This window comes from Malus sylvestris, chromosome 8 (assembly GCF_916048215.2).
Source record: "Malus sylvestris chromosome 8, drMalSylv7.2, whole genome shotgun sequence".
Classification (NCBI taxonomy): domain Eukaryota; kingdom Viridiplantae; phylum Streptophyta; class Magnoliopsida; order Rosales; family Rosaceae; genus Malus; species Malus sylvestris.
The window spans coordinates 18182375-18326553 of NC_062267.1; the positions used below are offsets into that span (position 1 = coordinate 18182375).

General features: G+C 37.6%; 10 protein-coding genes, 1 long non-coding RNA gene and 1 pseudogene across 22 annotated transcripts; 8 read left to right on the plus strand and 4 right to left on the minus strand.

Annotated features, from left to right (window-relative positions):
• The first annotated feature begins 14427 nt into the window (after positions 1-14427).
• Positions 14428-17386, plus strand: LOC126632814 (proteasome subunit beta type-3-A-like). Its single transcript, XM_050303310.1, has 7 exons — positions 14428-14599; positions 14718-14899; positions 14991-15098; positions 15222-15311; positions 15522-15606; positions 16255-16349; positions 16990-17386. The coding sequence occupies exons 1-7, from the start codon at positions 14594-14596 to the stop codon at positions 17036-17038; spliced, it is 615 nt and encodes a 204-aa protein (XP_050159267.1). The 5' UTR covers positions 14428-14593; the 3' UTR covers positions 17039-17386.
• Positions 17387-20895: 3509 nt separating this feature from the next.
• Positions 20896-109494, minus strand: LOC126632815 (uncharacterized). The gene is made up of 2 exons (XM_050303312.1): positions 109269-109494; positions 20896-21992 (listed from the first exon to the last, which is right to left on the minus strand). The coding sequence occupies exon 2, from the start codon at positions 21660-21662 to the stop codon at positions 21171-21173; it is 492 nt and encodes a 163-aa protein (XP_050159269.1). The 5' UTR covers positions 21663-21992; positions 109269-109494; the 3' UTR covers positions 20896-21170.
• LOC126632816 (uncharacterized) lies at positions 23920-24768 on the plus strand. The gene has a single exon (XM_050303313.1). The coding sequence runs from the start codon at positions 24248-24250 to the stop codon at positions 24737-24739; it is 492 nt and encodes a 163-aa protein (XP_050159270.1). The 5' UTR covers positions 23920-24247; the 3' UTR covers positions 24740-24768.
• Positions 25700-26582, plus strand: LOC126632813 (E3 ubiquitin ligase BIG BROTHER-related-like). The gene has a single exon (XM_050303309.1). The coding sequence runs from the start codon at positions 25791-25793 to the stop codon at positions 26439-26441; it is 651 nt and encodes a 216-aa protein (XP_050159266.1). The 5' UTR covers positions 25700-25790; the 3' UTR covers positions 26442-26582.
• LOC126631414 (NAC domain-containing protein 2-like) lies at positions 39067-46899 on the plus strand (annotated as a pseudogene).
• On the plus strand, positions 42431-45837 carry LOC126632817 (uncharacterized). 7 transcript variants are annotated; one of them, XR_007626839.1, is made up of 5 exons: positions 42431-42849; positions 42933-43092; positions 43198-43266; positions 43965-44023; positions 45644-45837. It is a non-coding gene; the product is annotated as an uncharacterized LOC126632817 (long non-coding RNA). The 7 variants fall into 7 exon arrangements; XR_007626837.1 differs by lacking the exon at positions 45644-45837 and adding an exon at positions 44958-45153; XR_007626835.1 differs by having other exon boundaries at positions 43198-44023.
• LOC126632806 (protein CELLULOSE SYNTHASE INTERACTIVE 3-like) lies at positions 85075-94579 on the plus strand. Of its 2 annotated transcripts, XR_007626831.1 has the most exons (9): positions 85075-85247; positions 85542-85755; positions 86173-86271; positions 86520-89586; positions 89691-92235; positions 92395-92849; positions 93684-93800; positions 94073-94318; positions 94416-94579. XR_007626831.1 is itself a non-coding variant. In XM_050303299.1 (8 exons), the coding sequence occupies exons 3-8, from the start codon at positions 86210-86212 to the stop codon at positions 94232-94234; spliced, it is 6408 nt and encodes a 2135-aa protein (XP_050159256.1). In that variant the 5' UTR covers positions 85075-85247; positions 85542-85755; positions 86173-86209; the 3' UTR covers positions 94235-94579. The 2 variants fall into 2 exon arrangements, 1 of the variants encoding a protein (XP_050159256.1); XM_050303299.1 differs by having other exon boundaries at positions 94073-94579.
• LOC126632809 (replication factor C subunit 3-like) lies at positions 94733-98060 on the minus strand. Its single transcript, XM_050303306.1, has 9 exons — positions 97774-98060; positions 97130-97346; positions 96820-96908; positions 96569-96728; positions 95946-96027; positions 95550-95679; positions 95395-95458; positions 95247-95315; positions 94733-94937 (listed from the first exon to the last, which is right to left on the minus strand). The coding sequence occupies exons 1-9, from the start codon at positions 97961-97963 to the stop codon at positions 94838-94840; spliced, it is 1101 nt and encodes a 366-aa protein (XP_050159263.1). The 5' UTR covers positions 97964-98060; the 3' UTR covers positions 94733-94837.
• LOC126632807 (kinesin-like protein KIN-7C, mitochondrial) lies at positions 103533-121549 on the plus strand. 4 transcript variants are annotated; one of them, XR_007626832.1, is made up of 27 exons: positions 103533-103967; positions 104098-104195; positions 104448-104537; positions 104774-104826; positions 105204-105269; positions 105361-105414; positions 112772-112831; positions 113809-113887; positions 114097-114164; positions 114502-114564; positions 114710-114814; positions 115414-115518; positions 115673-115780; positions 115878-116024; positions 116561-116743; positions 116914-117084; positions 117420-117650; positions 117851-117991; positions 118090-118215; positions 118891-118941; positions 119045-119092; positions 119188-119466; positions 119597-120334; positions 120560-120649; positions 120895-120958; positions 121096-121179; positions 121276-121549. XR_007626832.1 is itself a non-coding variant. In XM_050303301.1 (26 exons), exons 1-25 carry the CDS (start codon positions 103690-103692, stop codon positions 120913-120915), a joined length of 3453 nt encoding a protein of 1150 aa, XP_050159258.1. In that variant the 5' UTR covers positions 103533-103689; the 3' UTR covers positions 120916-120958; positions 121180-121549. The 4 variants fall into 4 exon arrangements, 3 of the variants coding, with proteins under 3 accessions (XP_050159258.1, XP_050159259.1, XP_050159260.1); XM_050303301.1 differs by lacking the exon at positions 121096-121179 and having other exon boundaries at positions 121180-121549; XM_050303302.1 differs by lacking the exon at positions 121096-121179.
• LOC126632812 (uncharacterized) lies at positions 107012-109718 on the minus strand. Its single transcript, XM_050303308.1, has 2 exons — positions 109641-109718; positions 107012-108725 (listed from the first exon to the last, which is right to left on the minus strand). The coding sequence occupies exon 2, from the start codon at positions 107975-107977 to the stop codon at positions 107303-107305; it is 675 nt and encodes a 224-aa protein (XP_050159265.1). The 5' UTR covers positions 107978-108725; positions 109641-109718; the 3' UTR covers positions 107012-107302.
• A 3919-nt stretch (positions 121550-125468) lies between the features above and the next one.
• LOC126632810 (uncharacterized) lies at positions 125469-127659 on the plus strand. The gene is made up of 3 exons (XM_050303307.1): positions 125469-125760; positions 126193-126671; positions 127037-127659. The coding sequence occupies exons 1-3, from the start codon at positions 125608-125610 to the stop codon at positions 127479-127481; spliced, it is 1077 nt and encodes a 358-aa protein (XP_050159264.1). The 5' UTR covers positions 125469-125607; the 3' UTR covers positions 127482-127659.
• An 82-nt stretch (positions 127660-127741) lies between these two features.
• On the minus strand, positions 127742-134819 carry LOC126632808 (aldehyde dehydrogenase family 3 member H1-like). Of its 2 annotated transcripts, none has more exons than XM_050303305.1 (10): positions 134504-134819; positions 130367-130435; positions 130142-130238; positions 129831-130037; positions 129611-129726; positions 129385-129489; positions 129131-129303; positions 128909-128999; positions 128406-128555; positions 127742-128227 (listed from the first exon to the last, which is right to left on the minus strand). In XM_050303305.1, the coding sequence occupies exons 1-10, from the start codon at positions 134702-134704 to the stop codon at positions 127988-127990; spliced, it is 1449 nt and encodes a 482-aa protein (XP_050159262.1). In that variant the 5' UTR covers positions 134705-134819; the 3' UTR covers positions 127742-127987. The 2 variants fall into 2 exon arrangements, with proteins under 2 accessions (XP_050159262.1, XP_050159261.1); XM_050303304.1 differs by lacking the exon at positions 134504-134819 and adding an exon at positions 132456-132904.
• Positions 134820-144179: the final 9360 nt, after the last annotated feature.

Genomic DNA, 144179 nt, shown 5'->3' on the forward strand with positions numbered 1-144179 from the left:
CTTTAACGAAGAAGTATTCTTTTCATTTCCAAAATTAATATATCATATATATGTTAAATTTTAGGAATATGATTAACTCCCACTAATCTTTTGTAAACCTAGTAAACAAAATATTCATTTACATCTTTATGAGAAATCAAACGATTTGATCCTTTTCTCATAAAATGCTTATAGCTCCCATTAGCTTGCTAAGATTCATGATGGATGGATCTCTACAACTTACATGTCTTGTGATTTATAGTTTTAGACATATATTATCAAGACTATCTTAATAATGGTTTCGGAAACTCATATTATGTCCAAACATTGAATCACCATTTAGTTGTAGCTAGCAATCTTCGAATTAATTGAAACCAAGACTATCTCAAAAATGGTTCCTTCAAAGTCACCCATTCTCTTTGATTGTAGTCACCTTAAGCTACCAATTAGCTTATGAAGGTTCCATTATTTCGGGTCAAATGGTACTTTACCCTTTCCTTGAGTATATATCATATATACACTCAATGTAGTCATAAGGATTTTCATTCTTATTTCTTTCGAATTAAGAGGTGCAACTCTATGACATAGTCATAAAGTTCAAACCATTCAACTGAGACGGTTTATAAATCCTTCTCGACTACCTTGGAGCTTTTGGTATACGAACTAGGTTGTTATATTTGTTGATTATTATCTCGTCTCTCAAAGAAGCCATTTTTTGAGTTCTATCTTTCATTCATTTGCTCTTAGGCAAATCATATTGTAAGACTACAATGAACTACCCAACAAAACAACATTTGTTAGTTGGTTTATAGAAGTGATATCCAAAAGTTAATTTAAGGATATCCCACAAGATTGTTATCAAACAAATATTGCTTATTAGCACACAACCCCAAATCTTAACATGCTTGAGATTTGTCTTTCTTTCCAACTACATCTTATGGAGTTATGAAAATTTTGGAAGATCTTCTAATTGACAATCATATTGTCTTAGAAGTATATATCCTATATATGGGTAATTGATAATATCCAATGAACTAAATCTTATTCAAGTTCGTTCTTCTCCTTATGGAGAAATCCATTATCATATGATGCTTCTTTCCTTGATATCTTTCAAGAAAACTATTCTAAAGTGTTACCATTCCTTGAATCAAATCTAAGGATGTAAATACTTTAGACGTCTTACTCATCAACTTACATTTCTTGAATTCTTTGAAACCTTTTGCAAAGTATTCGGACTTGTGTTTATTTAAAATAAACTATAGTCCAACCGCGGGTGATTTTCGGTGAATGTCATACAACATGAGTAGTATTATGTTGTGGACATGTGCCACTAACATCTAAGTGAATTAACCTCAACAACTTTGTGATTCTTTCTTCTTTCCAAAAGAATAAAGATTCGAACATTTCGCCTCTATACAATTTTAATAAGAAGGTGTTGGATCCGAATCTAACGATCCAAAGCATCCATCTATGACCAACTCGTAATTTATGTTTTAGAGGTATCACAACTCAGTTGGGATTAGTCACTACCTTGCAACCTTTTGGGTTTTAAGCATCATTATGTTCTAAACAGTTAACACTACCATATCATCTCTACTATAGAGACAATCAATTAGATTACTATAATCCAATCATTGACTAATAAAGAACAATGTTTTGTCAAACAAAACATTCATCCATCTCTACTATAGTGACGGAATTAAGTTCCTTAAAATTGGAATGTAAAGACAATCTTTGGTTTTTCCAATTTCTTTGGTAGTTCATATGAGGAAGTAAGTACCATCTGCTTTCGCAGAGATCTACATTTGATTCACGTTCCGAATGTGAAGTACTTTCTCTTCTCTCATTAATCTTCTACTTTTTATCAGCCACACTTTTACAATAATTGTAAAACATAGTTACTAATACGGAATCAAGCATTCAAGTAGAAGAACCAACTGTTTTGAACTTTTCAAGAACAATTTACAACACCTTCGAAAGGTGTGTTGTTGACACTTGCAAGACATTTCTTGCAAATACCCCTTCCAATGTCCATCCTTTCATAAAGAAAGTTTGTTCCCTTGGAGTTAATTTTATCTTCTTCATTTGACTTCTCCTTTGACTACAATAGTCATGGTCCCTAAACTCCTATTATCTCTCTTGAAACTTATTTCAATTGTGTTATACACATCAAACATTTTGGAGAGTATGTGTTTATTGTTCACTACATAGTTTACAATAAACTTAGTGAACCATTAGGATAGGGACATAAAGGTGAAGTCCTAGCCTAGTTTCTGCCTCGTTAAGTGGTTTATCACTTCAACATTCAATGATTCAAAATCATCATAAGTCCTTGTTGATGGACTATTTTTGTCAACCAACCATTATGTTCTAAACATAATTACAAACTTTCAAGAGTTGTTCAAGGCAACTCTCATTTCTTCATACAACAATTTGTAAGTGAAGAATCATGGCACATAAAGTGTCCATGCCATTGTGCTTTCTTCTCAAGTTCTTTGTTCATTTAACAAAGAAACAAGCACTAGTGTTTGCATTGACTAAGGGTTGTTCAAAGCAACTCTTATTTCTTCATACAACAATTTGTAATTGAAGAATTATGACATTAAAAGTGTTGTCCTCTTTATGATAGACTTATCTAACATGTTCTTTCAATGATACATTATCAATAGGAAGATTGTGAGGATAAGACTACTTTGGTACATATGCAATCCTTTTAAGACAATCTTTGGGATTGTGGTACCAAGTCCGGAAACTAAAGCATTCGCCTTTTCTTTGTCAAGTTTTGGATAGCGTTTGCAAATATATTGGTAAACAAATACATAACGAATATAAATCGATTGATTTTAAGCCATTTGATCCGGGTCTTTAAATCAAATTGCACCACCCACTATTTTTGGCAAATTCCATATCCCTCATTGGAATTCGAGAGTTTGGGATGAAACTCTTAGTAGGGTATGGGAGACTCACCATTACCAAGCCCACCTCAGAAGAAAATCATATTGGCTAGCGTTAATAATAATGAGAGAGTACGCTTACTCATTTGCATCTCTTGCAAGTACCCATCTAGTTTGGCCTCTAGAAAATGATGCCTCAGATGAATATCATATTGGCACATTGCACTTAGTTAAGTCATTCCCACCATGCTAGTTAAAGTAGGGGTTCAAGAATGGCCTCAGAAGAATATCATATTGACCATACTCGTTGCCTACCTTCATTTCATCATATGTTTATAGGCTTCTCCTGAATGTAAGCACATACTTTGCATACCCCAAAACTGGACGAATACGGTGTATGAGTCACAAACGATTGTAGCCCACCATGGTGGAAGGCCTACGAAGAGATGTTCAAAGCATCTCTCGCTTATCAACTTAATAATGGTTTGGTTGAGGGTTTTAGGTCTCATCATGTATAAACATACATTTTAATCTTTATTAAAACAATTTTGGTCCTATTACAACTATTGGTCCATTTGATTGATTTAGTTGTACATGATACTCCCACTATGCTTGTAAAACGGTTTTTAAAGCAAGAGTACATGATACTACTAACATAAGGTTTGCATTCATTTGATGGACTATATAGTTGCCGTAGGGCCTTAGGATGACTATGAACCTTTGTTTAGATTCAATACGAGCCTAGTGTTGAATCTCGGTCTAGGGATGGTGATTGATTTTAGTTACGCGTTTAATCACATTAAGGCGTGTTGTCTTAGGGGCGTTGGACCCAACTACTTCATTTTCATGCATATCAAATAAAGCAAGAAAGAAGTACTTCAAAGTAAAGGTGAGCTTATGCTCATTACAACATTTGAACAATTCAAATTACTTTAAAGTAAAGAAGAGCTTAAGCTCTTTTACAACATTTGATCAAATCAAATTACAACCAAAATCTAATCTACACATTCCCATGGTTCAAACAAATTTGAAACGGCCTTTCACATAGCTCAATTATCGTAGGCTTAGGTTCATAATCACCCTTTAATTAATTAACACTTTAACTAATTAAATTTGAATGCAACATTTTCATTTGGTTTTTGTATCCATAGAATTGATTTAAATGGATCTAAATGAAATGAAAATCCAATTCTCATTTAAAGAGACAAAACCATTTTGTTCTCAACCTAATTTGGGCCAAAATACAATTACCACAACTTTTGGGCTATATTGCAAAAACACAAACTTTTGGGGTCACTTTGTAAAAACACAAAAGTCTATTACTTCATGTAATTACAACTAGAACCCAAAAATTTCAATAAATTCAAAACTTCATTAAAGGAGCAAAACAATTTGTCCTTTAGCGTTTTTAGGCCTTAACGTCAAAACGTAAACTTTCGGGTCAAAATACAAATACACAAAAGTATCAAAACTTTATGTAATTGCATAAAAGCCCCAAAAATACCCTATTTTAATAGGGTGGCCGGTTTTAGGGAGAAAAAGGAGTGGAGATAAGTCCACAAAAATTTGGAAATTTTTCAACTAAGTCATAAAGTCATGCAAGTGGAAATAGGTTGAAGATAAGTCCTTCTTACACACCCATCACCATTTCTATCACCTTTCAAAAATAATAAATGTTTTGATGATAGATAAGTCACACCCACCAACACAAAACAAAGACTTTATGAAATAAATCAAAACTTTGAATCAAAACATCAAACTTTTTTGTTCTTGGCAAGAACATCAAGAACAATGAAGAACATCCATGAAAAACCCATAAGAGCTCCATGAATGTTTTCAAGCAATAAAACTCAAATTTTCAGCATTCAAAATGGGGCTAACATCCTAGGGTACATAGGGGTTCCAAAAGTCACTTTAAAACACTTTTAACAAGTCAAACAAGAACCCAAAAAATCACCCTTTGGATTTGGCCGAAAATCCCCAAAAACATGGCACCAAATTTTAGCTCTAATATTCATGCTCATATGAACTACATCTACAACATTTGAGATGGCAAATTTTCTAACAAAATTTATATTCAAAGAAGCAAGAATAAAGCTTGTAACATATTACAACATTTAAATCAAAGATTATGAACTACAAAACCCAAAAGGATTCACCAACTACTAGACCTAGGCTTTGATACCACTTGAAGGAAATATTTGTAAAAACATGTTCATTTAAGCAACATCTATAGCATGCTATTAACAATTAAAAGGCGGAATCATGCTTGCATGCACTTAAAAACAAAACATTAACCATGAAATTCAAAGCCTAGTAGATTGGTGAACCAAGACTCAACTCAAATCAAAGTGAGTTGAGAAATTATACCTTTGTAGATTCCTCTTTGCATAAGCAAAGGCTAATCACCCAAAGAGATGGCCTTCATTCCTTGCATCTTAGATCTATGGATTTGGATGGATGAAATAGGTTTCTCCAAGTTCCCAAAATTGAGAACCTCTAAGTCTCCACACCAAGGATGGATTGATGAAGAAATGAGTGACCTAGAGAAAGCAACATTGCTAGTTAATTTCCTCTAGGGTGGCCGGCCTCTTTAGAGAGAAAAGAGAGCTTTGTGTTCTCATCCTTTCTCCAAAAGAAAACCCTAAATGAATTTTGGCTATAAAGTCATATTTATACCTTAATTCATTGGAGTGGCAAACTTGTAAATAAGTCCAAAACCCACTCCATCTCTAAATGGCCGGCCATAGGGATTCATTGGACTATTTGGGCCTTTGTGAATCATTATTCATTAAGTTGTCATACAACTTAAGTCAATGGACTTGACGTTCGAAGCCCATTGGGCCTTAAGGTCCAAAACTATCCTCAGGTCTTTAACGAACTTATTCGTTTGATTAATTAACATATTAATTAATCCTTGCCATAAATAATTAAACCATTTAATTATTCTTACTCATCTCCATTGTTTCTTCAATCTTTACCTTACACGGTGTACGATCCATTAGGTTCCTTTTAGCGAGGCAGTGGGCGATTAGAACTCTTTCAAACCGATTGTGAATTGAAACTTACTTTCAATTCTCCCTTTAGTGATTATACACGTTTAGGGCTTCCACAAACCATGAGTGACACCTAGCAGCATATCATGGTTACCCAAGCTAATCAGAAGAGGTGGAGAACCTATTCAGTTTAGGATTACAAATGCAATACAGTCTTTCTCTAATACAATACTCTTGACCACATTGTTTGGTTTGATAGTTTATTCATGTCTACTATCCAATGTGATTCGTGTGCTTATATGATTACCTTGAATGTGATTTGGAACGACTTCCTAAATCTCATTCATACTCTGATCAGAGATTCTTAATCATATCATAGAGTATTCTCCCTCAAACGGTTTGAAGGTTAGAGATCCCTTGTTGCGCATTCACTTGCCTCCATAGCTAAGTGGCTTAACCCCAACTATGCCGTGGACACCCTCCTGATGGAGTGACTTTGACATAATCAAAGATCAAGGACTTAACCACAAGACAACTATGATGCCTCAGGTCAAAGGACTACTTTGCATTATCCCAACCATGAGTTCTCATGTGACATGAATATGAGAACTCTTTATTGATCGTGTTCAGTGAACTCATTCTCTATTGAGCACCTACGTACTTGTCTTGATGTCACACACACCAATGACTCGAGACTAGTCACTCTCCCTGAGAGAAGACACAACACGTACTGATCTTAACGGACTGTCAATGCCCAATTGGCAATCCTATGATCAGGAACGTTTAGGATGTGTTTACGAAAGAATGGTCTCATGAATCTAACTTCTTTACATTGCATTCTCCCAATCACATATTCCTTGGACTTATCGTTTAAGCATATAACATTTATATGAGACGGCTCAAACAATAATCTTTGCCCTTTATATTTAAACTACATTAGTTTAACTTTGTGAAATGTCCATAAAGTATCATCATATGATTGGTTTTAGGGCACATTTCCAACATCTTTCTAGATCAGGGATTAACTAAGGCTGCTAATCAACACAAATAAGACTCAAAAACACTAAATTAGACTCAAAACTGACTCAAAACAGCAACAATAAAAAATACTCAATTCTAGACCTAACAAGTGGTTTTGACGAAAATAAGACTTAACTTGACTCAAAAGACTAAAAGAAAACAGATTATGACTCAACTAACAAGACTTAATGAAAGGGGGATTGTTTTTGACGAATTTAAAACTTAAAACAGAAAATTTGCATAAAACACTTTAAGAAAACGAATTTGGTGAATTAAAAAGGGTGAAAAGCTAGTTAGAGGGTCCTTCTCCACACATGACATGTGCATATAAACTAATTTCCAGTATTGTTCCCTTAGACCATGAATGACGACACCCCAAGTTAACCGTGACAGCACAAATTAACCATCAGATTTTCCTTAACTTATTGAATTAAACGGGATACGCATCACAACCAAATTATCCTTATCAAATTCCATAACTATGAAAAGCATGATAGAAAGACATATCAAAGGTCATTAAGTTCTTTGAAAACCATAAGCATTAACGAGGTATTCATAACTATGAAAAGCATGATACTCTTACCTAGGATTTACTTAACACAATCATGACTAGTGACTTTTACTACTTGTGAATATAAGTTCATAACAATTAGGTGAAACTCCCTTATACTCTAGCATCAAATTCATGCATAAACAACTCAGATAAACAAATCACATTCAAGACTCAAGAAACAATAAATGGATGTAATCAATTCATAAAAGGCAAATAATCATGGTTTCGAATTCACCTCTAACTATAAAGAAATAAGTTCCTCATGTTCGCAATTAAACAAAGACAATTAAATTTAAAAATTGAAAACAAAGATATAATACACCTAGAAACGCTCCAACATTCCAACTTCTTGAATGGTAAGCACGACTCCAGGTGGCTTCTTCTTCTCCTTCCTTGCACAGCTGCAGCACAATGGGGATTTTCTGAATTTATGGCTCTTAGGTGTGGTGGATGTTGTGGTGATTTGATGGTAGATGGTGGTGGTTCTGATTTGTGGCAGAAAATATGTATTTATAGGCTAGGGTTTTGTGCAAAGTAGTGGAGGAGAATGATTACAAAATCCTAGAGGAATAGGACTAGGAAATTCAACACAAAACTTCTAGAAAGGGATCAAATTCGTCAAATTTCTAGTGGGAAAAAGGATCAGGTTATTTGCATTGTTTCAGGGCTTCTAGAATCAGATATTAGGTATTCTAATGTGATAAGAAGTCCCCCTTGCAGCTGGAATTAAGGTAGGATAGGATTAGGATATGATAAAGATAAGATAAGGTTAGTTTGGATAAGATAAGGTTGGATAAGGTTTTGGGTAAGATAAGGCAGTTTGGATAATATCTCCTTCTTTTGAGTTGATTCCTTATCTTCAATGTCTTGAATTAATTTTCTCAACTCTTTAGTACATTCCTAGCCTCTCTTGAACTTCAAATTCGTCCATTTCTTGTGCTCCATATGTAAGCTATCCATTCCAACCCAAAACTGCTCTAAAATGCTCCAAAATGCACTTTCTTGCCAACTTTGTCATTTGGACCTACAAACATACGAAAATAGCTTAAAACACTATAATAAGTAGAAACTAGCTATGAAAATGCAAGAAAACAAACTAACTAATTCGCATAAATATGCTCCTATCACATACCCTATTGCACTGCCAAGCATTTCTGACAAAATCTTTAAACTCATGATGGAGAAAACACATAACTTCAAATCAAAAGGATACTTATTCTTAGTATTATTATTCAAGTTGTAGGTTAAGAGAATAGGTCCATAATCTGGACCAAATATTGGGTAATTATGAAGATTGTAATCAGAGTACTTATTAAGCCAGTACGAATTAGCAATACGTTGATCAAGTCTTCGTAAATTCTACTATTATCAATATGATGATTGCACCACATAAAAGGAACTCGTGAAGCATTTAGAGATAAAAGGTTTCTTTTGTTTAAAAAATTGATAAAATTGTTCATATAAGAAGAAGTATTTTGGCAGCCTCATTTCTTCTCAGACAAGTCCATTATATCCGTATAGTATAGCTATATTTTTATATCCACTACATACATTTACAAAAAGATTTAGAAGTAATAAGTTGCCACTTAGTACTATGGTGTGGCAGTATTCATTTTCACTTGTAAGTGAGATGTCTTATGTTCGATTCTCATCAAAGGCGAATTTGAACCACATTATTGCTAGCCCAATGTCAGGCATAGCCCAGCTCCTCTCCCCCTTAGCATCTCCAATGGAGTCCCTACCACTATCTACCACCATATGTACTTAAATTTATGGACTTTATGACTTCCAATGGGCCGGAGCTACAGTCACTATAGTAGAGCCCTTATAATTTTCCTCACATTTGATGATCAAGTAGGTATTGTACTTACTCAATTTTTTATTCACAAATCTGACTTTTACAATGTGAAACCTGCCTCATATTTGAAATAAGGGACCCACAAATTTGTTGATTTGCACAATTGATTTTACCGTTGTTTTTGTTTGTTGATTTTGACTTTTACCATTTGCTGATTTGCACAATTATTTTTCACATGTGAATCTACCTTCCCTCAAAAATTTTTATTTACACAATTATTTTGCACAATTATTTAGCACATTTGACTGTTGTTTTGCACATTTGCTCATTAGTATTGAATCAATGATTTTTTTTTAAGGAAAAACTAATGATAATGGCTTCAAATCTTTGCATTTTAATAAAAAAAAATCATCTACTAACTTTATTTAATGATAAGAACAAAAGAATAAAAATAAAAACATAAAAACTACAACTCGCGCATACCCCTCCCCTTTTTGCCACACATTTTTTTTTCTCCCGTTGTAAGCTATCATTAAGAATTTTTTCTTTTTTTTGCTTATAATAAGAATAAAGCTTCAAATCGAATTACATTTTTCAGTTTTATTTTTTGTGGTGTTGTGTATCAACCCACCCCTAATTTTACGATTTTATTAATTTTAAAAGAGTGAATTGACAAAAATGGCCCTAGAGACGAGATTGTTGGCTTTCGTTGACTATCATTTCGTGATGCGTATGAACTATTATTTTACCGTATTCTCCAAGTCCTTGACGGTACGTATGTATAGGCATAAGTGGAATCGAAATCAGTTACGATGGAGGTTTTACAGAACTACAAATTCAAAAATACTTTTATAAAAAAGTACTATTTTATATTATATTTTTTTTTTATAATTATTATATAATTATTTTAATATTTTCTAATTGGATATTTTAAATATTTTAATTTTTGGCTCGTGGGGCCTACACCCATACAAGCTCTCCACTATCTTCTTGCCACATTTCCTTTCTCCCAACACTCCCTGAACTCTTTCTCTCTCCACTCACCCTCTCTCCTGCTGCCAGCTCACCTCTTCTCCCTCTTACCTCTTTCAGCTCTCTTTCTCTACAGATAATGGCGCCAAGACCCAGCATACCCTCGCCATTATGGTGAGCTCTACCACCACCAACGACCACCACCTCATCGTGCACCTTCCCCTTTCCTCCTCGTCTCAAACTTGGACACTCTTTCTCTATGCTCGCTGCACAAGGATGCCAACGAGAATCCAACAATCCCCTTCACTTCTCGACCTCGGTAAAGACTCGCACCACTCCATGTTCTTTTAGTTTTCGATTTTAGCTCGATTTTGAGCTTACATGCAACTTTTGGGTAGGTTTTACATAGAAAACAACTCGGGGAAACACTCCCTAATTTTCGACGAATGACCCACAAGTCGCAGCCTTTTTTCGGTCACTTTCCGGCCACAGCTAAGCTTCGTGTTGGTAAAACCTTGTTCACCTTTCCTTTAGCTTCAATTTCATATTTAGATTAGTGAAAATAGTGGAGATTCAAGCTCGATCAAAGCTCGAGAAAATTTTCCCAGTTTCCGGCCAAGCCGACCCTAAATATAAAAAATAAAAATAAAAAAATAAAAAAAAAGAAAGCCCTAAGCCCAAACCCGAATCCAAGCATAGATCCATACCGGCTCGGACCCATTTAGGAATTTGGAGGGAATATTCCGTTAACTTTCCACAAAACTTTAATAGAATATTTTGTCTAAGGATGGAATATTCCGTTAAAGTTAACTATTGATCATTAGTTGACTTTTGTTGATTTTTTCAAAATTATCTTGGAATCCCTCCTAGGCTAATTTCGACGTTCCAAGTCCCTTTTTGGCATCTATTTAGTGAAATCCCAAAGTTTTGACATAGTTGACTGTTGGGGCGGCTCAAATGACTTTTTAGGGTTAACCGTTGACTTTTTACAAAATTTGCCCAGGACCCTTCTTATCGTATTTCAATTCCTTAATTCCAAATCCGCACTCTGTTTCCCAAATTTAATTGTTGTAGTTGAGTTTTACTAACGGGTCCTAATATTATGCTTAGGTGCGATTCCTATTGAAGACTCCGGCTTTCCTAGTTCAAAAAACTGCGACCTAGCAAGTATCTATGATTGGATCTTTTCTTTTATATAGTATATATATATTTGAGTTTCCATACATATATTACTAATGCATCATTTTCTAAGTGATGCCATAATTAAGTTGACGTTATAAGAATTGTCGCAATGATGAAAATTATGAGATCATTGTGAATCTTAGGGGTTGCACAGGTATGCATATTATTACGGGATGCCTTAATTATATTTGCGGTAGTGAATAGTATTATGTCGACGGAAATTATCGATTTACCATTGTATGAGTTTATTTACATTATCTTCTCATCGTGTGCTACATTGGTGTTAGTACTCGCCCAGGCCAGTGCTAGGCTTCACGTGTATGTTCACATCGCACCACACACTCACTTTGGATCCATTGTAGGTTTCAATCATGTCCTAGATTGCTATAGGCAATTAGGACTCTTATATGATGCGCATAGTGCCAGCCTTCACGTCATTGTAGTACTAGAGCGTAAATCATTATTACACCCAATCTTGTTCATGTCAGAATATCTCTGCATGAAGTCATGTGTCAACATATATCGATGAACACTCAATATGATATGTTTGTTTATGCGAGATTATGTGATTATGGACGTCATATGTTTATTTACGAAAGTTTGTGACGTATTGCATTCTTGAGATATTGTTGGCTATGGTAAGTACTTTCATACTATAAGTAGTATGTTATATTTGGAAACTATACTTGTTTTACGGTAAGGGGTTATACATTTTCAAAATGCTGTTTACAAAGCTTTATTTTTAGGCTCACTCACCCTTGTTTTTTTTCGCCCCTCCAAATTTTAGTTGCTAAGCTGTTGTGTCGACGAGTGTTCTTAGCAAATGTAGGAATAGAAGATTACCTTCGATGGTATAATTCTCATTGTACTTTTACTGTACTTTACTTATGCTCTAACATCACGTGTGAAAGAGGTTCATTCCCGCTCACATACACACTCTTCCATTTAGGCACTTTTAGGTTTAAATTTACTCACACTTTCCACATCACTACATTTTATGGCTTCGTCACCTTCCTGGTGTTGGCCAACACAGCTCAATTTGAAGTCCAGGTAGACATTCTAGGTCGGGGTATGTCATGTTGTTTCCCAATAGTAGTCAAGATGACAAAAAAAATTTCAAAGTGCCTGAAACATGGGGTGGTACACTGCATGTCTCTATACAAGTTGTGAGATTCTTGTTTTAAAAAATTTAATAACATAAAAAATAAAATTTTCAACGACTTACATAATAACACATGGTGTACCACTCGTGTTACGGGCACAAGGAAAAAATTTTCCAAGATGAAATTGGATGTAGAGCTACATTTAATTATTGTAGGTATTTAAAAAAAAAATGTGAGGGAATTTTAATTTGGTAATTGAAAATAGCTTTTTAGATATAATTACTGAAAACATAATCTTCTCAATGTTTTCATCTAAAGGATCACTTCTAGGTTCATCATTTTCAGCACAATAGGTGTTTTTACAAGACAAAAAATGGTCTAAGTTTCAAACCTTATGAAACTAAACTAAAAATTAGACATTTTATAAAACTTGACCAATAGGTAGACACTATTTATGAAACTGTACCAATAAGTAGACACTATTTATGAAACGAAACCAAGAATTAGGCATTATTTCTAAAACTAAACCAATAGGTGAAAACTATTTATGAAACTGGACTATACACTATATATAAAACTTGACCAAGAACTACACACTATTTATGAAACATAACCAAGAACTATGCACTATTTATGAAAGTTGACCAATAACTAAGCACTATTTATGAAACTGTACCAAGTACTATACATTATTTATGAAAATGAACCCTATAAATAGGCACTATTTATGATACATGACCAAGAGCTAGGCACTATTTATGACACTGGACCAAGAACTACACATTATTTATGAAACATGATCAAGAACTAGACACTATTTATAAAAGTGGACCAATAACTAAGTACTATTTATGAAATTGAACCAAGAAAGAGACATTATTTATGAAATTGTACTAATTACCATACACTATTTATAAAACTAGACACTATTTATGAAATATGACCAAGAACTAGGCTTTATAAGACTGGACCAATAAATAGTGTAGTACTTCAATTTTTCATAAATAGTATTCAGTTTCATAAACAGTGTATGTGATGGACGCACGTGTCCTGTGCGTCAGGTCTTTTTTTTTTTTTTTTTATATTAAAATTGTATCATTTTCATTCAACTTTATGTTCTTTTGTCATTTTTGTTAAAATTTAAGGGTTTTTCATTAATATTTAATTCTTTTTTATTAAATAAAGTTATAACATGGTTTTTTTTATTAAAATAAACTTAACCTAAACTGTCACATCCCATACCGGCTCCGCGGTAGCACGATATTGTCCGCTCTTAGCTTATCATTCCCTCACGGATTTGTTTTTGGGAACTCGGACGATAACTTTCCAGTGGGTCACCTATCCTAGGATTGCTCTCGCCCGAACTCGCTTAACTTCTGAGTTCCGATGGAATTCGAAGCCAGTGAGTTTCCAAAAAACCTCGTGCTAAAGGGAAGGGAGCATGTACATATAAGACACATTACCCCCTCTTCGTTGGTCGATATGGGATCTTACATAAACCATTTTTATGAAAGCTCTATTTTTTTAACTAATAGTAAGCTAACGTACTTACTTTAACTATTCAATATTGTATTTTTTTTAATTAATTTAATACTTAAATTTGTATGCACTTATGTTTTCGGGAAGAAAAAATTTGGTGTCAGAATTTGAATATTTTTTTGTTAAAATGTTCACAAAAAATAATTTACGTTAAATTAATTTTTTCACTTGACCAAATTTCACATAAAATTGTTAAATATCTCAAATTTAGAGATTATACTACAATTTTAATAGTGTAAATAATATTGTTTGTTAAAAAAAATGTAAATAATTTGATTTCTTAGGGCCTCATCTAGCCTGGTCTAAAAAAGTTTGATCTTAAGAGATTGGCCCATCCCACATCTACACTTTTGGCCCAACACAAACAATTGAAAAAAATAAAAAAGAAAAGAAAGGAACACTGAAGGAAGAGCTGGAGTGACGCCGAAGAAATCAATCGACCTATAATTTATTCTTGTGTAGAAAGCATTCGCACGAACGAAACGATCTATCTCTCTCAGTCGTCAGTGAAAGCAATTGGATTTCGATTCGGTTTATTGAAAGACCCTAATTCTCCGATGTCGGTAAGTTGAAGAAGCAAGCTTGATTCGTTACTCGTACAGAGGCTGATTAGGGTTTTGTGTAAATACCCAATTCCAATTGGGGATTTTTATTTTTGTTTTTGAAAATTTGGGTTTGCAGATCACCGAGTACAATGGGAGTGCACTGGTCGCAATGGTGGGGAAGAACTGCTTCGCCATCGCCAGCGATCGCCGCCTCGGTGTTCAGCTCCAGACCGTGGCCACCGACTTCAAGAGGATTAGCCAAGTCCACGATAGGCTCTTCATCGGCCTCTCCGGCCTTGCCACCGACGCTCAGACTCTGTACCTCTCTCTCTCGCTCTATGTCTCTCTGTCTCTCGCTTTTTTGCGTTCTTTTGTGTGAGTTTTGGGGATTTTTGGTTTGAACTTGAAGGTATCAGAGGCTCATGTTTCGGCACAAGCTGTACCAGCTTCGGGAGGAGAGGGATATGAAGCCGGAGACTTTTGCCAGCCTTGTTTCCGCTATTCTGTATGAGAAAAGGTTTGGAATTTGCTCATATTTGACCCCTTTTCTTGTATATGCTTGGGAGATTTAATGGGTATTGATTATTTTAGCTTAATGTGATGAGGAACTCTAAGGGTTGACTTCTTTTTTGTGATTTAGGTTTGGTCCCTACTTCACTCAGCCTGTAATTGCTGGGTTAAGTGATGAAGACAGACCATTCATATGCACTACGGATTCAATTGGAGCCAAGTAAGTTACTTTTCTTCTCTCATTCGTGTTCTTTTCCGACTTTCTCTCAATTTTTTAGCTGCCCAGATGCTAAGGACTCTGAAATTGTTTCTTCATCTTCCTATAGGATAATATTCATGCTTGCTCACTCCTATTATGTTTATGTGTTTACACATGTGTCTTTGTGGTTTTACTTCTTGTAGTGATGTTATTTGTGTTCTATATATGCAGGGAACTGGCAAAAGACTTCGTTGTTGCTGGTACTGCATCGGAGTCCCTTTATGGTGCTTGTGAGGCAATGTTCAAGCCTGATATGGTTAGTTTCTCTATTCAATTTGCACTAGCTTTTCAATGGGCCTGTCAATATTATTTTATTTGATCTGCTTATATGCTTATTCAGATATGAGATATTCAGTTTTAGGTGCTATAGATATTCTGTTGAATCATGTCTCCCTTATGTAGTGAACATTCAAGCGCGTAACTGCTACAAACTGTCTCAGGCCATTGTGATTCATATTTAATTGTAGAGATGTGTTGTTGCTTAGACAATGTGGCTATTGAAATCAAGAAAAAAACAAGCTGAGAGATCTCCAATTAGTTGCACCTTTCTTTACGTGTGTGTTGCTACTACTGAAAGGAGTAGGGGGAAGGGGCAATATAATTCAAGGGAAACTGAGAGATATACTATGTATTAATTGTACTTATTTTTCTCTTTATCATGTCGGCAGCCAACTGCTACTTAAACAAAAGCATACATAGAGATAAACAGTAGGCTCCATTGCCAACTGAACTTCAATAATCGTTTACAGGATTCTGTGGGGCTGAAAATTTATTGCTGTCTGATAAGTTAGATCATTGTGATAATATTTACTCCCTCGTATCGCTAAAATGGCCAGTTCCTTTATTATATTTTTTACTAATGAGAACAGCTCTAACAGCTGTGCGTCTACTAATTGTCGCTCAGGAACCAGAGGAATTGTTTGAGACTGTCTCTCAAGCATTACTTTCATCAGTAGATCGAGACTGTCTGAGTGGTTGGGGAGGCCATGTCTTTGTCGTGTAAGCCTTTTGTTCTCTTTACTTAGATATTCTTATTACGCAATTTCTATACAGATGGTGTTATAAATGAAGATGCATGTACATAGAGAGAGAGAGAGAAATGTATCTTGAAGCAATATAAGATTCTATTGTTCCTTTTTTCATTCGTACTTGATAGTTAATAAACTGATATAGGATTCCAAATTCATTTCCTCCATCTTGTTGGCTGCCAAATAAAGCAAGTAGATATACTTCAGCCGAACATGATATCAGGGAAATAAGTGTGAAATACTGTAACATTGTGCTTTACATAATATGATTCATGGTATGAGTAAATCCAGGAATGTTGTTTGTCCTGAAGGCTAAAGCTGCATTTTCACGACGAGTGTCTGCTCTTACCATAATATTTCAATTAGTTATCATATTGGTGATGAAATGGAGTTTACATTAAACCTAATTCCGTAACTGGGAATCTCAGGCATCAATTTCTTTGGTGGTCTGAATTCTCAATTCCTTGTGGTTGATTTTTCCGTCATCTTCTTCATTAGATACTTATTCTCCCTATGTTATGACTTCACTGTACTAAGATTTCTGAGGGTCATTTAATTCCCTCCATTTATGTGAGAAGTAACACTACCTGTTTCAACACGTATATCTGCAGAACACCAACTGAAGTGCAGGAGAAGATCTTGAAGGGAAGAATGGACTGACCTTGCAGCATGCCTTTTTATGAGTCCTCCTACGTTTCGTTCAGGCTGCATCTTTTCCTCGGGTGTTTATGTAGCTTTGACGTGAATTAGCAGACATTAGCTTTCTTGGCGATCATAGGCCCCTTGTTATGTTTAGATTTAATGTAATTTGGACTATATACAGTGGGTTCATTTGATTTAAATTAGGTCACTTTGAGAAAATGTTGGGAATTCAAATATGCTTTTAAGGTCAGTTGGTATGCTCATGAATGTTTCTAAACAGGTTTTGAGTTTATCCTGATGTATTTGCTGTTTCTAAACATTATCTTGAATTTATTCACGTTGCGCATTTGGAAACATTTGATGCTATTCTCGTGTTCAGTTGTTTCGTGCTCTTAAAAAGTCTTTCGCTTGTGAATAATGGACATCTAGATGTGGTGTTATGGTGAAAGACATGCTATTAACCAAATTCTTGCGTTTTGACAAAGAGTTGGAGCACCCCACTGATGTGCTTAAGGTTACCGGATAAGCTCGATATTTTTTCTTCTTTTTGCATATAAACGAGAACTCCGCCTATGTAAGTTTATCTTACATTGCCGGTCCCAAGCCCGGGTAAAGGAGGAGGGGGAGGGCGTCAGGTAGTCGACAACCGGCACTCTACAGTTACGTCGAATCCTTATGAAAATGAATTCATAACGAAATCGCGCTAAAGCTAGGGCGTCACCCGTAAGTGGCGCGCTGTGTGGCCCGAGCACAGTGATAAGTGAGCAAGGGTCGCTGTATCTCCATAGGCACCCGGATGCAGTGTTAAATGAGCAAGGGGGCCATAGAAACTTCTTTTCGAACGACTCCACTCAAAGTTGTTTGGGAGCATATGCACCTATCAACTTTACACGGGACACACAAAAGAAGTACTTTGATTCCATTGGACGGGGGAGGGTGAAGAAGCTAGGACAGAAGGGTAGAGTTCAGGAGAGTAGAATGCGTTTAGGAACGTGGAATATAGGAACCTTAACGGGAAAATCTATGGAAGTAGTGGAAGTTATGGTGAGGAGAAGGATAAATATTATGTGCCTACAAGAAACTAAGTGGGTTGGTCTTAAGGCAAAGGATCTAGAAAACTCAGGGTTTAAACTTTGGTACTCGGGCACAAATAGAACGAGAAACGGTGTTGGCATCATCGTGGACAAGACCTTGACACAAGATGTTGTAGATGTCAAGAGGGTAGGAGATAGAATCATGACAATCAAAATTGTAATAGGACAAGAACTTATCAATGTTATTAGTGCGTACGCACCTCAAGTAGGGTTGGATATGAGTTCGAATGAGAAATTTTGGGAAGACCTTGGAGACTTGGTGCAAGGAATTGCTCAGACGGAGAAGTTATTTATATGAGGAGATTTAAATGGACACGTGGGCAGGGAGACAGGCAACTATGGAGGTTTTCATGGTGGCCATGGTTTTGGGGAGAGAAACGAGGATGGGGAAGCTATCTTGGATTTTGCAATGGCATATGATCTCTTCTTAGCCAACACCTTCTTTAAGAAGAGAGAAGAACATGTGATCACCTACAAGAGTGGGTCGTCAAAAACACAAATAGATTTTCTTCTAATGAGGAAAGGGGATCGTATAACTTGTAAGGATTGCAAAGTTATACCAGGAGAGAGCGTGGCTAATCAACATCGCTTGTTGGTGATGGGTGTACATATCAAAAGAGTGAGAAAAAAGAACAAGACTTGGAAGTGCCCAAGGACTAGATGGTGGAATCTAAAAGAAGAAAAACAAGTCATTTTCAAAGAGAAAGTAATCACCCAGTGTGTGTGGGATAGAGAGGGGGAAGCTAGCCAAATGTGGGATTCCATGGCTAGTTGTATCCGAAAAGTAGCAAAAGAGGTATTAGGAGAGTCCAAGGGCTTTGCCCCACACAAAAAGGAATCTTGGTGGTGGAATGAGGAGGTACAAACAAAGGTGAAGGCTAAGAAGGAATGTTGTAAAGCCTTATACAAGGATAGGACCGATGAAAATGGTGAAAGGTATAGAAAAGCGAAGCAAGAGGCGAAGAAAGCTGTGAGAGAAGCTAAGTTAGCGGCTTATGACGATATGTATAAGCGACTAGATACCAAAGAAGGAGAGTTGGATATCTATAAACTAGCTAAAGCAAGGGAAAAGAAGACAAGGGACCTAAACCAAGTGAGGTGCATCAAGGATGAGGATGGAAAGGTTCTTGCTACAGAGAACGCGGTTAAAGACAGATGGAGAGGTTATTTTCATAATCTTTTCAATGAAGGACATGAAAGGAGTGCTTCTTTAGGGGAGTTGAGTAACTCAGAAGAGTGTAGAAACTACTCTTTTTATCGTCGAATCCGGAAGGAAGAAGTGGTTGTACCTTTGAAGAAGATGAAGCATAGAAAAGCAGTAGGCCCAGACGATATACCAATCGAAGTGTGGAAAGTTTTGGGAGAGACAGGTATAACATGGCTCACTGACCTTTTCAATAGGATTTTGAAAACGAAGAAGATGCCAAATGAGTGGCGAACGAGCACTTTGGTGCCTATCTACAAGAATAAGGGCGATGTACAAAATTGCATGAACTATAGGGGTATTAAGCTAATGAGTCATACAATGAAGCTCTGGGAGAGAGTCATTGAGCATAGATTGAGGCAAGAGACACAGGTTTCGGACAACCAATTCGGGTTCATGCCAGGGCGCTCAACCATGGAGGCAATCTATCTCTTACAAAGATTGATGGAAAGATATAGAGATGGGAAAAAGGATTTACACATAGTCTTTATAGATTTGGAAAAAGCGTATGATAGGGTCCCAAGAGACATTCTTTGGAGGATTTTTAGAGAAGAAAGGAGTACGAGTAGCATATATCTAAGCTATAAAGGATATGTATGAAGGAGCAAAGACTGCCGTAAGAACTCATGAAGGACAAACCGAAAGCTTTCCCATAATTGTAGGATTACATCAAGGCTCAATGCAAAGCTTAACCTTTGGAGAGAAGTGTTGGAATCTAAAGGTCTTCGCCTAAGCCGATTAAAGACAGAATATATGGAGTGCAAGTTCAGTGCAAATGGAAGCCAAAACGAGTTAGGGGTGAGGATCGGAGATCAAGAAATACCAAAGAGCGATCGTTTTCGTTACCTAGGATCTATCTTGCAAAAGAACGGCGAATTAGATGGAGATCTCAACCATAGAATACAAGCTGGATGGATGAAGTGGAAGAGTGCATCCGGCATGTTGTGTGACCGCCGTATGCCACTGAAGCTCAAGGGAAAATTTTATAGGACGGCAATAAGGCCGGCGATGCTGTATGGCACAGAATGTTGGGCGGTGAAGCATCAACACGTACACAAAATGGGTGTAGCGGAGATGAGGATGCTTTGTTGGATGTGTGGGCACACAAGAAAGGATAAGATTAGGAATGAGGATATCCGGGGTAAAGTAGGAGTAGCCGAAATTGAAGGAAAGATGAGAGAAAATCGGTTACGGTGGTTTAGACATGTGCAAAGAAGGCCTACTGACGCTCCGATTAGAAGATGCGACTATGGGACAGAGGTTCAGGGCCGAAGGGGTAGAGGAAGACCTAGGAAAACTTTGGAAGAGACTCTAAGAAAAGACTTAGAGTACTTGGATCTAACGGAGGACATGACACAGGACCGAGCACAATGGCGTTCAAAGATTCATATAGCCGATCCCACTCAGTGACTTGGATTTTCCAAGTCTCCAACCGAGAAGTTTTCCTCACTCGGGAAATTAAGGGAATACTAACTCAACCTACATGCTCCACTCACAAAGCTTCAACATACAAGCTTCAACAAAAGAAAATTCAGAGAACTTAGCGAAGAAGGCTTTGGTGTATTTAACACAATACGTTGAAATGAAGGAAAGCTATTTATTGATATCCCCGATAAGTCACAAATATGTACATATACATGAGTCAAAATAAACAAACAAGAGGGAGCCTTCACAAAGGTTGCTTAGGAGAAGTCTCAGCAGTCGGTAGAGCCCCAGAAAGAGCAGGCACTGGAGGGGGATCATTTGGAGCCTCAGTACTGGACAGAACCCTAGAAGGAGGAGGCAGCAGAGGTTGATCATTTGGAGCTTCATTACGCGGTACAGCCCCAGAAGACGAAGGCAATAAATGCCTTTAGAACAAACCCACAAATCTCTGATGATCAAGTAAAACCTGACCATCAGATTCCTTCATCTGGTCAAGCTTCCTCTTCATGTTTGTAGCATAGTCATGTGCGAGCCGATGCAACTGTTTATTCTCATGCTTGAGCCCTCTAATCTCCTGTTTGAGACTCATCACTTCAGCCGCCAATGATTCAACTTGGCGGGTTCGAGCAAATAGGCGTTGGGCCATGTTAGACACAGAACCTGCACACTGAACACTGAGAGCCAGAGAATCCTTAACAGCCAACTCATCAGACCGTTTGGAAAGTAGTCTGTTATCTTTGGGAGTGAGAAGGTTCCTGGCCACTACCGCAGCGGTCATATCATTCTTCATCACGGAATCCCCAACGGTAAGAGGACCAGTAGGGGAGACGAAGGATGGGCGCCATATGTTGTCTGGAGAAGGTGTGGCTGCCTCTTCAACAAGGTTCAAGTCAAAACGACGGTCGGAGGGGCCAGACATTTTCAAAGGTGTTGAAGAGAGAAGAGGTTGGAGAAATCAAGATCTTAGAAGTGCAAGAATGGAGCTTCTACTGGTGGAGATTCAAGTGCGCTTTGGAACTTAATGCCAGCCTCTATAAAAATCTGCACTCGACGGAGCTTCAGAAATCGAAGAGGCGTTTGCTTTCTCAAAAGATGGGCTGCTCAGAGACCACTAGACGTTTGCTTTCTCAAAAGTTGGGCTGCTCAAAGACCACGAAGGTCGATCTCAGAAATCGAAGAGGCGCTTGCTTTCTCAAAAGCTGGGCTGCTCAGAGACCACGAGGGCCGATCTCAGAAATCGAAGAGGCACCTACTTTTCCAGCCTTGTCAGCACCTGTCAGCTTTGCTGAAATTATGGGCATTATGTCGAAAATTTCTGGTGAAGTAGAAAGCACATGAATCTTACTGTTCAATCACCCACTTCCCACACGCAACATTAGCTCATGGGTACAACTTTGCCAAAGTTCTCTGACAAAGTTGAGACACGTGAAACTTGCAACTCCCACTACACCGCTCTGACCAAGAAGGGTAAAAGAATAGCAAAGAAACAGCACTAACAAAGTTTAGACACATAAATTTTGAAGGTCTAGCTACCATATTATTACCCACAAGGGTAAAGGAACAGTACCACTGCTGGATAATTGGAAAGTCTCTGTGTGTCAACCTCTGTGCTTCGTGGCAAGATAGACTAGCAAACATGCCTAACATTTTCTCACATTCGAGAAAACACTCCCAACAAGATTGCTTGCTCCAAAATCGAAGAGGCACCGCCCTCCGAATCTCGAGAGCCAGACTCCCAACATGATTACTTTCTCAAAAATCGAAGAGACACCGCTCTCCGAATCTCGAGAGCCAGACCCCTAGCAGGATTGCTTTCTCAAAAATCGAAAAGGCATCGTTCTCCGAATCTCGAGAGCCAGATTTCCGACAGGATTGCTTGTTCGAAAACCGAAGAGGCACCACTTTCCCAACTTCAAGAGCCGGATCTCCTTGGATAAAGCTTGTCTGTAATCTTTACACGCAACATCAGCTTTCCAGATACCACATACCACTTTTTCAAAGTGCTCTGACAGAGTTAAAACATGTGAAGCTGGCAGCTCCCACTACCGTGTTATGACCAAGCAGGGTAAATGAATAGCATTACTACTTGTTGTTAGGGAGACTCCTATATATGTTGACCTCCATCCCCAACAGACAGGGCAGACCTGCAAAAATGCTCAACCCTTCCTCATATCTGAGAGGGCACTCCCAAAGAAGCCTTTCGAAATATTCAGCTTTCTTTCCCCCCGATAATACCTCTGCAAACAAGCTATACTAGAGCAAGAATATCTCATATCATCAGGGTTAAAAGCAAAAGTATCACATATCATGTTTTTTCCCTGTCTTTTCCTTTGACCTTGTTCTTACCTGCAAGACAAGGAGAAAGAGAGCAATCAGTCAGCACTTGGAATCAAGCTTCCAGTCAGGAACTGACTGCCTGGAACCCCTTACTTGATTACTTACCTGACATTGCTCTCGAGTACTCATCTTCAACATCTTATGCTTCCAAGGAAGATACCGCATCTGCCTGAGGAACAGATAGGGCAAGTGAGAAGGATACAAGGAAGCATGTGGAGACAAGCGTAACAGCACACGTGCTGATACATCCACTACTCTGTCAAAAGCAAAAGTATCCCATATCAGCAGGGTCGAACGTACTATAAATTTGATGGACTTGTTTTGACCCTCAAATTCTTCAGTAGGCCTTATACTCTGGAGGAAACCAGAAAACCCTCCAGCCCAGTTCAAGAATAAACCTGTGGAAAGTTACTTCTTCAAAAGCAAAAGTATCCCATATCATCTCTTCTCATTTTTCTTCTCTTTATCCTTCATGCTGCCTGCAAGATAGGGAGAATGTGAACAATCAGCCGGAACTCGAAATCAAAGTTCTGATCTGGGACTGATTGCTTGGAGCTCTGATTGCTTACCTTGTCTGTCACTTCTTTCAGCAGATCCCCTAGCTCGGCGACTTGGATGACTCCTACTACATGGTTTGTATCGCGCTTGACCAAGCCTGAAACTACAAGTAAGCTTCAAGTGAAATTGATACATTACCTTGTGCATCTCCACCAGTTAAAGATACCACCCCTGGATGGAGGAAGAGTACTTCCAGAGAAGATGCCACATCTACCTACGAGACAGATAACGCAAGTCAAGACGATACCACACTCCGGTACTTAGAAGTTTCATGATTACGAGATCATTCTCCCACAATATTTTCTAATGTCATTTGTACTAAATCATTCACTTGTACTCACTAAAAGAGAGCTTGAACCTATGTACTTGTGTAAACCCTTCACAATTAATGAGAACTCCTCTATTTCGTGGACGTAGCCAATATGGGTGAACCACGTACATCTGGTGTTTGCTTTCCTATCTCTATCCATTTATATACTTATCCACACTAATGACCGGAGCAATCTAGCGAAGATCACAAAAAGCGACCGTTTTCGCTACCTAGGATCTATCTTGCAAGAGAACGGAGAATTAGATGGAGATCTCAACCATAGAATACAAGCTGGATGGATGAAGTGTAAGAGTGCATCCGGCGTGTTGTGTGACCGTCGTAGGTCACTGAAGCTCAAGGGAAAATTTTATAGGACGGCAATAAGGCCAGCGATGTTGTATGGCACAGAATGTTGGGCGGTGAAGCATCAACACGTACACAAAATGGGTGTAGCGGAGATAAGGATGCTTCGTGGGATGTGTGGGCACACGAGAAATGATAAGATTGTGAATGAGGATATCCGAGGTAAAGTAGGAGTAGCCGAAGTTGAAGGAAAGATGAGAGAAAATCGGTTACGGTGGTTTGGACATGTGCAAAGAAGGCCTACTGACGCTCCGGTTCGAAGATGTGACTACGGAACAGAGGTTCGGGGCCGAAGGGGTAGAGGAAGACCTAGGAAAACTTTGGAAGAGACCCTAAGAAAAGACTTAGAGTACTTGGATCTAACGGAGGACATGACACAAAACCGAGCGCAATGGCGTTCTAGGATTCATATAGCCGACCCCACTTAATGGGAAAAGGCTTTGTTGTTGTTGTTGTTGTTGTTGTTGTTGCATATAAACGAGACATTGGGAGAGTTGGGGAGGGAATCGAACTTGGAACTTGGGTGCTGAGGGTGAAAGCTCTTGACCGATCGAGCTACAAGGCTCTTGAAAGTCTTGAAAGTGATATTTGGGAATAAGCTTGATCTTTTTGTGAAATAAGAATGTGACGAATGGGTTGAATTTTACACGAAAATTATTACTGCTATACAGACCCATATGGGTTTGGTTGAATTCCTTTGACATTTTGTTTTCGTTCAATTCTTTTGACATGTTTACTTACAAGGAATATCGTAACAACTTGATTCCTTACTTTCTTACTATTATTACTAACACATGTATTGAATATTTTTTTTTTTTTTTGTTTTTAGAAAAGGTATGTGGATCTCATGTTACATTATGTACAATACCTGAACATTTTTTAATTAGATTGATTTCTCTCCTCTATTTCCGAGTTCCTCCCGTTTCACATAAGTAGACGTGGAGAAACCTTGAATCATCCATGAAACTAAGAACACAAGGGTATTCCCACGGAATTTCTTAAGCGAAAACAAAAGATGACACCGAAAAAGCAGTTTTCGGTCTTATCGCTTATTCTTCCACTTCCACTATGGAAGTCGTGTTAGTCTTTAGAAACAGAAAATCTCTTTATGATTAAAAACGTTCAGCTAATCATCTGCTCTCTGCAGCCAACCTCATACTAATTATTCTGGGGGCCCTGGATGTTTTTATGAACAAGCTGAGAGGATTGTCTTTGCATAGGACACAAGTCACAATCTAGGAGCCAAAATTTTGGAATAAGAGATTGTAACTTATGGGACATCATTTTCTTTAGCACACGTCTTTGAACTAGGAATCTGGAATGCTTAAATCCATGAGGAATAGGTTTCCCATTGCTTTCAACGAAAGTTGCCTTATCTCGCAACAAACCTCACAAAAACAGTCCAATTATTTTCCCTCATATATCTCGAATGAATCCGGTTTTGACACTGCTTCTGGAAGAGATTGATCGTAGCTTTCGATGGACGGAGAAGAAGATCAAGCCAAACAATCTTCCGGGAGGATCCCTTTCACCCAACTCATCCAAGTGAGCGCTGATTTCATTCTTGCCCTGGCTATGCAAGAGCAAGAGCAGGCCTACACCATGCTCGAAACCATAGAAAGCGATAGTGAAGAAGACGACACTGAAATTGACTATGCTTCTTCGTCCTCTAGTGAAAACTATGACCCAGACGTTGCTGCTTTCCTTGAAAGCCGAGAATTTGATGCTGATGATTTCAGGTTTCTTGAGGACGAAGAAATTGGCAGCAGCAGTAGCAGCAGTGATCAAGAAACGGATGGTTTGGACGTGGATGAACTAACTTATGAGGAATTTTTAGCACTTGGAGAATTCATAGGGGAAGAAAAAAGAGGACTTCCCAGGAGTGAGATTTCTGCATGTTTGCATCCCTACACGTGCGAATTAGCGGTCGGTCAGAGCAAGACTAGCATCGATCGATGCGTGGTTTGTCAGCTCGAGTATGACGATGGTGAATCACTAGCTGCATTGTCCTGTGAACACCCTTATCATTGGGAGTGTATAAGCCAGTGGCTTCAGATTAAAAAGAGTTGCCCTATTTGCAGCACACAAGTTTCATCACCATCCTCATCGTCCAAGACCATGATTTTATAATTAATTAAGGTTTCTGCATTTCATTTATTTACTGGGTTTGATTGTGAAGTGTAATTGTACAAGATTTATGTTCTCAGTTCTATGTAATTAGTTGGAATTTGGTAATGAATGAAGAAATAAAAGATCATAGCATTTAATTTATTTATTCATTTTTTTTTTTTTTTTTGTCTAAACTGAAATAGTTTTGTAAAAACTTTGCATATCGTATGGGGAAGGTTACGATCTATTGAGGCTGCAAGTTGCAAATAGCTGACCAATTTAAGACCGCTCGACATTAGATGAGACTTGTAAGACACAATATATTGGATTTTGTTTTTAATATCTTGAGTTCTAGAATTTATAAGTTCATCAAACAATGATCAGATATTAGTCCAATTTACAAGGGCATGTGATGGTGGCTCATATATGTGGCTCTCTCCTGGTGCGGCCCACTACTACAAAAGGGCCTTATTATATCAGTGGGTGGTGTTGCTTTTATACAACATAGTAGTGGATAAGACATTCCGACACCCACTTAATATGGTGTTAGAGTTACTGTCGGTTATAACCAACATAAACTGTTAATGTCGCTTATAACCGACATTAATTTTACTATTTTTAATAGTAGTGTTGCATTAAAAAAAAACTGTGCCGCTTTTAACTAACATAATGTTAGCGTCGGTTAAAAGACATTTTCGGTTGTAGCCGCCATAGGTTTTAATTTTTATTAAAAATTTTGAAACTCGATGTCGGTTGTAACCGACATAATGTTATCGTCGATTTAAAGAAATATTTTCAAAGTCGGTGTCGGTTGTAGCCGACATAGGTTTTAATTTTTTAAAATATTTTAAAAACAGTGTCGGTTTTAGGCGACAAGTGGTGGATACCCTCCCCGTGTTTTCTCTTCCTCATTTGAGGCATCTGTTTATTTGACACAATCTTGATGTTACGCATATCAAGAAGAATATATGTGACAATGTGGTGGGAACATTGTTAGATATAGAAAAGTCTACAAATGGATTAGCTGCACTAGGCCTGGCAATTTCTGACACGACCCGATAATCCTTACACAATATGACACGAAATTAACAGGTGTTCGAGTCCACACGATAACGAATCGGGTCGTTATCAGGTAACCCAATAAGCACATGTTAAGATAACGGGTTGGTTCAAGTATACACGTGGGTAACACAATACACGATAAGCAAAATATTAATTTTATAATTTTATAACCCTAAAAAAATACTATAATAATTATATATATTAATTTAACAATTTTATACCCCTAAAAATTATAATAATTATATATATATATATATATATATATATATATATATATATATATATCATTATAGCTACACTCTTTGACCCTATATGAATACAATGAACGAATTCGATCTTCAATTTAAAATATTTACACTAGTGGATACCACAAAATTTTATGTTATACTTAATGAAAGTATAAATAAACTTTAAGTGTTAATGAATCTATCGTTTTGACGGGATACGCATCCTACGAAACTAATTTCAACGATACAACCATCAAACTTGTTTGTATATGCTTCGAGATCGTATACGCCAAAAATTGCAAAAAACAAACATTCAGAGATCAAGTAATAGGACAAAACTTTTTTACGGTTATAAACGAAAAACCACGATTTAACGGTTATTTTAACTCCGATTTTGATGATTTTTTACACCTACACTCCTTGACCATATATGAATATAATGAATGAATTTGATCTTCAATTTAAAATATTTACATACTTAATGAAAGTATAAATAAACTCTAAATGTTAATAAATCTATCATTTTGATGGGATACGCATTCTACGAAATTAATTTCAACGATCTAACCGTCAAACTTGTTTGTATATGCTTCAAGATCGCATACATCAAAAATTGAAAAAAATAAACATTCAAATATCAAGTAACGGGACAAAACTTTTCAACGGTGGATGGGATACGCATTCAATGAAACTAGTTTCAACGATCCAACCGTCAAACATGTTTGTATATAGTTCAAGATTGCATACGCCAAAAATTGCAAAAAAAAAAAAAACATTCAAAGATCAGGTAACAGGACAAAACTTTTTTAAGGTTATAAACGAAAAATCACGATTTAACGGTTATTTTAACTCCGATTTTGATGAATTTTTATAGGTACACTCCTTGACCCTATATGAATACAATGAATGAACTTGATCTTCAATTTAAAATATTTACACTAGTGGATATCACAAAATCTTATGTTATACTTAATGAAACTATGAATAAACCCTTATCTGTTAGTGAATCTATTGTTTTGATAGGATACGCATTCTACGAAACTAATTTCAACAATCCAATCGTCAAATATGTTTGTATATACTTCGAGATCACATACACCAAAAATTGCAAAAAACAAAGATTCAGAGATCAAGTAATGGGACAAAGCTTTTCGACAGTTATAAACGAAAAATCACGATTGAACAATTATTTTAACTCCGATTTTGATTTTTTTATAGCTATACTCCTTGACCCTATATGAATACAATGAATGAATTCGATCTTCAATTTAAAATATTTACACTAGTGGATACTACAAAATCTTATGTTATACTTAATGAAAGTATAAATAAACTCTTAAGCGTTAGTGAACCTATTGTTTTGATGGGATACACATTCTACAAAACTAGTTTCAACGATCCAACCGCCAAACATGTTTGTATATACTTCGAGATCGCATACGCCAAAAATTGAAAAAAAAAACATTTAGAGATCAAGTAACGGGACAAAACTTTTCGACAGTTATAAAACGAAAAATCACGATTTAACGGTTATTTTAACTCCGATTTTGATGATTTTTTACAGCTACACTCCTTGACCCTATATGAATACAATGAATGAATTCGATCTTCAATTTAAAATATTTACACTAGTGGATACCACAAAATCTTATGTTATACTTAATGAAAATATAAATAAACTCTTAAATGTTTGTGAATATGTTGTTTTGATGGGATATGCATTCTACGAAACTAGTTTCAACTATCTAACCGTCAAATATGTTTTTATATACTTCGAGATCGCATACACAAAAAATTGCAAAAAACAAACATTCAGAGATCAAGTAACGGGACAAAACTTTTCGACGGTTATAAAACGAAAAATCACAATTTAACTGTTATCTTAACTCCGATTTTGATTATTTTTTATAGCTACACTCCTTGACCCTATATGAATACAATGAACAAATTCGATCTTCAATTTAAAATATTTACACTAGTGGATACCACAAAATCTTATGTTATACTTAATGAAAGTATAAATAAACTTTAAGTGTTAGTGAATCTATCGTTTTGATGGGATATGCATCCTACGAAATTAATTTCAACGATCCAACCGTCAAATTTGTTTGTATATGCTTCAAGATCGCTACACTAGTGGATACCACAAAATCGATATTTTATAATAAAATTATATTTATGAATGAATCCAATCTTCAATTTAAAACCGATATTAATTATTTTATATATTTTAAGTGTTAATTAGAGTATGTTTCAATTAGTATGTGATGATATTTTATAATAAAATTATATTTATGTTTTTTATTACGTATTTTATTCAAGTTAAATTTTATTTATTAAAATCTTAAAATGTTATATGACATAATTTGAAATGGATGGATAAACATTAGGCGGGAAATGGATGGATAATTTGAAATATGAGGTGGGAAATTTCCCGCTTGTTTTGCAGAGGAAATGTATTCTCAGACTTAGTGTCGGTTTTAACCGACGTTATCGTCTTTTAATTCAACACAAGTTTCATTAAACCGACGCTACATGAATTTCAAAAAGTGTGTCAGAAGTTGGTGTCGGTTAGGACAGACACCAACATTAATTTAAACCGATGCCGTATTTTCAATAAAGAGTGTCAGAAAGTTGATTGGTTCAGTTAACTTGACGTGAATATCAGTAAAGTGTGTCAAGATGACATCAATTAAAACCGACGCCATTTACATTTAATTCGACGTTAGTGAATCAATGTCGGTTTAAACCAACGCCAACTAAGTACCCATATTTAAACCCCTCTCTTTCCCATTTCATCCATGCTTTCATTTCTCTCCCAATTTCAGTCTTTCTTCTTCTCCTCCCCCATTTCATTTCCCCATTTCATATGTGCATCCCTTTCTTCCTCCTTTTCTGTTTTTCCTCTTCTCCTTTGCGATTTTCTATAGATCACCATTTTGAAGATCAACATTTTGAGGAACTCCAATTCGAAGAGGAAGAGCTCGAAGGTGGTTCATTTTTAAATTATTATGATTATTAATTTTAGTTTCTGTTTTGTATTCTAACTAGTTTTATGCTTAAATTGAAATTTTATTTTTGTTTCTTGGTTTTTAATTTTTTTTTGTATTTATAAGGATCAACTCAACGGAGATGCGGACCCTCAATTCCGAATTGGAAGGAACATGTATTAGTGATAATTCTAGTGCGTTAGTGATAATTCTAGTGATAATGCATTAGTGATAATTCTAGTGCATTAGTGATAATTCTAGTTCGTTTGATTCGTTTGGAAAATGCATTAGTGATAATTCTAGTGCGTTTTCGAAACATGTAGCGGCAAAGGTTAGAGATTACAGAAATATTCCGATGGTGGCATACTGGAATAAAGAAAAAACAAAGGTAAACGTTTCATGATTTATTTTATTATACCTTGAAATTTGTCTAATAAATTCTTTTATTTTTCAGGAGATTGCTGAAAAAAATAAGCATAATTGGCAATTGAAAACTATGAACCACACAACCAGTTCAAAATCTAGTGCAAGAGTTCAGGAAGAATTTTTATATTTTAAATTTAATATATAGTTGGTAGAAATTTATTTTTAATATGAAGTTTGCTTAAAATTGTTTGTTTTTTCATTGACATATGGTGGGATTTATTTTTATATAATTTTTTTAATTATTATTAATTAAAACCAGAAAAATATTTTTTTTTTATTATTACTATATTTGGTGTTGCTTATGAACGACAGCATAATAATTATTTTATGTATCCATATGTTATGTAATGTCGATTAAAACCGACAGTAGTTTGAGTATTTTATTTGTTTAACTGTTACGTGATGTCAGTTATGACCGACAATAGATTTGATATTTTAATTCTTTAATTGTTGCTTGACGTCACTTAGAACCGCCATCATGTCAGAACTTAACGTCGTTTCTAACCGACTTAATGTTGGACGTCGCTTTTAAGCGACGCTGTTGTTCTTTTTTATTTTATATTACTTTGCTTCTTGGTGGCGGATTAAAGAGACTAACCGACGTCAATACCCTTTTGGTGACGGTAGCAATGGTGTCGCTTCACCTATCCAACATTGCACGACTTTATGTTTGATTTTTACCAAAAATCCGACAGTAATTAGGTTTTATTGTCGGTTTTTACACCGTCAGTGATAGCCTCTTTTGTAGTAGTGATCGTTTCAACAGCGAAATTTGGTTGATAATTGCAGCGATACATTCGTTGTATCCAACATGGAGTTCGATTTTTTTTAAGGCAACTACCCTTGTGGCTGCTGGCAAGGTGGTAATGATGGCAACAGCTATAATTGCTTTCTGGGTTTGCATTCTGCAGGGTAGAGGTTAGGGTTTTTATTTTATTTTATATTTTTTCAATGGGTTTTGGGCTATGCTCAGTTTTTATAGGGCTTATTTGTTGTAACTTGTATTGGGCTTTTTCTCATTCAACCAAATCTTATGTTTTTTGGACCAAAAGAAAAATTATAAAATACTCATATAGCACAAGACAATGTTAGGAAAACTAAAATTTTAATTAGACCATCTTTTGTAGTCTACATGATGTGGCGGTTGATGGTTGGACTCTTTTTTTACGATTTAAGAAGGAATCTAATCATCAACTGTCAACAAAAGTTTTTTTTTGTTCAAAATATGATTAATAAAAGATGGTTTAAAAATTTATTCTCTCTAGCATCACCTTTTAGCATAAAGCTTTATGAGGAACTAGAGAAAGTGAGGGTGGGAATAACATGATCCGGTTGTTTCAGTGTTTTTTTTTTTTTTGAGTGTTTGCCCCCTACTTGGAACTAGCTTTGATGGTCCCTGTCCCTCGTAACTTATTAACACGTGGTCGCATTGGACTTTACAATGCACAATTTTTATTGAATAATCCTAAACTTAATCAAAATGTTTATTTTCTGTGATGAATGAATACTAAAACATTTTTTTTTTTTAAATGATGAAAGATTTTACGAAAAAGTTAAACATTGATATGTTTGATGTTGATGCTCACGTTAGACATTGCAATGCAGAGCTTTCAATGCTTCAACATAGAAAAGCACTTAAAATGATTTTTTTTTTTTTTTTTTTTAAGTTTAGGAAAGTTGGAAAATTTGACCTACCTGGAGAACGAAGGGCGTGGTTCAGAGTATGCTCGACCATGCCTCAACAGTGGCGAAGCTACGTGAGGGAGGGGAGTGACGGCCGCCACTCCCCTCGTCGGAAATCACGCTCAGAAGCGGTGTTTCCGCCCCTTCGGTCTCGTCGAAAGTGATGAAATTTCATGTGGTTTCTGTCGTTTTGAGTTTCCTTGCTCTATCACACCACGGGCTGATCGCAAGCTCTATTTTTTCCAAGAAAAAAAAACCTAGGCCAAAGAAGGGAGGAACAAAGATCTGCAATTCGCAGCTTCTGCAAATGGAGAGGTTCTGTTTGACGGAGAAGAAAAGAAAGGAAAAAGAGAGAGACTTTCTCTCTCCCCCATCCCACCCACATGCAATTACATAGGAGTTACTAGGAGTGAGGGGCACCGCGCACTGGCTTGGGTTTCGATCCCCTAAACCTCTGGAGGCTTACATGGCCAAACTTGTACCATATCCTGTGGGGATGGTACTTGGTTCTGGGGTGTAGGATTAAATGGACACTCTTGTTACCCTACGTCGTGCTATGCTGGTCAAATTAAAGTGAGGGTAATCGGTCATGAGACCGGTCATCAGGTTAGATTATGTTGGCACACAAGTTCTGAAAGTGAATCGTGGTGACGGTCAATAATGGTAAGTGATTTTACCAATGATTGTGATTAGAAATTCCAATGATTTTGACTGGAATTTCTGATATTTGATTTGCCAATTCTAATGGCTTGGCTTGAAATTGTGATATTTACTTAGCGACTAATGATTATGGCTTGGTATTGTGATAATTATTTGGCCGATGAGGGCTACTGCTTGAATTTATGATATTTGTTTGTCAAGAATGAAAATGGCAAAATGTTGATATCGCCAGTGATTGTGGCTAGAAATTTCGAGGAAGAATCGTGATAACGGCTGCGTATAGCTAATGATGGTAAGTGGTTTACCAATAATTGTGATATTTTGCCAATGTGTATGGCTAGAATTTCCGATATTTATTCTGCCAATGAATGTGGCTAGGAATCTAAGAATGTGGGTGAGAATCACGATGAGTTATTCGTTGATTTATTTACTTTTGGAACTTGAATAAAATCGTAGACTGAGGTTATGATTTTATTTATTAAAAATAGAATGGCGGAATTAGCTCTAATTTTTTTTTTTTCGATATTCGAGAGTAGAAATCTCGAGGACGAGATTTATTTTAATGGGGGTCGAATGTAATACCCTAATTTTTTTAAAATATAAATGCAAGATCAATCCTTGTGGAATTGGAGATGACTAAGCTATATGCTTAGCTTGCTGGCCGATTAAGTTAGGAGGTGTCAATAAAGTTACATGCAAATGGGATATTTAGGTAAGTTGTGGCATGCATTGTAGAGATCAGGCAACCATTTGTCCACATTGAGATGACAGGTGTGTTGGCTACAAATTCATCCAATAGGATGTGTTGTTTTGCTGTCATTCTGATATACTGAACAAGAGCAACATGCACCATCAATGTAGGGGGAACCGGATAAAGAAAAACGGGTCACGACAGTGCAGAAGAGAGAGATTTCCTTGTTCTTTGCAGAAAGCTAAAGGTTTGAAGATGTGTAACGCTGCCTTTATTACCACGGGAGGGGGGCTACTTACAATTTCAGGGGAATAGAACTGTAGTTTGGAGTCTAAAGTTTGGATTATGCAGAGATGGAGAGAAGACTAGAAAGAAAAGGGATACGAAAAAGATGATGAAAAACGACAGATGAGAGTTAAAAAGATAGTTGGTATTTGGATGTTGTCCACTAGTGATGGTGAGGAGTAGCAAGTCTAATTAAGATGGAAAAGGGAGCTATTGTACTAATGGCACCATCGGTACAACAAGTATGTAGTTCTAGTGGCCTAATTAGTTTTATTTCAAATTGAAGGAAAACTCTTAGCTGGTTCTCTACCTTACGGGTAAGAAAAAAGATTTCAAATTGTTACTTTTCTTATTTAGTTGTGAACTACGATTGGCTTGATCCCTTCGGAGGATACGTAGGCAGTCTAATAAGAAGTTAGATGAAGCCATAATATAAACAAGATTAAATATTGGGGGAAAATCGTCAGAGAGAGAAATGTTAGTATGGTTAATATAAAGGGTAACTATGACATTTTTGGGCCTATCACCGTAGTTAGCTTCCGTATAAAATAAGGAAAATGTTTGTGTTGTGGCAGGAGCCATTACTTATGTTGCTCGGCTTGACTGAAGCCAAGGATTGGCTCGGCATGAGCTAAGGAAGTGGCATGGCATGGGTCACAGTTTAGGCTGCTTGCCAGAAATAAGGAAACTGCTTGAGTTTGATTTCTCAACTGTCGTAGATGAAGCAGTCAAGGATGGAGTTGCTAAGATCGAAGCTGCTGAAGATGAAGTGTCAGATAAACGAACTGTTGAGTGTAAAGTGGCTGCTGCCCCCTGACCATTCGCTGCCTAGTTGGTCTTCAAGCATTTGATCTTTTGAGCTATGTGGCCTTCTCGCACTGGAGAGCTTACCCAGATGGGTGTCAGGGAATTAGTTTACCCTCTCACACTGGAGAGCAATTAGGTTACCCTTTCTTACTGAAGATCTATTAGTTTACCCTCTCGTGCTGGAGAGCAATTAGTTTACCCTCTCATACTGGTGTTGAAGTTCCTTTCGAGTGCAAATTTAAGGATAGTATAATGGCATAAGTAAGGGTGTCAAACCACAGAGACTGATAAACAACTTAGTAAAACCTTTTACTCTTACGTATTAGCATTAGTTAATGACTCATATGATTTAAAATTGGGGGCTTTAAGTAATTTTGGAAAATAAATAAAGACAGAAAGAAAAGGAAAAAATTAGAACTATTTAAAAATAAACCTAAGACATGAAATAGGTTAGAAATGTTTTTAGGACAGAAATCTGACTTAAAATGAGCTAAGGCCTTCCCCTAAACATTCATGAATCAATGAGATGATCTTTTAACTTATCCATTTCAAATGCACAACTAAGATGTTCACATATCTAGCATGGCATATAACTAGATTGTATGAATCCTCACTTTCTATGCATGTTAAATGCATGGCATATACATCAAACTTATATTTGTAGATGCAACCTAGCATGGCATATACTCAGATTTAGCACCTAGAAACTCATTAAGAACGAAGAGGATTATGAACATCACATGAACCCTAGAACATGGCATTTATCCTAGATTTCCATGGAATCAGCTTACATGATTAGTTTTGAACCTAACCACATGTTGCTAAGGAATGAAAGAAGATATGGTAGTCATCCTTATCATTCTCAACAGAAAGCAAACATAAACAAGGTAGCTAGGCTTGAAATTATGTGCTTGAACAATTGAGACAGAAAACTAATTCTAGCTTGCAAATGAAATTAATAAACTAAAACTGCATCATAACATTAATTCAATCATGTCTAGGGCTTCAAAGCAGCCCTGAGTATCCATCACCTAAATTAACAAAATACATAAAAAGTTAGGAAAGCTAGAACCTAGAAACGGCTTGAGGTGAATGACTCCTCCTCTTTGATGTTGTGTATCTTCTCCTCTTTATCCTTCAGATTCTGTGTATTTTTCTCCTATTAAAGGGCTTAGGCGTTTTTTAACATTTGACACATTTACATCTTTAAATTGACTCTCATTTATAGCTCATTACAATCAGCTTTTAGTATATGAGTAACTGAAAACTAGCTGTTATTTGTAACTGAACAGCTAATCTTTATTCTATCATAATTTCTTGTCGAAAGTTCCAAATCACAAGCTATAAAGACTATCAGAAAGAAGACTTCAAGGGCTTTCCATATATATGGCCCATTTTCTAATTCGTTCTGAGCACTTCGGGGCAAAGCTCGCAAGTTGGCTGTTCTGCAAAGACCTTTTCTGGCGGATCTTGGGCCACTTGTGGGCTATGATCTGGTCTTGGGCGAGTTGGGCTTCAAACTATCCATTCTAAGCTCTTAAAATATTCAAAATAAGATGATTTCTTCAAGCTCTTACTTTCATCCTGAAATACAATACAAACAACAAAATACCTTGTGATGCATAGAGATTTTAAGTCAAAAACCTAAGCAAAAGAGGGTGTAAAATTATAACTTTATGCACTCAACAACTAGATAGCTTACCCATATGGGTGTCGCGAAATTGGTTTACCCTCTTGCACTGGAGAGCAATTAGTTTACCCTCTCGCACTGGAAAACTTACCCATATGGGTGTCAAGGAATTGGTTTACCCTCTTGCACTGAAGAGCAATTAGTTTAACTTCTCGCACTGAAGAGCAATCTCACACTGGAAAACAATTAGTTTAACCTCTCGAACTGAAGAGCAAACCCATATGAGTGTCGGGGAATTGGTAAACCCTCTCGCACTAAAGAGCAATTAGTTTATCCTCTCACACTGGAAAGCAAACCTTTTTGGGTGTCGGGGAATTAATTTACCCTTTCACACTGGAGACCAATTAGTTTATCCTCTCGCACTGGAAAGCAGATCCTTTTGGGTGTCGGGGAATAAGTTTATCCTCTCACACTGAAGAGCAATTAGTTTACCCTCTCACACTGGACAGCTTACCCAGATGGGTGTCAGGAGATTGGTTTACCCTTTCGCACTGGATAGCATGGAAGTCCTTGTCGTGAGTGCAGCTAAGGAAAGCTAGACTGCTGGACAAATGAAATAAGGGTTTGGAGAATTTTGAGAGAAAAGTGTTCGGAGAATTTTGAGAAGTTAGCAAGAGAATTGGAACTTAGGTTTATAGAGAAAATGGGGTAGTATATATAGGGCATGGCTGGTCCCCTTTGGAGAGATGGTGACCAACCATTTGTGGCATTTTTGGGTGTAATTTGTAGTTAATTAGCCAATTAATAGATTAATTAGGTAATAAATCAATTAATTAGCTAATTAATATAATTTGAAATTAATGTTTTGGGGGTTACCTTGTGGAGAAGATTTGATGAGGATGGATGAAATAGGTTTTGAATAAATAACTATTTTGGGCACTTTTGACTTGATTGAGGGATGATTGTCCACTACTCGCGCATAGGAGTTCCGGTGTTCCTTAAGGGTAATTTTGTCCTTTTCATCCTAGAATCCACATGTCTCATCCATATTTTTCTTGATTATTTTTTGCTCCACAACACTAATATTGTTTTCAAGTTAACAATATATTTCACAATTTTATTACGAAAGATGCCAGTACAATTAGAAATAAAACCATTTAGTACAAATTTGTAAATGACGAACATAGGATTTTTCTCATTATTCAACAAGATGTGTTTGTAAACTTTGCATTCGACTTTGGAAATTGCATAGCTTGAGTATGACCCAAAAGAGAAGATCTTATGAACATTTAGGGAGATCAAATTTTTTAAATCAAATTTGTAAATTAAATTATATGGTTATAGAAGATTTATTTTCTTTTTTATTTGGTAATCATGTGGTTATAGAATATTGATTATGTCTAAAGTGAGATTTGCAACCTATATGGCTCTGAGCGAGCACCTAGGCACACTAGGGGGTTGCCTAAGATGCACTAGCAAAACAGAAATATTAATTCTATATTCGTTTTCCCCAAGAGATAACAATGCCCAGTTTATTTCCAACCAAAACGGAAATTCAATCATTTTTTCTACTATTTCTTCTAATTTCCAGTTTAATCATTTTCTCAAGCAAGAATTATCAAACCAAAATAACCACATATATATACACCACACATGTAACATTTTCTCAAGCAAGAATTATCAAACCAAAATAACCACATATATATACACCACACATGTAAACATGACAGCGCTGACAGTGTACAGTCCAGCGCACTAGCTCATTGATCCGCCGAATGAACTCAGATCCCTGGCAAACCTGACCCAAACCTACTCGCATACCCACCTAAAAGAAGTGGTGTAAGCAGTGACTACATCGCAACCGCCGTGAAGCACCGCACTTCCATTAGTGACATGCGTCCAGCTGCGGTCAGCAAAATGCCCCCAAAAACCTGTTTGCTACGACTGCCCACAAAGGTTATCGCGCACGAGAGATTTTTCAATGTGACCGTCACACGAGGTGGTACATCATGTGTCTCTATATAAATTGTGAGCTATGCAAGTTAAAAGATTAATAACATAAAAATTAAAAGTTTCCACCACTTGCATAAAAACACGTGGTGTACCATCCGTATGCCCGTCACAACTAAAAATTTCTCATCGCCCACGTCGATTCTAGAACCATCCACCCTCTACCTTCTACCACATGTCATTCCCTTCCCCTCTCTTCACCCTATATATTCACCTCTCTCACTCGCATTTCAACTTTCAAATTTCGACTATAGCTTGTTTAGCACAGAGGGTGAGTACCGATTGGGAGAGAGAGCAAACAACAGCGTTCAAATCGAACAACACCAGTTGAAATGTTGTCCACCGATTTCTAGCTATCACTAGGATTCAGGTTCCACCTGACGGAAGATGAGCTCATGAAGCACTACCTCTACCGGAAATGTGTGTCACAGCCAATATCCGTCCTGATCATCGCCAAAATTGACCTTTACAAATACGACCCCTGGGAGCTCCCAAGTAATTATCCCCTAAATTTTAGGAATCTTTTCCAAATTATCATAGATTTTCTTTTCTAAATAATATTTATTAGTTTATTAATTTAAATTTTGTATTGCAGGTTTGGTGTTGTACGGAGAGAAAGAGTGGTATTTCTTTTCGCCAAGGGATCGGAAGTACCCGAACGGTTCGAGGCCGAACCGGGCGGCGGGAAGCGGTTACTAGAAGGTGACCGGTGCCGATAAGCCGATTGGGCATCCGAAACCAATGGGGATTAAGAAAGCTCTGGTGTTCTATGCCTGAAAAGCATCGCGGCGAAAAGACCAACTGGATTATGCACAAGTACCACCTCGCCGACATGGACCGCTCACCGCAAAAAAAAGAATAGCCTCAAGGTATGCACGTTACTCTCCCTCTTGTAAGATTAAGGGTTGGGGGTAAAATTATGAATCTGTAACTTAGTTGCATGATGATGACGATTCGATTGACACGACTTCGTTCAAATCATTTTTTTTCTTTTTTGAACAAATAATATTATTTATATCTAGCGTCACAATACGTTAGTAATATGTATTGTAAAAATGTAGTTCAAATTCACTTTCTATGAGGCTTGAATTTTAAATCTCTCATTTATAAGCGAAGAAAATTTTAACGTAAATAATATTTCCCAAATGGGCTTGAGTCCCACTTGTTCATTCCACGAATTGGCGCTGTATGCGGATGGTGGAGATTGAACCTATTTTAGATCAACGGTGTGTTAAAAATTTCCAATTTTGGAAAAACAAATTGACTTTTTTTGTGGGGGAATTTGATAGGAGCATATTTATGCGACTTAGTTAGCTTGTTCTTGTGCATTTGTGTTGTTATTTCTTAGTTAATTATGCATTTTAAGCTATTTTCGTGTGTTTGTAGGTCATAATAACAAAGTTGGCAAGAAAGTGCATTTCAGAGCATTTTTGAGCATTTTTTAGCCAAGATTGGATAGTGCAAGCATGGAGACATGAGGATGGACGTTTTTGAAGATTTGAAGGCTAGAAATCAGCATGTGTGTGTGCAAGTGTGTTGACCTACAACTCCAAACATCCATCCACTACACCTATTACATCCACTCATTACCAAACACTCATCCACTACACCCATTACATCCACTCATTACCACAACACTCACCCACTACAACCATTACATCCACTCATCACCAAACACTCATCCACTACACCCATTACATCCACTCATTACCAAACACTCATCCACTACACCCATTACATCCACTCATTACCACAACACTCACCCACTACACCCATTACATCCACTCATTACAACTCCATACACTCCTCTCCCTAGCCTATAAATACATCCACCCTTCACCATAATTTGGGGGAGATCTATCTAAAGACACTACATTCACATCTTACAACCTTCATCCAAACACTTCCATTCATCCTCACATCCATTCCTCCATACAAACAAACCTTCAAACACTCACCAACACCTTGTGCCGTAGCAAAGGAAGGGAAGGAAAGTGCTTGGACGTGCTTGCCATTCAAGTTGGATTGTTGGAGCGTTTTTAGGTGTTTTCTTTCTTTTGTTTTCAATGTCTAAATTTGTTTATCTTTGCTTTGTAAGTATGAGAAACTAAACCCCCCTTAGCTAGGGGGGAATTCGAAACCATGTTCATGCTTGCAATATGATTTGATTACTTTCAGTTGTGATTCATAAGTTGTGAATTCAATTTACTTATCCATTTGAATTAAAACTTATTTGTGTATGTTGGTTGAGAGTGCACGCTTAATTTCCATGCATAAATATGATGCTAGGATATAAGGGAGTTTCACTTAATCATTATGAACTTATATTCACAAGTAGTAAAGTTTGTTCGTCACAACCGTGTTAAGTAAATTCTTGGCATAAGTTTCATGCAATTCATAGTTACAAGTGTTTCGTCAATGCTTATGATTTTCATAGAACTTAATGATTCTTACTTGTTCTATTATGCAATTCATGTAGGGAACTTGTCAATGCTTTGGGTTGTTGTATGCAATCATCCAATTTAATGAAATTAGAAAAATCTGAGGATTAATTTAAGCGTACCTAATTAATCTGGGGTGTTGAGGTTCATGGTTTATTGAAAAGCAACTGGAAATCGTTTTATATGCAAGTATGTCATGTGTGGAGAAGAACCTCCTAGCTAGCCTTCCATCCATTCAATTTACTCAAATTCGTGCAGATTTCATTAATTCTTTAATTTACTTGTTTTGTTTTCCTTATTTTCGTCCAAAACCAAAATCCCCTTATTTTATTAAAGTCATATATTAGTTAGTACTTGTTTTAGATTGTGTTTTTAAGTGTTTTAAGTCAAGATAAAATCAATTTTCGTCCAACCTTAGTGTTAGTGGCAGAAACTGCCTTAGAGTTGTATTTAGGCAGTTTTGAGTCTCTATAATCTGTTTTGAGTCTTGTAACTTTAATTTCATGCTTTTAAGTTTGTTTTCACATATTTAAGTCAGTTTCAAGTGTTTTAGCAATCCCTCCTAATCCCCGGCCTAGAACGATCCCTACTTACATTCTTTACTACAATTGACAACAAGAGGGTTTAATTTGTGTGTTAAGTTAATTTTCGCACCAAAAGTGTTATTGGCACTTCAAAAACCTCATTCTACACTCCTCACAAATATAAATTTTTTTCCTAATATAGAAAGTTTGAAGTGTAGAATGAGATTTTTAGAGTGCTAATAACAATTCCCTTGTGTGATTGACACACCCCGTCCCGAAGGAGGGCATGCTGGCCGTCACGTGAGAGTGACGTAACCATTTGCACAGTACGGAAGCTTTAAGATACAATTTATAAGTTGATACACCCGAAGGTGAGTCCTAATTTTGTCCAATCTGTCAGAACACCGTCGAATTCCTCGTAGTCACCACACCTTAATCCCGTTTAAGGTCACATTGGTCATCTCACGTCCTCGGAATTAATAATTCCGGGACGGGCTGTGACAATCTCCCCTCCTTATAGAATTTCGTCCCCGAAATTCCAATCACCAACCAGAACATCAAAACTCATAAAAGAGAATCGGATGAGAAAGATTTACCCGAAGCTATTGTTGGAGTATGGTTGATTTAGTTGGTTGCTGGAATTTCGGGGACGAAATTCTATAAGGAGGGAAGATTGTCACAGCCCGTCCCGGAATTTTAATTTCGAGGACATGAAAAGACGAAAATGCCCTTAAACGGGACTAAGGGGCGAAAATTTAACAATTTGGATTGAGTTGAACACGTGGGATCCCCACATCCCTCAAAACCTTCCCCAATTCCCGTACCTTGTCTCTCTATCTCTCTTCCCTCACGACTCTCTCTCACTCTCAGTTCTCTCTCTTCCTCTCCGACGCTCAACCTCACCCAAAACCACCTAAAACATAAACAAACGTCCAAGATAAGACCACATTTGGACTCCTGGAACTTCCACGATCACGTAGACACCAATTTCAGGTAAGTTTTACTTCGGAAAACCTAGATTCTAAACTCCCCGCGAAAGTGCACTGTTCATGATCTTCGAATTGACTTTGTTTTAGGACAATCCAAGCTCACAGTGAGCTTAGTGAGGTCCCAAGGAAGCTCGGAGTGCTTCGTTGGAAGTTTTTGGACGTAAGAACACGGAGATCGACAAGTTCAAAGTTTGGCCGGAGCTTTCGAGGCATTTTCCGGCGAATATCCGGCGAGTTAGGAGTCGCGGTAGGTATCAATCTCTTCGTCTCGTCAAGTACTACAACTTTCCTTTTTGTTTCACTCAATTTCGTTGAGTATTGAAGAAGTTATACTCATTTGAAAAATACCCAGTTTCCGGCGACCTCCGAGGCTTTCGAGGCAGTTTCCGGCCAAACCACGGAAAACTAGGTGTTTTTCAAGGTACCATTCTCTTTGTCTCTTCAAGGGCTACAACTTTCGTTTTTGAATCACTTGATTTCGTTGAGAAATGACAAAGTTATGGCAATTTGAAAAACTGCCCAGAAAACGGCCGCCGGAAAAACCAGTCCGGCGACCCAAGGAAGAAGAAGGTGCTACAGTAAAAATAAAAAATAAAAATAAAATTATTTTAAAAATATGTCGACGTCCGTGACGTCGAGTAGATCACTGTGGTATATTCATATACCTAAATTGAACACCGTATGAGAAAGTTATTAAGGATTGTTGGTTAGGTGTTCAAATAACGTTTTATAGTTTTCACATTTAGGTGAAAATGTGAATTGATGATCCGACCGTTGGATCGTCACCAAACTTTGATACGTTGTAATACGTAATATTTGAGGATTATTGGAACTTACGGATTGGGAATCCGAGTTACGGATCTTCCGGAATTGGAATTGTAAGTCCATAATATAAAATGTTAACCGTCACTTAGTTTTGGAAATTGACGGAGATCCGACCGTTGGATGGTAATGAAATTTTAGGATGTTGTCCTAGAGGTATAATGTGGACCTCTGGAAGTTATGGATTTAAAATCTGAGTGGCAGATCTTCCGGATCGATCAACGTAGTGACGTATTTTATATAAGTTATGTATTCTATCGATATGAATTCTGAGCCTGGATTTGATTATTATTCTAGGCGGCGATCGTCATGACGCCTTGATGTGTGGTGCTAGGGAGTTGTTGGACGAACTCCAGGTGAGTGGGCAGTTTTGTTTTCCGTATATATATATACTTGACGTTTCCCAGAAATTGAATTGAAATGAAATTATGTTTAAAATGAAATGCATATGAGTTATGTGGAAAAACGGGAAGTGAAATACCATGCATAGAATTGATATGAAAAGTATATAGAAATGTGAGTTGAAATGCCATGCATGAATTAATTTATAATGCATATGTATGAATTGGTGCGGTGGACGCACAGGTAAGAATTGATTTATGATGCATATGTATGAAATGGTGCGGTGGACGCACAGATGAGTATTTAATTACTGTTATGATGATGATGATATATATTGAGCTCAAATCCTGCACCATGGTTTAGTGCTTATAGTATTCACCGCATCGCACGCTCGCCTTGGATCCAAGTAGATGCTAGTCGTACAGTCCACGCGGAGTGGGTACGACAGACCAGTCGCGAGAGTGTTAGTGAGATTCCGACTGGTGGGTGACCTTAGATTATGTGCACAGATGATTTATGAGAAGCACTAGAGCGTAACTTGCGTGCAGAAGGCCGGACGGGTCACAGAGGTGACTCCGGTAGAGTGATAATGATAGATTTTGAGCTCTAGGTTCAACCGTACAGGGCTATTAGAGGGCCTACGGTTGATTACTTTCTTGCACCTGATATGATTATGTTGATGCATTCATACCTTATTACTGTTGAGATGATGTGGCATGGCATAATTAATATGAGAAATGTTGAGATGATGTGGCATGGCATAACTGATATGAAAAATGTTGAAAAAGTGAAATGAAGTATTGAGAATATATATGTATATTTATATTTTACATTTCTGGGAAAGTATACAGGTTTTACGGAGAGGGGTTACAACGTTATGAGAAATGTTTGGATTTGGAAAAGAATTGTTTTACTGACCCACTCAATTTTGGTTTTGCGCCCCTCCAGGTTCAGGAATCACAAAGGTGTGGTGACTACGAGGAATTCGACGGTGTTCTGACAGATTGGACAAAATTAGGACTCACCTTCGGGTGTATCAATTTAAATTGTATCTTAAAGCTTCCGTACTGTGCAAATGGTTACGTCACTCTCACGTGACGGCCAGCATGCCCTCCTTCGGGACGGGGTGTGTCAGTTAGTCGCGAGAGTGTTAGTGAGATTCCGACTGGTGGGTGACCTTAGATTATGTGCACAGATGATTTATGAGAAGCACTAGAGCGTAACTTGCGTGCAGAAGGCCGGACGGGTCACAGAGGTGACTCCGGTAGAGTGATAATGATAGATTTTGAGCTCTAGGTTCAACCGTACAGGGCTATTAGAGGGCCTACGGTTGATTACTTTCTTGCACCTGATATGATTATGTTGATGCATTCATACCTTATTACTGTTGAGATGATGTGGCATGGCATAATTAATATGAGAAATGTTGAGATGATGTGGCATGGCATAATTGTTATGAAAATGTTGAGTTAACGACTTGAAGTCTTGAGAATATATATGTATATTTATATTTTACATTTCTGGGAAAGTATACAGGTTTTACGGAGAGGGGTTACAACGTTTTGAGAAATGTTTGGATTTGGAAAAAGAATTGTTTTACTGACCCACTCAATTTTGGTTTTGCGCCCCTCCAGGTTCAGGAATCACAAAGGTGTGGTGACTACGAGGAATTCGACGGTGTTCTGACAGATTGGACAAAATTAGGACTCACCTTCGGGTGTATCAACTTATAAATTGTATCTTAAAGCTTCCGTACTGTGCAAATGGTTACGTCACTCTCACGTGACGGCCAGCATGCCCTCCTTCGGGACGGGGTGTGTCAGTTGGTATCCAATCTGTCAGAACACCGTCGAATTCCTCGTAGTCACCACACCTTAATCCCGTTTAAGGTCACATTGGTCATCTCACGTCCTCGGAATTAATAATTCCGGGACGGGCTGTGACAGTGATGGTGACTAAAGCTATTAGCGATAACTAAAGGATAAGACTGACTTGATAAGGGGATTTTATTTGAGGTTAGGATTTATTTAACTTTTTTATTTTCTTAATTAGTGAATGATTAATTAATTGAATTGGATACCGATAAACGGTCTGCATTTTCACAGCTGGATGATTAGGTTCTGTGCCGAATATACAACAAGAAGGGCACCGTGGAGAAGCAGCAGCCTCAGCAGCAAGAAAAAGAATAGCAAACAAGGATTCATAACGTAAGCACCAGCTCGGAGTTCGAGGATGGGAAGCCACCAGCTGCGGTGGTCCCCATTCGGCCCCCGAACAATTACGTGTACTTCGACACGTCGAAATCGGTGCCAAAGCTGCACACGGACTCGAACTGCTCAGAGGACGTGGTGTCACCGAGGTTCACGTGTGAGGTGCAGAGCAAGCCTAAATGGAAGGAGTGGGAGAAAGCCCTTGAATTCCTTTACAATCACACGGATGCCACCATGGAGAACGGGTTCAGGGCGTAGTTCCAGAGTGACAATCAGATGTCCCTGCTACAGGACATCTTCATGTACCTCCAGAAGCCTTATTGATTTTGATCGTGTGTTAGGGACTACTGTAAACATATATGAGACGGCGCATCAGACGACAACAGGAGACCGAAGTTGATGATAGTGCCTTTATGCGTCGATGGATTTGGAGAGCGAAATGGGATTTAGATTGAGATTAGGATAGGGATTCGATTGGGGTTGGTATTTCACTTGTGGGTTCAACATTTTGGGGTCCAAAAGTGAATTGGGACCGTTGGATATAAAAATTATAAAAATGACGGGCGTATTCTGCAACACAAAATTATTATGAAAGAAACTAAATTTTTTAAATCAAATTTCGTAAACTAAATGATGTAGTTATTAATTATTGAATTATCACTTAAGTGTTGATTAACGTATTTAATTCTTATTGGTGATACGTCATTTAATTTACAAACTTTGGTTTAAAAATTTAGTCTCTCGAACGTTATCCATTATGAAATATTATCATTTAGTAGTAAAATGTGTAACATTTGTACACGTAGGTTATGTTGTTCACAAATTTCACATGGTGATATTGAAGGCAAACTATCTAAATTCTAATATTTGTTTGTAATTCAGATCATGGTTGTAGTGAGTTACTATGCTTTTCCTTTGATAGTCATGTGTCCTTAGTTATTTTTCTTTGGAGGCATGGTGTGCTGTAAATTACTGTAAATTATTGATATTGATTCAAACTTGGCACATAAAATGAAAATGTTGTTTTAGGTCGTGGTATTTTTGGTTTTGAAAAAAGAGAAGGGGGCTTTTTAGGATGCCGCGACTTGTTCTGATTTTATTGAATTTTATTTCAGAAGTTGTAGAATGATGAAGATGTCTTTGTATCACTAAGTGAAATTCTATGCGGACATTTGTGCTTAATTCATATTGTCTCCTTTCTTGTTGTATTCGTATAGTTCTCATTGATATGAACGCATGAGAGCAAATGAAACAAAATTTGTATAGTTTAGTAATTATACTTTTGTTGGAATTTATAGAGTTGGTTTGTGTGTCATTAGGCCCCACAACCCTCTCTCATGCGAGTCCAGATTTTCTGCACCCAAATACCCTTGTGGTCCTTCTGTGGCCCCTCTAAATATGCAACACGTGTCCACCCACTCACTAATCTTAACTCTGTTATTTTTTCTGTTATCCTTAAACTTCTGTTATCTACTAAATTTTTGGAAAAAGAAATTGCAAAAGGCATACGACGCCTGGACTCTACCAAATATCCCTCTATTGCACGACTCTCTTTCTTCCTCGCTTTGGCTTCCAAAGTTCTTCGTTTCCATGTCCAAGCATTGAACCATGGAGCCAAAAATTCATATGCATAAAGTAGAGCACGACCCTAGAGAAGGAGCAACTGTAAGTAAATTTTTTTTCTTATTTTATTTGTGAATGAGACATGTGAAGGGGTTGAGATAGATTAGTTAGTGGAGATGGTTTTTTGTTTTTTAACCATTGTTGTCCTTTGCCCATATTTTGGTCTTTAATTCCATTTCAATTATGGTCTCGGAAGCATCACAATTAATTGTGGACAATCTTTCTTTTTACTTGCAGAATATGGACATCATTGGAGTATCAAACTGAAGCACATCGTAAGCTGGATTTCGAAGGTGATATTTCCATGAATAATTTTGTTGAAGGCGAGTGCAGTGACAAAAAGTTAGAAGATACAACAGATGGTGAAAATATTGTTTTGATTCATTCCAAAATACAAAAAGAATTCATTCCAACAGTTGGCTTGGAGTTTGAAACAGAAGTTCAAGCGTATAATTTTTACAAGACTTATGTATATCATGTTGGCTTCGGCATTAGAAGAAACAATGCACATAAAAGGGAAGATGGCACGTTTAAAGACAGGCTTTTTGTTTGCTCTACTCAAGGTTACCGTGGACCTGATAAACATGATGCTAATGTTCAACATCATCGTACTAAGACTAGATTTGGGTGCCAATCAAGGTTGCAAATAAATTCTCCCATACCTGGTAAGTATCTTATGGTTGACTTTGTTGCTGAGCATACACATGGGACAACAAGTCCGTCTAAGACACATTTTTTTAGAGCTCACAAGAACATTAGTGTTGCCCGAAAAACCTTAGCTGATATGGCTGATAGTTCGGGAATTGATCCAAAAGCAACTATTGAATTTTTTAGTAGACAAGCTGGTGGCCGTGAAAATCTTGGGTTTATTCCTGAGGATTATAGGAATTACTTATGTTCTAAGCGAACAACTGAAATGAAGATAGGGGATACTAGTGGAGTGTTGGAATATTTGCAAAAAAATACAATTGAACGATCCCAATATTTTTTATGCAATACAAGTGGATGAAGATGATCTGATAACTAACATTTTTTGGGCAAATGCAAAAATGATGGTTGATTATGATTATTTTGGTGATGTGGTATGTTTTGATACTGATAGGAGCATATTTATGCGACTTAGTTGGCTTGTTTTCTTGCATTTTCATAGTTTGTTTGTGTTTATTATAGTGTTTTAAGCTATTTTCGTGTGTTTGTAGGTCCATATGACAAAGTTGGCAAGAAAGTGCATTTTGGAGCATTTTTAGGCAGTTTTGGGCACCAAATGGATAGCTTATGAATGGAGCAAGATGGATGGACGAATTTGAAGTTCAAGAGGCTAGGAATGTGCTGAAAAGAGTGAAGAAATAAATCCAAGTCAAGGAAGATAAGAAATCAGCTCAAAAGAAGAAACATTATCTAAAACCTTATCCAACCTTATCTTATCTTATCCTATCCTAATCCTATCCTAATTTAATTCCAGCTGCATGGGGGATTTATTTTTAGATTAGGACACATTAAAATAGGTTTCTAGAAGCCTTATCATATCAGCCACACCTTATCCCTTGTTTTTCTAGGAATCAGCCACAAAACAACCTTTCTAGAAGGCCTTATCCCTTGTCCTACAAAAGTGGCACCCCAAACCTTTCTAGAAGCCCTAGAACCTGCAATCCTTTTCCCTTAGGATTGTGCAATCCTTTTCCCTTCAGATTTTGGTGAACCCTAGTCCTTTTCCTTCATGAATTGTGCCAAATACACATTCCTTTCCTTCAGAAATTCATGGGTTTCCCTAGCCCTATAAATACAAACCTTTGTGCAGCAATTAATCCACCACCCTCTACCAAAAATCACCTACATTCATCCACCACACCATCCACCACAATCCTTTTGTGCCGCAGCTAAGGAAGAAGAAGAATGAGCCATCTGGAGTGTTTCTAGGTGTATTCTATCTTTGTTTTCAATGTTTAATTCAAGTTATCTTTGTTTAATTGCGAACATGAGGAACTAATTTCTTTATAGTTAGAGGGGAATTCGAAACCATGATTATACTTGCAATATGAATTGATTACTTTCAATTGCGATTTGATAAATTGTGAATGCAATTCGCTTAACTGTTTTATTCAAAACTTATTCTTGTATGGTTATTAAGGTGGCCAACTTAGTTTGCATGCATGAATTTGATGCTAGAATGTAAGGGAGTTTCACCTAATCGGTATGAACTTATATTCATAAGTAGTTAAGGTTGTTAGTCACAATCATGTTAAGTAAATTCCTGGCATAAGTATCATGCGCTTTCATAGTTACGAATGCCTTGTCAACACTTATGATTTTCATAGCACTTAATGATCTTTGATTGCGTCTCTATTATGCGCTTTCATGTAGGGAACTTTTAAGGAATAATTTGATTGCGATGCGCTATTTCCATTCAATTCAATGATTTAAGGAAAATCTGAGGGTTAATTGAAGCGTACCTAATTAACTTGGGGTGTTAAGGTTCATGGTTTATTGAAAAGCAATTGGAGATTGACTTGTATGCAAGTGTGTCATGTGTGGAGAAGGACCTTCTAGCTAGACCATCACCCATCCAATTTCCCAATTTTCGTCCAAAATCTGTTTTAGTCTTTAATTTGTTTGTTTTACTTTATTTTCGTCCAAAACCCAATCCCCCTTACTTTGAAGTGTTAGATTAGTTAAAATCTGTTTTGGTTTGTGTTTTTAAGTGTCTTGAGTCAAGTTAAAACCAATTTTCGTCCAAATAACTCCTTAGAGTCAGTTTTGAGTCTATTTGGTTGTTTTGTGCTGTTTTGAGTCTTTTAAGTTTGTTTGGAGTCTTGTGAGTCTTGTTAAGTGTTTTTAAGTCAGTTTCAATTAGATTAGCAAACCCTCCTAATCCCCGGTCCAGAACGATCCCTACTTATACAGATACTACAATTGTCAAAAGAGGGTTTAATTTGTGTGTTAAGTTAATTTTCGCATCAATGGCCCCTCTAAATATGCGACACGTGTCCACCCACTCACTAATCTTAACTCTGTTATTTTTCTGTTATCCTTAAACTTCTGTTAACTTTTATTATCTACTAAATTTTTGGAAAAATAAATTGTAAAAGGCATACGACGTCTGGACTCTACCAAATATCCCTATGTTGCGCGACTCTCCTTCTTCCTCATTATGGCTTCCAAAGTTCTCCGTTTCCATGTCCAAGCATTGAACCATGGAGCAAAAAATTCATATGCATAGGGTAGAGCACGACCCTGGAGAAGGAGCAACTGTATGTAAATTTTTTTCTTATTTTATTTGTGAATGGGACATGTGAAGGGGTTGAGATAGATTAGTTAGTGGAGATGGCTATTTGTTTTTATTTTTTTTATTTTTTTATCAATGCTGGCCTTTGCCTAGATTTTGGTCTTTAATTCCATTTCAATTTTCTTAGTCTCCATGTCCAAGCATTGTACCGTGAAGCCAAAAATTCATATGCAAAGTGTTGAGCACAACATAGAAGCTGAACCATGAAGCCCAAAAAGCCCATGCAAAGAGATTCATCTATTGACATTCCTTCCACAAATGACCAAGTAGAGTACAAGTGCAGAGAAGTGCCATGAAAAGGTTTATTGCAACCATCAACGTGGTGCATGGTTTTAATCGAGCATAAACAGGTGTTCAATTACATTCGAAGTGTGATGAACTACTACGAATGAAGAGGCTCTTAGTTGTTTTCTTGTCAATAGAGTTAACTTCTAAAAAATCCTCATCGTCAGTATGTTCGAATTCTGGAGTTTTTATCAAATAATATATCATGGTCTCATCCAAAGAACCTGAACTACTAACTGATATCGACTAATCCGTGCTAATACAAATTGAAAGATCACAAAACCTTGATATAACCATAATAGATGGAGATGCCAACAGCTCTGGTAGCAATGAAATTGGATACATGAGACAAGGTCATGAAATTGCATTAATAAATTGATGGTAACAATTCATGTGCTTGTCAGCTTATAAATATCACAAGACCATACAAGAATTGAGTGAAATCCTGATTTTAAACCCAAATAGTTTTACTCATACTCTACCATACATCTAGAACATATTAGCATGACTCTTTGAAAAATACATGGACAAAATCATCAGTGCTACAATCCTTTTCCACTTTCATATTGTATGTCCATATGCTGACTCTTCTCTTGGCTTGTAAATTGAGGTAGCCATGTTTGAGGAACATTGTTGATAAATGCCTACAGTAATATAGCCTCCCATGTGGCTTTGTTGGCGTATATATAAGCATGCACACAACACAAATAAAAATAAGTTTAGCGAGTAACATACTTCAAATAATGATAAGGTGAATTACTAAATACACTTTAAAGTGATAATACCTAAGCAAATTGAAATGGTTGTCTAAATTGCATTTGTGGAAGCATTACATTTTGCTTATGGACTGGAAAACTCGTGTTTAATTTATTGCCACCAGGAAGTTATGCAGTGCATGGGTTGGACAAAGAAAATAAAAAATGACTCAATAAATTTAAGAAGGAAAAGAAATGACAAGCAAATACAAGTTAAAAACTAATAATGAAGCTTGAGGAATACCTGAACAAAGTTTGTAGGTAACTGATTCATAGTTTGGATTGGCACACCTATGGTTAAATTACAAGCAGTCTGTTCATGGTAGTTGATAATACAAATAAGTAACTACTTTAACACACCTTTATAAAATTATGTCAACTAATTAAAGATAAAACATACATGTTGGATTGGGAGGGTGGAAGCCATAGCGCTTTGTGGCAGGAGTACTTGATCTATGCAATGCCTTTTTTCTAGCAATTTTCTTTTTTGTGGCCTTTTCCAAAGCACTTTTTGGCCTACTAGATCCACTAATTGATTTTCTTTAGTTTTAATTCCTCTTACTCTAGTGTTATGATCGCCATCCACATAAATATTTTCTTCAAGTGGAGACACATTATTGACGGCTGGGGAGAGGACTTGAGGAGCTTTTTTAATTGTGTTTTCTTTGAAGGATGCATCAACATCTGCCAATGTGTTCGTAAGTGCCCTTATAGTAATTTCATATGCTTGTTGAGATTCTGATGCCCTTATTGCTAATTGAATATTCAACTGGCATATCTCTCTATAGCGCCTCATTACTTCTAACTTTGGGTCATTTTCACTTGTAGTCATGCAAGTAGATTTCGCACTTTTATCCTTAACATTTCTTGTCAATCTCTTCAAAATGTATTGAGTAAGAATACTCTTGATATTTTTTGTAGAGAGGACCTTTAAAGCATGTGCACACAACATTCCGGCAAACTCGAACTTCTTACAACTACAAGATATGGTGATGTTAATTGAGTCATATGTGACAGTATGGTATACATGCCTTCCATGAAGAGCAAGTCCATATTTGCTCACTGTACCACCCTCGCCTAAGAAGTTCAACACACAATCATGAGCTTTAAATAGTTCATTCTGAAATATAGTAAACACTTTTGGTGTGTAAACACTAGCTACATGCTTCAAGATTTCAACCGGAAATGACAAAGCTAGAGAACTTTGACTTGCTTTAAAGTCTGCATTTAATTCTTCATAATGGTGATCCTCAACTAGTCTCTGAAAGTGGTTAAAAAAACGCAGCAAATCATGTTTGTAATTGGTATACCTCTTTAGAGAACTATTCATGCTTTTGCTACGTTGGTTGGTGGTGATATCAGCACAAAAATGATGTCGCCTATAAACAAAAGCCCATTTCTCTTTTATGCGAAACATTCCACATAACCAATCATCACTTTTGAGATTATATTTTTCAAGCATGTTACTCCAAGCATTTATAAACTTTTCTTCCTCCTCATAATCCTATATGCAATGGCTAAAGTCTTTGGAAAAATCCTTAAACTCTTTAAAAACATTACTAAGGTGCTTCGCGACATTTTGATATATATAGCAAATGCATAATCGATGACATGTCTGTGACCATATTTCAGGCAACACTTTAGCCATTGCAGCATCTTGGTATGTGAGAATGGTTTGTGGTCTTTTTCCTGACATGACCTTGGCAAAAGTGTCAAACAACCACTTGAAAGTGGAGGTAATCTCAGCATACAACAATGCAGCACCAAATATAACCGTTTGCTTATGATTATTCACACCAACAAACATAGCAAAAGGTCTTCCTTCCTTATTTTTCCTATAGGTTGTATCTGATGCGAAAATTAACTTAACACACAAATTAAACCCTCTTTTGACAATTGTAGTATATGTATAAGTAGGGATCGTTCTGGACCGGGGATTAGGAAGGATTGCTAATCTAATTGAAACTGACTTAAAAACACTTAACAAGACTCACAAGACTCCAAACAAACTTAAAAGACTCAAAACAGCACAAAACAACCAAATAGACTCAAAACTGACTCTAAGGAGTTATTTGGACGAAAATTGGTTTTAACTTGACTCAAGACACTTAAAAACACAAACCAAAACAGATTTTAACTAATCTAACACTTCAAAGTAAGGGGGATTGGGTTTTGGACGAAAATAAAGTAAAACAAACAAATTAAAGACTAAAACAGATTTTGGACGAAAATTGGGAAATTGGATGGGTGATGGTCTAGCTAGAAGGTCCTTCTCCACACATGACACACTTGCATACAAGTCAATCTCCAATTGCTTTTCAATAAACCATGAACCTCAACACCCCAAGTTAATTAGGTACGCTTCAATTAACCCTCAGATTTTCCTTAAATCGTTGAATTGAATGGAAATAGCGCATCGCAATCAAATTATTCCTTAAAAGTTCCCTACATGAAAGCGCATAATAGAGACGCAATCAAAGATCATTAAGTGCTATGAAAATCATAAGTGTTGACAAGGCATTCGTAACTATGAAAGCGCATGATACTTATGCCAGGAATTTACTTAACATGATTGTGACTAACAACCTTAACTACTTATGAATATAAGTTCATAACGATTAGGTGAAACTCCCTTACATTCTAGCATCAAATTCATGCATGCAAACTAAGTTGGCCACCTTAATAACCATACAAGAATAAGTTTTGAATAAAACAGTTAAGCGAATTGCATTCATAATTTATCAAATCGCAATTGAAAGTAATCAATTCATATTGCAAGTATAATCATGGTTTCGAATTCCCCTTATAAAGAAATTAGTTCCTCATGTTCGCAATTAAACAAAGATAACTTGAATTAAACATTGAAAACAAAGATAGAATACACCTAGAAACACTCCAGATGGCTCCTTCTTCTCTTTCCTTAGCTGCGGCACAAAAGGATTGTGGTGGATGGTGTGGTGGATGGATGTAGGTGATTTTTGGTAGAGGGTGGTGGATTAATTGCTGCACAAAGGTTTGTATTTATAGGGCTAGGGAAACCCACGAATTTCTGAAGGAAATGAATGTGTATTTGGCACAATTCATGAAGGAAAAGGACTAGGGTTCACCAAAATCTGAAGGGAAAAGGATTGCACAATCCTAAGGGAAAAGGATTGCAGGTTCTAGGGCTTCTAGAAAGGTTTGGGGCGCCACTTTTGTAGGACAAGGGATAAGGTCTTCTAGAAACGTTGTTTTGTGGCTGATTCCTAGAAAAACAAGGGATAAGGTGTGGCTGATATGATAAGGCTTCTAGAAACCTATTTTAATGTGTCCTAATCTGAAAATAAATCCCCCATGCAGCTGGAATTAAATTAAGATAGGATTAGGATAGGATAAGATAAGATAAGGTTGGATAAGGTTTTAGATAATGTTCCTTCTTTTGAGCTGATTTCTTATCTTCCTTGACTTGGATTTATTTCTTCACTCTTTTCAGCACATTCCTAGCCTCTTAAACTTCAAATTCGTCCATCCATCTTGCTCCATTCATAAGTTATCCATTTGGTGCCCAAAACTGCCTAAAAATGCTCCAAAATGCACTTTCTTGCCAACTTTGTCATATGGACCTACAAACACAAGAAAATAGCTTAAAACACTATAATAAACACAAATAAACTATGAAAATGCAAGAAAACAAGCTAACTAAGTCGCATAAATATGCTCTTATCAGCCACAGGGGTATTTGGGTGCAGAAAATCTGGACTCCTCTCATGTGTTCCCTTTCTCTCCCACTTTCAACCCAATATGCTCTCTCTCATTTCACCCTCTCAAACTATCTCCCTCTTGTTCCTTCTCTCAACCAAACTACAACAAACCAACACCATCGTCGTTTCCGACGAGTTTCGACCACCAAACACCACCATCGTTATCACCTCACCATTACGAACTTAGCCATGCCTTTCTTTCATGATTTCAGACCCAAACAACTAATTTGATAAGCTCTGACATGAACATAACTTTTGCGGTGTGTTTAATGCCGATTTCAGCCAAGGTAGGGCCTCTATTTTACAGCCAATGTGTTCGTCTCGTTAAGTAGTTAGATTTTCATGTATGGTTTGTATGCTTTGGTTGAGTTTTGGCACATGATGGAGTCGTTAAATCTCCTGGCCATTTCTACATATTTGGGCGGATCCAAGACCCCATACCAGGTTGACCGACTCGTTAACCCGGTATCCCAGCCGACAATTCAATCTATTTTTGAATCCAGGTTGAAATGTAAAATGTATATTCTTTACTTTTGTGTTAGTTTTAACGGAATATTTTGTTCAATAACAGAATACTCCATGTGGGTTTTTTTTTTTTTTTTGGTTGACAGAAACGATTCATAAAACCAGCAAGGCACAAGGCCAAACAACAAGCATAGGGTTGCCTAGCACACCCAAATAACAAAAGCATAGATAAACAAGACACACATAGATGCCACCACAAAAGTCACCAACGTCATCCCATTTCCCCGAGACAAAAAAACTTCCCCTACAAAGGAAGACATAGAATACCATCTTTGTTCAAAATACCCACAAGCGAAGATGGAGGTGTCACAACCCAACCTAAGCCTCACATCTCCGGAGAAATATTCCTCGCGACAAAATATGCCGCCATGTTTGCTGATCATGGGGTCCACAACCAGAAGCATGATTGAAAGCTCCTTCCAACCTCTGAAGCATATATCACAACTAAAAGAAGGCGAATTAAGGTATTAAATAATAGCTTGTGCATCTGATTCAATTACCACCTCATGCAAACGTAAATTTTATGCCAATAAGCAACCTTCAAGAATAGCTAAAGCGTCTACCATCGCAGCCAAAAAAGCATGCTGTTGGAAATGTGCCCTAAAACCAATCATATGATGATACTTTACGGACATTTCACATGTTAAACTAATCTAGTTTAATATCAAGGGCAAATATTACTATTTTAAGCCGTCTCATATAAATGTTATATGCTTAAACGATAAGTCCAAGGAATATGTAATTAGGAGAATGTAATTTAAAGAAGTTAGATTCATGAGATCATTCTCTTTCGTATACATATCCTAAACGTTCCTGATCATAAGATTGCCAATTGGGCATTGACAGTCTGTTAAGATCAGTACGTGTTGTGTCTTCTCTCAGGGAGAGTGACTGGTCTGGAGTCATTGGTGTGATTGACACCAAGACAAGCATGTAGGTGCTCAATAGAGAATGAGTCCACTGAACACGATCAACGAGGAGTTCTCATAGTCATGTCACATGAGAACTCATGGTTGGGATAATGCAAAGTAGTCTTTTGACCTGAGACATCATAGTTGTCTTGTGGTTAGGTCCTTGATCTTTGACTATGTCAAAGTCACTCTGTTAGAGGGTGTCCACGACATAGTTGGGGTTAAGTCACTTAGCCATGGAGGCAAGTGAATGCGTAACAAGGGATCTCTAACCTTCAGACCATTTAAGGGAGAATACTCTATGATATGATTAAGAATCTTTAGCCAAAGTATGAATGAGATTTAGGAAGTCATTCCAAATCACATTCAAGGTAATCATATAAGTAAATGAATCACATTGGATAGTAGACATGATTAAACTATCAAACCAAACAATGTGGTCAAGAGTATTGTATTAGAGAAAGACCGTATTGCATTGTAATCCTAAACTGAATAGGTTCTCCACCTCTTCTGATTAGCTTGGGTAACCATGACATATTGCTAGGTGTCACTCATGGTTTGTGGAAGCCCTAAACGTGTATAATCACTAAAGGGAGAATTGAAAGTAAGTTTCAATTCACAATCGATTTGAAAGAGTTCTAATCGCCCACTGCCTCGCTAAAAGGAACCTAATGGATCGTACACCGTGTAATGTAGAGATTGAAGAAACAACGGAGATGAGTAAGGATAATTAAATGGTTTAATTATTTATGGCAAGGATTAATTAATATGTTAATTAATCAAACGAATAAAGTTCGTTAAAGACCTCGGGTTAGTTTTAGGCCTCCAGGCCCAATGGGCTTCAAACGTCAAGCCCATTGACTTAAGTTGTATGACAACTTAATGACTAAATATTCACAAAGGCCCAAACAGCCCAATAACACCCTATGGCCGGCCATATTGATAAAGGAGTGGGTTTTGGATTTATTACAAGTTTGCCACTCAAATGAACGTAGGTATAAATATGACTTTATAGCCTTTTCTTCATTAGGGTTTCTTTTAGAGAAAAGATGAGAACACAATGTCTCTCCCTTTCTCTCTAAGAGGCCGGCCACCCTAGAGGATTTTAGCTAGCAATCTTACTTCCTCTAGGTCACTTATCTCTTCTTCAAGTCCATCCTTAGTGTGGAAAAATTAGAGGTTCTCAACTTTGGAAACTTGGAGAATCCTTTCAACCATCCTCCTCCAAGAAATCGATGGAACTAAGAAGCAAGGAATGAAGGCCCTCTCCTTGGGTGATTAGCCTTTGCTTATGCAAAGAGGAATCAACAAAGGTATAAAATATCTCAACTCACTTTGTTCTTGAGTTGAGTCTTGGTTCACCTTTCTACTAGGCTTTGAATTTCATGGGTAATGTTTTGTTTTTGAGTGCATACAAGCATGATTCCGCCTTTAAATGTTAATTGCATGTCATAGATGTTGTTCAAATGAACATGTTTTTCACAAAATTTCCTTCAAGTGGTATCAAGAGCCTAGGTCTAGTAGTTGGTGAATCCTTTTGGGTTTTGTAGTTCATAGTCTTTGATTTGAATGTTGTAATTGTTACAAGCTTTATTCTTGCTTCTTTGAATGTAAATTTTGTTAGAAAATTTTCCATCTCAAATGTTATAGATGTAGTTCATATGAGCATGAATTTTGGAGCTAAAATTTGGTGCCATGTTTTTGGGGAAATTCGGCCAAATCCAAAGGGTGGTTTTTTGGGTTCTTGTTTGTCTTGTTAAAAGTGTTTTAAGGTGACTTTTGGAACCCCTAAGTACCCTAGGATGTTAACCCCCTTTTGAGTAGTGAAATTTTGAATTTTATTGAGTGAAAACATTCATGGAGCTCTTATGAGTTTTCATGTGTGTTCTTCAATGTTCTTGATGTTCTTACCAAGAACAAAAAGTTTGGTGTTTTTTATTCAAAGTTTTTTGTTGATTACATAAAGTCTTTGTTTTGTGTTGGTTGGTGTGACTTTTCTATCAACAAGACATTTATTTGAAAAGGTGATTGAAATGTTGATAGAGTGTTTGAATTTTTTGTACATAATTGGTACTTTTTTCTTACACACCTATACCTACTTTTTCACACCAACCCATCACCCATCATTTTCAACTTGCATGACTTTATGACTTTATTTTTTATCAAAAAACCACTCCCTCACACTACCATGACCGGCCACCCTACATGTAGGGTACTTTTGGGGCTTTTATGCAATTACATAAAGTTTTGATACTTTTGTGTATTTGTACTTCGACCCGAAAGTTTACGTTTTTATGTAAAGGCCCAAAATCACTAAAGGACAAATTGTTTTGCTCCTTTGATGAAGTTTTTGTATTTGATGAATTTTTTGGGTTCTAGTTGTAATTACATGAAGTAGTGGACTTTCGTGTCCTTACAAAGTAACCTCAAAAGTTTGTGTTTTGCAACATAGCCTAAAAAGTTGAGGTTATTGCATTTGGCCCTAATTAGTTGAGAACAAAATAGTTTTGTATCTTTTAATGAGAATTGGATTTTCATTTCATTTAGCTCCATTTAAATCAATTCTATGGAAACAAAAACCAAATGAAAATGTTGCATTCAAGTTTAATTAGTTAAAGCGTTAATTAATTAAAGAAATGGTGATTATGAACCTAAGCCTACGATAATTGAGCTATGTGAAAAGCCGTCTCAAATTTGTTTGAACCATGGGAATGTGTAGATTAGATTTTGGTTGTAATTTGATATGATCAAATGTTGTAAAAGAGCATAAGCTCTTCTTTACTTTAAAGTAATTTGTTTTGATCAAATGTTGTAAAAGAGCATAAGCTCTTCTTTACTTTGAAGTACTCCCTTCTTGTTTTATTTAATATGCATGAAATTGGAGTAGTTGGGTCCAACGCCCAATAGGAAAAACACGCCTTAATATGATTAAACGCGTAACTAAAATCAATCACCATCCCTAGACCGAGATTCAACACTAGGCTCGTGTTGGATCTAATCAAAGGTTCATAGTCATCCTAAGGCCCTAAGGCAACTATATAGTCCATCAATGAATGCAAACCTTATGTTAGTAGTACCATATACTCTTGCTTTAAAAACCGTTTTACAAGCATAGTGGGAGTATTATATACAACTAAATCAATCACATGGACTAATAGTTGTAATAGGACCAAATTGTTTTAATAAGATTAAAATGCATGCTTATATGTGATGAGACCTAAAACCCTCAACCAAACCATTATTAAGTTGATATGCGTGAGAGTGCTTTGAACACTCTTTCGTGGCCTTCCACCGTGGTAGGCTCCGATCGTTTGTGACTCGTACACCGACTTCACCCTATCATGGGGGAGTACAAAGTGCATGCTTACACTCAGGAGGAGTTCTATATGCATACATGATGTTGTGAAGGTAGGCAATGAGAATGACCAACATCATATCATTGTGAGGTTGTTCTTGAACCCCTACTCGAACTTGCATGGTGGGAATAACTTAACTAAGTGCAATGAAGCCAACATCATATCATTGTGAGGCTTCATTCTCTAGAGGCCAAATAAGATGGGTACTTGCAAGAGATGCAAATGAGTAAGCGTACTCTTTCATTATTATTGATGCTAGCCAACATCATATCATTGTGAGGTGGGCTTGGTAATGATGAGTCTCCCATACCTTACTAAGAGTTTCCTTCAAAACTCTCGAATTCCGATGAGGGATATGGAATTTGCCAAAAATAGTGGGTGGTGCTATTTGATTTAAAGACCCGGATCAAATGGCTTAAAATCAATTTATATTCGTTATGTATTTGTTTACCAATATATTTGCAAACACTATCCAAAAACTTGACAAAGAAAAGCCGAAAGCTTTAGTTTCTGGACTTGGTACTACAATCTCATAGATTGTCTATAATGGCTTGTATATGTACCTAAGTAATCTCATCCTCACAATCTTCCTATTGATAATGTATCATTGGAAGAACATGTTAGATAAGTCTATCATAAAGAGGACAACACTTTTAATGTCATAAATCTTCAATTACAAATTGTTGTATGAAGAAATAAGAGTTGCTTTGAATAACTCTTAGCTAACGCAAACATTAGTGCTTGTTTCTTTGTTACATGAACAAGGAACTTAAGAAGTAAGCACAAGGACATGGATACTTTGTGTGCCATGATTCTTCACTTACAAATTGTTGTATGAAGAAATGAGAGTTGCCTTGAACAACTCTTGAAAGTTTGTAATTATGTTTAGAACATAATGGTTGGTTGACAAAAATAGTCCATCAACATGGACTTATGATGATTTTGAATCATTGAGTGTTGAAGAGTTAAACCACTTCTAGAGACGGAAACTAGGTAAGGACTTCACCTTTGTGTCCCTATCCAAATGGTTCACTAAGTTTATTGTAAACTATATAGTGAACAATAACCACACGCTCTTCAAATCGTTTGATGTGTATAACACAATTGAAATAAGTTTCAAAAGAGATAATGGGAGTTTAGGGACCATGACTATTATAGTCAAAGGAGAAGTCAAATGAAGAAGGGGAAATAACTCCAAGGGAACAAACTTTCTTTATGAAAGGATGGACATTGGAAGGGGTATTTGCAAGAAATGTCTTGCAGGTGTCAACAACACACATTTCGAAGGTGTTGTAAATTGTTCTTGAAAAGTTCAAAACAGTTGGTTCTTTTACTTGAATGCTTGATTCCATATTAGTAACTATGTTTTACAATCGTTGTAAAAGTGTGGCTAATAAGAAGTAGAAGATTAATGAGAGAAGAGAAAGTACTTCACATTCGGAACGTGAATCAAATGTAGATCTCTGCGAAAGCAGATCGTACTTACTTCCTCATATGAACTACCAAAGAAATTAGAAAAACCAAAGATTGTCTTTACATTCCAATTTTAAGGAACTTAATTCCATCACTATGAGAGATGGATGAATGTTTTGTTTGACAAAACATTGTTCTTTATGAATGAATGATTAGATTATTGTAATCTAATTGATTATCTCTATAGTAGAGATGATATGGTAGTGTTAACTGTTTAGAATATAACGATGCTTAAAACCCAAAAGGTTGCAAGGTAGTGACTAATCCCAACTGAGTTGTGATACCTCTAAAACATAAATTACGAGTTGGTCATAGATGGATGCTTTGGATCGTTAGATCCGGATCCAAGGCCTTCTTGTTAAAATTGTATAAAGGCCAAATGTTTGAATCTTTATTCTTTTGGAAAGGAAGAAAGAATCACAAAGTTGTTGAGGTTAATTCACTTAGATGTTGGTGGCACTTGTCCACAACATAATACTACTCATGTTGTATGACATTCACGGAAGATCGCTCTCGGTTGGACTATCATTTATTTTGAATAAACACAAGTCCGAATACTTTGCAAAAGGTTTCAAAGAATTCAAGAAATGTAAGTTGATAAGTAAGATGTCTAAAGTATTTACCTCCTTAGATTTGATCCAAGGAAAGGTAACACTTTAGAACAGTTTCCTTGAAAGATATCAATGAAAGAAGCATCATATGATAATGGATTTCTCCATTAAGAGAAGAACGAACTCGAATAAGATTTAGTTCGTTGGATGTTATCAATTACCCATATATATGGGATATATACTTCTAAGACAATATGATTGTCAATTAGAAGATCTTCCAAAATTTTCATGACTCCATAGGATGTAGTTGGAAAGAAAGACAAATCTTAATCATGTTAAAATTTGGGGTTGTGTGCTAATAAGCAATATTTGTTTGAGAATTATCTTGTGAATATCCTTAAATTAACCTTTGGGTATCACTTCTACAAACCAACTAACAAATGTTGTTTTGTTGGGTAGTTCATTGTAATCCTACAATATGATTTGCCTAAGCGCAAATGAACGAGAGATAGAACTCAAAGAATGGGTTCTTTGAGAGACAAGATGATAATCAACAAATATAACAACCTAGTTTCTACACCACAAGCTCCAAGGTAGTCGAGAAGGATTTATAAATTGTCTCAGTTGAATGGTTTGAACTTTATGACTATATCATAAAGTTACACCTCTTAATTCGAAAGAAATAAGAATGAAAATCCTTATGACTACATTGAGTGTATATACGACATATACTCAAGGAAATGGTAAAATACCATTTGACCCGAAATAATGAAACCTTCATAGCTAATTGTTAGCTTAAGGTGACTACAATCAAAGAGAATGGTTGACTTGGAAGAAACCATCTTTGACGTGGTCTTGGTTTCAATTAATTCGAAGATTGCTAGCTACAATTAAATAGTGATTCAATGTTTGGACATAATATGGGTTTCCGAAACCATTATTAAGATAGTCTTGATAATATATGTCTAAAACTATGAATCACAAGACATGTAAGTTATAGAGATCCATCCATCATGGATCTTGGCAAGCTAGTGGGAGCTATAAGCGTCTTATGAGAAAGATCAAATCAATTGATTTTCCATAAAGATGTAAATGAATCTTTTGTTTACTAAGTTTACAAAAGATTAGTGGGAGTTAATCATGTTCCTAAAATATAAATATATACATGATATATTAATTTTGGAAATGAAAAGAATACTTCTTCGTTAAAGTTATGACTTTAAACATTCTATAACGATAGAATGTATATGGGAGACATAGTCTATAAACATGGGATGGAAATCTATAATGATAGATTTCAGGATATAATTGGATTATATCAAGCCCTAATGATAGACAAAAGATGCTAGGAAGTTTCTCATATGATAATAAACTTCAATCAGAAGAACAACTCTAGTAAGACTAGGAGGTAGCTCTTCTTAAAGGGAACGTACCCTTTGACTCCCAAAAAAATAATGTGTAAATAGAATCCTTTAAGTATACGCAAAAAGGTGATTTATGTATTTCATATTGTATGAAAAACGTTAATATGAGCTGTACCAAGATCAGTACAAAACTATATCAATACAAGCCCAGGATCAGAACCATGGCAACTGTCAAGTGAATCCTTAAGTATTTGAGAAATAATAAATGATGGATTCCTCAAGAATGAGGAAGAATTAGAGTAACGTAATGGAAGCGTAAATGTATTAGATTATGAATCTAATCCATTATTGGATGTTTCTTCATTATGAATGAAGAGATAATCAGATATCTCTTTATTATGACTAAAGAGATATTTGGATGGAAACATTAAAAGTAATGACTTTAGTGTGTTCCATTATGAATGCAAAATACATTGCCATATAGAAGCTTACAACAATGTGTTTGGATGGGAAAGTTCATTTATGAACTCTCTATTCGGTTCCAACCAGAAAGTGTCTCCAGTGTACCGACACTACGACACTAATGGGGCGATAGCTCAAGCCAGGGAATCACAGTCTCATCAAGATCCGAACTCAAATGAGAGACTGAACCACATGATTGAGAATCATGTATAATGGTGACGTCGTTATTCTCAAGTTTGCTTCTATGGATAACATATAGATATCCATTGCCTAGGCCTACTACTCAGCCATTTTTGAAATTACTACAAAAGAGGTATCATCATTGATGACCAAGCTGATTGGCTCTTATGCAAATGTGAGATTGTTGGAAATGTGCTCTAAAACCAATCATATGATGATACTTTACGGACATTTCATATGTTAAACTAATCTAGTTTAATATCAAGGGCAAAAATTATTGTTTTAAGCCGTCTCATATAAATGTTATATGCTTAAACGATAAGTCCAAGGAATATGTAATTAGGAGAATGTAATTTAAAGAAGTTAGATTCATGAGATCATTCTCTTTCGTATACATATCTTAAATGTTCCTGATCATAGGATTGCCAATTGGGCATTGACAGTCTGTTAAGATCAGTACGTGATGTGTCTTCTCTCAGGGAGAGTGACTGGTCTCGAGTCATTGGTGTGATTAACACCAAGACAAGCATGTAGGTGCTCAATAGAGAATGAGTCCACTGAACATGATCAACGAAGAGTTCTCATACTCATGTCACATGAGAACTCATGGTTGGGATAATGCAAAGTAGTCATTTGACCTGAGGCATCATAGTTGTCTTGTGGTTAGGTCCTTAATCTTTGACTATGTCAAAGTCACTCTGTCAGAGGGTGTCCACGGCATAGTTGGGGTTAAGTCACTTAGCCATGGAGGCAAGTGAATGCGCAACAAGGGATCTCTAATCTTCAAACCGTTTGAGGGAGAATACTCTGTGATATGATTAAAAATCTCTGGTCAGAGTATGAATAAGATTTAGGAAGTCGTTCCAAATCACATTCAAGGTAATCATATAAGTAAATGAATCACATTGGATAGTAGACATGATTAAACTATCAAACCAAACAATGTGGTCAAGAGTATTGTATTAGAGAAAGACCGTATTGCATTGTAATCCTAAACTGAATAGGTTCTCCACCTCTTCTGATTAGCTTGGGTAACCATGACATATTGTTAGGTGTCACTCATGGTTTGTGGAAGCCCTAAACGTGTATAATCACTAAAGGGAGAATTGAAAGTAAGTTTCAATTCACAATCGATTTGAAAGAGTTCTAATCGTCCACTACCTCGCTAAAATGAACCTAATGGATCGTACATCGTGTAAGGTAGAGATTGAAGAAACAACATAGATGAGTAAGGATAATTAAATGGTTTAATTATTTATGGCAAGGATTAATTAATATGTTAATTAATCAAACGAATAAAGTTCGTTAAAGACCTCGGGTTAGTTTTGGGCCTCAATGCCCAATGGGCTTCGAACGTCAAGCCCATTGACTTAAGTTGTATGACAACTTAATGACTAAATATTCACAAAGGCCCAAACAGCCCAATAACACCCTATGGCCGGCCATATTGATAAAGGAGTGGGTTTTGGATTTATTACAAGTTTGCCACTCAAATGAACGTAGGTATAAATATGACTTTATAGCCTTTTCTTCATTAGGGTTTCTTTTAGAGAAAAGATGAGAACACAATGTCTCTCCCTTTCTCTCTAAGAGGCCGGCCACCCTAGAGGATTTTAGCTAGCAATCTTACTTCCTCTAGGTCACTTATCTCTTCTTCAAGTCCATCCTTGGTGTGGAAAAATTAGAGGTTCTCAACTTTGGGAACTTGGAGAATCCTTTCAACCATCCTCCTCCAAGAAATCGATGGAACTAAGAAGCAAGGAATGAAGGCCCTCTCCTTGGGTGATTAGTCTTTGCTTATGCAAAGAGGAATCAACAAAGGTATAAAATATCTCAACTCACTTTGTTCTTGAGTTGAGTCTTGGTTCACCTTTCTACTAGGCTTTGAATTTCATGGGTAATGTTTTGTTTTTGAGTGCATACAAGCATGATTCCGCCTTTAAATGGTAATTGCATGTCATATATGTTGCTCAAATGAACATGTTTTTCACAAAATTTCCTTCACATGCATCCTCACACATTTCACCGCTTTGCAACCCAAGACCCAATCTCTGGCAACAACCCCGATATGACCACATAAAGAGTCTTGTTTCCAACAAGCATCAACATTAAGCTTAAACCAATTTACAAGGGGAGGAGACCACATAGAAGGCCAATGCATACCTCTAGAATGATTGGTTCTGTCAAAGGCCAACAAGCTCCGAGGGGTAGAAGCCTCTTGAAAGGAAACCAGGGCAGTGGTTATAGCCTGCAAAGTTTTGAAAGGAGAAGGATTGAGCTCATTAAAAATAGTATCACATCGTGCCCTCCAAATGAACCAACACAAGAAGACCATGCTCGACAAAATTTGATCTAAGTCCTCCTTACATCCCAAATATTGATTGACAACCAAGCGCAACCACTCAGCCAAAGTTGTGATAGAGCTTCAATTAATTTGAAGGCGTAAAGGACTCCCAAACCACACCTTGGACGCCTACAGGCACATGAGAAGCACGTGGTGGACGAGGCACACTGACGACGGAAGAGATTGAACTTGGTGGCCCAAGCATTACGGAGAGCCCTCCATAGGAAGTTCCTCATTTTTTTTTTTTTTTGGTGGCATTGCAACTCCAAGTCCAAGCCCACACCCGGGAATGAATACTGAGGGAAGAAGACAGGCGATCATGATTCAAAAGGGGTAGGTGGTTATGACACCACCTATAACCAGACTTAACAGAATAATAACCATTCCTTTCAAAAGGCCAGACAAATTTAGCCGGTTTCATAAGTGGCCCCACGTGAATTTGAGAGATAACCCCACGCTCAGATTCCAGGACAAAATTTGATAGTAGATCTAAATTCCACTCCCTCGAGACCAGATCAATAAACTCTACAACCTTACACTCCTTATTACCATCCACGAGCATGGGAGGGGTGGGATGCCTCGCAGGTATGCCCAGGACCCAATTGTCCATCCAAAATCTAACCTCATGTCCTCCTATAATCTGTCATTTGGCACCTTTTAGGATGAGATCCCTCCCTTCTAAAAGACTCGCCCACGCCCAAGAGGCGCTACCACCTTTTTTAACATCCAGAAAAGAAAAATTTGGAAAATACCTCTCCTTCAAAACCCGCACCCATAGAGAATTAGGATCATGAATCAAACGCCAACATTGTTTGGCTAGCAAGGCAAGGTTAAAGTCTTTAAGATTACAAAACCCCATTCCTCCCTCCCTTTTTGGCCACCCCATATCCTTCCAATTGATCCAGTGTAACCCACAATCCTTATCAGCCCTCGCCTACCAAAACCTTGCCACTGCCGCATCAATATCCATGTGGTTAGACTGGCTTGATTTCCTCAAACGAGCATTGACCAACTCGGGCTGGCTCAACTGTCATTGACTTTGATGTATGACTTTTTATGGAATCCTCCTAGGGTATTTCGAAATGCTGAATCTGTTTCCACACTTTGTCTTTTCAAACATTTTTATTTAGGTTTTAATTTATTCATTGTTATGCCCAAATATTTTCATAATATGGCTTTGTCACCTTCTAAGTGTCAGCCAACACATCTTGACTTTGATGTCCACTTAAACATCCAGGTCAAGGTGTGTCACAGGAGATCATCCATTCTAGCATTATTCTCGCACAAACTCGGTTAACTTTGTATTTCTATTGGGATCCATGGCATTGACTTCAATGTGTATATTGACTCACCAACTTTCCTACAATACCACAATGTGAAGTATGAGTTAAATTTATGGTGTTTCACCTTCTCAATTCATAAACCAAAAAGATATGAACAAGTGTGATTTTTTAAAAGAAAATTATATATTTATCATTTTCATTTACCTTGTTAAAATCTCAGTGTATTACGAAATATTATTCTCACGTTCACATTGTGTGTATAACAATGGACATATAAATTCTATTTTTTGATATTCGATGTTTTATTAATTACATGTGCAGTATTTTCATTTCATATTCAATATATTGTGTTTTTCTAAAACAAATAGCAACCGGTACACATGCTATGCGTGTATACTCAAATTTACTTGCTTCTTTTCTTTATTGTTTCGACATAACTGGACAATTCAAAAGTAGAGAACATGATGTGGCAATTCTGTATATGCTACTCAACCTAACCACCAAAAACCAAATAAATTACAATTATACATAACTTTTAGATTACAGATAAAAATACATAAGATATAATACACACACTCCAAATTTGAAGAAATTAGAAGTTACAGAGTACACATGATTGTGTCTACAACTAATTTTGCAATTATTTCCGATGATATTTATCACGGAACTTAACTAATTTCAAAATTTTGGTATCAACCACTACCAAGCAAGCGTTGAATTTTGAACATCACTGATTATTTTCATATGATTACCCAACAAAGATTGCCTGAAGCTTACTTAATTTCCTATCTCAAGTTTGAACCTTCTCAACAACCATATTGAGAGACTGGAAGTCAACTGTAAAGTTTCACTACGTAGAACTCATTACTGTTGCAATAACTTTTGTAACTTGTAGTATCCTGAAGACCTATCTTCTCTATAAAGTTCATGACTTCCCATCACGTGTTTACCAATTCAAACCTAAACTTTCTACCCAGGCATATATGCCAATTGCGAAAACGAGCAAATTTGGAATTGAAACCCAAACTTAATGATCCACATAGTCCATATTGGAATGAAATTTTGCTCTTTTAAGAAAATAAGCAAGCAGTGCAGTGCGACAAAAACTGGAATTGAAACTTATAGGTTGATTATTCTTCATTCGTCTTCCAATTTTGTGGAACATGTAAAGAATTCTTTTAAATCAAAACGAATTGGGCATCTAAAATTCTCAAAGTACGAACCCAATTTTTGAGTTTCTACAATGCTTAAGAGTTTGAGGTAAGTGAAATCATGATGTTTTTTTTAGATAATTTGAATGAATTGAAGCGATTGAGCTTGAGGAAAACGTGGGAGGTGGTGGGCAATTGAAGAGGATTTTGGCTAAAGAGTTACAGAGAGAAGTCCAAGAAAGTTGATTAGACAGAAACACGAACAAACATGAGAAGATGTGTGAGTGTGCCATTTCGTTTTAAATTTTAAATAAAATATGTTAGTATCACATGGCTATGATGCTTACCTAAAAAACAGTAAAATTCGTGTTCATGTAATTACTAAATTGCCCGTAATTTTAATTTCAGTTCAGTTTTGGTTTGAGGTTAGAGTGGTAATTTCATTAAGTTTTGGTTGACAAAGAAGATTTCATTAATATGTAGTTTGTTGTTGTAAATGTATAAATATAGAGAATAAACTGAAGAATGACTTTGAGGTACGACTTGAATCGTTTCCTTAAATTGTTATTTACCCCCACTTGAATGAGTTTGCTAAAGAGTTCTTGGCAAATCACTTACAGGATACAACAAAGTATGGAATATTCGATTAGCAAAACCGAATTGTATTCCCTTAGAAATAACTAGAAAGAAATTGTATGAATGTGATGGAGAGAGAAGGGTGCAAGAAAATTGTGTAGAAAACAAATTTCTGAATGAATCTTCTCTTCTGGCAATGTTATCAATATATAGAGAGAATTACATCCGTTCAAATTAATTGCAAGTACATAACTTTTGAAGTTATATTGGTTCAAAGAGGGCATGTTTGTTTAAACATCTACAATGCATTATCCAAAAGGCATTTCCACGGGTATATCTGATGCAGAGAACCAAACACCCAAAGATGCTATCTATCAAACAAAAGGAATACATTTGTTCACAATGAATCATGTCTTTTCACCAAATAAGAAAAGGTGTAGTGTTTAATTTTCAAGAGAAATGATTATTGGGTCAACAACACAACTTCCCATCCTCTGTCAAACAGCTGTGTGTATATATATATAGTTAGGATTTAAGGGACAAATTTTTTTACAAATATTTTTACACTTCTTATTAGCTCTTGGATCCTTTTACATCTAATGGTCATAATTAAAAGTTAACATGATAGTCATTAAACTAGTAGGTGATGTGGCAATGGCATGGAAATAAGTAAACATAAATTACATTTAAATTAAATTAAATTAAATTATATGAAAAAAATAAGATAACTTTCCAGTTTCCATCTCCCTTCCGCATTCCTTTGTTCTCCACCCTAATTTCACTGATCTCCCATCTCATGAGCATTTTATTCCTTCCATGGTCGCTGCTACCATTTTCTTATGTTGCTCAAATTCATAGATGGTAGTCGATGACCACCCTTTGATTCCAACTTCCATGATGTGGGATTGAAAAAAAAAGATAGAGAAGGGATAAAACAAGTGTAGACTACTCCTTACGAAGGAGAAAGGTGATGGAGATGAAAGAATTAAGGCTAATAACCAATAAGTGTTGCAAGAATATCTTATCGGAAAATCAAAATCTGCATAGGATGGAGTTTTAAAACCCTAAAATTGATCTACTTTTTTTTTGGGTGGAAATTTGACACTGGGCTTTATGAGGATGAAGGCCTAAAGATACAAAAACAAAAAGGAGACTTGGCTCAGACAAGTTGATAGGCCCGAAAAGAATTGGAAACCATTTCAGCAAGGCATAAGCCACATGTCTATGTTTGAAGTGATAGGCATCAGAGGGGACTTCACCATCAGCAAAAAAACACTTTTCAAGGGTATAGATGGTAAATTAAGGGTGACTCACTATCCTCCGAAAGCCATCAGCAAAAGGCAAAGCTTGGACAGTCAGGCTAAAACGTATATAAAAGCATAAAGGAACAACGAAGACAAGGACACTCAACCAATCAATCAAAAGACATCCAAACTTTGCTCTCATACAAGTTCGTACCCAGAAAGTTGTATTTACATTTCATTCCCCAGAGCCTACAAACCCCTATAAACACAAAGAGAAGCGGTTGCAAAAAGGTAAACCTTACCCTAGTCTCTTTTGTTTGTACTTACATAAAGTAGATCTGTTTGTTTAATGCATATCTCACTGTGTTTTTAAATCATTTTCAACTGTTTTTCATTCAAAGTCACATATGTAATCAAAACTGGCTAAGCTAATGAGCCTGTTTTCATTAAAGTAAATTTTGATCAAAGAAATGGTTGGAATGGCCTTGAACCCCCTTCATTTTGGACATACAATATCATGAGTTAAAAGTCCTTGTTTACAAGGCAAGAAAAAGAACTTTATACAAACTTAACTCATCTATGACAATCCATAGTAATCAAGAAGTCTAAGTAACTTGTGGCACAAGTAATCAACTTAATTCACACTTATACAACAATTTGTTATATAAATATAACAGTGGCACATTCAGATCCTTGTTAGTTTTGATTGTGAGCCTCAAGGCTTAACCAAAGGCCTCACAAAGGAACCATTCAAACTAACAATAAACTCACATTGCAACACACCAAGTAGCAAGCCTTGCCTAACAGGCAAGAGCCCCGGGGAGCTATGCAAGAGATAGATCTGACCCGAACTTCAGATAACAAATGAATTAATGGAAAATCTTAGATCTTTCTGGCTTATGTAAGACTATTGTTAATTGTTATTGGGTTCTGGTTGCTGGCGGAGAGGGATGTTTATGCTTCATCCTAGTTTCATGAACATTTACAAGAGAAAACCCAACTCTTGGTAGAAGTGGCACCACTTCTTATTTTCATACAAGTGAGGTTTTTTCCTATGTCCCTGACTATAGACATAACTACAAATAACTTCATTAGGAGATAAAACTCATCTTAGATAAAGTAAAAAATTATTCCCTTTCCTGTCAACCGTTTTATCTTTCAAATATGGTGTGTGAAATAATGAACTTTTTGAGAATAAAATTCCCATATAATCTTAAGAGATGGGAAGGGAAGATGCCACATATTTTCCATTTAGCACCCCAATCAACACCTGCAAATACATTCACTTAAAAAGGAAAGGAAATGTTTTTTTTTTTTTAAGTCGAAAGGGAAAGAAATGTTAGAGTTTGGGGGAGAATCTACGATTACTGTTTTTCTTTTCTTAAGGAAAGTACGATATTCATTGAAGGAGAGAAATACGTACATAAGAGAAGATAGTGTGCATACATGGACCTCGATAAAAATCTTGACAGGTATTTCAACCCGGTCTAAGGAAAAAAGAGTGTCCCGCATGTTTCAAGAGATACGAATATTTGGAAACAATCTCTTTTAAAAAGGCACTGTTTGCTCAATCCTCCATGAGCGAGTGTGTCTAATTTTTTCAGGTCGTAGGTGCCAACAATTAACCAATGGATAACAGAGTCATTTGCTTACTTGCGCATGGACCATTGTCCTTAACAAGAGATTCTGAAATTCTTTCTATCATTTTAAGTGGGAATAAAGCAGCGTACAATAGTAGCTTAACACTTCCAGATATTGGTTTTTTCTTTTACCGTTCCTGGCAATGATAGTTCGACAATCAAACCTTTATCGATTTCTTTTTTAATTAAATTATATCTAATGGCAACTAATATGTATCTTATCGAAAATTGAACATGTTATCAAATTACTGATTTTTTTTTTAGTACATCGATATTTTTACACTAGGAAGATGGGGAGTTCAGCTAAGCCACACAATGAGCAACCTAATTTGGTATCGAATTTGCCATACACGAGATTCGAACCTAAAACCTCTCACTTCCAAGTGAAGATAAATACCACCAGATCGTAGTATTAAGTGGCTCAAATTGTTGAATATTAAAGAGGTACATTTTTATTTGATGTATGTTAAATTAGGGTAATGTTAGGGAGACCAAAATTTTAAACCAAATTTACAAACCAAATGATGTGTCACCAATAGAAAGGTTAAGTAATAATACAATCATCAACAACTACATTATTTTGTTTGTAAATTTGGTTTAAAAATTTTGATATCCTTAACATTATTGGTTAAATTATACATTGTTATTGTTGAAAATTGATAGCTCATGGATTGGTTGGTGGTTCAAGATTGTATTATCCTTGGGCCCACCTAATGCTTGACCAAATGGGTGATTAATATCCCCATTATTAATCTAAATCAGCAAGATTGCATCTAACACAGACATTGTTTTCAATAGACATCACCAAGATTCATTTCATAAATCAGGATTTTGTTCGTTACACACCTTAAATATATAGAAAATACTTACATATTTATAAGTTAAATATTATTTTATTAATTATATATTAAATACTTGAATCTAACAAGAAATATTAAACAAACAAATATGGTAGACATCTAGATTCCAGACAAATTTTTATTATATTTTACATTGATCTCCAGGATTGCATCGCATCTTGGTGTGCTTAATGAAGGTTTAAGGCACTTGGCTAACACTATTAAACACCAATTAATTAGTTGTAAAGTGGAAAAGGAAACCTTTATTAATCAACACTAACTTTTGCTTAGATTAGCAACAACTTGATCCCACATTTTAATGTTGTTTAAAATTATGCATGAAAAAGTCATGAATTAATTTCTTAATCATTTGATGCTAGAGGTGGTTAAATAAAGAAATTTCAAGCTTAATTAATGGGTTAATGGAGTTTTTTTATACTAATTAGCAACTTAAAACAAAGATTATTTTAAGCTGAGTTGTTTGCGTTGGAGTTATTTGAAATGGGGTATTTATGTTGGATAAGGATCCAAGGCAGATAGGTGGGGTATAAATTACACAACCACTTCTTTTGTTTACCAATCAACAATTCCTTTGCATATTTTACTTTTTGTTTAATTACTTGTTTAATATTCTCTTATCAAACAGTTTGACATACGATCATATGATGAAGTGATACATGATTGCTTTACTAAAGATTGGTAAAAATACAGCCATCACCGGTTGTTCAAAATGAAGAAAATTGATGTTCTACTGTAAAGCCAATTGGCAATAAAGAGGGTGAGATGTTTTACTGTAAAGCCAATTGACAATAGAGATGATGAGATGTCCTACTGTAAAGCCAATTGGTAATAGATAGGGTGATTAACTTCTTATAAGCTCTTACAGGGTTCTTAACTTTCAAGAATGAAGTTGATATTTTCATTCTAAACCCAACTAGCAATACGGGGAATGATCTAAGCCCCTGCATGTTTTATTAAATTTACAATGTTAGACATTCTTCACGTACTTACATACAATTAGTCGTACCTAGATTTTTTCTACTTGATTCATTATTATTTTTTGACAAAAATATTTTCATATCTTATTTGGATCCTAAAACCATATATATCATAATTTACCTTAAAAATAATAGTAGAGTTCACTTTGATGAGTCAATTTTATACTATATAATTTACCCTAATCTTAGTTTATTTTGGTTGTTGTTTTAGAAAAATTTTGATACTTTAAATTGTATTTTCAATATAGGATTTCTGATTTCCTCTGGGGTAAAATGTGATCAAATGGATGAATTTTGGAGTAATTCCAATTGGAAAACGTTCGTGAGTCGCTTAGCTTGATCATGTCAAAATATCAAATTTTTCCACCAAGCGGTTATTTTCTGGCGATGAAATAAAGAAGCAATGCACGTTGTTAGAAAGTGACATTTATGGGCTTAATTGAAATTTTTGGAGCCAAAGATGACCTTTGATGGGTTCGTGGTCTTCTAGATAAGTGTTTAGAATATTCCAAGCTTTAAATCTAGCTTTTATGAGTTGGTTTTGGAGCAGATATGGTCCAAAACATGACTGTGTAGATTTTGGGCGAATTTTACTAGTTAATTTAAGATTATGTTTCCTAATTTATTTTAATTTGTTTGGTTTCCTAGTCTGATTCTAAGACTTTTAGGGTTTTAATTTGTAGTAATATAAATAAGGCTTTTTAGCCATTAGGGTTTAGGGAGAGAACGCATGCACACACTAATTTAGAGAGCCTTTGACAATTCAAATTTATTTTCAAAGTGTTTTCTTTCGATGTTCTTAATTATTTTTGTTTATGATTGTTCATAACTAATTCGTGTTTGTTAGGGCGAGGCCATGAGCCTTAGCATGAATATGTAGTCTTTATTCAATTGCTTATGATATTATACATGTGTACTTTGAATTATTAATCATTATGTTTAAACTGTCTCTATATCTTAATACTTAGCTACCATTAGGATGCTTGAATAAGTAATCGGATATAATTCAGTCGGAATATCACCGGAGGATTGAGTATTGCTTCTTGTGGTTAATAAATGTAATTTCACCTAAGGTGAATATCACGCTCTTAGGGGTTGCATGGTTTTTCAAAGGGTTTTCACAAAACTTAATGAGGCTTATGTAACGACCCGTCCCCAAAAATTATAGTCTTTATAATTTTTAAATGTGAATTTACAGAAATGCCCTTCAGAGCAAAGACATTGATTTTTGTTCACCACCTTGTCAAGTCACGTAAGATCCATTTTCTTGGTGTATCCTTGTAGTACTCGTCACTACAAGCGCGTAGGCGCAAACAGAACATAATTTGGAGTTAGAACGAAGGAGTTATTAACGAATGAAGTCGAGGGAAAAATTGTAAATTTATTATTTTTTAGAATGCTCCAAATTTTTTGAGCAAAATCTGGAAAGCCACGTGTGTTGCCTAGATTAAAAGAAAGAAAAGATAAGCGGTGGAGATGGAATATAAATAAGAGAAAGGAGGGGGGAACCGGACTAATTAGGAAATGGAGAAAAAAGAGAGAACTAATAGGAGAGGAGAAAAGGAAGGGAAAGGAAAGAGTTAAAGGGGTAGCCAATCGGACCCCCGAGCCGTTTCTATGTCACGACCTAGTCTCCGACCCGGTGTTCTGCAGCTTTTCCGACGCCTTTCACGGCATTTTCCTAAACTCGACGAGATTTGGTTTCATTCTGTGGAGAATAGCACCGATGGGTGTGACGGGTCTCATGGTTGCGATCCACCATTCCTGAAGCAAACTTAGCCAACCACCACCACCAATAGACTCTCCTTAACCTCAAGAACAAAGCCCATGCATTGGTTAGGGCGTCAAAGCTTGTTTGGAGTTGAATCAAAATCACCAACTTCTAGGGTTTCCGACAGGTTCATGGTGATTTGAGCTTTTTCGGTCAAATTGGCTTGGCCACAGGTATGAAACTTGCTCTACTCATTAAGATCTTTATTTTTGTGAAATTTGAGAATTTTTAGAAATAGTTGATTTTTCTGGTGAGTCGGGGCGGCCGACCGCCGTGTGTGGTGGCGTATGGGCCGAGACCCCACCTGACCTTCCTAAGCTAAGTCTTATACTCCAATTGCATAGGTGAAGTCTGATTAATGAAATTCCATTATTTGGGTACAATTTTGCTAAGGTCTGCCACTTGATCCTTATTTGAATCGACGATCCAACCGTTGGATTGTCACCAAACTTTGATACGTTATAGTACATAATATTTGAGGATATTAGAAACTTATGGATCAAAAATCCAACGTTCGGATCTTCCCGAATAGGATATGTAAGTTACGTGTTCTATTGGTTTAGCGCAGACCTTAGGTGAGTAAGTCTTTTTCCTTTTTTATATTATATTATATTATATATATACCTTACGGTTTTCCAGAAAATGTTTTAAATTGATTATGCATAGCATGCCATGATTTAAATGTGTTATATTTAAATATTGCATTGTGATGAGATTTGTGGTTATGCCAAATGATCCTACAGAGGCGCAGGTAAGTTTAGGTGAGTTATTATGTGATTGAAATTGTTGAATTATATGAGCATGCATATATTCATTTAGAGCTCATCATTGTTGCACCCCGGTGTTAGTGCTCCTGCCCCGGGCCAGGGCACAGCCTTCACGTGATTGATCACCTTCCGCACCGCACGCTCGCCTTGGATCCAAGTTAGGTGCTAGCCTGTCATACAAGTTGCATTAGGCAACTCCGACTCGTAGGTGACCCACACATAGTGCTAGCTTTCACGTGATCGTAGCACTAGAGCGTACATATTTACACCCAGCCTGTCGTATAGGTCACACTAGGTGACTCCAACTCGTGTGTTAGCATAGACTGATGAGCAATAGGTCCAGTCATACAGGTCACATCAGGTGACTCCGACTGGCATGTTAGTTTAGACTGATCTCACACCTGGCTTACATTTATTATTGCTGAGATATTGTGGCATGGCATGCTTCTGTTTTTACTGCACCTGTGCATTCATTTTTCACACCTACGTAGTATTATTTTCTGAAAACTATATGGGTTTTATGGCAAGGGGTTATAACGCTTTCAAAATGTTTTTATTAAAACTTTATTTTCAGACCCACTCACCCTTATTTTTCTCCCCTCCAGGTTCTAGTAGAAAAGTTTTCGTACCAACGAGGATTATCAGGAAATCTTGGGGTACACGATTACCATCGATGGTATAATTCTCACCCTATTTTACTGTACTGTACTTATGCTTTGTCATCACGTGTGAAATGGGTTCATACCCGCTCACCACGCACTCTTGTACTTAGGCACTTTTAGGTTTAAATTTACTCACATCTTCCACATCAATACACTTTATGGTTTCGTCACCTTCCAGGTGTCGACCAACACAGTTCTAATGGACATCCCGGGTCGGGTTGTGTCACTTACATGTTCATATTTGATCTGAATATCACAGACGGATTGCATGTTAGATATACGTTCTTGCTTGAATATCACGAGGAGAATATGTATTGGGAAAACCTAACCTTCAAAGTTGCATGTGTAATTCATTAGTAATTTGTAAAGTTACATAAGATTGTTAAGGTGACGGTGGAACCCTAGACTTTTACAATTTGGTTTTCAAAACGTTTTCTTTTCCTTTTCTTTGATATTGCATATTTTCTAATCATTTTAATTAAATTCTTTTTTAATATTTTAGGTTATAAAATTATCCTTTTCCAAAACCTTGTTTCAACTAATTAATTAAGATTTGGTTTTAACACAAATTATTCATTCAATCCCTGTGGAAAACGACCTTATTTGAGTCATTTATACTACAACTACCTTGTTCACTTACAAGTATTTTTAGGTGATTTTATCTCTACCTTTGCAGGTGCTAAAAACCCTATTAAGTACTACGGTGTGTAGTATTCTTCTTTACTTATAAGTGGAGATCTTAGGTTCTAATCTTGAAAATGACAAGTTCAATACCAATTTATTTCTTCCACTTTTTACTATAAATATATAGTAAACAATCTCATTCACAACTCATTACTATGGGTTTAAAATTAGTATACTTACTAGATCAATTAATATTAAAGGGAGGGTCCAAATTTTAATGATTTTTAAATAGTATGCATAATGAAATTTTATTACAAACAATAACATTAGTGAATTAAATTGTTAATTGTTAGGAGGGAGGGGGATTTGTTCCCACACCAAAGTGTATAGACAAGGCCGGTTATTTTGGTGCTTGAGACGAACACTCAAAATGTGTCTTTTTCCAATACACGAACATATATTAAAAATAAATATTTAAAGAAGACTGGAACCTAGTCAAAGTTGAAGGGCTAGGCCCTTATACCCATATTATATTACTTGAAGAAAAAAATACAACTGGGAGGGGGGACATAATACCTAAACCCTGACGATCAAAAGAAAAATCTTATACAACTACTCCAAGGAAAAACTCCTTGAAATTTCAACCTTCAAGAAATATTCATCTTGCATTTTTTGAAGCAAAATATCAATTAGATCATCATAGTCCAAGTCTTCAACCTCATCCTTTTTCAACATAAGATTGCTAATCCATTTAATATATCTTGAGTCATAGTGGTCTACAAGTAAGATTTTAATAATTTCAATTTTGCAAAACTTCTTTTTGCAGATGCACCACGGTCATAAGTATAGTCTACAATATACGATAAGCAATCAACACATCTGGATACATATCAATTTATTTTACAAACTTTGTTATTTCCACGGATGTCCAAGGCCTATCATATTCAACTAGTTCTTCAAGTAACATCATTTGTAAAACCTGTACTTCAGAACATAAGACGACTCCATCTACATCAATAGCATTGTCATGTTTCAAATGTGCTTCAAGAGTCATACAACAGTCTTTTAGATCATGCATTGAAATTAACTTTGATGCATCAAACAAGAAACCAATTGGTTTCTCTAATTGCCCCCACCTTTCTACAAGTATGTCTCTCATTTCTGCATTGAGTCCATCCTAAACTCTTGGATGATAAATGTTTAAATGGAATATATGTTATGGGAATTCAATATTTTCTTCTACATCAATATGGTCATCACCAACATTTTCCTCTACATCACCACTATTTTCAGTCATGAGATTCATCACCAATATCTTCCTCTACATCATCATCATTTTCATGATGATGAGACGTATCACCAACATCTTGTAACTCTTCACTAACATCAATTTCTATCAAATTTTCAACCGACTCATTATTTTTAGAAGAAAAAAAAATTTATTACGAGATCCTCTTAAACTCTAGGCAATTTCTTTATCCTTGGCCTTTTTTCCGTTTTCATATTACCAGGAAGTTGTTTTCAAAAAGACTTGACTTCAATAATTGTTTTTGAAAAATTACTTACACACCAGGTAACAAAAAATTTCAATTCAAATAATCATTCTAACATATATTATATATATTATAAAAAATACTAACATATGGTTCCAATATATATTATAAGAAATTACCAACAGACAACATATCATTCAACATGTATTATGAAAAATTACCTACTTGCCAGTCGCCCCTCGGGTTTTGTTGCTTTTGCAATCTTGTAGACGTCTCACTAATTTGGAAATTGGACCTGAGACTTAGAGAGAAAATGAAGTTGACAACTAGAAATTAAGGTGAAAAAAATTATTTGTAAAATCTAATTTCCATTTCTGAAGCAAAATTATGGTGAAAAAAAAGGGAAATTGAAATCGAAACGAGGGTGGCGGCAACGAGACATTGAGACCTGAGAGAGAGCATGAACAGCGGAGCCGCGAAGGGCCGAAGGCGGAGGCAGCTAACCGACTGGACCGTTGGGTTTAGGTATGGGTGCATTGGGTGGATGGTGCAGCCATGCAGGGACCGTTGGGTCTAATACTTGCCATCTTGGCAGTAGGTCTACAAGTTGTCTCTGGTCGCGAAAATATGAAAAGAAGAACAAAGGCAAAGACGCAGGGCAATGTAGTAAATTTTTTATATTTTTTATATACCTATATATGAACCGTAAAATATTTTGTTGTCCCAACAAATTTGGGCCCTGGATTGGGCCAGGGTAGCCTCTTGCCTAGACATTATTACTTTTTACAATTGCGGTAAAGCACCATCTCATGCTTTATGAAAATTTTGAGTGGGTCTAAAGCAACCATCACAAGAGGAAATTACAAATTTTGATAGAGTTTTTCCATGAAAAATGCTCTAAAAATCTTACCATTTGATCCTTATCCCACAAAGGGAATAATTTACCATACATGTACCCCAAAACAAAAATTTCAAGAAAACAACAATATGGCAATTGAAAACAAAAATATCCACATCAAAAAATGAGAACAAATAAAAATAAAAATAGAGAAAATAAAAACAAACAAACTATTTAATAACAAAAATCCAAACTAGCACAAATCCCTAAGAGGAACAATTGGCTAAACTTACCGTTTGTGCTTATGATTCAATTATACGTCTTATAAAATGGTACGAGTTTTATGCAAGATTTAATCATTGTAAGGTTTATTAATTTTATATATACAAGATATAAATCATTTCTCTTCTAACTAACGCCTATTAGCATAGAAAATATTTTTGCTTAGTTAATTGGTTGTCTTAAAATGAATCTATTCTATTAAGAGAAGAGCCCTTGTCAACTTTTTCCCCCATTTTTTCTAATTTTGCCCTCACTTTTAAATACACAATATTGATATAAGGAGGGTAAAATAATAATTTTGTACCTTTTGACAAAATGACAATCATATCCCTATTTGTCCTATTTGACCCTCTTTTTTTGACAAAATGACAATCATATCCCTATGTTTCCTATTTTACCCTCACTTTTGATACACAATATTTACATAAGAAGAATAAAAAATAGTAATTATGTAATATTAAGATAAAATATGCACTTATTAAGAGAAATTGTTTCACCTTCATTTATTCTCTTTTTAAAATTTAAAAAATCACACTCCTTAATAAAAAATAAAAAATAAAATAAAATAAAATTGTTCGCACACACAGAGTGTGTGCTCATCGACTAGTTTATATTAAGATTAGATCACATTGATCTAACAATAATTAAGTTACATTTCACTATCATTACAGGATGGTAAGCAAAATACACAACTAATTAAAAGGAAAATGTTAGGGAGACTAAATATGTAGACAAAATTTACAAACTAAATGATGTGTCACCAATATGAATGAACACATTTATCAAAGCTTAAGTAATAATCCAATCACCAACTTCTATGTCATTTAGTTTACAAAATTTTATCTACAAATTTAATCCCCCTAGCATTACCCAATTAACAAAGAGGGTTTTCTAATATGCATTAATGTAAGTCTACATTGAATACTTGATTGTTAGATCATTGGCGGTTGGATTATTAGCTACAAATCTAGCTTTTTCATTCATTATGTGCATGGCTTAATCAAAGTTGCGCATAACAAAACCAATACAACTGAGATGATTTGTAAAAAAGGGCAATGCTAGGGAGATTAATTATTTAGATCAAATTTCATAAACCATATTGACACACCCCGACTGAAGTCGAGACGTGTTAGCCGTCACGTGAGAGTGACGTAGTCATGTGCACAAAGCGGAAGCAATAAGAGTAAGGGAATACTAACAACTTAAAACCAAGCAACTAACAATCCCAATTAAGAAAGAATGCTAATGAGAGTTTAAGTGTATAAATACACTTTCAGAGCAATAAGAGAGTCTAGTTGCAGTCAAGTAGAACAATCACTAAAATACAACACCCGAAGGTGAATCCTACTTTTTCGGATTCTGTCAGAACACCGTTGGAGTCCTCGTGGCCACCAAACTCTGCTATCTAAGACCTGGAGGGGCGAAAAATAAAGTTGAGTGGGTTAGTAAAACACATTTACACGAAAACCTTATTTTCTTTTGAATATACTAACCCCTCACCGTAAAACAAGTATATGGTTATTTTCCCAGAAAATAGAATACATAAATATGTATATAAATATATCATTTCAAATCATGCTTTACGTATTCATAGTCATATGTATGCCATGCCAAGATATAACAAGGTAAGCAATTCAGGTAAGAATAAATTCATAGAAATATAACATATTACCCGAAACCCATGTGGTACTCTGTAGGGCTGAATTCATAGCTCAAAAGTCAATCTATCCGGAGTCACTACAATGACCTATACGGCAATATACTGCAGATAAGTCGGAACCACTAATAAAAATGGTCTGTACAACAAGATTGGGTGTAATATAATTATGCTCAATTCTACTCTCTCATAATAGTCGGGCGATAAATCGCTAGTCACCTGCGAGTCGGAACCATAAATAAGGTCTGTACGACAAGACTGTGCACTTAAATTGGATCCAATATGAGCATATAGTGCGGGGGTGACATAATAAACAGGCATGTACTTCATATCTCTGGCTAAATCACAATCACCCTAGGTGCAATTTTATGAGCTCAACATTATTCAATCACATATCACATCATCAATTATTCACATAACCAAACACAACTTACCTAAGCTTACCTAAGCGTCCACAGCACCACATTTAAATATATAAAGCTTCACATATCAATTCATGTACGAAATATAAATTCATATGCATGGCATTTAAATCGCATTTCCTTTAAATACGTTTTCTGGGAAAAATGTCAAGTATATATATATATATATATATATATATATACACACACACTAAAAATAACTGCCCACTCACAGATATGTCGATGGGTCGTAGCCCTCGAGCCTCGATTGATTACGCTCGTCCTGAGAATAGGCCTCACCTATAGGCGAAACAACTATATAAACGTCACTTTAATGCACATATACCAAACTATGTAATAACTTATCTTACATAGCTCAAATTGGGTATATGAATATACCATAATGACCTACACAACCTCAAGATCATCCCCATATTTTTAGAATATTTTTCCGACCATCCATGCGCCTCCACGCTCCTGCCAAGGCACGGCAATACGCGCCGCCCACGCGGGGGCACATGCTAGGCACGCTGACGGCGTCAATTAACGCCGTCAGGAATATTCCATCAACTTCTAACTGTTACCGTTAAATCTAACTAACGGCATTGGAATATTCCGTCAGACTTGACGGAATATTCCATCGTCTTCAACCTTGGGACTCCGGCGATCATCGCCGTCGCAAAAAAACTGGGGATTTTTAGAACTTTGATTTCTCACTCGTTTCTTTACCATTTTTCACGAAATTCATACCAAAATGAAGCTCTTAACTTGTAGAACACAATCATACTAATTTAAAGCTCTAAAAGTCACAGGATCTCACCTGAGAATTCCAAGAAAAACCCACCAAACTTCGTCCACACGATCCCGACGTCCAAAACCTTCAAATGAAGCACTCCGAGCTTCCTTGGGACCTCACTAAGCTTCCTACAAGCTTCAAATTTCCAAAAACATCTATAATTACGTGTGCATGAACAGTGCACAAATCGGGGGTTAAGAAAAACTAGGGTTTTCAAAGGTATCTTTACCTAAAATGGGTACTAATCGACCCGTCTGAGCTTCACGAACACAATGGTGCCAACTTTGACCACAATCCGTGAAGTTTCAAGGGTTTTGGGTGTTTGTCCGTACGAGTTCGAAGGAGAGAGAGTGCGCACGAGAGTGAGAGAGAGAGAATGGAGGAGTGATGTGTGGTCCAAAATAGTCAACAACCCACAATACACCAAACTCTAATCCTAATTGGTTCCAAACAATTAGGATTTAAGAATATTGGTCAAAAAACACAATTAAACCAATAATACAACTCAACGTCCAGGGGTAATTCTGACTTTTCACACCTCCGATAAATAATTTCTGGGACGGGCTGTCGCACATATGATATGGTTGTTGACGATTAAATTATTTATTTCCTATAGCTGACATATCACATAATTTATGAATCTGAGTTACCTAGCATTAAATAATTCTGATTACAACATATATAAAAGTTTGTTAATCATTAATGAGGTTTTTTTTTTCCTTCTGAAGAAACAATATTTTTACACCAAGGGGGTAAGAGAGTAGCTAAGTCTCACAATCGTTAGCAATAATGTGGTTCAAATTTATCTTTGGCAGGAATCGATCTCTTATTTACAAATAAATATGAATATTTCTAAAACGTAGTACTCAAACACAGCTCATAGTAAAAAAAATAAGTAAAGAATTTTTTAAACAAGTAAAAATAAAAAATTGAAAACCCAAAAATTGGGAAAAGACAGAAAGAAAAACAAAACAAACAAACAAAAATACACCCACATGGAAAGGAAGGAAACGAAAAGATCAGACTCTCTCTCTACCTCTGTCACTCTGTCAGCCCTCCATTTCCACACTCACCTTCTCTCTGTCTGCTGCTTCTTCCTTCTTCCGCCTAGCCCTTCCGCCCGGGTAGTTCGACGACACTGAATCCATTTCCAGGTATTTTTGTTTCGGAAATTAAATTTTTTACTCAATTTTGTTTCGAACATTTGTGTACAAATTTGATTGCAAACGGACGTTTTTCTTGCCCTAGATTCTGTGATGCTGCTGTGATCTGATCTCGGAACTTGTCCTTAATTGTATATAATTTCTTGTGGTTGTGTAAATTTGCAATTTGTTACATTGTTTGTGCTGAATTTAGTTGATTCAATTGGTAAATTTTGCTAATTGTGATTTGTGGGCACCAAAGATCGGATCTTTTCACCCAATTTTGGATTGGTTTTCGGTGTGCAGAGTGTTGGGGTTTGATTTGGACTGGGAAGGAAGCTTGCATTGTGTGGGATTGCACTGTAGCATTGTACCTTTTTGAACAGTGTTAATGGTGAGGGAAAGCTGGGGATTAGATGCTGAGGGACTGATGTTGTGATGCTACTTAGGCAGAGAAACTGGGTTTCAGGGTAGTCGGAAGGAGGGGAGTTCTTCGACATTTGCTTTATTGGTGACTCAGGTATTTTGCTCTGATCTCCATAAGTTGTATTTGTTACATATTTATTTGCTTTTTGAAGAATTTTTGTTGGGTAAAGTACCTTAATCTAAAAATTCGATCGTGATCTTTAAGGGCCATGATGATTTTCCTTTTGTGCTTTTTTGTGTTTTTTTGTTGGGGATAAAAATCAAAGAGAGGGAATAGAGATGGAAGGAAGGAGAGGAGAGGGAGGAAGATATCGAAAATACGTATAAATAAACTAAAAACCTTACAGCAGTTTTTAGTTTGTGATAAAGCCATTAGATGTATTTTCCTTATAAAAAAACACAAAAAAACATTACCATAGTTTCTATAAAATATTGTTGAAGTATTTGCAGCTTCAAGTCACCCAATGAGGTTGATTCATGCGATGAACAATTACAATATTTTGATTTTCAGGTGGCTAAGGGGAAATCTGAAAGTGGTGTACAGTCAAATGTCAAAAGCTCCCTCCTCTAAACCGCGAGAACCCGTATCGTCTTCTACTTCACAGTCTAGGTTAGCAATGTTCAATTTGCATGGTCTCTTTAACTGTGGTGACAGATTAGTCTTGGTAGTTCAGAAAATGAATGATTGACTGATAAATTTACTGGAGTGCTCCTAAAGTTTTTTATTTTTGTCCCGATTTTTAAAAGTAAGCTGGAGAGACAGAAGTCAAATCCACTTTAGGCTCTTTAAAGTTTTTAATTGGACAATTGTTGATTATTCATTTGCAAGATTTTAAAATGAGTTCATGTTTCACCCAGGGATTTAAATGAACCAGCAATGGATGATGAAGAAGGTACAATGGCAAGAGTTGCTCAATTTATTGAGCAACTACATGCCAGCATGTCTTCACCGCAAGAAAAAGAGCTTATTACAGCACGTTTGCTAGGTATTGCCAAAGCAAGAAAGGATGCAAGAACAATTATTGGTTCGCATTCCCAGGCAATGCCATTGTTCATAAGCATTCTCAGGAACGGCACCCCTGTGGCAAAAGTTAAGGTGGCTGCAACTCTGAGTGTCCTGTGTAAAGATGAAGACCTGCGTCTTAAAGTACTTCTAGGCGGGTGCATCCCCCCTTTACTCTCACTTTTGAAGTCCGAATCAATTGAGGCTAGGAAGGCTGCAGCAGAAGCTATATACGAAGTTTCCTCAGGTGGACTTTCAGATGATCATGTCGGCATCAAAATATTTATCACAGAAGGTGTAGTACCAAACTTGTGGAATCAACTCAATCCAAAGAGCAAGCAGGACAAAGTGGTTGAGGGATTTGTGACAGGGGCTTTGAGAAATCTTTGTGGTGACAAGGATGGTTACTGGAAAGCAACACTTGAGGCTGGTGGAGTTGATATCATTGTGGGTCTTCTGTCTTCTGACAATGCTGCTGCCCAGTCCAATGCAGCCTCCCTTTTGGCCCGTCTCATGTTGGCTTTCAGCGATAGCATCCCTAAAGTAATAGATTCTGGAGCTGTCAAAGCTTTGCTTCGGCTTGTGGGCCAGGAAAATGATGTTTCTGTCCGTGCTAGTGCTGCTGATGCTCTGGAAGCCCTTTCTTCAAAGTCAACTGGGGCTAAAAAAGCTATTGTGAATGCAGATGGTCTTTCAGTTCTAATAGGGGCTATAGTTGCTCCATCTAAAGAGTGCATGCAAGGTGAGTGTGGGCAGGCTCTTCAAGGCCATGCCACACGGGCTTTAGCAAATATATGTGGTGGGATGTCTGCTTTAATTTTATATCTTGGAGAACTGTCACAGTCACCTCGCCTAGCTGCCCCGGTTGCTGATATAATTGGAGCTCTTGCATACACGCTGATGGTCTTTGAGCACAATTCTGGTGCAGATCAGGAATCTGTTAATGTAACAAAGATAGAGGATATTCTTGTAATGCTGCTAAAGCCTCAGGACAATAAGCTTGTTCAAGAGCGTGTCCTTGAGGCCATGGCTAGTCTATATGGCAACAACTCTCTCTCCAGTTGGCTCAATCATGCACAAGCAAAGAAGGTACTCATTGGACTTATAACAATGGCTGCCGTTGACGTGCAAGAGTATCTTATACCCTCTTTGACAAGCTTATGCTGTGATGGTACTGGAATATGGGAGTCCATTGGCAAGAGAGAAGGAATTCAGTTACTTATTTCATTGTTGGGGTTATCCAGTGAGCAGCATCAAGAATATGCTGTTCAGTTGCTGGCCATCTTAGCTGACCAAGTTGATGACAGCAAGTGGGCTATTACAGCTGCCGGTGGGATTCCTCCTCTGGTACAGTTATTAGAGACGGGTTCTCAGAAGGCAAAAGAGGATGCTGCTCATGTGTTGTGGAATTTGTGCTGTCACAGTGAAGATATTCGTGCATGTGTTGAAAGTGCAGGAGCCATCCCAGCATTTTTATGGCTTTTAAAAAGTGGTGGGTCAAGAGGACAAGAAGCATCAGCTAAGGCACTCACAAAGCTTGTCCCGAGAGCGGATTCTGCCACCATTAATCAATTGTTAGCTTTGCTCCTCGGTGACTCTCCAAGCTCGAAGGCCCATACTATCAGGGTATTGGGTCATGTTCTCATAATGGCGTCACACAATGATCTTGTGCATAAAGGTTCAGCAGCTAATAAAGGGCTGAGGTCTCTTGTCCAGGTCCTCAATTCATCAAATGAAGAAACTCAAGAGTATGCTGCGTCTGTCCTAGCTGATCTATTCAGCACAAGACAAGATATTTGTGATACTCTTGCAACTGATGAGATCGTGCATCCTTGCATGAAGCTATTGACCAGCAACACACAAGGTGTTGCAACACAGTCAGCTCGAGCATTGGGTGCTCTGTCCCGCCCTATGAAGACCAAAACAACAAGCAAGATGTCTTATATTGCAGAAGGTGATGTCAAGCCCCTCATCAGACTGGCTAAAACTTCTTCCATTGATGCTGCTGAAACTGCAGTTGCTGCACTTGCCAATCTTCTCTCTGATCCCCAGATTGCTGCAGAAGCCCTGGCAGAAGATGTTGTTTCAGCTTTGATAAGAGTACTGGGTGATGGAACTTCAGAAGGTAAGAAGAATGCATCCCGTGCCCTTCGTCAATTCCTGAAGCATTTTCCTGTAGGTTATGTGCTCACAGGAAATGCTCAGTGTTGTTTTGCTATGCTTGCTATTGTTGATTCCTTAAATGCATTGGATATGGTTGGGACTGATGCTGCGGATGCTTTAGAAGTAGTAGCTCTTTTGGCTAGAACAAAACAGGGCGTGAACTTCACTTACCGTCCATGGTCTGCCCTTGCTGAAGTTCCATCAAGCTTAGAATCTCTTGTTCGCTGCCTGGCTGAAGGGCCTCCCCCACTTCAGGATAAGGCAATAGAAATTTTATCTAGGCTTTGTGATGAGCAACCAGTTGTGCTCGGTGATCTGTTGATTGAAAGATCAAGATCCCTTGGTTCACTAGCTAACAGGGTAATGAACTCATCTAGTCTAGAAATCAGAGTTGGAGGAGCTGCGTTACTTATTTGTGCAGCAAAAGAGTACAAACAGAAGGCAATGGAAGTACTTGATGTATCAGGATATTTAAAACTGTTAGTGTATGCTTTAGTGGACATGATGAAGCAAAATTCTAGCTGCTCCTCTCTAGAAATTGAAGTCAGAACTCCTAGGGGTTTTATTGAAAGAACTGCATTCCACAAAGGTGACGAATTTGATGTCCCTGATCCAGCCATTGTCTTAGGGGGTACTGTTGCCTTGTGGTTGCTATGCATAATTGGTTCCTTTCATGCAAAGAGCAAACTCACAATTATGGAAGCCGGTGGTCTTGAGGTTCTATCTGACAAGCTTGCATGTTACACTTCCAATCCACAGGTACAGATTAATCTGTTTGTAGTTTCATGTTTAGATACTTTTTGGTACAGATAGTTGAAATATAAATTTTGGTAGCTTACTGGATTGGTCATCTTTATGAACAGGCAGAATATGAGGATACGGAAGGTATATGGATTAGTGCCTTACTCCTGGCTATTCTGTTTGAAGATGCAAATGTTGTTCTGTCACCTGTAACAATGTGCATCATTCCTTCACTTGCTCTTCTTTTGAGATCAGATGAGATGATTGATAGGTTCTTTGCTGCCCAGTCAATGGCCAGTCTTGTTTCTAATGGTAGTAAAGGAATAATTCTTGCCCTTGCAAATTCAGGTGCGGTTGCTGGATTAATAACCCTAATTGGTTATATAGAGTCCGACGTGCCTAACCTCGTTACTTTGTCAGAAGAGTTTTCTCTGGTACGAAATCCTGATCAAGTTGTTTTGGAGTACCTTTTTAATTTTGAAGATGTAAGAGTTGGATCAACAGCACGTAAGTCTATACCTCTCTTGGTGGATCTCTTGAGACCAATGCCAGAACGGCCTGGTGCCCCTCCATTCGCTGTTAAACTCTTGACCCATATTGCCAATGGAAGTGATACAAATAAATTAATTATGGGTGAAGCTGGAGCTCTGGATGCTCTGACAAAGTACCTTTCTTTGAGCCCACAAGACTCCACAGAAGCTACAATAACTGAATTATTCAGAATATTATTCAGCAATCCCGATATCATTCGTTATGAAGCATCAGCTAGTTCTTTGAATCAACTCATAGCTGTTCTGCGTCTAGGGTCAAGAACTGCAAGATATAGTGCTGCAAGAGCTCTTCATGAACTATTTGACGCTGAGAACATCAGAGATTCTGATTTAGCAAGGCAGTCTATTCAACCATTGGTTGACATGCTTAACGCTGCATCAGAGAGTGAGCAAGAGGCTGCCCTTGTTGCGTTAATTAAGTTGACTTCAGGAAATTCTTCTAAAGCAGCTTTTTTTACTGATGGGCAGGGAAATCCACTGGAGAGTTTGTACAAAATACTGTCTTCTGCTTCATCCTTGGAATTGAGGAGAATTGCTGCACAACTCTGTTGTACTTTGTTTGATAATACCGAAGTCAGAGCAAGTGCAATTGCCTCAGAATGCGTAGAGCCCCTTATATCACTGATGCATTCTGATACAACTACAGCTGTAGAAGCTGGAGTTTGTGCTTTTGAAAAATTGTTGGATGATGAACACCGGGTGGAGCTTGCAATGGCCTATAATGTTGTGGATCTCCTTGTTGGATTAGTTTCTGGAACAAGCATGCTGCTCATTGAGGCCAGTGTCTGTTCTCTCATAAAGTTGGGGAAAGACCGGACCCCATGCAAATTGGATATGGTCAATGCTGGAATTATTGATAAATGTCTTGAGCTACTACCTGTTGCACCCAGTTCATTATGCTCTTCCGTGGCTGAATTGTTCCGCATTTTAACAAATAGTAATGCAATTGCTAGAAGTTTGGGTGCTGCACAAATTGTAGAACCTCTTTTTATAGTTTTACAACGTCCAGATTTCAATTTATGGGGACAGCACAGTGCATTACAAGCACTGGTAAATATTTTGGAGAAGCCACAAAGCCTTGCAACTTTAAAGCTTACACCTAGCCAAGTGATCGAGCCTCTAATTTCATTTCTGGAATCCCCATCTCAAGCCATCCAGCAGCTTGGCACAGAATTGCTATCTCATCTTCTTGCACAAGAACATTTTCAGCAAGATATTACAACAAAAAATGCAGTTGTTCCTCTTGTTCAGCTTGCAGGAATTGGAATATTAAACTTACAGCAGACAGCGGTAAAGGCACTGGAAAAAATCTCAACAAGCTGGCCAAGGGCAGTTGCTGATGCTGGTGGTATCTTTGAGCTTGGAAAGGTTATTATTCAAGATGACCCTCAGCCACCTCATGCCCTGTGGGAATCAGCTGCTTTAGTTCTCTCAAATGTTCTGCGCTTCAACGCTGAATACTATTTTAAGGTTCCTGTGGTGGTTCTTGTTAAAATGTTGCATTCAACACTGGATAGCACCATCACGGTGGCCCTCAATGCGTTACTTGTTCATGAAAGGAATGATAATTTAAGTGCAGAACAGATGACTGATGGTGGTGCTATAGAAGCCTTGTTGGACCTTTTACGGTCTCATCAATGTGAAGAAGCTTCTGGAAGATTACTTGAAGCTCTATTTAACAATGTCAGGATACAACAAATGAAGGTCTCTCAGTATGCAATAGCACCGCTATCGCAGTATCTGTTAGATCCACAAACCAAATCGCAGTCTGGAAAACTTCTTGCTGCTCTTGCTCTGGGAGACCTTTCCCAACATGAAGGGCTTGCGAGAGCTAGAGATTCTGTTTCTGCATGTCGTGCATTGATAAGCTTGCTTGAAGAACAACCAACAGAAGAGATGAAAATGGTGTCAATTTGTGCATTGCAAAACTTTGTCATGAACAGCCGAACAAATAGGCGAGCTGTTGCTGAAGCTGGGGGCATACTGATTATTCAAGAACTACTACTGTCTCCGAATGCAGAAACTGCTGGGCAGGCAGCATTGCTTATCAAATTCTTGTTTTCTAATCACACACTCCAAGAGTATGTATCAAATGAACTTATAAGATCTTTGACAGGTAATTCATGTCTGCATTGCTATTTGGTTTCAAATGCTGATTTACCCCTATAAACTAAAAGACTAACGTATGATATTCATCAACCTCCCTTTATTTATTTATTTATTTCGTTCTTTCTTTCTTCTGTTGATTTATTGGATCCAATGCTGTGTCTTGCAGCTGCATTAGAGAGAGAGTTGTGGACCTCAGCAACTATTAATGAAGAGGTCTTGAGAGCCTTACATATGATATTCGTCAACTTCCCAAAGCTCCATATTTCTGAAGCAGCCACTCTCTGCATTCCCAATCTGATTGGAGCTCTTAAATCTGGTAGTGACACGGCTCAGGACGTTGTTTTGGACACCCTTTCCCTGTTGAGACATTCTTGGTCAACCATGCCAATAGATATTGCAAAGTCTCAGGCTGTGATTGCTGCCGAAGCCATTCCCATCCTACAAATGCTCATGAAAACCTGTCCACCAAGTTTCCAAGAGAGAGCAGACAGCCTGTTGCATTGCTTACCAGGTTGTTTGACTGTTACAATTAAGCGGGGGAACAACCTTAAACAGGCCATGGGAGGTACAAATGCTTTTTGTCGATTGACAATAGGCAATGGCCCTCCTCGACAAACCAAGGTAATGGTTCCATAAGACTAGTTATGTACAACATGAAAAAAAGAAACTGTGTATTGCATAACCTACATGAATGATACCTAACAGTTGTTGGTCTAGCGGTCAGGTCCTTGGTTTGCTCCCAAGTGGTCTGGGGTTCGACTGTCTCCCACGGTACCCACCTAGCACATGCTAGAGTTTCACACTCCCCAAATGTTGTGGGGTCAAGCAGGGGCCTAGTGATTAGTCTGGTCAAAGACTCGGATACACTAGTTTCAAAAATAAAAATAAAAAATAACCTTCATGGATGATTAAATCTTTATTCTTAATAGAGAAATTGATTGTTTACTCCTGGCCGAAGTTTTCTTTTCATTCTTTTCCTCTGTTTATGATGCACGATTGAAGCCTCTTTAGAGCACCTGACAAATCCTAGGGCCACATGGTGGCCCTAATCCCGTAAATACTGGATAATGGATAATTACCAGGCCCCTGCCGGGGGGTGGCTCTGAAGGGATTAGCACTGATTTTCTATGAAAATAAATTATATTATTGCTTCTGCAATGACTTTGCTGCGTCTAAATATGCAATAGAATTTTGATAACATAGCGATGCCTGCAAGTTCCCTATCTTATATTGGTTTTGTGAAGATTTACCAATAATTATTATTCTTTAACCAAATTTTTTATTTTATTTGTCTATATATAAATAGGAAGAGTGAGCATAGTGCATTTGACTACAAGTCTGTTGTTTCAAATGCTTTAATAAAGAAGTTTCATGTTGTGCATATAAGTCATGATGTTTTATATCCTCTCTACGTTTATAGCTTTATGTTATACTAAAATGTTGTTTCGCCAATAGGTTGTGAGCCACAGTACCTCTCCAGAATGGAAAGAAAGCTTTACGTGGGCATTTGATGTGCCTCCAAAGGGACAAAAGCTCCACATCATTTGCAAAAGCAAAAATACCTTCGGAAAGGTAATTAGTTTTCTATTTAGATTTGCAAATCGCAAGCAGATAAGTTGATCATTCGTTATTATCATGAATCTTTATGCTCTTGACCTATGAAAAAAAGTTTGATGCTCTTGTTTCCTTTAAGGCTTTTGATTTAATAGGGTGGGTTTAAATCTCATCAAACAATAGTGAAAGGGCGATAACTCTGCACTGATTAGGCACACCCCCACCCCCATTTTTGCGTTTCATTTCGTGATTGTTGTAGGCGAGCCTTTTGTTTTTCTTTTATTTCTCAGACAACGCTGGGAAGAGTGACGATCCAAATTGACAAAGTTGTGAGTGAAGGAGTATACAGTGGATTATTCAGTCTAAATCATGACAGCAACAAAGATGGGTCTTCCCGTACACTAGAAATCGAGATTATCTGGTCCAACAGAATGGCCGACGAAGAAACTTGAACGAGTATAAGAGTCAGGTGCGGTGCAGTCTCCTCCTCGTAAAGCTGAGAACGCCGGATTGATTATCCGAACGGGTAAAAGGAGGTCGGCTTGCTTGTAATTATTTTTGTGTGTTTAAAGGTCCAGTTTTGTCCTTTGAAATTTTAAGCTGCTTCAGGTAATTGTAAATTACATTTATTAGGTTGCGGATTTGATAGAGTGGAAATGCATTCCCACGTTTCAAGGGAATCTAAAAGTTCAAGGGAAGTTTGTACAGGGCAGTCTGTAGGTGCTAGCAATTTGAAGATTCGAAAATGATTGACGTTTGAAAATCCTACAAAGTCGGGAAAGCTTTTCATTGTACAAGTCCTGCCTTGCACACATCGAGAATTAGTTGGTCGTTGATTAATCTCTCTAGTTCGAGTTGTTAGACTCGTGGACGGGACTGGGACGCTCATTCATATCCAGATTCTATTGAGGTTTCAAAACTAAACGTAAGGCTTACATAACATCTTGACATCCTCTCAACCCGTGCATTACCGGTGTAATGAACCAACAGTATCTGTCTCATAAGTACATTCCCAACATGAAGCAAAACCCGCAAATTAAACGAGCACAACACAACTACTTCGCAGCAGCAACAAGTGCAGATCGAGCTTTAGTGAAAGTGGCCATCAGTGATCCGAGTTGCAACTTATCATTGCACCCAAACGTCAACCTGTACCTGCAAATGTTAAATAACTCTCACAGATTAGTGTTAAATTCGGATCAGCCAGTTCCAACTTTAACCCCTACTCAATTTGCATATTGAACAAATTTACAATCTTCGGTATCATATATTGGCAAGCAATTTCCGCATATGCACTACCTCCCTCTCCCTTTTTTGATGCAAATTGATGCACTATCGTTTATTATATACTGTGACCAAGTATCGCCATTACCACGTTGCAATAATCTCGGCTGCCTAATTTGTATGGTCCAGAATGAAGAAAACAATAAGAAAATGAAAAGAGGTTAAGACGGAGACACATACTCTATGTCAGCTAAATCATTAATCAATTTAACTCGAACTTCTGCGGGCATCATAATCTTAAAAACGAACCTGTTCAAAGAAAGCAGTGTAGGTGAGACGAAGCAAACAAAATGCCAAGAGAAAATGTAGAAAAATGTGTAACACTTACATGGTCACTTCTCTTACAATATCTATCAAAGCCAACCCTTTTCTTGCTTTCATGTCAGATATTCCTGCAATCAAGTGAAAAATAGAAAACACTAAACAACTTTTCCCTCTGACAATATAATTACAAATACGTAAACAAATAAGATAGTTGAATACGTTTGAAACTCTCAGCAAATGATTCGTTCAAAAGCCAGTAAGATATTTGCTCAATATCTTTGGGCAATGGATTTCCTGTGCAAAGATATACCGCTTCTTCAGTTATCTGCTGTGAAGCCATATGAGTTGACTGCGTATATTGAAATAGGAATGACGTTAACATAATCATGAAAAAACAAATTTAAGGGTAGTCATACCGCAGGTAATTTGAGTTTCTGCTATTACTAATTAAGGAATAAAGGATTTCATAAAAATTTTACATATTACAAGGAAAAATGTCATTTCCCTAACCTGTCGTTTAATGAATATTGCCACACAAACAGATTTTGCACAGCAAAAGAGAAAGATGAATAGACAAATGCACAGACAAGTAACATCTGAGTAGAGATCTTTAACCTGCAAAATGTTCAGAGCCTTTCTCATGTCACCATTGCTAAGCCGTATAACTGCCGCTAAGCCACTCGCAGGCACATCAAGCCTAATCCAATCAATAAATCTCAACTTGTCAATATATTTCTGACATACAACCATAACGTTTGCTGTTGAAGCACATTTATATAACTATATTTGCCTTAACAAAAGGATCGTTTTTTGGGCTTGATTTTGAAGAGTAGTTTTCCACTTTATTTTCAACTATATATTATAACAAGGGGTAGGAGAATCTCCCTACCCGGCTAGGCTACTACGTTTTCTTGTTTGAAATTACTGAATCACATCTTTAGAATCTTTCACAATTCTTGGAAGCATTTAATGCAAAAAAAATCCCCTCTAGCATGACCTTGTTGAACAATGAGTAAGCCAAAAAAGTACTAAACCTTTTTCCCACTTTAAACTTGACACTGACAAAATGGGTAATAGTTAACCTCAACAGAGAAGAACCTTGCTTACATTTTAGTTCACAGAAAGGGTGATTTTACAGAATTTAATTTTCATCCTCTATAGGAAAACATAAAAGGCAACATCTACATAATGCACGATCAACGCACCCAAAAAAATGTGAGTAAAAGAACAGTACTTACCCTTCAGCTTCTATAACATGTTTGAGTCTCTCTGAGACATGAAACTCCTCAAGTGGAGCAAATCGGAAACGAGTACATCGTGATTGTAATGCTGGAATGATCTTGTTGACATGATTACAAATTAGTGAAAACCTAGTATTCTTTGTGTATTTCTCAATCACTGCACCAAACGCAAAAGTATATTAGAAAAACGAATCAGTGAGATATTTGGGAAGTTGAAACCGACAAAAATCTCATCAAACAATTCATACCCCTTCGCAAAGCAAATTGAGCATCCTTTGTCATAGCATCCGCCTCATCCAGCAATACCATTTTTACAGATGACTTTGCACTATCACCCCTGAACAGACATAAACGGCCTATAAGCTTGATCACACAGCTAAACGTTAGACATAATAACTTGCAGAAACTAACATCAAATAACATCACAATGTTTAGCCATCGTTGGTTGTCTGAAATCTTATAATCTTTCAGAAAGGAGATATATTCATAAGGCGGGAAAACAACCAGAAATCACCAAAATATAAATTAACAAATGACAGGCACAAATCAAAGTCTTACCCAAACGAGAAACTCTGCGTGCTAGCAAAATCTTGAATCTGTTGTCGCACAACATTGATCCCCCTGTCATCGGATGCATTCAACTCCAGAATCATATTGTGGTACTGCACTCCATAGAGCTTGCGTGCCACGGCAAGAATAGTTGAAGTTTTGCCAGTACCAGGAGGGCCATATAGTAGGAGGTGCGGCAATCTGTTCTCACTAGTAAGCCTATCAACTATGCAACCCCGCCACAAAAACACATTGAATTAATGGATAACTAAACAATTAAAATGAATGACAACTACTTATAAGCATTAAGATTAACCAAAATTATGCTCCTTATAATTGCTGCAGCTCATGCCGAAAATCGAAACATTAGGAAAATCAAGCCAAACCCCTAGGATCTCTTTACATTCGTGGTGAGCAAGGGAAAAAACAAATGGGAAACTGTGCTGCTTTTCTCTAATTTCTCCATCTCTGAAATTATATATACATACGAATATATACACACAAATGAACATCTTTTATTCCCAGATTTTCTCACCAAACAAACACTACAGCAACTAATTATAATAGAGAGAAACCCAACAAGCAAAATCAACATAAACCCTAGAAAATCCAACACTTGATACCACCAATCAAGGGGAGAAGGAATTGCTTACTGGTGTCGACAATGTCGCGGTGAGCAGCGACGTCCGCGAAGGATTGAGGGCGGTACTTCTCGACCCACGGCGTGGCTTTGCCGTGGGAAGGGGCGGCGGCGGAGACGACGACGTTTTTGCCTTTGTTGTTGGGTTGTACAGATGGGTTGTCATCGTCGTCGATGTCCATGAGAGTGATTGGCTCCGCCATGGTAGGGACTAGAGTCGACTGCTTAGCTGCTCTCAGTGAGAATCGAGGGTTTCAGTGATCGCAGCAATGGCGCAGGAAAATTTGAGTTTTAACATAAAAACAAAATAAATGGTAAAGTGAATAGTATTATGATTGATTTTTTATTGTAAAAATGTAGGGGGTGTATTCAATTGAGAATGTGAGAGATTTTAATGGATTTATAAATCCATGGATTTTTATGGAGTTTAATTGATTTGTAGAGATTCCATATAAAATTTTGATTCAATTCCCTCGAAATCTCATGGGAAGAGGTGAGATTTGTGGATACTTAAAATACACTACGAAATCTCTCAAATTCCCTCTAATTCTTTAACTTTCTCAAATTCTTTAAAATTAATTTCTAATTGAATACACCTAGAATGTTATAAACTTCTTTAAAATCTTAATTGAATACACCTGGATTTCTAAGGATTTTAATAAACTATTTTGAAATTCTAATTGAATACACCTAGAATTTCAGAGAATCACTTAAAATCCTAATTGAATACCCCTGAAATTATTAATTTCCTGAAACTCTCTCAAAATCCTAATTGAATACACCCCTCGTAGTTTTTCGTTAAAGTAAACAGTACCGAGTGCTTTTCGTTAAAGTCCCCAGCGCCAACTTGATTTTTGAGAGCGGGATACCCTTTCTACAATTTATTATAAAGAAATAAAAAAACTTTTGTTTATTTTTTATTTTTGTATTTTTGAAAAATTCAATAGTTTTAGTACGTTAAATAAATAAGAGTGCTACTAGACCTATCTCAATATCTTGTTTTCCACTCACATGATAATCTTATCCACCATAAAAAATAAAAAAAAGTAAAATATTATTTTCCCAATCACCATTATTCTCAAAATAACCCTAATACATCTCTAATATATCTTTAAATAATATTTAAATAAATGAAAAAAAAAAACTGAAAGGAAATGCAAGCCTTGGACATTTATCATCTCCTTCACGCTTGTCCTTAAACTCATCGCCTTCACACCCCGCCCCCCCAACCAAAAAAATCTCTTTCCAAATCTCCACCCTTTATTTACACCAATATTCCCTACCACCCGCCCCCCCCCCCTCCAAATGCCCAGTATTCACACCTACCGCCGCACCGCAGAGGCTCCATTGAAGTTTCTCGCCTCCATCTAGCACACACCATTCCTTCCTCCAACCTTTATGCCGATTGTAGCCCAAATCTTTCCTAGCCTCTCTCCAATGCAGATATCACACCCCTCACACCATTATTTATTTATTATTTTAATTTTTTTTTTTTTGAATTTTTGTAATTAATTAAATATGGATTTAGAAGTCTTCTTTTAAAAGGATAAACATGTCATTAACATTTTTATTAAATGGTGGGTGGAAAAATAAGATACTGGGGTGGGAATATCAACACTCTTAAATAATTAGTTGTTTGATGAGATTTAATTAAAGCGCCGTCACTCAGTACTAAGGTCTTGATGGTATTCCTCTTCACTTAGAAGTGAGAGGTCTTATATTCGAATCTCGTGAATGACAAATTTGATACCAAATTAAGCTGTCCACTATGTGGCTTACCTGAACTCCTCATCTCTTTAGTGTAAAAATATCGATGGACTAAAAAAGAATTAAAGCGCCATATGCATATTTTAATTTTATTAATCACTCAATACTACATTATAAGAATCAAGCATCCCAAGTTTTATTTCTATAACACTGTGAGTTTAATATATTGTTACTCCACGCATGAAATTGATGTATTGGACCCATGATTTCAATAAATTGGTATTACACTCAAATTTTCAAACACACTGTAAAAGTATGGTTCCTATATAAATTTAATATATTGGTATCATACTCACTTTTTCTAACCTACTATTACTACTACAACATTTTGGGAAATTTAGAAAACTAACCGAAATTTAGACTTCATATGGAATTATAATCACAATTTTAAATTTATGATAATTATAAATTTAAGTTAGAGATCTCCCCTTTTTTTTAAAATTTGTAATCGAAAACAGCATGGAGGCTCTTAAGCGTGAGAGAAAAATGTTAGCCAAGAAAGTGCTGAAGAAAGAAAGGTTTTACCAAAAGTGGGGGATTAGGCAAAACACAAAGAAGAGGAGCCTGTAGTTGGCAAACTTGATAGGGACGAGCACAATGGACATGGGGCACATTTGGGAGAGAGTCGTCCTTGATGCGAAGCTGGTTGGCCTCGTCGAGCCACTCGAGGCTCCCAAGGAGATACTCGTACTCAACTTCTTAACTCGCCCTATAGACAAGAAATCCTCCATCTAGAGAGATTCCATGTTTACTCTATCGAATTCGGCTCCAGTTAGATGAAGGCAACTCAATAGCAAAGTATTAAAAGGATGAATAGCCTCGTCTAGAGGTGAGGCGAAGGCTCACAGTACCTAAAATTTTAATATATATTTATAAAATATAATAATTTGTAAAACAAAGATAATTATAACTAAATCAAAGATAATTCTTTTCAAAAAGGCTCACAGTACCTAAAATTTTAATATATATTTATAAAATATAATAATTTGTAAAACAAAGATAATTATAACTAAATCAAAGATAATTCTTTTCAAAAAAAATCAAAGATAATATTATCTCTTCATTACTAAGTCTAGTTGTGCTTAGAAACTATGTCACAAAGTGTTAAAATGTTGTAATTATTTATTTTATTGTAAGCAATTATAGATAATTTTAAGAGAAATTAGGGTAAGTGGTCACAATTATAATAGAGAATTTCAAGGAAAATAAAGGATGAATGTCACAATTATAGGGAAATTCAAAAAGAAATAAAGGTTGAGTGGAGAAATTATATGGAATTTAAAATGAAATAAAGGCTGAGTAGATAAATTATAAGGAATTTAAAAGGAAATAATGGCTTAGTGGAGCAATTGTTATATGAAATTTAAAGGAAAATAAAGGCTCGGTGGAGCAATTATGGGGAATTTGAAGAGAAATGAAACTTTGCTAATCAAAATGCTAGGTGGCAGAATCTGAATGAGCAACAATTAAATAAAAACAAAAAAAACATAGAAAAGAGTTAAAGTTAGACTTTGTTACGTAGGATTTGGAGAGAGAAACTCTCTATTTCTTCTTCGTTTAAATTAGATCAGTCTCCTACATTTTAGAAGCAAACATGAATTTTGAAGGAAAAAAAGGCCCAAGTTGAACGCCTAGGGGCACCCTAATGCCACCCTACCCCTACAAAACAAAGGCTAAAATCCAGCCCCCCAGCCTCCAAGGCTGCCTAGGTGCGCCCCGAGGCAAGTTTTTTAAAACACTGCTCAATAGAACTATTTTGTACAAAATATGATGTCTTGCTCTCACTCAGTTTGAATTAGGGGTGGGCACGAGCCGGGTCGGGGATAGCATATTCTAATATAGGAACCGGGCCTAACTCGGCCCGGTTGAAACGGGCCAGGTTCACGGGTCCTTTGTTTTTTTTTTTTTTTTTTTAAACACTAAAATTTGCACAGATTCACTACCAGTACCAGTGCACACTGCAGTGTGCAGATTTTGCACAAATTGAGCATAGATGTGAACTTCATTGTTGTTCGGACAAAATGCCAGCATTGCAAGACAATCGGAATTATCAAATTACAACACTGCAAATACAAAAATACATTGATCACAACTAAAACCTATGCTCACAACCATCATAGTCTGAAGCACCATCAAAATTTCCAATTTTTCAGAGACCATAAACTAGACAATAATACCCATTGGGTCATTGATTACCATAGTTCTTTAAAACATTACCTTTTCAGATGCAAGCTATATGTATATGTACGTGTATATCTACATATAAAGCATAAGCAGAAAAGATAGAAGCTCACATCATAATAATTAACCCCAATCCTCTGTTTGTCTAAGTGCAAATAGAAAAATGGAACCAAAATATTCAACCCAAAATCTTCACATTAGCTCAATAGCTATATTGTTTCCAAGCTCTAAGCTTTCCAATTTCCTAACACGTACCCACAAACATAAAAGCATTAAAATACGTAATTGCAAAAAGAAAAAGCAATTTGAAGAAACTAAATGCTTATTTTCCTATTGTCTACCCCATATTTTCCTAACAACCAAACAGAATAAGAAGAAGAATAAGAAAGAGTGGGAAACATTACTGGAGCGATCACGACTCCAAGCATGGCAAGTAATGCATCGAGCGAACTTGTGAACTTCCACCGTTGCCATTTCTTTGTTTCTATCTCAGAGGCAGAGGGAATTGCATGAAATTCCCTACACCAGAAAATTTAGGGGATTTTGCCAACAGATCAATGATCAATCCTAATTTAAAAACCCTAAAATCCCTACACCAAAAATTCACGTTAATAACAAAACCCTAATTCAAAATTACCTAATTTTTTTAGGGATGATGGCTGGTAGCAGCATCCTCGACGATGGTGATGGTGTGACAGTGGTCGCGACGGCTTGGTGTTGTCGAAGAGAAGAAAATCAAGCGGTCATGGTTATGGGACTTGGGTTCTCTAGGATGTCGTCAAGAAGGATGGTTGGATAGGTGGTGGCGTGGTGCCATTGTGGGTCACAACGTCGGTGAGGCTGGATGGGTGATGTCGTCGAGAAGACGATGGAGTTTGAGAGTTGGAACTTGGAGTCGGGAAGGAAGGAGTTAGGACCGATGGAGTGGACTGATTCTGGAACACGAAAGGTGGAGGATGACTAGGGTTCAAAGTAACGATTGAGATTGAATGATAGGATATCATTTAATCTTTGCCGTTCATTAAAATTAGAAACGGGTTGGTCCGGGGCCTCGTTTTTCTAAGTATATAGAACCGGGCCGCCTCGTAAATGCCAGCAACCCCGCCAGGGCCGCCCTGTTGTTTTCTAAAATATTTGGAAGCAGCCCGTACCCGCCTCGACCCGCGGTTCCTCTACCCATTTGCCCATCCCTAGCTTGAATGGAGGTATGCATCGTAAACTAAATGGAATCAGTAAATTGCAAAAGTAGGGTCCAATTCTATATAGAATCAATAAATTGCAGTTATAGAAACAATTGTTAAGAGCAAAGAAAATGAGGAAGTGTATAGTCTTTTAGATCAACCTTTGATAATTATGTCACTTAGTACTACAGTCGAGTAATATTCTTCTTCACTTGTAAGTAAAAGGCTTTAGGTTTGATTATTGCCAAAAATGAGTTTGAACCACATTATTGCTAGCCCATTATGAGGTTAAGCCCACCCTCTCTCTCTAGTATAGATAATATCGTTTGTTTAGAAATTTTTGTTTATGATTATCATTATCATAATTTTAAAAAGATGACTATAGGTCTAAAATTTAGTTATTTTTCTGAATTTTCCATACATTTTTAAATCGGTATAAAAAAATGTTGGAAAGGTCAATTGGTTATCATAAACGCCAAAGACAAAACTTGACCGAAATCTACATATTCTTCCAATAAAAAACAATAAAAAAATTTAAAACAGAGGAATCATCTGAGGGGCAATTATGACATTTCCAGAGTCATCGAAACCCACAATCAACAAGCGCAGACAAAAAGACAATTTTCAATTCAAAAACCACCAAAAGTCCTTGTTTTTGGAGGGAGGACGATTCTCTTCACACCCAAAACCCAACTGCCTTGCCCGGTACACCCAGCAGCAGCCGCCGGCCGGCCTTCTCACACCCAGCACCGCCCGCCGGACTCTGACGGCCTCTCCTCTTTCTCTCTCTACACCCAGCAATGTTCTCCGGCACCACCTCCAGCTCAAGGTCTCAAAGGTCCTCCATTTCGCCTTTTCGCTCCCGGAAGTCCTCCGGACCTACCAAGCCTCCTACAGCCTCGCCTCGCCCTGCCACCCCTTCTTCCTCCACGACGTCTTCTCGGCATCCCACTTCCAAGCCCTCTCTGTCTCCGGCCTCCTCCTCCGCCAGCCCAAACCCGCCGTCCCTGCCGTCCCCGCCCGATGTCTCCAAGTCCAAGGAGAATGTCACCGTCACTGTCCGCTTTCGTCCCCTCAGGTACTCTTCTTTCTCCGATTGGGCCGTCACGTACCGCCGTGGTGCTTTCTTTTCACGTTTTTGACAAAAAGTTTTGATCTTTTTGGTTGAATTGTGCATTTTGACCAATTTTGACTTTCAATTTGTGCAGTGCTCGGGAGATTAACAAAGGGGACGAAATAGCGTGGTATGCTGATGGCGATTATACAGTCAGGAACGAGTCCAATTCCTCCATTGCTTACGGTTTCGGTTAGTTTTCTTAATTTTTTACATTAATTTTGCTTTTGAATTTTCTTTTATTATTATTTTCTTTTGCTGCTTATTTACTTCATGCCGTTGATTCAGTTATATTCAGTTATTATAGTTATAGACACCAGTATTTGCTACTCATAAGCTGCATTTTGAAGTTACGCACTGCTTTATCTATTTGCTTGGCTATCTTGAAGTAATGCGAATTTTATGGTGTTTTGTAATTGCTCATATGTGGTACTGGTGCTGCAGATAAGGTTTTTGGTCCAGCAACGACGACACGCCATGTCTATGATGTTGCCGCACAGCACGTTGTTAGTGGTGTTATGCAAGGGATTAATGGTAAATAGTTCACTGAGTTAGGTTTTAAGTAATCAATTGGTACTTTTTGTTTTTTCGTTGTCATTTTGTTTTTTGATACCTCAACTAGAACTTCCAAAACCAAATAGCTACCAGTCATAGACTAACTGTCTCGTTCCTATAATTCGGTTATATGTATATATTTGAAGATATATGCGTGTGGTGCCATAGGTACTGTGTTTGCTTATGTTGGCTGAAGATGCTCTGTTTTTATGCAGGTACTGTGTTTGCATATGGGGTTACTAGTAGTGGGAAAACACATACAATGCATGTAAGTAGAGGTAGTCTAGATTGTCTATCTGAAGTCTGACATTGTCATTTCTAGGCCAGTATTTTCACCCTATATTTTGCACTTCATGATTACCAACTGTATGCAAATTTTGTATTGGCAATCTCTTGCTGAGATTAATGCATTGATGCGATTGAAACAGGGCCCATGTCATAAGCAGCCTTCGTAGTTGCATTTTCCTTTATTTCACCCCAGCGAAGGGGAATTCCTTTGAAAGAAAATTGAGACGTCTTCTTATTCTTCCTGCAGTTTTCTTTCTCATTATGGAACTTTTTGTGACATATATCGTGTGCGTTTCAATATTTCAATGTTTGCAAATTATACAAAGTACAAATTTGTAGTTACATTTTGTATTCTAGGGGGAGCAAAAGTCACCTGGAATTATTCCACTGGCAGTGAAGGATGTTTTTGGAATTATACAGGAGGTAAAGGACATGTTTCTAATTAGCTGGTAATCTTATTATCTTTAATTTATGTATTGTATTATGAGTTTAGATAACTTTAATCATGTATCAGACACCTGGGCGGGAGTTTCTTCTTCGTGTTTCATATCTGGAAATATACAATGAGGTCAGTCTTTTCTAGTTGCGTCATGCAAAGCTTTCAATTGGAGTCTGGTCATTGTTGTATGTATTATTTTGAAGTGGATTTTTGTTAGGTAATAATGGTATACATGCAAAAATCTGTTATGACCTGGGAATTTATACTTTACTTTGCTGGGCGTGTCCCACTTTGTTTCACCCCACTGAAAATTGTCCCAGTTAGGGAGCTAGTCACATTACATAACTATGGACAAGAGGTAATGAGCTTTTTGCGATGATAGTGGGATACCAGATATCGTTCGGTCAACTATATTAAAATATCATGTGGTGTTTGAAGACTCAGAACCAAAAATGATTCAATAACAAAAGAGTAATGCTTGCAAAAGGATCTGATGTAATGAGTCCAGGATGCCCGTTCATTAAGTTAGAAATTTTTAGATATTTGAGAAATTCACTGAAAACTTGTGATCACAAGAATCTAGTATTGAGCTTGCTTTGGTTTTGCAAACTTGAATTTAGGAAATGAGGACAAATGAAAGGTTGATGAGGATTATTAAATAGTTCTTTTGTTAGTTGGGCATGTAAGATGGAAGAGAGGAGTAGCCAAGCATTGGATAGATCAGAGGCTTCAATCACTATTTGGTAATATTATAAAAAATGAGCATGAAAGTGCACATGGACTCACGGCATTGATGAGAGAGTTTCTGTGGTAGTGATGATAAAAAAAGTTCTCTTATGAATAATAAGGAAAACTGGAAATGATTTGGCACTTGGGTTACCTTATTTTTACGGAGTTTTGTTGGTAGATGATGATTTAACTGACATTTGGATTCCCCTGAAGACAAACGGATTATGAAAATAAAATATAAAAAGAAAAAAGGATCTAAGCCATAAATTTTTTTCATCCAAAGTCCTATACCATGTTCCTCAGATTTATAGTTTTTATATTTTTTATATAAAGTTGTTACTCTTTGAGGTTTCAACATTTAATATCTTAGGCACACATACTCGTCTCTTCCTTTTGTGTCCTTGTAGTAAATGTGATTGACCACTTTTACATAACAAATATCACTAACTTAGTAGATGATTCTGTTTGCTAGATCCTGTTGAGTCTTCATTTTACTGAACTAACAAAATGTAAAATATAAAAAAAGAAATTTCTTTTTGTCAAAATGTCAAAAACATGAGCCAATTTGTCATGTCTTTGTTATCAGAAGTACTCTCCTATGGTCCTTTTTCATATAAGCCCTTAGATTAATCTTATGGTAGATTAAGCTAACTTAAATTATCCCTGTTACACCGAAACACAATAATTATGTGAAGTGATTATGTTTAAAAAAAATTTCTTGCATGAAACCTTCCGTCTTCTTCCCCTACCATCTCTCTCCTCCACATCCCCTTCTCCTCTCCATCTCTCTCTCTTTCGATTGCTCACTACCCTTCTCACCTCGTGAGTTTTTGGTTTTTTCATTTTCGCGTATGTAAAAGGGAGAGGGACTTGTTTCAATTTTTTCACCGTCGTGGAAAGCTTTCATATGAGAAAAGAGTTCACAAGTTCAAGAAGAAGGGGATCCCATTTTTCGAAACCACACAATCTCAATTTTTTTGGTGCCACAATGGCGTTCTAAGATTCATATAGCCGATCCCACTCAGTGACTTGGATTTTCCAAGTCTCCAACCGAGAAGTTTTCCTCACTCGGAAAATTAAGGGAACACTACCCCAACCTACATGCTCCACTCAGAAAGCTTCAACATACAAGCTTCAACAAAAGAAAATTCAAAGAACTTAGCGAAGAAGGCTTTGGTGTATCTAACACAATACGTTGAAATGAAGGAAAGCTTATTTATTGATATCCCCGATAAGCTACAAATATGTACATATACATGAGTCAAAATAAACACACAAGAGGGAGCCTTCACAAAGGTTGCTTAGGAGAAGTCTCAGCAGTCGGTAGAGCCCCAGAAAGAGAAGGCACCGGAGGGGGATCATTTGGAGCCTCAATACTGGACAGAATCCTAGAAGGAGGAGGCATCAGAGGTTGATCATTTGGAGCTTCATTACGCGGTACAGCCCCAGAAGACGAAGGCAATAAATGCCTTTGGAACAAACCCACAAATCTCTGATGATCAAGTAAAACCTGACCATCAGTTTCCTTCATCTGGTCAAGCTTCCTCTTCATGTTTGTAGCATAGTCATGTGCGAGCCGGTGCAACTGTTTATTCTCATGCTTGAGCCCTCTAATCTCCTGTTTGAGACTCATCACTTCAGCCGCCAATGATTCAACTTGGCGGGTTCGAGCAAATAGGCGTTGGGCCATATTAGACACAGAACCTGCACACTGAACACTGAGAGCCAGCGAATCGTTAACAGCTAACTCATCAGACCGTTTGGAAAGTAGTCTGTTATCTTTGGGAGTGAGAAGGTTCCTGGCCACCACCGCAGCGGTCATATCATTCTTCATCACGGAATCCCCAACGGTAAGAGGACCAGTAGGGGAGACGAAGGATGGGCGCCATATGTTGTCTGGAGAAGGCGGGGTTGCCTCTTCAACAAGGTTCAAGTCAAAACGACGGTCGGAGGGGCCAGACATTTTCAAAGGTGTTGAAGAGAGAAGAGGTCGGACAAATCAAGATCTTAGAAGTGCAAGAATGAAGCTTCTACTGGTGGAGATTCAAGTGTGCTTTGGAACTTAATGCCAGCCCCTATAAAAATCTGCACTCGACGGAGCTTCAGAAATCGAAGAGGCGCCTGCTCAGAAATCGAAGAGGCGTTTGCTTTCTCAAAAGTTGGGCTGCTTAGAGATCACGAGGGTTGATCTCAGAAATCGAAGAGGCGTTTGCTTTCTCAAAAGTTGGGCTGCTCAAAGACCTCGAAGGCTGATCTCAGAAATCGAAGAGGCGCTCGCTTTCTCAAAAGCTGGGCTCCCCAGAGACCACGAGGGCCGATCTCAGAAATCGAAGAGGCACCTACTTTTCCAGCCTTGTCAGCACCTGTCACACGCACACTCAGCTTTGCGAAAATTATGGGCATTCTGTCGAAGACTTCTGGGGAAGTAGAAAACACATGAATCTTACTGTTCAATCACCCACTTCCCACACGCAACAATAGCTCATGGGTACCACAGATAACTTTGCCAAAGTTCTCTGCCAAAGTTGAGCACGTGAAGCTTGCAGCTCCTACTACATCGCTCTGACCAAGAAGGGTAAAAGAATAGCAAAGAAACAGCACTAACAAAGTTTAGACCCATAAATTTTGAAGGTCTAGCTACCATATTATTACCCACAAGGGTAAAGGAACAGTACCACTGCTGGATAATTGGAAAGTCCTTGTGTGTCAACCTCTGTGCTTTGTGGCAAGGTAGACTAGCAAACATGCCCAACCTTTACTCACATTCGAGAAAACACTCCCAATAAGATTGCTTGCTCCAAAATCGAAGAGGCACCGTCCTCCGAATCTCGAGAGCCAGACTCTCAACATGACTACTTTCTTAAAAATCGAAGAGAGGGTAAAGGAACAGTACCATTGCTGGATAATTGGAAAGTCCCTGTGTGTCAACCTCTGTGCTTCATGGCAAGGTAGACTAGCAAACATGCCCAACCTTTACTCACATTAGAGAAAACACTCCCAACAAGATTGCTTGCTCCAAAATCGAAGAGGCACCGCCCTCCGAATCTCGAGAGCCAGACTCCCAACATGATTACTTTCTCAAAAATCGAAGAGACACTGCTCCCCGAATCTTCGAGAGCCAGACCCCCAGCATGATTGCTTTCTCAAAAATCGATGAGGCATCGTTCTCCGAATCAATCGAAGAGGCGCTCGCTTTCTCAAAAGCTGGGCTGCTCAGAGACCATGAGGGCCGATCTCAGAAATCGAAGAGGCACCTACTTTTCTAGCCTTGTCAGCATCTGTCACACGCACACTCAGCTTTGCAGAAATTATGGGCATTCTGTCGAAGACTTCTGGTGAAGTAGAAAGCACATGAATCTTACTGTTCAATCACCCACTTCCCACACGCAACAATAGCTCATGGGTACCACAGATAACTTTGCCAAAGTTCTCTGCCAAAGTTGAGCACGTGAAGCTTGCAGCTCCTACTACATCGCTCTGACCAAGAAAGGTAAAAGAATAGCAAAGAAACAGCACTAACAAAGTTTAGACACATAAATTTTGAAGTTCTAGCTACCATATTATTACCCACAAGGGTAAAGGAACAATACCACTGCTGGATAATTGGAAAGTCCCTGTTTGTCAACCTCTGTGCTTCGTGGCAAGGTAGACTAGCAAACATGCCCAACCTTTACTCACATTCGAGAAAACACTCCCAACAAGATTACTTGCTCCAAAATCGAAGAGACACCGTCCTCCGAACCTCGAGAGCCAGACTCCCAACATGACTACTTTCTCAAAATCGAAGAGAGGGTAAAGGAACAGTACCATTGCTGGATAATTGGAAAGTCCCTGTGTGTCAACCTTTGTGCTTCGTGGCAAGGTAGACTAACAAACATGCCCAACCTTTACTCACATTCGAGACAACACTCCCAACAAGATTGCTTGCTCCAAAATCGAAGAGGCACCGCCCTCCGAATCTCGAGAGCCAGACTCCCAACATGATTACTTTCTCAAAAATCGAAGAGACACTGCTCTCCGAATCTCGAGAGCCAGACCCTCAACATGATTGCTTTCTCAAAAATCGAAGAGGCATCGTTCTCCGAATCTCGAGAGCCAGATACCACAGACCACTTTTTCAAAGTGCTCTGACAGAGTTAAAACATGTGAAACTGGCAGCTCCCACTACCGTGCTATGACCAAGCAGGGTAAAGGAATAGAATTACTACTTGTTAGGGAGACTCCTATATATGTCGACCTCCATCCCCAACAGACAGGCAGACCTGCAAAAATGCTTAACCCTTCATCATATTTGAGAGGGCACTCCCAACGAAGCCTTTCGAAATATTCAGCTTTCTTTCCCCCCGATAATACCTCTGCAAACAAGCTATACTAGAGCAAGAATATCTCATATCATCAGGGTTAAAAGCAAGAGTATCCCATATCATGCTTTTTCCCTGTCTTTTCCTTTGGCCTTGTTTTTACCTGCAAGACAAGGAGAAAGAGAGCAATCAGTCAGCACTTGGAATCAAGCTTCCAGCCAGGAACTGACTGCCTGGAACCCCTTACCTGATTACTTACCTGGCATTGCTCTCGAGTACTCATCTTCAACATCTTATGTTTCCAGGGAAGATTCCGCATCTGCTTGAGGAACAGATAGGGCAAGTGCGAAGGATACAAGGAAGCATGTGGAGACAAGCGTAACAGCACACGTGCTGATACATCCATTACTCTGTCAAAAGCAAAAGTATCCCATATCAGCAGGGTGGAACGTACTCTAGATTTGATGGACTTGTTTTGACCCTCAAATTCTTCAGTCGGCCTTATACTCTGGAGGAAACCAGAAAACCCTCCAGCTCAGTTCAAGAATAAGCCTGTGGAAAGTTACTTCTTCAAAAGCAAAAGTATCTCATATCATCTCTTCTCATTTTTCTTCTCTTTATCCTTCATGCTGCTGCAAGATGGGGAGAAGGTGAACAATCAGTCGGAGCTCTGATTGCTTACCTTGTCTGTCACCTCTTTCAGCAGACCCCCTAGCTCGGCGACTTGGGGGACTCTTACTACATGGTTTGTATCGCGCTTGACCAAGCCTGAAACTACAAGTAAGCTTCAAGTGAAATTGATACATTACCTTGTGCATCTCCACCAGTTAAAGATACCACCCCTGGATGGAGGAAGAGTACTTCCAGAGAAGATGCCACATCTACCTATGAGACAGATAAGGCAAGTCAAGACGACACCACACTCCGATACTTAGAAGTTTCGTGATTACGAGATCATTCTCCCACAATATTTCCTAATGTCATTTGTACTAAATCATTCACTTGTACTCACTAAAGGAGAACTTGAACCTATGTACTTGTGTAAACCCTTCACAATTAATGAGAACTCTTCTATTCCGTGGACGTAGCCAATCTGGGTGAACCACGTACATCTTGTGTTTGCTTTCCTATCTCTATCCATTTATATACTTATCCACACTAATGACCGGAGCAATCTAGCGAAGATCACAAAAAGCGACCGTTTTCGCTACCTAGGATCTATCTTGCAAGAGAACGGAGAATTAGATGGAGATCTCAACCATAGAATACGAGCTGGATGGATGAAGTGTAAGAATGCATCCGGCGTGTTGTGTGACCGTCGTAGGCCACTGAAGCTCAAGGGAAAATTTTATAGGACGGCAATAAGGCCAGCGATGTTGTATGACACAGAATGTTGGGCGGTGAAGCATCAACACGTACACAAAATGGGTGTAGCGGAGATGAGGATGCTTCGTGGGATGTGTGGGCACACGAGAAAGGATAAGATTGGGAATGAGGATATCCGAGGTAAAGTAGGAGTAGCCGAAATTGTAGGAAAGATGAGAGAAAATCGGCTCCGGTGATTTGGACATGTGCAAAGAAGGCCGAATGACGCTCCGGTTCGAAGATGTGACTACGGGACAGAGGTTCAGGGCCGAAGGGGTAGAGGAAGACCTAGGAAAACTTTGGAAGAGACTCTAAGAAAAGACTTAGAGTACTTGGATCTAACGGAGGACATGACACAAAACCGAGCGCAATGGCGTTCTAGGATTCATATAGCCGACCCCACTTAGTGGGAAAAGGCTTTGTTGTTGTTGTTGTTGTTGTTGCTATTTCTGGGCCAAATATCCCCCAGCTTTCCCCCCGGGCTAAATGCGAAATGTTTATCGGAATTTAAATTTTTTTAGATTAAAATGTTCATAAAATTAATTTACAATAATCTACATATTTATTTAAAAAAAAAAATTGATTTAAGAAAAAAATTTAGGCTAATTTCATTCTTTAATAATTCCGGGCTAAAATTTTAGGGTAGAAGGGTTGGAGCAGAAAAGATGTTTCTGGGCTAAAAGCTAAATTTTCCGGGCTAAAAAATTTGGCTTTTAGCCCAAGGGTTGGAGATGGTCTAACTGGGTTTGAATATTATTGATAAAATACTAAATGAAATTTGATGTGTAAAGTTATTAGGGTTTTATGCAATTGGATTTGCTGGGTTTAGATATTTGATGAGGAGACTAGGTTTTGCAAATGGAAGGGATTTGACATGACGTGAAACCTTCTTCGCTTCTTTTTTTTTTGTTTTATCAATTTGTATTTATTTCCTTGTAACAAGAATTGTTTAAGTTGATGGCTTAATCTACCGTAATATTAATCTGAGGGCTCGTATAAAAGAGGACCTCACAGGTCCTCAAAATAAGGAGTGCAGCTTTCTCTTTGTTATTATTACCAACTTACTTTTTTTAGTCCCTTTGTTTTTCCAGGTCATAAATGACTTACTTGATCCAACAGGACAGAACCTACGAATAAGAGAGGATGCTCAGGTGCTTATGTTCACAAAGGAATTAAGACTCTTTGTATTTTTTGCTCAGAGATGACTGTTAATATTTCTCCTCAAGTTTCTTGCATGTGTTTTTTTTCTTTTTATAAACCTACATACTGGAATTTTGAATGCTTTGACTAGATTATCTGTATGACTAAGAGCAAAATGAAATGAGTATATTACAGGAAAACTATGTCTATGCACATGGAGTTGGCTTGAGTAGGGTGTTTGGCCACCTGTTGGATTTTTACCTACATAATCAAACTCTAGAATCAGTTAGAATGTGGGCTTTGGATAGAGATGTGTTTTAAACTATGTGAATGAGAAAGTTTCAGGTCCTAGAAAGCATCTAGTTCATATACAATGGTATGGCTTGCCACGATCCACCTAGCAAATGGGGGGTTGAGTCCCGAAAGAAATCTCTCTGGATACATGTGTATGGTAACACATTCCTTGCCCTCCCTAGACCATGCATTGGTGAGAGTGTGAACTGGGCCACCCTTTAGGTGTCAATCTTATTCATTAATTATTACCTCAGGTTGCAGTTCTACCACGCTCAGCATCATCTCTTCCCCTTCTCTCATATGTGTGATAGAATTTGTCATCTCAAACTAGTAGTTATTTTGGCATTCATTTTTCTTTTATGAAAGTAAAACCTAAATTATAAATCTTATATCCTAAACCCTTCGCCCATGAGAGGTCGCACTTGGTGCGATGGCAAGTGCCTTCGCCCATGAGCGGTAGGTCTCGGGTTCGAGACTTGGGAGCAGCCTCTCCATAAATGGGGGTAAGGCTAGCCGACATTCACCTCTCCCAGACCCTGCGTAAAGCGGGAGCCTTGTGCACTGGGTACGACCTTTATATCCTAAACCCTTCAGATCTGGTTCTGCTTTATTTCACTTAATTTGTACCTTCAACTTGTGCATTTCATTTTTGTAAGTCATTAACCTTATCATTTGGAACAATTTTATTGGGCAGGGAACTTATGTTGAAGCAATCAAAGAGGAAGTTGTATTATCTCCTGCTCATGCTCTTTCCTTGATAGCAACAGGAGAAGGTATTAACATGAGTTCGTTTGTCTACATGGTCTAGGCAGAAGCTTTGTTGTCTCTACTTGGTACTCGTGTCGGTCTCAAATACTACGATTTCATATGCATTCATGAGCACTATGTTGGTTGTTTTCTTCCCTATCTGCATATACTCTATCTTTTCCAGCCACTGTTTCTGCGGCTGAGCACCTTTAACATTCTTCTTCTTTTATTGCAGAGCATAGGCATGTTGGTTCTAATAATTTCAATCTGCTTAGCAGTCGCAGCCACACTATATTCACACTGGTAACTATCTTTAATTACTATGTGATAAAGGTGTCTATAATGTTATACAAAGCAAGATTCTATTAGTTTACCCTTTCAGATTAGTCTTTTATAAGTTTCTAATTTACTCGGGAAAGGAAGTTCTTTTAAATGTAAACACCCTTTAAAAAAACAAGTGAATAACCATCCGCTGACTAATTTAGAGATATTGTTGTAAGTTGTTCATATGCTAGCATTTTCTTTGTCAAGTAAAATTGATGGCAACTAGACTTATTAGAACTTGATGAAGTGGTTCCTCCATCTTGTATTTATTGTATTACTTTTGGTTCCACTTAACTAATATATAACAATTCATCAGACTATTGAAAGCAGTCCACGTGGTGAAAATCATGATGAAGAAGATGTCACCTTGTCCCAGTTGGTAATGTCTTCTCATCTTTGAAATTTAAAGTTGCTCACCATAGTATCGTCAATCTGGCCCTACAATCTGGTGGATTTAGATATAAATTAAAATATTTTGTTACAATCTGATGCTGAGCCCTACACAATTCAATTTGTTTTGGCAGCACTTAATTGATCTTGCAGGATCTGAGAGTTCTAAAACTGAAACAACTGGATTGCGAAGAAGGGAGGGTTCATACATCAATAAAAGCTTACTTACGCTTGGCACTGTAAGATAATTCTTATCTTAGGTCTTCTTTGATTGGGGTTGTAGTGTTTAAAATAAAAATAATTCCCAGAATTCAACTTATTAACATAATTTGACCCTTTACTGTTTCATGCAATGTCTTTTCTTCTTCCCAACATTATTGGTACTGCAATAAATATGCTCTAGAATTAAATTAGGAGTTTTAACAAAACACTCCCGGTACTGTTCACTTTTAATGAAAAACCACATTTATACCTTTCCTGGTACCATTCACTATACCTTTAAAAGGGACTTTTCATTAAAAGGGAAGTTTTTTTGGACTTTTCGTTAGTTTTCCTCTAGAATTATAGCATGTTTTGGTTTGCACATTTCTCATGTTTATCACTTATCGGTATAATTGTGCATATAAATCTCAAAATATGAAGAAAAAAAATAACTATGCCGTGGTTCTTGGATTACTTATCATGGCGTGATGTTGGAGAACTGGTGGACTCCATAATAAAATGCTATCAGATGTAGAGCTTCAGATTCTTCATGTGCCTATATTTGCACTGATATTAATCTAATAACTGTCTGTTGTTGCAGGCAAGCAATTAATCTAAAAATTGTCTCTTGTTGCAGGTGATTTCTAAATTGACAGATGGAAAGGCAACTCATGTTCCATATCGAGATTCAAAACTCACCCGTTTATTGCAGTCATCCCTAAGCGGTCATGGGCGTGTATCTGTAAGTTCAATGCAATACTTCTGGATCATCTAGTGTCCGTGTGATCATATTTTGTCTTTACAACTATCCAATTAATTGTCACGTAAGGTATCTTTTTTGTTAATAGTGATGTGATTAATGATTCTGGAGGATGTTCTTGTTATGGTGAGTTCAGCTTATTTGCACCGTGACTCCTGCATCAAGCAATAGTGAGGAGACACACAACACACTGAAGTTTGCACACCGGAGCAAGCATGTGGAACTCAAGGCTTCCCAAAATAAGGTGAATCTCAGAGTTACTTTATGTAGAGCACTAATAGAAATATTGAGTATTTGTAGTCCCAGCTCACAATTTGTTCATTCTTGACTTTTCCTTTTAGATTGTGGATGAAAAGTCTCTTATAAAGAAGTATCAGAAAGAAATTTCCAGTTTAAAGCAAGAACTTCAGCAATTAAGACGTGGGATGATGGAGAATCCAAATATGACTCCAACTGCTCAGGAAGACCTAGTTAATTTGAAGCTTCAGGTTGGTGCTGCTACATTGTGTGAACTAGCAAAACTAGCATATTTTGGTTTATATTTGTTACAAAAAGCTTTAGGTAGTAATCAATAAAAGTTTTGTCCTAAGGTCCTTAACTAAGGTTTTTGAATGAAGTCATATTTCTGTCTCCTAGTCGATAGATAAGAGATGGATGCACGATACGCATTGAGATGCATCTTATCTGTTTTGCATTTCATCCACCCATATTTGGTCGATCTGCTGAAAAATGGGACCATATTTGAGGTCCTTAGGACAGAAGAACTATATATATAACTGGAGGGCTAGACCAATATGATAACTTTATTCTTTTGCCTTAGAACAGTATCGTAATCTAGACTCGAGTGCAATGTTACAATTCCCTGAGGTGTAAGCTACAGAATGTTTGAAGTCCCTAATGCCAGTTATTGTCTCCCATTGAAAATGGGATTCTTTGCTGTGTAGACATATAAACAGCTAACTTTTATCCAAGATTTAGTCGTTTGTTGTTTGCTTCTAATACATATTGTTTCATCATGTTAAAGTTGGAAGCTGGTCAGGTAAAGTTGCGGTCAAGATTGGAAGAGGAAGAAGAAGCCAAGGCAGCTTTAATGGGAAGGATACAACGATTGACTAAACTAATCTTAGTTTCCACGAAAAATACTATCCCGCCAAGCATATCTGAACGACCTAGCCATAGGCGGAGACATTCTTTTGGGGAAGATGAGGTGCGTGATTTAGGATTTTCAGCAGTTAAGGTGGATTGCAGCAGATTCTTTGAATTTGTATTTTGACTTTTGAGGAATAATTTTTTTAATGATTTGAACTTGTCACACTAGAAACTGTAAATTATTGGCCATATCTTGTTAGATTTACCAACCAACTCCTTTTTATGCAGCTTGCATATCTGCCTGACAAGAAACGGGAATACCTTGTTGATGATGATGCTGGAAGTTATGCGTCTGAGATTTCAGTGGAAGGAAGAGATGAGATCACTAATCTAGATGAGTTGGTCAAAGATTACAAAAGAAACAAAAAGCGTGGAATGCTAGGATGGTTTAAATTGAAAGTAAGTTCCCGTTTTCTCCTTTAACGCCTGAGTTGATTATGGACTTCATATATTTAGGTTGTTTGTTAGAGGACAAATCATAGGATGTAGTTGAGGAGATGACAGTCCTCTCCTTCCTAAGTCAATGCTTGCTTTCAATCTACACTTTGTTTTGTCGGCTTTAATTGAGCCATCATCTGTATATAGTTATCAATCTTTATATTTTTTGTTAATATGCACTATTAAGATTTGTTTTTTCATTTTATTTATGCAAAAGAAAATCCAGATTTCATTTGTATCATTTGTTAGTACTCTACTGATTGAACTCACCTAGACAAAGCTCAATTTCTCAACAGAAACCTGAGAATTTTGTTGGATTATCATCGAGCGGCGATAGTGAGAGCTCTACAAGTGGGTCACCAGCAGCTTGTTCAATATCTTCTCAAAATAGAGTCAAATTTAGTGATATGAAGGATGGACGAAGAAATTCTGTCAGTAGAAAGGGAGATGATTATACCATTATTGACCCATTTCCGGAAAGAACCCAAGCAGGTGATTTGTTTGGTGCAGGTTGCCGTTTGCCTCGGGTGAGTGGTGTTTGCTTTACGTTGATAAAATATGTTCCTAGTAAATACATGCATATATAATAGAGAGAATTTCGGAGTGGTTGTGTGTGTGCGCATGCAGTTGGTTGTTATTTATGTGTAGGAAGTAGCATCAGCAGGTATTTCTTATTGTAGCATGAATAGATCATGTTAACATATTTACTATAACTATCCTTCCACAGACTGGGTCCACAATTACAGATCAAATCGAACTTCTTCATGAGCAAGTGAAAATGTTAGCTGGGGAGGTGGCATTGTGTACAAGTTCTCTCAAAAGACTTTCAGAGCAAGCGCCTACAAACCCTGAAGATTCACAGCTTAAGGTGAGGCATCTCTTTAGATTCATCTTAAAGAACAAAAGTCTAAATCTGATTGGTATTCTTGTCTAAGTTTGTTTTTTTGGTAATATTTGTTAAAATAGGAACAAATGCAAAAGTTGAAGGAGGAAATTAGTGAAAAGAAGCTTCAGATATGTGTTCTAGAGCAACGCATGATTGGATCACTCGAGAGGTCTCCACATATGTCAAATAACATTGAAATGTCTCAGGTAAACTATGCGTCTTCTAGGCTGATGGATTTTAAGAGCAGTTAGATGATGATTTTACTGTATGAAATGTTTTGGACTGACTGACAGATAATCCGATAACAATATCTCATGGTATACAAATTTGTAAATACAAAAGGGGCATTGTTGTTTCCTATTTCATATTCTACTCCGAGTGATTGTTTATAGTTTAACTTTCTAAAACCATTTCAGCAGAGAAGGTCCCTTGTTACATGCCCCATATAATCATAAATCCTTTGGTCTTTTTTTTTTTTGTTTCACGGGATTAAATAAATCTAGTATAACAAAAAAAGGAGCACAAATCATCGATTGAGGGATCATATATAACAAGATCAATTAATTAAGGGAGCTAGTCGAGAAAATAAAACATTTCCTGATTTTACCCAAAAGGAAAGTCTGTTTAAGAACCTTAGCCTAGTAGACCATTATTATAATGTCCCACTTTATTGTTGGTTGAAAACGTAAAACTTCATCTCGTATGATACTTCTATATATAATACAGGATGAGTTTGTGGCTGTTATGTTCATATTTTGGTTGTGTTGGCTTTCATTTATTTGGTTCCTTAACCATATGCTTAATAAAGCATTGCTGGTTTTTCCAGTATGTAAATACTGCATGTACATGCTTTCTGATCAGTTTGTTACATCCTCATGTAGGCTCTGTCCAAGCTTACTACACAGCTAAATGAGAAAACTTTTGAACTTGAGGTTTGTTATTCTTGAATCTTTCATAATAAAGATGATTTTTTCAATTTAGAATGCTAAAGACATCATACTAAATTATCTCTCTGTCTTCGGCCGATCATTCAAGATTAAGTCAGCTGACAATAGGATACTTCAGGAACAACTACAGATTAAGGTAAATTATAAAGATGTGCAAAATTCCTTTTCATGTACTTGCATTTCTATCTTTAACTTTTGAATTTTTTATCATCATATTGTTGCTTTTTGCAGATTTCTGAGAATGCAGAAATGCAAGAGACGATTCTTCTGCTAAGACAACAGCTCAGTTCACAACAAATTACTGATAGTGAGGCTACCAGACTTGAAACATATCCCAAAGAGCTAGTGCAAAAGAACAATGAAAAGAGGGATAGGTTTGGTCTGTGTCAAGAAACTTGTGCTGATGAAAATACACCAACCAGTGTGATGAGCTTAAACAAAATCTTTTCCCTCGATTACTCCAAAGATTGCAACAAAGATGCATATCTGAATTCCCAAATCCATGTACAGGTTATTCCTATTCTTTCCTTGCATCTTCAGAACTAAGAAACCCAATATAGACCCTTTGTCCTTTTGATATTTTTAGTTTTACTTGACGGGGATATGTTGTCACCAGTGCTTTTTTAATTTATTTTCTCAGGCTTCTGAAATAGAGGACTTAAAGCAAGATAAGGTGAGACTGTCCGAGGAAAAGGAGGGGCTTGAAGTTCAGAATATGAAACTTTCAGAAGAAGCTTCATATGCCAAAGAGTTGGCCGCAGCTGCAGCAGTTGAGCTTAGAAACTTGGCTCAAGAAGTAACCAAACTTTCTTATGAAAATGCAAAGCTGACTGGTGACCTCGCTGCTGCAAAGGAGGTTCAGTGCCGATCAAATTGTCAGAGGTCTACTTCATATGATTTCAAGAGAAATGGCTTAAATGGTCCTCGAGGCCATAAAGGGCCAGAGGATGTAGTTTTTGTTGAGGAGCTGCAGAGGGAACTTAGTGCAAGATGCCAAAGAGAAGCTTCTCTGGAGACAGAACTATCCAAGAGAGATCAGACAGAAGATGATTTGCAAAGAACGTTAGATAAAGTAAAACAACGTGAAGTTGATTTAGAAAATGAGCTGGCAAACATGTGGGTGCTGGTTGCACAATTGAGAAAGTCTGGCATTAATTCCGAGGATGTGTCACTCGATGGGGTTCATCTATCTGAAAGTTCACGTGCAAGAGTCAAAAATGCGTTTCTTCCAAGTAATGGTCATTCAGATGTTATTTTCAAAGACGATGGAATCCGTGAAAACCTAAATGAGATGGGTACATTAGAAGATTTAAGAACCAGCTATCAGAAAGAAAGGAGAAGATGCAAAGAGTTAGAATGCTATATCTCTAGACTTAAGGTACATGCTTTATTGATTTATCTTTTGGGAAAATACAGATAGCCATCTGTGGTTTACCCCAGTTCCATGGATAATCCCGTGGTTTCAAAAAGTGTGACTGAACGGAAGTTTTCATATTTAGAACTGTTTGTAGGAATAAAAGCTTCACCCTAAACATACTCTGTTTTACCTCATAAAGTCCTCAAAATAGATCAAAAGAGTTGAGAAAGATTTATTAAATTTCAGGGTGAAGATCTTGCTGGTCTTGATGTCACTACTCTTGAAGAACTGCAGAACCTTCATGTTGAGGCTATAACAAAGATTTGCCATGCGAAGGTGATTATCTGGTTGCTTTTTTCTGACGTGATTTTGCGTTATGTTGATCTACCATTTGTTTCTTCTCTTTTCATTTACACCAGAAATCTTTTCAACTATTCTCGTATAGTCTCTCTTTTCCTCGGTTGCTGTTATCATGCCCTTATCATGCCCCGTTATTGCATCAAATTAGTTTGATGTTGATCCTGGTCTTCTTTTCATTTTTAGCTGACTAAAATTCTTTCTAAATTCTTTGCAATATGCAGTGTGCAAATCGTGTAATTTAGCATGCTCTCCTCCATCGTCATACATAATCTCTTGATATTTCAGGTTAGTTTTATTTATATGGTTCAGTTAATGAAACGAAAACAAAAGTACCAGAAACCTTTTGGTGTAGATATGATCGGTTTGAACTAATTATAAATTAATTCATACCGGAAACCTTGTTGCGCATTTTTCTCAAACAGATAATGCAACAAGAAGAGCACATCCATTTTTTCCTTCAAGTCATGAAAATAGTAGTGATGAATCAACATCTGCCCTTCTTGCAGGTACTGAGCAGGTGTAATGTATTTTGTACAGAATGAGAAAATTAACCAGATTGATCTATGTCTCTCATCGTTTACCGTCATCCTTCTCTAATCTAGGAATAGCTTTGGAAACGATAGCAGATGAGTTGCGCCTTTCTTGTCACTCAAGATTCATGCAAACAGTTTGTAGTAGAGATGGATCAGGGGCATTGCCATACAAGAATATTATCTATATAACGAATATCTGTATTATCGGGTACTAGGGTTACCCACTGACATGATTTAACATTTTAAGTTGTAAGACAGAAAACTAACATCTCTTTTTCTTCTCTGCTAGAGTAACAGACAATGTAACTGTTGTAACATTCAAGATTGTTGCTGGGTTTATAAAGATGCTCACGGGGCTGCAAACGCACGTCCGCGCACACACACAAGTGTAGGGTGAGAACAGAGTCATTAGGTCATTAAAGTTTTGCCTTGGTATAAACAGTACAAGGAGCATCACATTGGATCCAAGTAAGGTCACTGCCAGTGTCGATATCGAGGTCGAAACGCCTGGTTGGGTGGCCTATGTAGATGGACACAGTAGTAACTAAAGAGTGAAAAGTACAACCAAATCTTGAAACCATTCACCACCCATCACAAAAAGAGAACAGAACAATGGAGGGTAAGGGAAATACATAATACTAATTCATGGCATCAAAGTCCTACAAATCTTACCCTAAGAGATTATTTTAAAGGAAAACTAATGAAAAAGGCTTGAAAGTTTTGAGTTTTAATGATAAGGACAAAATAAAGAGTAAAGTGAATAGTACTAGGATTAACTTTTTAGTGTAAAAATGTGGTTTTTCGTTAAAGTGAACAGTACCGGGTGCTTTTCGTTAAAGTTCCCTTATTTTAAAGCATTAAAATTGAACTTTTTAAATGAAAGATACATCTAATAGGATGTGAATTTTTACATTCTATTCGTTCATCGTATATTGTGTGGTTAGAGATTATTTTGAATTTTTTTGTTTGAAATTAAATACAAACAGTACTTAACGGAAGCTGGTCGTATGATGTATGATGAACGGATAGGATGTGAGAATCTTAGAATGCTCATCCCATGCAATATGCAACAAGTGGAAGCAAAAAAGATTGAACTTTTTTAGTACAAATATTAGAAAGTAATCACTCGAAGAAAACCAAGTTTCCCTTTCTCTTTGCAGACAAGCTAGGATACTTAGGAAGAAACCACAACCCAGAGCTGCATTGCCTACAAAATCACGTGCAAGCATAGTACACAGGAAAACGAGGAAGGAAAATAAGGAGCGTTGCCAAAAGGTCTGTGGAAATTGGTGTTCTGGGCGTAGTGCGCAGCCATACTTTACGAGACAAGCAGGCGTTCTTCGATGTTACACCAAAAAGGGAAGTCATAGCTGCATCCAGAGAAATAAGAAACAAGACTTAGCCAGAATAAAAAGAAATGAGGAAACGAAAGGATTCTTTAAAATAGTCCAATCTTCCTCCCAAATGCTTTCCCCTGACAAATCTCAACGTTCGAAAACATATTTTAAAATTTTGATTGAAAATAATTCAGAGGAAAGTGTGTTTTCTGACCCTTTTCTTCTTATTTTTCAGTTTTTTCTTCTTCCAATTTCAAGAAAGCCATGCATTCTTTTCGCTTTCTTTAATTTTTTTTCCTTTTTTTTTGTTATAAAAATAGATTAGGCTAATTTTTATTAGGGCTTTAGAAGTCATTTTACGTTTTTGGGGACCTTTTGATCAAGTTGGATTGGGCCTCGGTGGTAACTCCTAGCTCCCTTGGTTCGTTTCCAATACCAAGTCTTAAGATACCTCAAAAGAGTTAGTGTGGCTTAGAAAGTATCCCAGCTGGATCAATAGCTCAAAGAATGATTGCTTAAAACAAATTATGGCTTGCCTAAGTAAGATGTGGTGTGGAGGCTAAAAGTTTATTAGTTTAGCGTCGGAGAGATCTCAATGCTCTATTTAGTTGGTAAGGGAAAAGGAAATATTGTCTCTTCTCTCCCAAACTTACCCACGTGAAACCAAAAATTATGAGCTCGAATTTTTAATGTTCCTAAGCACCCCGAAGTCTTTTAATACCTTAGTCCATACCACGATTCACTTGGCAACCTCTGATATGTGGCTTGGGCCCACTTTTTCATAAATTTAGGCTCGTCTTGTGGCACTTTTACAATACTCGGGCATCGAGCACCCGTCCCCCTCCCAACCCATACCCTCCCCAAACATGTCCCGGGCCTCTCCCCAAACCGTCCCCCTCGCCACCCATCCCCTACCCAATCCGGTCGAACCACCCATTCTTCAACCCCTATAAAAATCCCCCAACATACCAACATCATATCTTAACAATCTCCCCAATGATTTCCAAACATAATTCTCTCAAATATTAAAACATACTAATCAAGAACACATTGACAATGTGTGTAACAAATTCACAATATAAATTAAGAACACGCATTTGAGGATTTCTTTGAGATATTTGACGAGTTCCTATATATTGGGATACTTCGAGGAACTCTATTCCGACCCATTAAATGCCTTTTTTTCCTCTATATTAAGGGACTATAAGGATATGAGACTCATTTTAGGATCTAAGATGTTCACTACACAATAATTCCACTAGACAACATGATTGATAAAGTGAGACGTTTTGATGCACTACCAAATTTGCTTTCCGCCAAACTTACTTTTTTTTATTCACCAATGTATTGAAATCCTAGTGTAAAGTAATTTTATCAAAACCACAAATTTCAGAAGTGATAATCTTTTTTAGTAAACCACTGAATCAGATGAAGTTTCCCTTTAAAAGCAAGGCACTCAGTTGGTGGTATGTTATGGTAAAAAAAATCAATACTATTGAACAAGTGCTTAAATGGGCTTGCATGTGAGATTTTTGGACCCTAACATACACAAAGTCAAATGTGTCATTAATTTTTTTTTTATTAAAAAGTGGGCAAACAAAAAGATATATGAGATGTGTCTAGTAGCTCTCTTATATTATATAAATACATACCATTATCTTACATGGACATTAAGAAAAACTTATAACCACCTTTTAAAACAGTTTAATTAGTAAACAATCCTATTTTCTGACACCTGCATAGTATATATATTTGGATTAGGAGAAATTAGGTTCTCATCCTTCTTTTTGCTACTCCATTGATTAAAATCTCATTCCTTTTCAATTTTTGATCAAGGTCCTTGGGTATTAATAACATCATTAATTATTTCAATAATAAAATATTTTTTTATTTCTAAATATATTCATTTAATGTTAAAAATGTTACAATTAGTATATTTATATTTATGACTAAATTTTTTATCATAGATTTTTAGTTTTAGTTTGTACCCATTTTTAATTTGTACCAATTTTCTTTTCAGTATTAATTTGTACCCATATATTAATTTCTTTTTGTGCCCATATTTTTTTAAGTTTATTTGTAGTTGTACCCATATATATTTTTTATTTGTACTTTTTATTTTGCTAAATGTACCCATTCATGTAAAACTTTTTAATCTTAAAATGTACTCATTCTTAAATATACCAATTTGTTATATGTAAAATGTACCATTTTTTTTATATAAATTCTATTCAATTTTTTTCTAATCCATTTTTAAAATTATATGGGTACATTCTTTTTTCTTTGATTTTAAATTGTACCCATGTCAAGTTTAATCGAAGATATTTACTAATTTTATTAAGCCTAATATTTTTTTTTGTTGTGATTTTGAAGAATGTACCCATGTTTTGATACAATAATGTTTTTGGTTAATTTTGATGAATGTACCCATGTTTGTATATATATACACACACAATAGTATATTTATATTTTAATATTTTAAATCCCACAAATTATGGTTTTTATTTATTTAAAATCTCATTTATATAAACAACTAAAATTTCTAATTTTTAATTTAAAAAATATAGTAGCGTACATAGAAATAAATTATCACATTAATTTCAGGGATCTCGATCAAAAATTAAAAACCAACAAGGACCGCATCCAAAGTATTCATTTGGATTATTTGTTTCCCTGTAAAGAAGCTGTTGAGTACGTAGGTTTTTACCTTCTCTCATGCTCAATGACCTTTGGAAGGTTGACTAGAAAATATCTCAACCCTTGAAGGCCAATATAACAATAAAAGTAAGAAAGAGTTATCTGTCCCCCTAAAAAAATTCTTCTCTACAAACAATTTATGCAACCGGTGTCTCACGATAAGTAGTTGGGTTGGCTAGCATGTGATAAACCAGAAACGAGACACGAGACATCGAATGAAAGGCCTTATAAAACGCTGCTAGTTTCATATTTGGAAAAACACGCATTCTTGTGGACATAGCCAATCTTTTGATCTCTCTTTTTGTTATCTTTGTTGTTGTTATTCTTCTTCTTCTTTCAATCTGTGCATAGTGCGTGGTTTTTACCCATGCGTCCTCTTATCCCTTCCATTCGGAATCTGTATATATCTACCTATAAATCCATTGTCAAGAAATGGCGACACATGAAAAAGAAATCATCCTCAGCTCCACAAGAGGAAGCCATAGTTGACCAATGTCGAGACAATGATGTGATTTTTGAGGTAAATATATTGTTCGATTGTCAATTTTGCATGATTGTTCAATACATATATATACAGTCTACATTAACAATCTTACAAAACATAACATGAGAGCAATATTCCTCTCGTATACAAAATGATCAAAATTTATAAACAAGAATTGCGCGTGGATAGGAATGTCTTAGAAAGATAATAAAATTTCATTGTAATATTAACTTTGAAAATCAATATGCTTATTCCTGTGTTTATCTAATTACATGCATGCATGCAGATTAACGATAACCTTGATAATCAATATGCTGCAACATTATGCTTCCATAATTAACAACATTATAACCTCGTTTTTTCACGTGTTTCTAATTGCATTGCATGCATACAGATTAACTAATTTGTATACGTAGTATTGATCAAGATAGCTTTTATATGTATACATATATGTGTATATACATACAGGAAGTGGGTGAGGATACAGAAAAGAAAACCATGCATGGATTGCACAGCTTTAGATGCATTAGCCTGCAAAGAATGCGACGCCATGATCCATCAAGCCCTAGAGGTCTCAAAAGCGTGGACTGCATCTTTAACGTGTCTTCTCCTCGTTTCTCAAAGAGCTCAAGCCGAAAGAGTCGCACCCCTTCACCCTCCCTCAAGAAATCTAAGAGCCGGAAAAGCTGGCCCGATTCTGCGGTGCCCTCTCCGGCAACCCCCACTACGCCGGGGTGTACTACTAAAAGCGCGGACTGCACGCCTGCCCATCCCTTTCTCTCAAAAAGTGAGAGCCGGAAGATCCCTGCCCCCATCATGTTTTCTAACTCATCTGGGATGTTGAAACCCCCAGCCATTGAGAAGCAGCTTGAGTGCACCTTAGAGGAGCTGTGCTTTGGATGCCAGAAGAAGATGAAGGTCACAAGGGCTATCGTCAAAGACACCGGGTTGGTTACCTTGTCCTTGATTTACTATACAAGTATTCTCGTCAAAATGTCATCAAAATATTGATCGCGTCTCTTTTTCATGTACTTGTACGTATATATGTGTGTGACTTAACGACTCAAAATGAGATCTCTTTATCAAACATGTTATGACTAGTACGAATGGCTGATCATATTGTTGACTGCATCCTTTATGAAGGTGAAACCCTAAATAGGCAGAACTTGGATCAACAATGTGATTAGTAAATGTGGCACGGAAGCGATACTCTAGAACCAAATATCATTTGCTCATATATATATGGGTGAAGCTTAGATCATTTGCTTACTTGTTCCTAGTATCTTTTCATATTAATTTGTTTTAATGGCAGGCAATTGGCTCAAGAAGATGAATTGGTAACAATACAAGTGGAGCCAGGATGGAAGAAAGGAACAAAGATTACATTTGAAGGATTGGGAAATGAGAGACGAGGTGCATACCCAGCAGACATAATCTTTGTGATTTCTGAAAAACGACACCCTTTGTTCAGAAGAGAAGGAGATGACTTGGAGTTGGCACTTGAGATTCCATTGGTGGAGGCTCTCACCGGCTGCATCATCTCAATCCCTCTGCTGGGCGGAGACCAGATGAAGCTGACGATCGACGACATCATATATCCTGGCTATGAAAAGATCATATCCGGCCAAGGCATGGCAGTCTCTAAAGATGAAGGAAAGAGAGGAAACTTGAAGGTCACGTTTCTGGTCGATTTTCCGACCGCCCTCACCCATGAACAACGATTGGATGTTCAAACCATTTTAGAGGATTATGATTGATCGTCAGTGATTGTAGTCTTTTTTGCTCCCTTCATTGTTTTCATAGTAGATAGTACAGATAGAATCCAATGCTTCATTTGTATAATACAGGTAGAAGCTTTTGTAAGACAACCCGGTGTTTATATATTGAAGAGTTTTAGCGCAGAACTGGGAGTAACCAAGTTAGAGCATTGTGATCTTCCCGCTGCGCCCAAGTTCGAAACCCTTTCACCTAGTTTAGGTTAGAATTAAATATGGCTCGGATAAAACCCACGAAACGCTTTAGCTTTGGAACATGATAGTATAAGCAGCAAGAACATGATTGTATGATACAATTACAAACACATTTAAACATATAAATCTATGATATTCACCCCCAACTTTTACACTCTCCATTTCCCTTTTCATAAACAATCAAGCCTTTGTCAAAGTGAAATCAGAACAATATTCGTTTACTATACAACGAAAGACTTGTATAAATGACCGAAAGAAGAAATCACACGAGCAAAGCGAGATCCTATTCTCTCTTAAGCCTCAGGCCATCCGAACAGAGCACGGATTATGCTTAATATGCCACCGCCCATTAGAGCCTTCAGAATTCTTAGCTTCCCCTTTGTGTATGGTGGGTACCTTATGGAGGCATCCCCAACAAAACCGCGATAAACAACAGCCTTCTTATGGCTAAAGGCGTCGAAAGAGAATTTTCCATGGTATGCACCCATTCCACTCTCTCCAACTCCTCCAAAAGGCACGGAGGGTACAGCAAGCTGTACCATCAAGTATATATAAAGCAAATTAGATTCTAAACAGAGTTTGGAGTAACGGAAATAGATTAATCAGTGTGCATGTGACTGTGCGGTGTTATATGTAACAAATGGAAATGCCAAGAATGCATCGATGAACATGTACTGTCTTGTTTCAAGAATTTCGAGGGTGAAGTATTACATGTACGGTCGTGTCATTGATAACCAAACCCCCGGCAGATACAGTATTTACAAAGTGCTCCTTCAGCTTCTTCTTGTTGGTAAACAAATACGCAGCAAGGGGCTTTGCTCCTGAGTTTATCAAATCAAAACTGTCTTCCAATTTGTCGACCTGTAACAAACAGAAGGGAAGATATTGCATTGGATCTCCAGCGTCACGTGCATATAAAAACAGAACAATTCAATCATACAAATGCTACTCTTTCAAAAATGTTTCCACTATTAAAATATGGCAACAATCAGCCTACTTTTTTGCGCATGATGAAGGTAGCTAGACTACTTTCCTTTCAAATCATCCCAAATGAGAACCATGTTAGATATTCTGTTACTAGTTCACAATTCGAAAAATCTGATTCTATAGCTTTTGATCAATGTGCTGAGACTGCCAGATCTATTTAAATATTTTGCTGCAAAAATATTTCGTTGAAAGCACAAACTCACAACAACAAAATCTGTGATTCTTACCGTGAGAATGGGAAGCAAAGGGCCAAATATTTCCTCAGTCATGATCAAAGAGTCTTGTGGGACATTGAGCAAGATGGTGGGAGCTATCCTCCTGTGATCAAAAGGAAGAAGCATTAATCGCATTTACGATACAATGCAATACCCTATTAATTCAGAGAGAGAGAGAGAGAGAGAGAGAGAGAGAGCGCTAAGAAGAGAACAATCAGATAAAGTATAACATACAAGTTGGTTTTGTCCATTTCACCTCCATGGACGATCTTTCCAGAAACCTTATCCTCATCCAAGAGCTTTGTCAAGCGAGCAAAGTGATTAGGATTCACAATACGAGACAAATCTTTTGATTCTAGTTGATTCTTTCCATAGAAGTTCTCCAATTCTTGTTTCAGAGATTCCACCTGTGAATAAAGACAATGAAACAGATGGCACAAACAGAAAAACAAATTCAGATCTCCAATGGGATATGAGGGTAACCTTACCAGCTTAGGAGCAAAATCTTTTGTTGTTACGATATAATCAGGGGAGACACAAGCCTGTCCATTATTACACCCCCACTTACCAACGATTATGCGCCTACATGCAACCTTGGAGAAACAAAACGACAAGTTTGTACATGAGACGAGATGAAAATCGCAGCACCGTAGTAGCAGAAAGTAAAATACATCAAATATTATTGAGGCTATGCAAGAAGGAAGGTCTCTATACTTGTAAGTTGATGCCAGAATCAACGATAACAGGGGATTTTCCTCCAAGCTCCAAAAGAACTGGTGTAAGGTGCTTTGCAGCACTAGCCATCACTATACATCCAACCCTACCATTTCCTACAAATTTAAATATAATATTTTCAACCCATTATATAGAAAAATCAGCTGTAATCTAAGGAAGATGAAAAATCAGAACAAATGAGAGGAAAATGACTAAGAACCTGTGTAACATATCTTATCCCACTTTTGCTCTAATAGTGCAGATGTTTCAGCAATGGCCCCCTCAACGACTCTTATACAAGAGCTATCCATATATTCACCTACAAGTTTTGCAAGCAATGACGATGTGGCTGGAGCAAGTTCTGATGGTTTAAGAACCACAACATTACCAGCCGCAATGGCTCCAACAACTGGATCAAGTGAGAGTACTGGAAAAAAGATACTACAAAATTATTTTTGTTTGAGGACAGGATTAATTAGGACTATAGAGCTCAATGCTAAACTTAAAAAAAAAAGTCCAGTATGAACGTACAGAAAGGATAGTTCCATGCTGAAATTACTAGTATAGCACCAAGAGGTTCAGACACTATTTCAGCTGATGCAGGAAAAACTGCTATTGAAGTTTTAACCTGTAATGAAAGGGAAATATTAGCATGTTACTCATGGGGAAAATAGATAGAATACAAATGTCAAATCAACTCAAGAAATGTCTGTCTTGACAAACAAAATGTCAATGGAGTTGCTGACAAAGACAAACCTTTTCTGGCTTCATCCATTTCCTCAGCTCCTTAATAGCCAAATTACATGAGTTTTTTAACATAGCTATCTACACGAAAACCATATAAACGAAATATGAAGTCAATAACAAACAAGACATTCATGTGAAGTTTTCACAGAGAAGAAATTAATTGGACAAGGGCCTAAATAATTGGATGACTTTATTGATTAGGTAAGCATTTGATTCAATAATTGTCTATTTCGCTAGCAGGAGAGCCAAAAGATTGTGTCCACAACCACCAAAACCAATGGCTGACAAAAAATGCTCTCCATTTGTTTACCAAATTGGGAGAGAGCCAATTTTTCAATCCAAACTGTTCCGGTGCAGAAACATCCAATTCAGGGTGAACCACGAAATCCACAGTTCAGATTCTGACCCGCCATCTCCATTTTTGTATGGAGTTAAAGCAGAGCCATATCCACAGTAGCACATATGTAAGATATCTATAATTCAATACAGAAGTATACCTATATACATATATATGTGTAAGCGTATATATATATTGCTAGATATCCAACATGTTATGTTGCTAGACTATGAATCAGCACCGCATATTCAAACACGGGTTTACCCTAATCAATGGTTCTGATAGTCTGGAAACATAAGATACTGGACCTTTCTAACAAATCAGGCATTTGCAAATTTAAACATCTATCTCTACTACAAATTAAAAACACGCAACAATCTTTATTGTTGTCAAATTTATTCCTGTAAGTCTCTACATAGTTTTAAGCGTTTTTGTCCTGCAGACACCCCATGCGGTTAATGGAAAGTTGATTCTTTACCTTTTCTCCGCATCACACCTAGCTATATTTAGAAAAGACAAGGCTTGACTTATCTCAAAGAATAAAAATTTTAAGATATATGAATACTTATGACACCAAACAGACATGAAAAGTACTCCTCAACTTACAAGAGTTATTACAAACCCCATAATAAAGCCCTACCCGGCTAGCCCCTCCCCACCCAAAAAAAAAATTGGAAGAAAAAAAAAATGCGAGCAACCTTCTTAGTTCTTATTCTACCTTCTCGGCTCTCCTCATCCTACAATGTTGAATGATTATTTGAACCGCCTATTTTCTTGGTTACTATTCAAAGATCTTTTTGCAAAAAATTAACTAAATCCGAAATCGTTTAGACATCTAATGGTTATTCAAGAAATTAGACAAACTATGATTCTCAATTAAACATTGAAATTTTGACACTGTTAGTCAACCGGTTATGCAGACTTGATCCCCAAAGGTGATATAGAAAGTAGACAGTTCAGATCATCAAACAACATTGCATGATGAACAAGAAAGCCGAGAAGATTCAAGTGAGAAGGTTGCTAGCATCCAAAAGAAAAGGGCTGACTTTCAAATGGAGGGAATGCATCCTCACAAATAGTATGAGAGACAAATTTATCTGTGCAATAAATCTAGTGGGGTGTCATTGATTACCCCTGTGATCCACTCCACCCACTTCTTACATTCTTCCTGCATAGCTTATTAAATATACCCCACATAATGTATGCATCAGAACTACTAAGTGACAGAAGCACGATTTTCCTACCCCAAGTGACAAGGCCTCCCCACCTAGTTTGAGAAGAATTTGGAAATTATGATCGGGATTTAGAGTCCAATGGAAAGCACAAAACCAAAGAGACACCATTATGTAATCGAAAAATATGCACAAATAAAATCGGTTACAAATTTTTAATCGAACATAAAAGTGGATGAACACTAATTAGACAATGAAAGGGGCACTAAAACCGTACACGGCTTACTTTTGTGGGATCCAATTGCGCATATTTTTCTAGGCAATTACATAACAGAACATTTGAGTGAGCAATCAGCATTTAATAGTGTCGTACTCAACTAAAGCAATCAGCAAATTCTAGTCACAACCCAATTCATGATTTAGCATATAGATATGAATTATTGACATGAGAGAGAGAGAGAGAGAGAGAGAGAACATGTCCACATCAAATCATTGAGAAACCAACAAAAAAATTCGATCCAAATTTCTCAGCAAATTTTAATCACAACCTAATTCACTGGTGAGAAATTAAATGGGGGAATCGGAGGACCTCATAGACTTGGGATTCGAGTTCAGGCTTGGAGAGGTCGGAGCGGAGAGCGTTGACGATCTCCAGCTCGTTTTCGGTGAGGAGCTTGAGGATGCACTCGAGCTGCGACACCCTCCATTGATAGCTCCGAGTCTTGCCGGAGGCGAAGGTCACTCTCAGCTCCTTGACCACAGCAGAGGCGGCTTCTTCGTCGAAAGGCTTCTCCGAACCCATGGTAGAACTAGAAACGGATAGACAGAGTAGAAGAATGTATGTATATATATGTGTGTATGTGTGTATATATATTTGAATTGAGCGTGTGTGTGTATATATATATATATTTGAATTGAGTGTGTGGGAAGAGACGTGTGGAGATCTCTCTCTATCTGACTTACGAAGGAAGAGAAGAACAGTTGTTGATGGAACAGACGATGTCACACCCGGAGATAAACCAGAAGAGAGAGGGAGAGGGAGAGAGAGAGAGAGGGTTCCCGCGACTTAACGGAATTGGGTTGTGATTTGTCACGTCACTTTAATACTGTTAAGTTTTTTATTCAAAATAAGTTACGACTTATGTTAAAGAATTTTTTTTTTATTTTTCTTTAATATATTGATATTTTAGACTAAGAAGGAAGGAAGTTCATGTATGTAATACAATGAGTAACTTAATTTGGTATCGAAGATGAATACTACAAGACCATATTACTTAATGACATGTTTAAGATTATTTTGGACACCAACATCTCATTATTCATATAAATATCACCCTACTTCCATTAAGTTCTTCCTAAAAACTATAGGATTTGTAGAAAATCAATTGAAAATATCATGAACTTTAAGCAATATTTTCTCATTACATAGTGCTTTTGACAAAAAAAAAAAAAAAGGAAGAAGAAGATAAAACCTAATATATGTAAAAGCACATGCAAAAAAAAGAAAAAAAAAGAGAAGATAAAACCTAATTTCAATCAAAATATATGAATTCTTGGGTACATTACTATATAGCTTATTTTACATTTTTTTAACACTATGTATCAGGATACATTCTTTTGCTATTTATGATTTCATAATATTACATTTTAATATAATGAGGGTCTTTGTATCTAGGATTTATATGCCCCCCCCCCCCCAAAAAAAAAAAAAAACACACACACACACACATATATATGTATATGTATACACACAATATGGGATTATAAATCTCATACATGTCAAACATATAAAAATATACATATTAATGAGGTTTTTAAAATCAAGAGACTTTGATAAAAAATTGAAGGTTTTAATTAAAAACTGCTAGTGACTATAGACCAAATCCAAAGTCTCCATTTATAGAACTTCATAGCTAATCAATTGTACATGCAACTTAGGAAATTAATTGGCTGAAATGTTTATGAAACTTGAACAATTGGCTAGAATAGTAAAAAAACTAAATATTGATTGTCAAATTGATCGAACACTTACAAACTTATGATATCATCTTTATAATCCATCACTTCACCCTTGTAGAGGCTTTTATTTTTGTAAATTTATTAATTTACTACCTGTGTATTGTAGACGCATTAAAGCAGCCAATTTTACATGAAACTTTAGCACTTTTGGAAAGTTTGAAAATTGAAATGACAAATAGAATCACTGCAATTACTAAATTGGGTACGAAAGGTACCCAGACCAACCTCGTCCACCCCAACCTTATCCTTCATACGATGATCAATAAGTCAAAATATCAAAAATAAAAAATGAAGTGTTATCCAGACATCTATTTTTAGTTTTTACATACTCCTTCAAATTTCGGTTGTCAGTTTAGACGAATTGAAAAAGATCAATGAACATATATTAACAAGGATATGAAGGAGGTAAAAGGGATGTGTGAATAATATCATCCAAACAAAAACCCCACAAACCAAAAAATAAACTAGAAGAGCACACAAAGATGCAGATGATGTTTTACTGCATTGATGGAAAACAATAATGATTATGCATTATGGTGTGAATTCAATTCTCATCAATTTTCACCCCTCCAACATTAACAATTTAACACACTAACGGTGGAGAGAGAGGAACCTAACCTCTTGAACGTAGGCTTCAAATTCAGGTTTGGAGAGGTCTGACCGAAGAGCATCGACGATCTCTTGTTCGTGAAGCTCCGCCACCTTCAAGAGGTTGTTCAGCTGCGACTCCCTCCACTCGTAGCTTCTGGTCTTGCCGGAATTATAGCTGGCCCTCAGCTCCTCAACCATGGTCAACGCATCTTTCGAATCAAAATACATCCTCTTCTGCTCCTCCACCGTCGCTATGAATATATAAAATGATATATCTTCTGAATAAAAATGAAAAGGTAGGTTTTACGAGGCAAGGAACAAAACAAACGTTATAAAAGAGGTGTGTCTTTGTCTGTATATCTCGTGCATTTGCCTTGGGTGAAAATGCTTTTCGAATCTGTAGAAGGTGACATTGGTCCCTCCACTACTCTCAAATGGGAGTGTAACACACGTTGGGAGATATTATAATATTTATTTGTGTTTTGTGTTCTTATTTGAAATTTCAAGGCGTAGGAAGGGAGAGCAAAAGAGTCCGAACACTTGAAACAAATCCTGGTACTATTTATTTTACCTTTTATTTTGTCCTAATCGTTAAAATTCAAAGTTTTCAAATCATTTTCATTTGTTTTTCTTAAATAATACAGGTAGTTGATGGTTTGGATTGGACGACCAAATAGAGGGCTTCAATCTAACAGCTTTAAAAGTTGTATCATTTAATGATACGAAGTATGAAATTTCACACCCTATTGTTTTACCATTAAAACTATACACTCTTAGGGTGCATTTATTACACTGGACTGTCTTGGACTGGATAGCTTCAGGGACTAAGTTGGACTGGCTTAGACTACACTAAGCTGGACTAGCTTAGTGAAGCGTTTGGTGCAATGTTGGACTATAAATTTATTTTTTCTTGCCTCCTTCTTGGATAGTGCTATTGCGGGGCAGCTGTCGGGGTGGTGCGGCACGTCGGCTGGCAGGGGCCAGGAGTTGGCTCGGCATGGGCCGAGGAGATGTCGTGGCAGGGACCACTGCTTGGGCAACTTGGCTTGGCTTGAGCTAAGGGCAGCTTGTACGGCTGGGGTCGCGGATTGTGGCGCTGAGGCGCAGTGCTAGGCGAGCCGTATGGCTCATGTCCTTTGAGCTATTGGACCTGACTCGGGCCAGGATGGCAATTGAGAGAAATGAGGAGATTGTGGGTCTCATGGGCTGCTGGAATGTTGGGTTGAGCTCCCCTGTTGAGTACCATGAATGTTGTTGGCTGCTTAGTCCTCTTCGCTGAGAGAAAGGTAGGCTGCTCCCGAAAGAAGAGGTGAATAGGATCAAGGCGGATGCATTGGCTCGTCCAATCACTGTTGTGGATCTTGCTGTAAGTGTAGGTGGGAAAAGGGATCTTCCCTGCCTGCTCAAGAGATGCCGGCTGAGAATAAAACCAAAGACTTCTTTCGCTCGCGCGGGTTCGCCGACTGCCTCCAGGCTTGTGATTGACTTGACTTTTTCCAAGGGGACGAAAAATGAGGCTGCTAGATTTGAGCATGTGGTGCCTGCCATGTCAAGAATGGCTAGTACGATTGCTGATATGATTGTTCGGCATAAAGGTCATGTCATGCCCCTAGTGCTGAATTTTGTACCAAGACGTCTGTTGGGAGCAAAGTCCGGTTCATCTTTGGAGAGGCTTACTATTATGAAGAGCGATAAGGTGGACTCTGCTGCTAAAGTGGTGCCAAGGCCTATTCCTTATGCTGCTGAGACTGATTCGCCTGCTGGGAATGAAGAGACTGCTTGCGTAGGCAGCTGTGAGAAATCCACTATGCCTGCTTCTGGGGAGGTTGCTGAGATCTATGTGCTTTTGAAACCAGATCTCTTGAAAACATGGACGCTTGTGCCAAGTTTGTTGATGGCGTCAGAAAGGTGTTTGCCCAAGCTCGTTTGCGAAGCATATGACCCAATTATAGAAGGACTGCTATGCTTGCTATGATGCAGATATAGCAAGACTGCTAAGGAGACAACAAATACTATGGTAGATTCTGAGCTTGTTGCTTTGAAGGGAGTGGATGAGCTGTAGCGCGTCCATGTTAGTCTACTTAAGAAGAATGAGCAGCTGAAGGGTGAGAAGGATAGGTTTGAGGTTTTAAGACCTTCTTTATTTCTCCGGAAGACTTGCTTGCTTTTACTTTTAAGGCTTCCATTGATGAAGTAGTTGGAGAAGTTAGTGCCCAGGTTGGGGCAGCCGGGGGTGAATCGCCGGATGATGCCGCTGCTAAGAGCGTTACGGCTGTTGAAGGTGTGGCGACCGAGTAGTGGTGGGATGTCCAAGCTGCTAAAGTGTAGTCATCTAGGTAGCCTTTAAGATTTTCTTTATTTTTCCTTGCAGCTCTTGTTTTGCTTGAACTCCTTTGGCCTTTGCTAGTTGTTTATAAACATGTTTTCCTTAACTTTTCTTCATTTTTGCTTCTTTTGTTCATGCCCTAACCTTTAGACTTGATAGACCAGTGGCAAGCATGCTACTTTTTTATAAGCAGACAAGCTCGCGTAGCCTATGCAGTCGTAGGTGTTGGTGTAGAACTTTGCAAAGTTGTTAGCCATTGGGTTGGCAGCCGGATGCCTTACTTACAGAAGCAGACAAGTCCGCGTAACCACTAGGCTGTTAACCTTGACTTTCTCTAATTCCATAGGTTGCGTAGCAAGTATCACAACACTTTAGGACTCGGTGTAGGTTGTTTCGCGCTTGGCAGAGGTGAAGCTTATTGACTACGTAGCATGTCGGCAGTGGATAAAACTTCGTATACGCGTGCTAGCTTGTTTAACCTTTCACAAGAATGTGCGGTTGTATAAGTCTAGTGCGGCTTTACTGCTTGAAGGGCAAGCCGTAGGCAGTCTTCCGGAATCCGTAGGCTACCTTAGTGCACTCGGTAGCAGCTTTAGGATTCCAGGGCAGCCGTCCATCGGATGTACTGCGTAATGTGCCCTCTCCGTCTCTAGGGCTCGGTTCCCCACATATTAAGCCAAGAGACCCAAAATCCTTCAGTTAGCTAAGCCTTGAAAAAGACCATTGTGGCTACTTCTAGGAATCCCGGCGCAAGCCATCGTGCATCTAGTTATATTAGGGTAGCCCGGCTCATCCACGTCTGGATATTCGGAGTGTAGAGTTTATCCTCTCGTTCTTGGAGAGCTGACCCATGTGGGTGTCGGGGAATTGGTTTACCCTCTCGCATTGAAGAGCAATTAGTTTACCCTTTCGCACTGGAGAGCATGGTTGGTCCCTCGGGGGGCGCAATTCCTACGGTAAGTCCCTAAGAAGGGCGCGGTCTTGAAGTTCAGGAGTGATCAGTTGTTGTAAGCATGCAGCCAAGCCAAGTCGTGATTACTTCTGAATTCCTCATTGAAAAACGAGTTAAACGAACGAGAACTTAGATGTAAGGTAAGAATTGCATAACAATTGGATAATCCTCGGCTGATGAGGTAGTGCCCGTCGAGCTGTTTGAGTCTTCGGGCTTTGATGTAGCGAGAGGTCACACATGGTACTTCCTCAGATTGTAGGCGTTCCACTGTTTTTCGATCTTTTTGTCGTTTTATGGTGGCAAGGGTGTAATTGTTCTTGCCACCTACTCTGCTGATCTTGTACGGACTTTCCTAAATGGGATCCATATTTTTGGAGCCTTTTCTGCTGGCAGTGATGAAGGTTTTTCTTATGACCAGATCTCTGGGCTGGAACTGCCGGATCTTGGCCCTTTTGTTGTAGCTGGAGAGGAGCTGATGCTGGTAGGCTGCAATGCGAGTGATAGTTTGTTCGCGCCTCTCTTCTGCCAAATCTAAACTTGTGGCCATCTTTTTTTGGTTGCTCGTCTTTTGGTTGTGCGATATGCCCATAGACATCCTTAGAGTTCGTCTGGCCGTTTTCTTTTCTTATTGGTGGGGGATTTCTTGTGGCAGTCGAGGATCATCTTAGTGGATGATTTGGCCCGCCTATTGCCTTGAGGATATCTTGGCGTAGACATGTGCTGCTCGATGCCATATTTTTGGAAGAACTTCGCCAAATCTTTGCCCATGAATTGCGGGCCGTTGTCGGTGATGATGGATTAAGGGATGCCAAATCGGCAAATGATACTCCTTCATATGAAGCGCTCTATGTCCGTCTAAACCATGATCATCATGGGCTCTGCTTCTATTTATTTGGTGAAGTAGTCGGTTGCCACGATCATCATGTTTTTGCCCCTGGTAGTTTGGCTGGTGATTAGCTAGGACTCGAATGAATGGAAAGCTTTTTCACCACCAAGTCTTTTGTCATTCGAAGACCTGCTAGTGGGGCTTCGTACTCTGCTTCATTGTTAGATTCTTTGAAGCTTAGAGTGATCGCCTGTTTAAGCATTGAAACGTCTGGGGTGGCAAGAACCACGGCTACTCACGAGCCTTCGTAGTTGGATGCGCCGTCGACATGTAAACGCTAGAAATCTCCATTGAGGGAGCATGTGTGGCTAAAGTGTGCTCGGCTACCTTCGGGGCGTCGTTGGACCGAGTTGTTGCGTTCATCAGAAAACTTTACATTTGCCAAGGTCTACGCCTTTATCGTTGTCGGTTTGGATTCAACGGAATAGTGCGTCATGAAGATGACTGCTTGCGTTTGAAGGTAAAACTTAAGCTTTTGGGTTACAACAATTATCGTCAAAGTTAACTTTTGAATTTTTAATAGCATCGAGGAGAGCTTTTGAACTGTAGAATACAGGTAGTCGGGCCCCCAGCTCTTCTCGCATGATGGTAGAGCTTATTGTTACTTTAGATACCGTCAAACATGCGAATAAGTCATCCGCTGCTTCTAGGGAGGTGATGTCGGGTACTTCTTCAAGTCATTGAATGTGCATTGGCGAGCCTCATCCCAAAATGCATGCTTCTCTGCCAAAGCAAAAGAGTCTACCAGAGTTAGATCTTCTTTCATGATCAATTTTCTGAATAACGGGTGGTCTGCTGGAAGTCCTTTTTGGAAGGCTGCTCTAGCTATCGAGTCGTTGCATCCGACTATTTTTGCCTTTTCTACTTTGAACCTCCTCACATAGTCACGAAGCGACTCATTTGGGTTCTTCTTGACGTTGAACAAATGGTCAGACTTCGTTTTGATCGAACGATAAGATGAATATTCTTTGGTGAAAACCAAAGAAAGTTTGTAGAAATTCCGGATGGATTGTGGCGGCAGGGTGTAGAACCAATCTTGTGCCTCGCCTTGTAGAGTGGTGGCGAATATCTTGCACATGAGATCATCGTTGTTTTGATAAAGGATCATTGCGGTTCGGTAGCGCTTTAAGTGTCTCTCCGGGTCTTCATCCCCCTTGAAAGATGTGAAATGTGGCATGCTGAACTCGCGTGGAGGCTCTGCCTGCTCGATCTCGTTCGTGAAGGGTGACTTGCTTATGTTGGTCATGTTCCGTCGTAGTGCCTCGTTGGTGACCTCGTTGCGTTGGAAATCATGCAATCGCTTGGTCAATAGTCTCTCTACTTCTTCCTGAATTTGCCTTTGTTGGGGTAGCAGAGCTCTCGGCTGCCCCTAGCCATGACTTGCTGGTCTAGGCTGCTCTTCCATGTGTTTGGCTCGTCTATGTCGCGGATGCAGTGCATGTGGTGTGTTCCTAGAAGGCGAACGGGTTCTTCGCAGGCTGCTGGTTGAACTTGAGCGGGATTGAGTGACTGTTTACCAGAAGGTTGCTCATGTTGACTATCGAAGTATGACTCTAACCGTGAATGTATGCTCATCCATGGCCCTAGTCGAGAGTGCACGCTAATCCGCGCGCTAAGACGAGAATGTACATTACCCAAACGTTTGGCTCGTGGCTGGTCGAGTGGCTGCTTACCGGGATGTTGCTGGAAAGGTCTGTCTGCCCTTGTCCTACTTCGGGATACCTCGTCCGGGGCACGTTGGATCCCGATGCGTTGTAAAAGTTGATTCACCAAGGTTGTCTGTTGTGCAAGGGCGCTTGTCAACTCTATGACTTGTCGAGACAAGTGTTGTTCGCCATTTGGATTGGAAAAGCTTGGAATGAATACGCCTCATTGGGCAATGAAAGGGTGGTAGACTCCGGGCGCGAGATTTGAGTTGGGAAATGTCAAATCCGTGAAAAAATGTGGTGAGAATGCCCCTGGCTCGATGGTAGGTCCAGATGGTTGAGATAGTCTTGGGCCGACTTAGGCTGCTTGGAAAGCCACAAAAGCAGGCTGGGCCGTGAGAGTGGGCTGCTCGACTGGAGCTGGCTGGGCCACGAGAGTGGGCTGCTCGACTGGAGCTGGCTGGACCACGGGAGTGGGCTGCTCGTCGGGAGCAGGCTGGGTCACCAGAGCAGGCTTCTTGGGAGGAGCAGGTTGGGCCACATGAGTGGGCTGCTCGACGGAAGCAGGTTGGGCCACATGAGTGGGCTGCTCGACGGAAGCAGGCTGGGCCACGGGAGTGGGTTGTTTGACGGAAGTAGGCTGGACCACGGGAGTGGGCTGCTCGTCGGGAGTAGGCTGGGTCACGAGAGCAGGCTGCTTGGCAGGAGCAGGCTGGGCCGCGAGAGCAGGTTGCTTGGCGGGAGTAGGCTGGGCCACGGGAGTGGGCTGCTCGTCGGGAGCAGGGCCGCGAGAGTAGGTTGCTTGGCGGGAGCAGGCTGGGCCATGGGAGTGGGCTGCTCGTCGGGAGCAGGCTGGGTCACGAGAGCAGGCTGCTTGGCAGGAGCAAGTTGGGCCGCGAAAGCAGGTTGCTTGGCGGGAGCAGGCTGGGCCGCGAGAGTAGGTTGCTTGGCGGGAGCAGGCTGCTTAGAATGTGATGCAAGCGAATGCGAGGCTTGGGCCCGGGCCCGTGCAAACTTGGATGACACGACTTGGGCCGTGGCCTTGGTGTCGTGAGCCTTGGATGGCACGGCTCGAGCCGTGGTGAAGACACCATGGACCTCGCCACGGGTGGCTACCGAGGTAGCCACCGTGGTGGTTCCCATGGTGGAAACTCGTGGTGGTGGTGCTGCTCCACTTATTGTCGCATTTAGCCTCACGGATCTCCGCAATCCCATTTCTTGAACATTAGAAATTTCATTTGTGGAATTTTCTAAATTTCTAGCCATTATATTTTGCTTATACGTTTTATCAAAGAACATTTGCAAGTAAAAAATTCTAATAATAAGATCGTATGAAAAATATTCAAATGGACTAGAAAATAAAGAAAAAACCTTTTTGTGCGAGAGTCTTCTACGAGTATGGATTTCAACTCTCAATGAAAGCACCAATTTGTGGATGCAAATTTTCTCCTCTTCGATCTTGGACGATTTTGCACCTACAAAACAACTAGCACCTTAGGTTAAGGCCAAAAGCCTCACGCGCCCACGATAAATGGGGGGGGCCTTTGGACGAAGAACCTCCGGTGCCAAAGTTAGAATTTTTAGAGAGAAAAAGTGTTTAGAGTGTTTAGCATTTTTTGCAAGAGGATTGGAATTACCATTTGGTGAAAATAGGTCCCTATTTATAGGGCTAGGTAGGTTTACTTTTTAGAGAGGAAATGTGGCCGGCCATTCAATAGGAATTTTAGGTTTTATTTGGCTAATTAAACCTAAAAGGAAATGTTTTGGTGGTTATGGTATTAATTGGCTAATAAAAAGGAAGAAATGGTGAAAAAGGTAGAAAAAAGTGATGGATTAGGTTTTGAATGGGGATAGCCGGCCCTCTAGTATTTTTAGGTTTGAATGGGTGTTTCAATTTGATAATTAAGGGATTGATTAGGTAATTAATCCCTTAATTAGTCAATTTTTAGGAAACATGAAAGGAATATATTATTTAGCTAATTGATTAGCTAAATAATGGAATATAAAACATATAAGATAAATTAGGTTTTGGGAATTACCTTGAAGAAAGGATTTGATGAAATAGGCTTTAAATTGTTACCTATTTTGAGCACTTTTGACTTGGTTGAAAGATAATTTCCCGCTGCTTGCGCGTAAGAATCCTGGTATGCCTGAAGGGTATTTTTGTCCTCTTTTGTCCAAAAGTCCACGTGTCGCCTAGTGAATATTTTTGGCTCCACATACCTTTCTAGAACACAGGATGTGGTGGCATTGTTGGTCTATTTGTGCAACTTAGTATGCTAGAAGTTGTTGAGTCCATGATCGAACTTCTAAGGTATTAATGTTCTGATCCATCAGTAAAAGAGAAATTCCTGCAACAAATTAAATAAGAACATGTGTAGAAAGTAATAAATTTGTATTGATGAATTTAGGGTTATTTATTTGAAAATCATGTGTTTTGGAGTATATCAGGATACATACTATTCAAAATTCTTCTGACACATGGCAACCCATTTGTGTAACCATTACAAGGTAATTGAGACATTTCGAATTTAGACGTGTGCTTTTGAGAATCAAGCCATAATGTTGCAATGATGTGAATGCCTTGCATGTGCATGAGAAATGATGGACTGCATTTTACATTTCCAATTGATTTCGGTTTGGCGAATTTATAGATCTTGCGGCATGACAATCCAGATTCAACGGTAAGATGACTCCTTAATATCTTATAAATATCTTCAGATTTCTTCTTTATTTCCTTCAGATTTCAAAGCGCTCAAGCCTTCACTTTTATTCCAGAATTTTTGCATAGTCTTTTTGCTTGAAGTCCTCACCTTCAATTTCTTTTCCCAAACCTTTCTAATTGAAAAACATCTTCTTCAGTGTTCTTCTTGCCACATGCTTACATATTTTAAAAACATGCTTATGTCGAGATTGAGGTAGCATTACACAATCAGGCTAAAAGGATTGGTAATCTAGAAGTGGCCTACAAAAGTGAACTCGGATGCAAGATCTAGTTGGAGAGGCAACTAAAGAAAAAATCTAAGGAGCTGGGGAAGGTGTTGGTAGACAAACAAACAGCTGAGAAAACCTACGAGATTAAGCAAAATAATTTGACCAAGTGTGCCATGAAAAGAATAAGGCTATTGACTTCAAGGCGATACTGGCCAGGGTTAAGGTAGAGTTAGAGTCAATGTTGAACGCCAAAGATGAGGTGGAATAAATATTGGAGACAGAGCAAAGTAATTGGGATGCAACATATGCCATCCTCGAGGCGGACTTGGAGAGACTTCGTTGCAAAGCAAAGTTGAAGGATGATGTGCATGTTGAAGCTCTCCAACAGGTGAGAAATGAGAATGAAATGGAATCAGCTGATCTATGTGAGGCTTTCCAGAAAAGTTTAGTTGACATATGTCGAAGGCTAGGATCGGAGTTATGTCACTGGTTATGCTGGTTAGGACCAAAGGGACCAATGAGATGCCTACTGCAAGTTGGTGGAGATAAAGAAAGTTAACTTTCCCATTCCTCCCAGCTTGTCATCGCAGAGTTGGAAAAGTCTGCTAGCACCGATTTAAGGGGGACCCGGAGGCGACCGCATACTTTTGGATACTCCCTCTCAGTTTAACAAAACTTCAAAATAAGATAACTACAAGTTATTTAGGTTAGAAAGTGTACGCATACCGATTCCTTGGACGAACTTCTGAAAAGTAGACTTGGGGAATGACTTAGTGAAGAGATCGGCCAGGTTGTCTAGGGAATTGATTTACTTGACTTCAATATTCTGATGTTATTGTTGCTTGACTTCAATGTTCTGATGTAATTCTGATGTGTGTTTTTTCAATGCAATGTGCTTCGTGTTGTCTTCCTTGATGTATTGCTTCTCTAGTTGGTCAATACATGCAGTGTTGTCTTTA

Bases quoted from the DNA above. Each gene is read 5' to 3' on its own strand.
- LOC126632816 (XM_050303313.1), top strand. From the start codon at position 24,248: ATGAAGTGTAAGAGTGCATCCGGCGTGTTGTGTGACCGTCGTAGGTCA.
- LOC126632807 (XM_050303301.1), top strand. From the start codon at position 103,690: ATGTTCTCCGGCACCACCTCCAGCTCAAGGTCTCAAAGGTCCTCCATT. The intron at 104,538-104,773 runs GTAAATAGTTCA...GTTTTTATGCAG, and splicing joins TGTTATGCAAGGGATTAATG to GTACTGTGTTTGCATATGGG. The intron at 117,651-117,850 runs GTGAGTGGTGTT...ATCCTTCCACAG, and splicing joins CAGGTTGCCGTTTGCCTCGG to ACTGGGTCCACAATTACAGA.
- LOC126632806 (XM_050303299.1), top strand. From the start codon at position 86,210: ATGTCAAAAGCTCCCTCCTCTAAACCGCGAGAACCCGTATCGTCTTCT. The intron at 86,272-86,519 runs GTTAGCAATGTT...TGTTTCACCCAG, and splicing joins TCTTCTACTTCACAGTCTAG to GGATTTAAATGAACCAGCAA. The intron at 92,236-92,394 runs GTAATTCATGTC...TGTGTCTTGCAG, and splicing joins ACTTATAAGATCTTTGACAG to CTGCATTAGAGAGAGAGTTG.
- LOC126632808 (XM_050303304.1), bottom strand. From the start codon at position 132,668: ATGGGTTCGGAGAAGCCTTTCGACGAAGAAGCCGCCTCTGCTGTGGTC. The intron at 130,038-130,141 runs GTACGTTCATAC...TCTTTTTTCCAG, and splicing joins AGCATGGAACTATCCTTTCT to TACTCTCACTTGATCCAGTT. The intron at 129,490-129,610 runs GTATAGAGACCT...TGTTTCTCCAAG, and splicing joins ATTCTGGCATCAACTTACAA to GTTGCATGTAGGCGCATAAT.
- LOC126632809 (XM_050303306.1), bottom strand. From the start codon at position 97,963: ATGGCGGAGCCAATCACTCTCATGGACATCGACGACGATGACAACCCA. The intron at 96,909-97,129 runs GTAAGACTTTGA...ATGTCTGTTCAG, and splicing joins ACGCAGAGTTTCTCGTTTGG to GGGTGATAGTGCAAAGTCAT. The intron at 96,729-96,819 runs GTATGAATTGTT...CGTTTGGTGCAG, and splicing joins TCAATTTGCTTTGCGAAGGG to TGATTGAGAAATACACAAAG.
- LOC126632813 (XM_050303309.1), top strand. From the start codon at position 25,791: ATGGACGGAGAAGAAGATCAAGCCAAACAATCTTCCGGGAGGATCCCT.
- LOC126632814 (XM_050303310.1), top strand. The intron at 15,312-15,521 runs GTAAGTTACTTT...CTATATATGCAG, and splicing joins ACGGATTCAATTGGAGCCAA to GGAACTGGCAAAAGACTTCG. The intron at 16,350-16,989 runs GTAAGCCTTTTG...GTATATCTGCAG, and splicing joins GGAGGCCATGTCTTTGTCGT to AACACCAACTGAAGTGCAGG.
- LOC126632810 (XM_050303307.1), top strand. From the start codon at position 125,608: ATGCGTCCTCTTATCCCTTCCATTCGGAATCTGTATATATCTACCTAT. The intron at 125,761-126,192 runs GTAAATATATTG...ATATACATACAG, and splicing joins ACAATGATGTGATTTTTGAG to GAAGTGGGTGAGGATACAGA. The intron at 126,672-127,036 runs GTTGGTTACCTT...TTTTAATGGCAG, and splicing joins GCTATCGTCAAAGACACCGG to GCAATTGGCTCAAGAAGATG.
- LOC126632815 (XM_050303312.1), bottom strand. From the start codon at position 21,662: ATGTCTGGCCCCTCCGACCGTCGTTTTGACTTGAACCTTGTTGAAGAG.
- LOC126632812 (XM_050303308.1), bottom strand. From the start codon at position 107,977: ATGTCTGGCCCCTCCGACCGTCGTTTTGACTTGAACCTTGTTGAAGAG.